Source organism: Aedes aegypti, chromosome 1 (genome assembly GCF_002204515.2).
Source record: "Aedes aegypti strain LVP_AGWG chromosome 1, AaegL5.0 Primary Assembly, whole genome shotgun sequence".
Taxonomy (NCBI): Eukaryota; Metazoa; Arthropoda; class Insecta; order Diptera; family Culicidae; genus Aedes; species Aedes aegypti.
This window is the reverse complement of record NC_035107.1, coordinates 95,288,049-95,432,227: the sequence shown is the minus strand read 5'-3', so window position 1 is coordinate 95,432,227 and position 144,179 is coordinate 95,288,049. Positions and strand designations below refer to the sequence as shown.

Here is a 144,179-nt window from a genome sequence, read left to right as displayed (position 1 = left end):
AAAGTTGTCAAAAATAGAGAGAGCTGCACCTACCTAATGGGGGTAGTTTGGCCCAATAAGCCAAATTTGGGTAAATGCATTATTCTCAATCATGGGTTGAATGAACACAATTTTACGTTGAATAAAACCAAATTTAAGTAAATTTTTCTTATGGCTTTAAAGGCAAAGTACCTAATGGAGGCCTTGGGAATTTAGCCAAATTGGGGTTTTTGGGCTCAACTACGGTTTTGCGTTGAAACAATTCAGATTTGAGTAGATCCGCGTTGCCGTGTACATGTTGTGCGTGTTGTGTGAATGCAGGCGAATAATGGGATGTTTCATCATCCTCGATGAAGTCGAAAATATCATATGATGAAGATGAATTAAAACCACCCCAATATTTTCAAAAGCACAACAGTAGGGTAGATTGCCAATTATTGCACACCACCCAATTATTGCACACTTGCCAATATTTGTTGAACATTACCCTGATTGTAATGAATTGAAACCCTATTATCAATGCTAAACACTAATGAATACTGCATTCCAGCTACCAGCAATTTGATTCTCTTTAAAAAGTTCAAATTTTTGCTCTTAAAGCGAAAATAAATTAGCACCCAAATTATTACGTTTTACGACTCAAAAATTTGTTCCTACCGATATCAAATCTAAATGGTTTCAACTTTTTTTCAACGAAGATGAAGATTTATATTATGGGTTCGTAATTCGAGGAGAACTTATTACAAAAACATAGTTGTTCTTTGTAAATATTGAAGCGTTCAATAATTGGCGCATCGCCAACAGCTGTAGCCTAATTTATTGACTATGGAGTAAATGCCGCGAGGTATGCAATGCTCATTGTAACATAATATAAATAAAACTGTCAGAACAAATTGTAGTTTCGTATTCCTACTGCCTTTTCGTGGATAAAACTATAATTTCATCGAATTAGCATGCAAACTCATCGTAATTCGTTAAATTTATTGCTAAGAATGTTGTATCACGCCGTCTTCAATTACACTAGCGAGTCAACTCCACGTAAAAATAAAAATTAAAGATGTGTGCAATAGTTGAGCTCAAAGTGTGCATAGGATGCAGATGTTTTAAATGTGTGCAATAATTGGGTTTTTGCAAGATAAATGTCATGAATGTGGAAAAAATTAAATCAAATCAATCAAAAAGCACAAACATCGATGGGAAATCGGATTGCCGAATATATTTGCCGGTTTTGATGGAAATTCAGTTTAGGTTTAAGAGATTCTGTCATATTTGACACCCAAATTACTGACGCTGCTTCCTTAACCGTGCAGTAATTGGCAATTTACCCTACTAATCGATATTATGATAAGTTCCACAAGCATGTTGAATTATTACTGGAAAAAATGTCACAAGGCTGAAAGCTAAAATAGCTCTAAGAAGATCCGCCTATTTTAAGTTTCCTCCCACTGTGCGCTGCGGTGCTATCTTCCCTTGATTCCATGTTCGTACACGTGTTCCAATCGGCAATATCGCACATCAGTTGCTGAAAGAGAGGTGGATGCTTTGATGCATCAACTGAAGAAGATTTACCGGTCATCGGTTTAGCTGACATCGAGGGGGCTTCTGAGCTCTGACTGCTTGGCTTCCAACGTATTGGACGGTTGGAAGGTTGTTAGGTGGGACAGTTGCCCCTTTTAATCCGAACCGAAGTGTTGGAGTACACGTGTTCGGTTGGATCCCGTGTAGGACTGCTTAGCGTGCTTCTGTATATGGACGTGGGAATTTAACTCTAGACTTTTTCCACTTCTATGGAAACCTTTCGCCAGTAGGAGAGAGTAAGAGCGTGCTGAGGGTTGGGAAAAGCGGGGAAGGTGGTGATTTGTTGTTGTTTTGCTTACATGGGACGAAATGTGAATACCTTCATTGGTGATGCTTGTTGTTTTGACACAGTTTGTTTAGCTATCAAAATAGAATACACGAATAGAGTAGTTTTGTTTTTATACTTCTCAAAATATTCGTAAGTCGTTGCAAATTGTGTATGTCTGATCAACGCTGATCACCGATACACCTTTTTGACGATTGGTATTGATTAAAGAGAAAGTAAACAAAGACATCTTCAATGGTAGATAGGTCCTATGCAAAGTTACGCGAGATTTGGTGAAAACATAAAAACCATTAAAAACGTCGCACAATATAAATTCCAACCCCATTTCAAATGACATTTAGGCATATGTTGATCAAACTTCTATCCTATCATGCATTTATTGCAAATCTGTACGAATCTGAAAGTGTATTAATGTCATACCATTTTACATCATTGCATTCCAATCAACCACTGCCATGATATGATACAATTTCGTGCTATCACTTTCGATTTCCTTTCCAACTTGCCATTATGACTTCGCATAACTGAGAGCACCTGAACGGGCGACAAAGCATCCGAGCTACTGATATGCCATCATATCTACCATTCAAAATTCGAAACGCATCATAGCACATCTGGGAACAGTGGAGAAAGAAAGCTCACACACCCTCTTCGGGCACATGGAGCAAAAACAATGGGTGTAATGAAATATTTTAAAAGCCCAAACCATGCATACCGACCGATCTCATACGCGTATGTGAAATCCAAATGGGTGGAATTCGGAGGAGACGGTTGAGGAGCGGAAATTGAAAGTGAAAACGCAACTTCGTTGGATGTGTCCAAGAGACAATCAACTCATTTGTGCGTTTGTGATTGGCGGTTCAATGGGTGAGATGTTAAGATTTTGTGACTGATTTATAACAAATGTATTGTCCCAAAGATTGAAATGTTGACAAAGCTCTAAAATTTCATTCCAATTTGGATGCTTTAATGAAATAATGATATAGCTTTGATCAACTTATTTACCCAAAACGATGTGTTTTTTTATTTTTAATTTATTATACAATTGAAAATCATTTTTTTTTGGTTTGGGACTAATTTGATGACGGTTATGTGAGCACGCAAAAATCCTAACTACTAAGTGATCATTATGTCACAAATGTTCACAAATTATGTCACGCCCCAAGGTTTGGAGGTGGGTAAGGTAGAGCGTGACAAAACTTGCAAAATGTTTGGAGGTTTTCCAGGAAGCCATTCCTCCCAATGGCCCGTTTCCCCGACAAACGATTCAGTTCAAGAAGGTGCAAAGATAGTCTTTCGTGAGAGGATGGTGAACTAGGAATAATGATAAACAATCAAAAGAAGGAGATATTAGATCATTCTCGGCGAAACAATGTAGCCGAAAAAATTTGCCAAAAATGTTGAGAACAGTGAAACTCGAAAAAACCGCACCTTGAATTGCAAAAATCGATGACAGTTATGATTGCATATAGTATGAAAAAACAAAAAATCCATACTATGCGTTAATTGAAATGATCGCTTGGATAGATCATGTGGTGGGGATGCTGTCATCATTCATAGGCGTATAAAACATTCACTTTTTTGTCATTTGAAACCAAAATTTATGAAACATTGAGTATTTCTGTTGAAACACAGTTTAGTATATATACTTTCATATCTGCTTTTTTGCCTTTTCCATGCATTGGGCAACAGGTTAATTTCCTTCAAACTGACTTGCATTAAATAACTCACAATAATTTTTTTTTTGTCATTGGTGGCTTTATTGCCGAACATCGCTCATAGAATAGTTTGCAAATAAATTCCAATGGCAGAATTTTATGTGATGGGTGCTCTACAGGATATTTCCCAATTCAATACCCTGATAGCCCTACTTGTTTTCTCTTCCAAAACCCTTCAACGATTGATTTAGTTTTAACCGACTCCAATCACCTCTGAAGCCAACTGGTTACTCACGCTGATTTCGATTCTGAACATGTTCTTGTTACGTTTTAAATACCCCATGAGCGGTTATCAATCCCATCAGCTCCACTGTCCATTATTTGGGAGCCATACAAGACAAACATCGATAGGAATCTTGATTTTAACATTTCTTTGCAAACAAAACTTGATATTGACAATGCTCTCGAAATTTTAACAAATTTCATTGTCGAAGCAAGGAGCATTGCGACATTTAAATGTGAATTAAAATTCTAATGCGTGTTTAAAGACGATGATCTTAAACTCTTGATCCGTTTTCGAAACGTGAGGCGAAGGCAATAACAATGCACTTGCAATCCTGCTGAGAAAATTATATGGCAGGATCTGCAAAAACAAGTCAAAAAACTGTTTTCTCAATCCAGTAACAGAAAAAATAAAATAAAATAAGATTTCTCAATTGGACCCTGGCTCAAAGCCATTTTGGAAAATATAAAAAAAATGCAAAACCTAGGAAGTTAATTCCGACATTGAAAGGAGAAAACATTTTTTTTCTAAATAATTACGAAATAGCTCAAAAAGTTTCTATGCAGTTTGAAAACAAACACCATTTTAATTTGAGACTCACTTGTCCAATTGCAAATCAAGTTACTCGAAGATTTCGAAGCCTATATTGAAACAGTACAAAATTTATTTAAACTTTTTATTTTCCAACAGAAATCCTACATTCTACACTTTCATTTAAAATGCTTACAAAGTAAATTAATCTTAAACCAAACTTCCCTCCCACAGCAGCAGGCTTCACTCCACGTGCCGTTTATTGGCTTCACACTCTGCTGCTGCCGCCGATGGTGTTGCTAATTGAATCCTGCAGCCTGCAGCAGTCACCTATTGAATGCAATAAACCGTCCAATAAAACTTTTCCTTCTGGTGCACCCCATTTCCGATCTCCCGGTCTCGATACCGGTGCCATTCGATCACCACTCGATTATGCACTCTCGATAAAACTTTATCCCATTTTGCAGTTCCACACAGCAAAAAATAAATTGTAATAGTCTGTCATTTTTGCTGAAAGTATGGTGGAATCTATGACAAAAAGTCAAAAGACTTAAGGATAAGAAAAATTTTGAAAATCTTTTTAAAACAAGGAAAAATTTGCCCCAAGCAAATTTGTTTCGATCTTTCGTCCTTTACGCCTCTTGTCTTTCAACCATTTATCCTTTTGACGTTTTGTCTTTCAAAATGTCGTCTATAAAAAAATTTGCAAACGAATATTGTTGAAAAATATCAATATTATAAATTTATTTTTTGCTGTTCAGCTGACCAACACCACCTGACCTGCCCGGAAGCACAAGATTCATGGTCCGCAAGTGTCCACCACCTTCGCTTCACAGTGACCTTCCCCATCCCCATCACTTCCACCTTCATTCACCAATTGTCCCTGTTCACGATTTTTCCAGTACTTAATCCAATTTTCTTCATCATCGTCACTAACGTCATTTGCATCGTCATCATCATCACAATCACGACCATCACTCTCATCGGAGTTATTGTTCTCTTGTTCGGGTGAAGAACTTCCCCGAAACTTATCACTTTCAATTACTGTCCCTCCTCTGCCGCTCGAATCCGTCGATCCCGAACTGGTTCCGATTCCGCCCGGAACCGGCTGGCTCGTCGAAGACGAAGAAGTTGCCGTTATAATTTTATTTGTCGGCGGTTGTGCTGCAAAAGATGAGATAACGTTTTACGATTACTTTCGGTGCGGAATCGAATTAGGCCGTCAATACCCAGGACGATCGCACTTGGCAAGAAGTGCCATAGATTGGTGGTTTTCTAATATTTTTGTGTTCAATCTTCTTTAAATTCAACGGGATTAGTTGTGCCAACAAACTCCTTGGAACCTTCTTCCTCTTGCCTGGTTGCCAAATATAATCAGGATTATTGTAAGGTCTCTAATATACCTGTATGTTTGTACCTCAAATCCTAAACAGTCACCGACAAGTTAATTGCAGAGTAAGTATGCTGAAAACGTTTTACGTTATTCACGAAAATAACTAGAATACTATTGGGAAACTTTTAGGATCCATCCAAACCACTCTTGAGTTATGACCATCAAGATCTACATGGATTATTTTGCTGTAAATTTACTGTAGAATTGCATTCGCTCTGTGCAATCAGTGAACATCTTTTGATAGATACCCATAGTTGTTTCGAATTTTGCAAAAAGACATTTACTGTGTTTTTTTAGATATTTTAAGATAATCAGAGGATTCTTAAAAATCGTTGAATTTGTTTCTTAAAACTCTAAATATTAGCCTAAGCACCTAACAGGAAAGATTTTTTCCCAAGTAACACCGAAAACATCTTTTCAGATAGCAGATAGCAGATCTTGTCATATAAGAGTTATAATGGTAAATACCATAACATCTTGTGTTATATAAATGTTATATAATAGCTATCGGAAAACAAGTCATCCCAAAACATTAAATGCAAAAATGACAACCTGTTTGGTTGATTGGATGCTCTACAAACGTACATAATAAAATGTATGTTGTGATAATGCATTTTAAACGAATGTTTTACAAGATTCAAACATCAATATACCCATCATCGTCGATTCATGTTGTGTGTTATTCTAACATCGACTATTGAAGTTGGGACAAAAATGCCATAATCAAACTTTGTGGAGAAAAATTGAACGTAATAAAATCGTTAACGGGTGGTTTTCTAAGTTCGGTTGCTTTTCATTATCACAAAAAAAACAATCGGTTTGATACCATAAACTTCTGAAAGAGTGGTTTCAGAGTGTACTGCGAATTGACAAAATAAATATTTTTTTTAGGTGAACAAAACTTCTGCCAACTGCGTTTGCTTATTCAACTAGAATTCGGTGTTGCACATGCACATAACGAATTTTGATATATTCACATTGGAAAATAAACGCACGGTTTTAACACCGTGGTTGGCACATCACGTAGTCCAGAGTGTTTTGTGTATATCGGCACCAGAGGCGCGTCCACGTTCGAAACCATGGGTAGGACAAGCGTAAGCAAATTCTTTGTGCACAGCGAAGTTATGAAGGATTCAGCTTTGAATTGGAAATTGAAAGTTACCATATTTGAGAGGTTCAAACGCAAACAGGGTGTAATTAAAACTTTGTTCGGTTTTAAGTTGTGTAAATTGTACTGTTTCCAAAAGATTTTCCACTTTTTTTCCACTGAACAAAAAAAAATAATTTTAAAAGACTGCCTTGTTTTTTTTTGACTCCTATACAATTTGTTTAGAAGGAAAAAAATCTGAAAAGACTTCAAAGTATATTTTTTAAAACCAGGTTTTAGTCACTGACACCTTTAGTTCTAACCAGTGCTGGGAATGGTAATAGTAGTAGGCTTGACTTTTCGCGAAAATCACGTGGCTCTCCCAGTACAGTAATTCAAAAACGTGAATCTCATCAAGTAGCCTTTGTTGGGTGCACGAATTTTCTAAATCATGAGTGTCATTGCGGGAAATGCAGCGGGAAATAGAACATTTTTCTACAGTAATTGCGGGTTGCCCTTAGCAACGGGTGTTTTGCAATTTTCAAGGAATTTGCCTACAGCAGCGATGGGCGTGAGTTTCACTGGCTTCGCTGACTGTGATTGGCTTGGTTTGGCTACTGTAGAGTGAGTTTCAGATTTTTTCCCAACCCTGGTTCTAACCCTCTCATTTTCAAGCCAGTCATTACCCAACGATTGAGAAAGCTTCTTGTTCTTACAGGGCTGGTAGCGACTGAGTGCTTTTAAAATAGGAAATCGAAGACCTCATGTCTGAAAACAAGAGACCTCAAACGAATAAAGACACAAAAAAAGGCCGAAAAGAGACCACACATCAACCAAGAAAACAAAACGGTAGGGGAATTCGGGGTAAAACCGACACCTTAAGCTTATTGATAAAATTTGTGTACTTTCGCTTGTTAAACGAACCTAAAATTGTTGTAGTATCACATATTGGTTATAAATCTATCAATTCTTGCGATCGCTGGATGATATATTAAGATTATACAGTGATTTAAATCAAATCGATATTTCATCATTTTTGGGTGAGACAATTGAGAGTGCGGGTAAGATCGACACCCTGTTGGGTTAAAACCGACACATCCACTTTGAGCAGAATTTATACGTTGTGAACATCACCATCACATTGTATATTTAAAAGAATGGTTTGAACATGATTTCGACATTTATGATCCCTTCCTCCAAAGTATTATTCACATATTACGTAAATTATTGAGAAGAGGCCAAAGATCCACTAAATATATGTAAAAATTTAAAATGTCCCATGCTAAGATATTAAAGTTGGGGTGAATACACATGGATATTATTAATTTGTGTTCATGGAATGCTTATGAAGATGAAGCTGTAGCGAATGATTGGTTGTGAAAATAAATACTGTTTTATTTTAACAAAACAGAAAAGTGTAATTATTTGTAGATAATAAAAACTGTCGAACCTCATAGTTTGTAAATAAACAATAAAATTAATTTATATGAACGTATTCAAAATTCTATTAATTCTGCAATTTTAAATGAGAAAAATTTCTGCAAGCTTCATAAAATAGGTTGAAACGTGATAACAAAGAAATATTTTTTTAATACTTAATGATAGCTTGTGGTAAGTCATATAGTGTCATATTTTACATGTTAACAAGTTCGCCATCCGTGAACTTCACTGGAATTCAAAAATAAAGACTCACATAAACTACAGAGATAGTCTTTCGATTAGAAAGATTCCCTGATATTAGATTATTAAGCAAAGAAAGGTATCGATTTTGACCCAAATGAAAGTGTCGATCTTACCCCGAGTGGACATTTATTTTTCGATAGCGTTTTCAGCTGTCGAAAAACAAAAAATAATTTCTCCTTCATGTTGTATCAACGTAATAATAGTAAATGATGATGTAGACGCAGAACAAATGATGATATTTTAAAAATTTCACATGCGAAATAGTTAAAGAATAACAGCGAAATATTGCAACTGCTGATGCTTCTATGTTATCCAATATGATTTTGTTGTTTATTTTGGCAGTTTATTGGTAGCTTCAGTTGTAATGTAATTCGAAACACAACATTTCACAAGTTATGATAGAGCGTGGTGGAAACTGCATGAAAATCTGCTCAAAACATGAAAAATCAAAGGGTGTCGAGCTTACCCACAGTGTCGGTTTTACCCTGATTTCCCCTACCTAAGCCAGAAGATAAGAGTATGATTCTTCAAAGCATCAGAGCAGATATTTCTCTACATATAATTAATTTATGTGTTAGTTCACAATTTTCTCTAGGTATTTCATCAGCAATTGTTCAGGTATTTGCCCAAATGTTCAGATAATGGCTCAAGAAATTTACACAGAAGTTCATTTACTGATTGTTTTCCAAGGCATTTCTCCACGAATTTTCTTAGGGAATTTCTCCAAGAATTTTGTTTAGGGTACCTCAAGAATTCAACCTGGATTTTACCAAGGAGATTATCTGAATTATCTGAATTCCTCCAAAAAAATGTTGAGACGTTTTTCAAGAAAGTCCTTCAAGATCTTATACATCCATCGATTTCTCTGGGACATCTTCTAAGATTCCCGGTCAAAATGTCTTCGAAACTTCGATCAATAACTTGTCCAGAAATATCTAACGATTTTCTTTAAAATTATATTTCAGGATTTATATAAGATTTCAACTAGGGATTTCTCTAAAGATACCTTCAGCGAGTGACTCCATGTTAACGCCAAGTAAACTTTTCTGAAAAATAAATTCATGAGATATTTCTAAAGAAAATCTTAGAGTAACCTCTGATAAAACTAGGGTAAGATTTAAAATCACTTTTAATGTACAAGGATCTCTTAAATAACTCCTGGACTCCTAAGCAATTTTTAAAAGATTTTCTTGATAATTTGCTTAGATTATCGGAAAAAAATCCATCGAAATGCTGGAAAAATTCCTAAAAAAAGATAGATTTGTGCGAAGAACCCATTTTGGATTTCTGGGAGAAAACGTGGATGAATTCTTGAAGGAAGCCACATAAATAGGCGGAAGGTTTCTCGAAGATGACCTTAAGCTATTTTTCCAAATACTCTGGAATAAACGTTTGTGGATTTCCTCGGAAGAAATTCTGTAGAGTTCTTTGGAAGGTTTGCTAGAGTAACAACTGGAGAATTCGGTTGAAAGATCTGGAGGAAATTCTAGGATAATGTAGGAAAACAAAACCATAGTGATGCCTTAGGAAATTACTGGAGGTAGTAGCTTAGGAGTTCTCAAAGATTTCCTGGAGCAAATTCTTGAGAAATTCTTCTAAGCATCCTGTGTAGAAGTCCCTGAGAGAATCTCAATAAAATTACTATAACTAATACTGAAGAGAGAGAGACTTACAATAAAATAGAGACCAAGTCTCTAAAAATAAATCTACTACCAGTCCTACCTTAAGGATCATTCATTCTATCAACTATTGTTAACATTCATATTAAAAAACATGAATATCCTTTATATCTATTATTATAAACTTTTCAAATAAATGTTATTTAAAACAATGACAAAAATACACCAAACTGCATGCCTTCACAACCAGTGAGCTTGTATTTTTTTTCTTTGCACCGAAGTGATCCGGCTAATTGCAAAAGTTTTCAGGAAAAACTGAAGATACTTGAAAAATGTTTCATCGCGCAGAAAGTCCATCAAATATTTTGCTGGAATTTCTTCACCAAATCTGAAAATCTCCTTTCAATATTATGATGAATGATGCCATAAAATATCAGTTGGAATTTGATCAAATTATAATTGTATTGATGATAAAAAGTATCAAGCTTTTTGATGATATTGTTTTTGCTTTCTTTTTTTTGTGAATCGTGGGTAGGACAACCCTTTGACTGTCCTACCCAGGTGTTTTTGTGCGTAGTACATGTCCTACCTGTCCTACCCACTTCCCGCGCCACTGATCGGCACCATAATTTCAAATTTATTCTGGTAGCAGAAAACACATGATCCAAATGATGTATATTTCACTAATGTTAAAATAAAGCAGGTTTCTTCTGTGCGGGTCAAAATTATTGTAGTCGAATAGGCTCTCAAATTGATGAATATCGTCGAAAATAACAAATAGCTACTGCGTGACGTCTGTCAACATTACTGCAATTTTCACATTGTTGATATTTGTAGAGTAATGTTTGACGTTTGGCAGATTAAAATCTATCCACTAAGCAAGAAGCTGTATTTAAGTTATTTGGGTGTTATAAATATTATTAAGAAAACAATCCAATGATTTTTTAGATAATATGTTTAAAATATGTTCTTATGATGTATTATGAACGTTATTATAAGTCAATCTAAATCCTCTAGTTAAGATGCTCTGGAGACGTTAATACAACGTAATTTCAACTCATATCTGAATCAACATACACAAACATTTCACATTTTGCTAAATACATAATCAGGCTTACAGTACCGGTTGAAAGCTTGAATCACCTTACTTCGAATCTATTTAATTTGCATATCGATTATATTAAATTTAATAAATTGATTAGAAATCAGAATCGATTTGATAAGTTGTGTCATTGACAGCGATGTAAAACAATTGAGCATGAAAAATTTAATAAAATAATTGAACCGTTCCAATATTTTTGGACGGTGCTGTAAGCCATATTAAATTCTACCATCTTATTTTTTCGTGAGAATTGAAGAAAATTATACAAAATTGCACAATTTTGGGTGACTTCGTTATACATTTAGAAATTATTATAATGGCCCATTAATTATTGAAAAGTGAAAATGAAAGCTTCACCATTAATTTTGATCCGCATAATAAACTTCTCAAATATCGTTGAACACCATCCTTTTTAATTTTATTCATCTCCGTGATGAAAAACAATCTTAGATTTTTTAGTTTGGAAACATTTGTCAGGTTATGGTAGCCATGTATTTTTGGAGGCAATTTTGTGTTTTTTTTTCTGTGAGTTCCTTCATTTTGCAGATTGGACATTTTAAGCAGATAGTATGTAATATGTTTGTGTTTTGCAAGTTATATAGCTTTCAAATAACGTCACAATAACCAGAACATTTGCCTGTATTATAATCTAGTCATCTTGTACCATATATATGTGGTTTGTACTTAAAAATAGCTCAATTACAGCACATGAAGCATGTCGTTATATACACTTGAATTGTGAGTCTTTAATGCTGAAAAATAACCTAATTATAACAACTGTTCATTATAGCTTATATTCTCATCTTTATTATGTTGAGAGTATGTTTATAAATCGTCAATGGTATGTGATTATAAGTGGTTGTCAGACCTATGAGCCGCCATTTTTTGCGCTATTTTAGCTATACAAGTGTTAGATATAAAGTAAATATCACTAGAAAAATACAACAGAATGTGTTAAAAACTGGATTTTTTAACTGTTATATAACAAGCTGTGTTACTTGGGTTATGTTTTTCGATAATTTGGGCCATTCAAAGTAGTCCAGAAATTAAGTCTTCCAAATCTGAAGCTGTCTGGTTCTCTAGATTTGTACTCTTGAAAATTTGAGGTTTGGCTTCGATGCATCATCACCTTAAGGTTGACCAAATGGTTATATTCATACCCCATGAGTTTTATATTTGCCGAAGTCCATAACATCTCAAAATAAAGTAGATATCTGTCGGTATAGCCATTGAATCATAAATGTCATTCACAAGGCTAGAAATTGTATGTTCTTATGAATAACATGTTCTGCAGTAGTTTCTAGCTACTTTACGTCACATATTCATAGTAGTTAGGATGATAATCCTTAATATTATCCCAAAAGTACCCGAATAACATCCTTGTTATTTTCGAGGGTCTGTGAATGCAGGGCTTGTAGCAGATCTGTTGTCAAAGACTTGCTAACTATTTTAATACAATGAAATCTCTAGATTTTAATTTCATGATACAAGGTCTATATGAATCAAGGTGGTCTCTGAAGTCACTTTTCTCCCACTCTTTCCTGCTTGCTTCATAAGCAGAAGGTCATGTATTCAATCCCAGGCGCGTCCTTTTTTCGTACTTTATAGTTGTATCTTTAACTTGCTTCTATCTACCACTACTAATCTATTACACTTAAAACTATTCGTTCATAGCAATCGCTAGAACAAGGGACGGACAAGAAACCGTTTTCGTACTTCTTTCATCATTATAGCACACCTGCTAACCACAAGCAAGCGTTACTGCCATAAAATTACCTTACTCCCTTTAACAGGCCTTTTTTACCCATTATTAATTAATCTTCCCGGAATTTTGATCAGAATTTTTTCAATGATTTTTTACGGTTTCTTCCAGAAATTCCCTTTAATTTCTACAGGGTTTGTTTGAGGAAGTCTATTAAAAACTACTCTTGGAGTCTCTCAATAGTTCGACCTGCAATTCGCTTCAGAAATTTCATTAGCAATTTCTCTAGCTGCTAACAAATGCACTACTCATTGAGGTGCGGCTTATTTTTCGAAAGTTTTTAAAACACCGTGTGCTCTTCTCATATCAAATTACACTAAGAGCGAAACCTCAAAGTTTCAGTTGAAAATATACCACCTTAAGGTAAATTTTCCTGTTATAGATTTTGACCTTCAGCGAAAATTCTTTGTAACTTTGGTATTTTCTAACTATTGCAAAGCTTTTAGCACCATTCTCTTTAAATTTAAATTAATGGAAAGTTTGTGAAACATCTAGTTTGTCTAAAATTAAAACATATCTTAGATGACAGTAGTTTTCTATGTATTTTTTTCTTCTTTTTACTAAAAAAACATCTTTGTTTGATCACAACTTCATGAATACTCAACAAATTCTATTTTTGTACATGCTCTTGATGCTTATTTAGTTGTTTGTTAACTGTGTACACAAGACATTTAATTAAAAATGTTTTGAATTAGTAATAAATCTTCAAGCTGTTTAGTGGAATACCCAGAATGAAAAACCGAATGAGGTATTATACCATTGAATTCCAATAGAGTTTGTATCCTTTGGCAGATACGTGTGTATGGTATTTGAGAAAAACATGATTTTTTGTTAACGAAAAATACTAATTAAAAACATTCATATTTTAGTACCGGGATTCAAGTTTGTCAAACGTTCAGAAGGTCTAAGCAACAATTTCATAAATGTATCATTGCAATTATTTAAAAATAAATTCACAATTAGGCTTGCAGTTTTAACTAGATACACCCGATTCTGTTTTTGCACGGGGGATGCGTACCGTGCAAAAAAAGATTTCAGTTCAAAATTTCAAAAACCGTGCAAAATAAGTAATACCATCTCATGCAAAAATGGAAAAGAAAAAAATGTATGGAAACTTTTTTTTGCACGGCCGTGTAAAAAAAAAATCCGTGCAAAAACAGAATCAGGTGTACTTTAGTAAAATATTAAAAATGTTATTTCTTGCAAAGATCACAATGCATAGAAAAAAGTTTTTTGTTTTATCAAAAATAATTTGTTTCTAGCAGTTTTTGTATAATAACGTGGGCAAAGCCATTTTTATGTTCATATATTATATACGCAGTTTAAAAACAACTAAGCTTGTAAATATACTTGGAATTGCTTTAGAATCTATTGAACCGTGGTCAAACATTAGATGATTTTTCTAGTAAAAAGAGGAAAAAAATGTCTACTTATAACTAAGGCGCCGTCCACAAAATACGTAACACTCTTGGGGGAATGATAATTGCAACTTCCCCACATGCACCATCAAGTCGATCATAATGATAAACAAAAAAGTTTGGATCTCATTTGAGTTTGGATACAGGTTTCAAATAAGTTTCAGTAATTACTGCTATATGTATGTTATTATCTGTAAAAAAATAAAACAACTGGTTCTCTTTACCATTTAAAGAACGAGCATTCCAATTTAAAATATGTTAATTTTTATTTGGATCCATTAGAAAATCGTAATACAATAACAATTTGATTAGTAAATTTTACACCGACATTGACTGCTTCAGTCGTAGTGGTTGTTTTGAACATTGCATCAATCATTTGAATCAATTATTCAATTAAAACATCAAAATCAGAGGCAGACATTTCACTAGAAGTAGGTGTATTTTCTGACAATTTTTTGTTGGGATTTTAAGTTGACGAAGAGGCGAATGCAAATTACCTGCAGCGACAAAAAGCATGGAAATTTCCGTTTGAGTTGAAAAAATTCGGACGGTTACTCGTAGGAAGAAAATTTGAAGGGAAGAAGCTGGAATTGCCTGCGACTTAGTCTTAGGAATTTCATTGGGTAAATCCATTCAAAATTAAAGATTCGAACGGTTACCCGACGAAAAACATGAGATTGCGAATACGATTGTGATTACGAAGCAAGCAATCGTTAACTGTAAATGAGTGTTGTTGGAGATTCTTCCTGAGCAATTCCGGCTATGAAAACCGTTGCCGTATAATTGCCAGGTACGAACATCAACGATTTGTTTGCGTGAAAGGCATTCCCAAAATTGAAGCTTATGGTTGCCCCCGCAATTCACGGACACAAACTTTTTGGAGTCTATCCTTACAGGGCAGATGTCCTTAGCGTGAGAAGAACCTCCGCAAATCATGCATTTAGCATCCATGCGACAATTTTGGGTACCATGACCACACTTCCCGCACCGACGGCTCTGAGTGGGGTTCTGAAAATTTCTCTCCAGATTTCTAGGAATGGTCCCATGTCAAATGTTCATCGAACTTTAGTCTTGATTTTTCTAAAGCTTTAATATAATAATAATCTATACTTTTGTTAAAGTGATTAAAATAATATTCTTGAGAAAGCACTTTTCGATGAATGGATTGAGTTCTGTTCTCCATAATGATGGAATGGAGAAAATCCAAGTGAATCATCTATTCCACTTTTGTTCTCTTCAAGTGACTTTTAGTCACTTGAGAGACCTTCAATTTTGTCGTCATAAGTAAAAATATGTGCTTCTTCTCTTTAAGATTTTTGAGAAGAAGTTCGCGAAAAACGACTATCTTCTTTCTTTTCGATTAAGAAGGAAACCTTGATTCCCTCAATGGTGTTCAAGATCCTCTGGCTAAATCCTCCGAAACCCTACTCAGTTAATCCAGACGATTCTTCCATCTATGAAGTTTTTTCTTTAGTATGATTACCACCGTCTGCTTTTGCCAACGGGTTTAACGGAAAATTGAGTGTAAAATAACTCCGAGGTCAAAACTTGAATGAATTTGTATTATAGTTCATATATATCCATCAAGTTTTGATTTCATATATCACTTATCGGTGATTAGTAGAAAGCATTTATGATAAGTGTGTTTATTAAAAATGTACATCAGATTGAATATTTTAGGACCCGTATTTTTGTCTACGAAAACTAGGAAAGGAAAAGGAGTTTGCATTTGTAATAGAAAAATGTACCCAAAATTTTAGGAAATCACCACGCTATAGCATTTATAGTAAAGTAAATCCGTCCTGAAACATTGCGGGTTAAATCATGCCAAATTCAATCACCCGAAGTGCGTCTCCTGGCCAGTTTCGCCTCGTCCCCACCGGTGAACAGCCGCCCGAAGCTCAGAATCATCTCGTCTAGCAGTCGATTCGCCGTAACCGATCCCTGGGCTTTTCGAACTTGACTTTCGGAAATGATTTCTGCGGGCGGTGACGGCGCAGCACTATGATCTGGATCGACAATCAAGTACTTGTTCTTCTTCACTTCCTCGTCGAGAAATGTGCGGAATTCCTGCCGGAAGTAGTCGTTGATCAGTCGCCAAACTCCGGTGCTGTAGGCAAAAATGGCCGCCACGAAGAAAAGGCTCTTAAACGCTAATAGTAACATTGTTGATTGGATTGGTTCGCTTTTGAGGACAATTAACAACGGTTACAGCTCATCCTCTTCATCTCCGTAGATCATGGACCGAAGAATCTCGTAAGAATGCTTCATTTGAGGCCATGCCATGGTGAAGAACATTACCAGGGTGTTTGCAACGACAAACAGTTTCATCATTTCGATAGCTGTGGAGAAAAGTTGAAAATTCCGTCATTTGTCAGGGGTAATTTTTCACTCGAACCAACCTTGTGGGGAACGCATGTACTGCCCGAAGCCGGAATTGATGTCTTCATCTCCAGCAGAGGCCGTTTCCGGCGCAGCGGTTTTGTCGTTTCCCTTTTTGCTGTTGTTGTTGTTTTGTTGGTGTTTACTGCCCTTTCCACCACCACCGCCAGAGGGTGACTTCTTATTGGCACCGGAAGGCATAATAAGGCATTCGGTGGGGAACGGGTGCAGATACTCTAGGCGGCGGATAAACAACTGCTGCTTGTATTGATGTATTCCAATAGCCGGCTAAAGATTGATGTATTTGGGTGCACTGAAAGAAAATTAAACGGATGATGATTGTAGAAAACTCCATTTTAGGATTACATTTTAAGTTGAAATTATCACTGTTCTAATTCTAATAGAAAATATATTGAAACCAATAATCATTTTAGCAGTTTTTTAATATTTAAATTACTGACGGGGTTGATGGTCCAATAGCTACCGTTTCTGCTCCATAAGCAGAAGATCATAGATTCAATCCCTGGCTCGCCTCGTTCCTCGTACTTTGTAGTTGTATCTTTCATTTGCTTCTATCTCCCACTCGTAATCTATCGCATTTACATTATATGTTCATAGCCAGGCTTGGGAAATGTGACCACAATTTGCCACAGTTTATCGATTCTGCCAGTCAACCAAAACACAAAGCAGCACCATCAATACCATCAGGTGTTGCGCTGCCAACGATTCACACACTGCTTGACTGTTTCTGTCTCTCCTCTATGACCGTTTTCGGGCAGCCATTCCAAGGTGAATGATTGAAAAAAAGTTAAATAATTCAATCGCATTTCGCTTGTGTTTTCAACTTATTGAAATCTATTAGCCCTAACAGCAATACATATAAACACGTTCATTTTTACGCCGCCTTTATCGAGCAGAAATGCAAAACCCCGAAAACTGGAGAAATCGTGTTACCACTGTGCTCGATTATTTTCGCATTCGGGTTTGAATAAACGTTGGGAAGAAGAAAATTAAAGTTTTGAAGAGCCGTGACATTTTTTTGTTTTGAACGGCCATTGATTGCTTTAGACTTTGATGATCGTGTAGAAACATGTGAATGTTGAGGTGGTAAATGTTTCTTCTTCTTCTTCTTGGCATTAACGTCCCCACTGGGATAGAGACGGATATTCAGTGTAGTGTTCTAAGAGCACTTCCCCAGTTATTAACTGAGAGCTTTCTTTGCCTAAGTTGCCATTTTCGCATTCGTATATGGTGTGGCAGGTACGATCAGGCCCGGATTTGGGGGGGTGCCGAGGGGGCAAATGCCCCGGGCCCCCCGATCAGAGGGGCCCCCCGAGAACCAAAATTAAGTACTACAAAAAAAAACTTTTCGATATTTTCTTTCGATTCTTTCGACATGAAATTTTAATTTTCATGTTAAAAATTGAATACATGAGTATATTTTTTGCTATTCTAATTATGTACCTGAATATCATAGTATGGTTTAGTCAATTATTATCCTTAAAGATTTTACAAAAATGTCATGAATGTGAACCCTTAATATTCAAAATTCTTCTCGACTTAGTTTTCAAACGTTATTAGAACTGAAAATGCGTTTCACGTTTTTGCATGAATTAAAAAAATATGGGAATGGTAATAGTATTAGGCTTGAATTTCGCGAAAATCACGTGGCTTTCCCAGTACAGTAGTTGAAAAACGTGAATCTCATCAAGTAGCCTATGTTGGGTGCATGAGTTTTCTTAAATGCAGCGGAAAATAGAACATTTTTCTACAGTAATTTTGGGTTGCCCTTAGCAACGGGTGTTTTGCAATTTTCAAGGCTCTTTCACTGGCTTCGCTGACTGCGATTGGCTTTGTTTGGCTACTGTAGAATGAATTTCAGATTTTTTCCCAACCCTGTGGCTAAACTTCTCAAAAGGGTCCTAAAGGCCTGTCCCAATTTAAGTGCCAAACGCTCAAGTTTAGGCCAAAAACGCATGTTTACTCATTTTTTAAGGTTTTTTGGTCCAAAAAACATTTTTTTATTTAGTTTTAGTTTTTGTCACACACCTTGGCTTAAACTCAAATTTTGGGTGTATTTTGTTTTCCGTGTCCCTTCCGAAATGTCAGATAGGAACAACCCCAGTGTTAAAACTAAAATCCCTGTGGTGTTTTTGTCGACTAAGCGAACGTCAAACATGATCAAAAGTGTCATGGTTCATATTTGGAACCATTTTTAAAATTAATGTTTGAATATGTTAAACTTTCCTGGATATGAGGTATACCGGAGAAGAGAAGTTCTGTTTTGGAAACGATATGTTCAGTGGTTCTTCAAGTTGCTCTTTTCGCTTCTGTGCTTCATTACGTTCGTTGAAACTGATTCAATTTCTTCGTTATCGTGACATTAATCTTTCACATGGCCTATGTTTTTTTCAGGATCATCGAGGAATTATATTCCTAGCTCTATCCTTCTCAACATGATGCTTAGGAATAATAGCATTGCCCTGTAGGAGGCGAAATTGTTGAAATCCTGATACAACAATTACTGGCGTAATTTAAGGTTCCAATGATAATGGCCTCATTTCATACAGGATTGAAAAAAAGTTCTTGTCATTATATCAACTAATAGTTTTGTTCATTTTGGCCAAAAGAGAACAATAAGAATAATAAAAAGATGCAATGTTCTATATGAAAGGGTTGGAAGCTAAATTGGAGGAAAACGGCTTTGAAGCTTTTCAGCAATTTTTCACTTCATACAAATTATATAGAAACCAAAGCACAAGCCAATCATCTACGAACTATTGAAAAAGGTCAAATTTTGCGATGTGTATAGGTAGCTTAAAACTGACCAAAATGTCACTTACATATCTTAGGATCTGATTCAAAAATTAAATTCAGTACGTTAGTTTGTGGAATCGTGCAGATTTTTTTTATTGAAGGGCCCCCTTTATGAGATCTGACCCGGGCCTCCCAAAGCCCAAATTCGGCACTGGGTACGATGATACTCTATGCCTAGGGAAGTCAAGGAAATTTCCATTACGAAAACATCATGAACCGATCGGGAATCAAACCCAGACACTTCAGCATGTTTTTGCTTTATAGTCGTGGACTCTAACCACTCGGCTAAGAAAGGCCCTTTTGAAATATGTACTGGTATCTTAGCTATCGATTGCAGTTGGCAAATTCCATGTTCAATCTGTAAGTCACATAACTTCCATAGATAAATCGATGAACTCACGAATAACTTAAAAAATGGCCTTTGAATTTTTGTATGTATTTTTTTAACTTTTGTTCCGAAACTGATGATTTTAGAGAAAAATGTTCTTTCGAAATGTGTAGTGAATTACGAGAACAAATACTCTCAGAATTTATCAGAAAAAAAAATAATCGCACAAAAACAAAAACCCGTATTTTTTATTTGTTACCATAGAATTTTTATAAGAAACAAATGTTTAAGACAAAGTTGCATGATATATAAATAAAAATGGAATAGTGTTTGTATGTCACGAATTGGCTTGAGAACGGGGTATTGGAGTTTGAACATTATTTCATAGTTATCAAGCCTGAACGATAATACTCCTTAACATTATCAGAGTTCAGTGACATACTCTGGTCAGCGTGCTGCCTTCGCCTCTTTGCGAGGGAGTGAATCTCCTTGTTCAAAGATTAATGGTAACAATTCGTTTCAAATGAGCCTATAGTTTTCATATAATCAAAAGTTGTTGTTATATTTTGGGATAACATTGATAATGGGTATGTTAACACATGAAAATCTACAAATACACAAGTGTTTCACATTATTGCAGTTGAAACTGGTTTTTATAATGTTTAAAGACGTAGATAAATAGAGAAAGCATGCTATTGGAGAGAATGTTGCCAGTTCCCCAAATAATCACTGTCCCAGAAAAGCTTTTGGCATTCATAATGGCAGTTCTTTCAAATATTATCATCCACGACATATTGGCAATATGTGTTCGAGTTGGAAATGACCTAATGCCTCTTTCTTTTAATTGCTTCCTAGTTCGCTACCCTACCACTAAATACCACTGAAGACAATTCTGGCACTTTTGGAAACTGTATCACTTTTTTGGGGAACGAATCATTTGAGGAAAAGGATCATTTGGGAAATGACATTCGAGGAAACAACATTCGGAAGAAAGTAGCACAATCGTAAAATCTATTATGGACTTCTTACGGAAATATCCGTGTAAAAGCTTCTGTGGAAATCTCTATATGGATCCATTTTCAACGGCTGTGCTAACAATCCAACGACCCTTAACGGATCGATTCTGTTTTTAATTTTCAACAAGCAAAAAATAACATCCGTTGAACGCGTGATTGTTTTTTTTTCGCGAAAGAATATTGTTTATACTGTAAATAAAACATTTTTTCCTTCTTTTGAGTTCCGGCATTCAAAAGATTAAATTAAAAACACTTAAACAACAAATGCTCTTGACCTATCGCCAGCTTTAAGGCGAATCCTGGCCTTATACCTCTCCCAACCTCAAACTGCGCAGCATTTATGATGGTGTCCCTGACTCGGAGGCCTCTTGTTAAATAAGTGCTACGTCAACTCTTCCTTCCCCCTCCCAAGTTACGGTAAAGATGAGCGTGGACGGGAATAACGATGTTCATTATATTGACATTTTTGTTTAGGATTGAATCAAGGTTCACTCCCCAGCCTTGTTCTTTAAAGCAGTCTTGATGGGATTATCAAAAAGAACATGAACATTGCTAGTATCCAATCTACGAAGTATACTGTAACTACGCTAACGCTATCCTAATAAGGACGGTTGTCTTACTTTGCTCCGGATATCGGTTCCCCGAATGTTGTTTCTCTGAACGCCAATGTCACTCCCATCTATAACCCCTTCATCCCGAATAATCCGTTTCTTCGAATAGCCCATTTCCCAGGTATATCACTATAATCGAGAATGATCAAATATCTCCTTCTTTTCGTGAAAAAGGATCATTCGGGAAACCGGCGTTCGGAGAAATAATGCAGATTCCTTTGTCTCTACCTTTTTGTAAGAGTGCAAAAAGTATTTTTGCAATTTTTCATCGCAATAAGCTGTGTTTTATTACTGAAATCTGTCATGGAACGGCCTACTTTCCTGCACTGAAGTATGCAGGTAGTACCTTACTGAATCCAGTGCTGTAATGATTCATTGCCCAACGCTTTCTCATTACGCAACTGTTTTGAGTTGCGTAATGAATCATAACACAACAATTTCTCAGAAATTGTAAAATAATGGTGAATGCATTCCGATATAATTTCTGATACCCTCAAGTGGTCTCCTACGAAATTGCAAAAAATGAATTTGTTGTACCGAACTCGTTGCAGACCTCGATTTTTACAGCACTCGTCGTAATTATCCTACTCGGCAACCCTCGTAGGTAAAATATACGACTTGTGCTGTAAAAATCATCATTCTGCAACTTGTTCTGTAAACTACTTTTACTTAGCAGAGAGGCAACAAAAAAGGAGCGAGGAAGATGCAATACAAAACACAACGGAAGGAAATTCATTCAAAAAAGAGTGCAATCACTACTCCGCGAGGCCTGGTTTGTTAGGATGGGTCACTCAAGAGTACTTTTGAAGTGTGAGTAAGGTTGAGCATAGAAGCAAGGGAGAAAAAGTAGCGGAAAAATCCTCGCATTTCGGTGTCCTCTCACTCGAATCATATGAGGACTCGTGTTGGGAATTTTGAGTTCAATTCTTACTTCTAAGAAAAAAAAAACTCGAAATAGCCTCATTTTTGCATCGCAGAGGACAAAACGTCGAAGGAACAAAACGTCGAAAAGTAAAAAATTGAGGGAAACGAAATTTCTTGGAAGAATGATTCTCTTCGAAAGAATAAATAATTCATTATGTGCCAAACCTTATTCATAGCATATTTAATCGACCCTGATGTGACAAAATTAAGTCTGGCAACTTACTTATTTACTTTTGTTGGCTCTACGTCCTTCAAGACATGACCTGCGCCACAATGTTACGCCAACTAACTCGGTCCATGGCTGCTAACCTCCAATTCCTCGATCGCCCCACACTTCCAAGATCCTGCTCCACTTGGTCAAACCACCTAGCTCGTTGCGCTCCCCTTCGTCTTGTACCGGCCGGATTTTAGGTGAACACCATTTTTGCGGGATTGTTGTCCGGCATTCTCACAACGTGTCCCGCCCATCGTATCCTTCCAGCTTTGGCGACTTTCTGGATACTGGGTTCACCGTAGAGTTGCGCAAGCTCGTGGTTCATTCTTCTCCTCCATACGCCGTTCTCACATACTCCGCCGAAGATCGTCCTAAGCACACGTCGTTCAAAAACTCCTAGCGCTTGTAGGTCCTCATCGAGCATTGTCCACGTCTCATGCCCGTAGAGGACTACCGGTCTTATTAGCGTCTTGAACATGGTACACTTAGTACGGAAGTGAAGTTTAGCAGACCGCAAGGTCTTGTGGAGTCCATAGTAAGCACGACTTCCGGCAATGATACGTCTTCGAATTTCTCTGCTGCAGTTGTTATCCGACGTTATCAATGATCAGAGGTAGACAAATTCGTCCACCACCTCGAACTCATCCCCGTCGATCGTCACGCGTCTGCCTATGCGAGCTCTATCGCGCTCGGTTCCTCCAGCCAGCAGATATTTCGTCTTCGACGTATTTACCTTCAATCCAACCCGATATGCTTCACGTTTCAGCTTGGTATACTGTTCAGCAACCACCTGGAACGTTCTTCCGACAATGTCCACGTCGTCAGCGAAACAAATGAACTGACTGGATTTATTGAAGATCGTGCCCCGCATGTTGAAGCCCGCCCGTTTCATAACACTTTCTAGCGCAATATTGAACAGGAGGCATGAAAGACCATCGCCTTGTCGAAGTCCTTTGCGTGTTTCAAACGGGTCCGATAATGCACCCGATATCTTCACACAGCACTGTACACTATCCATCGTTGCTTTGATCAGTCTAGTCAGTTTCCCGGGAAAACCATTCTCGTCCATAATCTTCCATAGCTCTTCGAGGTCGATGGTATCATAGGTCGCTTTGAAATCGATGAATAGGTGGTGCGTAGGGACTTGATATTCGCGACACTTTTGGAGGATCTGCCGCAACATAAAGATTTGGTCTGTCGTCGATCGCCCATCCACAAAACTGGCTTGATAACTTCCCACAAATCTGCTTGCCAGTGGCGAAAGACGGCGGAAGATGATCTGGGAAAGCACTTTATAGGCTGCATTAAGAATGGTGATCGCTCGATAGTTCTCACATTCTAACTTGTCACCCTTTTTGTATATTGGGTATATTATTCCCTCCTTCCACTCCTCCGGTAGCTGTTCTGTATCCCAGATCCTGGCTACCAATCGGTGCAGACAAGTGGCCAACCTGTCCGGGCCCATTTTAATAAGTTCCGCTCCAATACCATCCTTTCCAGCTGCTTTGTTGTTCTTGAGCTGTTTGATAGCATCCTTAACTTAACCTATTGTGGGAGTTGGCACGTCTCCCTCATCCGCCGTACTGATGAAGCCATTCCTTCTGCTGTCTTGATCTTCCTCCTCTGCGCCGTTTAGGTGTTCATCGTAGTGCTGCTTCCACCTTTCGATCACCTCACGTTCGTCCGTCAAGATACCTCCATCCTTATCCCGGCACATTTCGGCTCGCGGCACAAAGCCTTTGCGGGATGCATTTAGTTTCTTGTAGAACTTTCGTGTTTCTTGAGAACGATACAGCTGCTCCATCTCTTCGCACTCCAACTCTTCCAGGCGGCGCTTTTTATCCCGGAATAGATGGGTTTGCTGTCTTCGCTTCTGTTTGTATCGTTCCACGTTTTGACGGGTGCCTTGCTGCAGCATCATCGCCCGCGCTGCATTCTTCTCGTCCAAAACCGTCTGACACTCCTCGTCGAACCAACCGTTCCGTCGATTTGCTTCCACGAACCCAATGGCACCTTCCGCTGCGTTGTTTATGGCTGCTTTGAGACTACTCCAGCAGTCCTCAAGAGGGGCTTCGGTGAGCTCTCCCTCTTCCGGCAACGCAGCTTCAAGGCTTTGCGCGTAATCAGTTGCGACTTCGGATAGCTTGAGTCGTTCCAGATTGTACCGTGGTTCACAACGGAGAGTCGTAGGCGCACTTAAGCCGTCACTAGGTAGTGGTCCGAATCGATGTTTGCGCCGCGATAAGTTCAGACGTCGATAATGTCCGAGAAGTGTCTTCCATCAATCAAAACGTGGTCGATTTGCGATTCAGTTTGTTGGGATGATCTCCAGGTGTACCGATACGGGAGGCTGTGCTGGAAGTAGCTACTACGTATGGCCATGTTTTTGGAGGCGGCGAAATCAATCAGTCTAAGGCCGTTTTCGTTCGTAAGCTGGTGAGCGCTGAACTTCCCTATAATCGGTCTAAATTCCTCCTCCTGGCCAACCTGAGCGTTGAGATCTCCGATAACGATTTTGACATCATGGCTTGGGCAGCCGTCGTATTCACGTTCCAGCTGCGCGTAAAAAGCGTCCTTATCGTCATCGTCACTTGCTAGGCGAGGGCTGTGCACGTTGATTATGCTGATATTGAAGAAACGGCCTCTGATGCTCAACTTGCACATTGTGTTGTCGATTGGCCACCACCCAATCACGCGCCCATCACATTGAAGCTGTGGCCAGCTGTCTGTTGCCGCAGCTCTGGTAGATGGTATAACCATCCCTATACGTATGTACCGTCGACCCTTTCCAGCAAACCTCCTGCAGCGCTACACGGAGAAATATTTTTACCTAATTTTTGAGTTTACTTTACCCAAAATTAAGTATATCGATTATAGTTTCAACCCAAAATCTCTCGGTTTTCTCTTTCTCCCACACGAATGTTGTCAAAAATAGAGAGAGCTGCATCTACCCAATGGGGGTACTTTGGCCCAATAAGCCAAATTTGGGCAAATGCAACTTTTCTTATGTTTGGGTCGAAAGAACTCAATTTTGCGTTAAATCAACCCAAAATTGAGTATATTTTTCTAATGGAATTAAAGCCAAACTACATAGTGGGGACCTTGGAAATTTAGCCAAAATTGAGTTATTGGGCTCAGCTACGGAATTGCGTTGAAACAACCCAAAATTGAGTTGAATTCCGTCTCCGTGTACGATGTCGAACTTGCGGACCCTCAATAATTCGGAAAGAATGCGGGTACTTCCCAAGAAATTGAGAGACTTACAGTTCCATGATCCGAGTTTCCAATCGTTAGTCCGTTTTCGATGCCTGGGTCTATGCCGATTGTTCCGGTCCGAATTTACATTGTATGCTTCCTGTACTGATGATTAGGTAGGGATAGGAGTTACTGGACAAGAGGCTAAGTGCCACAAATGGGATCTATTTTATACCTGCAGGTACGCGAAGTACCAATGGTACGCAATGTCCAGTCATTTACCACCCCTGGCAAACAATGTTGAAAATTCGCTGCTTTCGACGTTTTGTCCCTTTCGACGTTTTGGATTCGACTTTTTGGATTCGACGTTTTGGCCGTCGACTTGTTGTCTTTCGACTTTTTGTTCCTTAACCAATGTGTCGTAGTTATAGTTTGTACTTGCATTAGTTTTGCTTAATTGATTTTTATTTACTTTTGTAGTGCGTTGTGGGTCTCGCACTATCAAAGCTATTAGGTTTACAGACCTAGCCTTAAGCCGGAAGTATCAAACTATTCTAGAATCAATGTCTAGAAGTTTTGAAAATTATATGCTCCTCATTTGAACTCTACTTTTTGACGCCCTAAGTTTAAACTAGTAATGCTTCACTTTTTTATTACGGTCTGCTTTTAACAATCGAAATATATGTGTAGACTTTTATGAAGACTGTGGAGATTTCGATAGAATAGAGATTTAATAGATTTATGATCATTGGATCAGTGGAGACTTCGGTGTAGACTTCTGGGAAGATTTTGTGGAGATCTCTATGTAGATTTCATTGAATACTCCTATGTGGATTTGTTAGTAGATTTATGTTTAGACTTATAAGAACCCTCATGTGAAAACTAATTGTGCTACTTTTCCCTGAATTTCGGTCCCTCGAATGTTGTTAACCCGAAAGTCTGTTGCCTGAATACCCCGTTTTCCCGAATAACCCATTATTTCGAAAAGTGTTTGGCACTCATAATTGCCATTACATTATGCATTCCAGGGTGGTGAATTAATCGGTCATCTAACATTTCCCCTTTTAAATCTTATTGGCGGTTCTGTCGCCGGGAATGACCAAATATCTCTTTGTCTTGATTGCCTATCCTTCTTGCTAGTTCTCTACATGGGTACAAAAGACCACTAAATACGATTCTAGCACCACTTTAAGCTGTATAACTTTTAGTGGAACGGGCCATTTGGAGAAAAGGGCCATTCAGGGTTGTTCGAGGAAATTATATTCGTAGAAAAGGCATTCGGGGAAAAGTTACTTAATCGTGAAAACTACTAGGGACTTCTGCGGATGGTTCTGTGAATGATTCTGTTTAGATCTCTGCGAAGACTACTGTGGAGATTTCTGTACGGATTCTGTACGGAGGCCTCTAAAATATTCAGATTTCTTATTTTGGACTTAAAAATCAAACTCAGTGTCTCTGATTTCCACCGAAGATCGTCTATTCTTTTGAACTTTTCTGTCTTCTGTGGCTCTACTTATGTTGTCAATTAATCCAAGCTTACTTTATTTTCTAAATACTTCTTATTTTTTCCATCGAAATCAGAACGGAAATTTTCCTTCGGTGTATCCTCCATCCTTAGGAAAGCAGAACATGAAAACCAAATTTAATATATTTTCGTCTTTGACTCTGACCATCCGGTTCTTGTCCGCCTGTCGTCCAGCGGGACTAAATAGAATATCCTCAATCAAACACCTTCTCCTGCTCGTTGTTGGTGAAGGGAGCTGACAGAGCCCCATCACGGCTTCCCTCCTAGCATAACACATACGTCTCGAAAGGATTGCCTTGTCACATACATCTATCCCATTTGGTCCGGTGCCCGTGGGATACGGCGTCCACAAAATTGACAACGGAATGTCGTAATTTGTTTTTCCTGTTTTGTGTGTGTTTTATTCTACATCCGGCTGAAATCCTGATTATAGTTGACTAAACGAAACAGTAGCAGATGTAACGTTGTTCCATCAATCACAGTACGGGAAAAAGTCTTGTTGAGTTTAGTGACGACAGTTGTCTGTTGGGTGAGGTCAGATAGAATAAGAATTTTCCGAAAAATGTCAGATACATGCAGAAAAGGTACTGATGAGGAATCACTATTCCATCAAGACGGATTTTGCTAAATTCCAACCAAATACATGTTATCTTGGAGATGCTGGTGTTAAATATCCATCGATCCATGAATTTTCGTGTCTCCACGTATAACAAAAGGCATCGGTAGAGTTTGATTATGAAAACAGTTTAACACTGGCTTTTCCAGTGTGCTCCGAGTAGAAGCCTCACCAGTGAATCCAGGTTTCTAGAGCATCACCAACGCCAACGAGTGAGCAGAAGCCGGCCAGATAGTATTTACGTTCACCATAATAACAACAATAGCCACCAAATGCAGGAGCTGTAATAATGACGTTAATGGCTGACGATGACCACCGAGGCCTGGTGCCGCAGTAGTGCACGCTTCACCTCAAGCAAAAAAGCAGCACCAGTGATGCCAGTTTAATTTATTTTCTCCTAAATTTGAATTTAGATCGATTTGGATTGTATTTGAATTGGATTTAAATTGGATATACAATTGGCTTTAGCCTTTAGATTTTAAATAGATCCGGATTTGCATTAAGTTTTGCCTTTTAATTTGTACCATGACCCCACAGTTATGGATCAAATAGTGTGAAGTCCAACCTATAAAATTCAAAAAAACGACATGGAAAACGTAAAATTGTAATTTAAAAGCACAAATTGGATCGTTTCAAATTGGAACTTCGGTTAGTAAACTGTTCTGAGTGTAATATTTACACAGGATTACATAAAAATTAAAAATTGTATCGGTTTCTGAAAACCATATTATGGATCAATTTTCATATTATGGATCAAATTGTGACATATTACGGATCAGTGCGCAAAATTAAGAGATTTTCAACTCAATGCATCTGTATTGCATGATTTGGCGAAAGTCAACAATGTGTCACATTCTACTGCAAAAAATAGCAGTGTTAGAGCTGGAAACAAGGGTGAGAAGCCCTTTTTTTTGTGATACTGCATTGTAATAACTGAGACATGTACTGTTTTCGCTCCACACCAAGTTTTCCACCCATTTTTGTCTGCTGAAAAATGAAATTTACAAACCTTGATGTTTTATTAGTTTTATTCTTAGTGCTATTGTCTTAAAATGTTGAATCCAATGCATAAAATAACAGAAATCTACATTCTTTGGAAGTGATCCATAACCGTGGTAAACAATCCTTTCCTGGTCCATATTATGGATCACTAGTTAGAAGTGCTAATATTCGGTATTTAGAATCAACATTTAAGAAAAATGTTCTCCAAAGATGAATTCATACTAAGTCGAAGCGAACGAGCACGTTTTATGCTATAACATTTGAATTTTAGCACCTGTGAGAGCTTATGAATGCTGACGGCACTTCTTACAGAAAACGACCATATAATGAAAGCTTTGTGGTACCAACTAAACATTTGTTAAATACATCGTTATTTAGCGGTTTAATGTTGTGCTTAACATTACAAATGGTAGAAGACAAATAGTATAACATGGGAAAAATATGTTTTACGTCAACGTTTATGTTTTGAGCGAGTTATCCGATGTTGAACGCCAAAGTGATCCGTCACTGTGGGTGATCCGTAACTGTGTGGGCATGGTATTGCATTCAGATTTCAATTGGGTTGCATCAATTGCAGATTAAATTTGGGATCTGAAAATTATTCCATTCGAAGAGAGAATCTGGCATTACTGCCACTTCGTGCTTGAAATTAAGAGCTCTCGGTAAATCAGAGGCAGAGAGTTGTGCATGTTGATTTTGATGTAAATAATTCAGACATGCAGCGAAACACCACGATCCAAGTCGAATTATTGCCGTGTGCTGTCGTCAGATTAAATGAAAGGAAGGATAAATAGCTGTAAACAAGCAATAAGCGGAATCGTTCTGAGCGTGTAGGTAGCTTAAAACGAAATATTTGATTTATTGTTCAATGGTTCGTCAAGGAGGCTTCATTTAAAATTAATCGATTCATGTGGCAATTCACGCGAAAATTATTAACCAATTTTCAGAAAAAGCTCCCAAAAATAAGCAAAGTGAGGGGGCTTGATGTCTGACATTGCATTTAATTTCAAATAATAAAAATAGAATCAACATCTTAATCGAATCGAAATCGAATCGAAATCGAATCGAAATCGAATCGAATCGAAATCGAATCGAAATCGAATCGAAATCGAATCGAAATCGAATCGAAATCGAATCGAAATCGAATCGAAATCGAATCGAAATCGAATCGAAATCGAATCGAAATCGAATCGAAATCGAATCGAAATCGAATCGAAATCGAATCGAAATCGAATCGAAATCGAATCGAAATCGAATCGAAATCGAATCGAAATCGAATCGAAATCGAATCGAAATCGAATCGAAATCGAATCGAAATCGAATCGAAATCGAATCGAAATCGAATCGAAATCGAATCGAAATCGAATCGAAATCGAATCGAAATCGAATCGAAATCGAATCGAAATCGAATCGAAATCGAATCGAAATCGAATCGAAATCGAATCGAAATCGAATCGAAATCGAATCGAAATCGAATCGAAATCGAATCGAAATCGAATCGAAATCGAATCGAAATCGAATCGAAATCGAATCGAAATCGAATCGAAATCGAATCGAAATCGAATCGAAATCGAATCGAAATCGAATCGAAATCGAATCGAAATCGAATCGAAATCGAATCGAAATCGAATCGAAATCGAATCGAAATCGAATCGAAATCGAATCGAAATCGAATCGAAATCGAATCGAAATCGAATCGAAATCGAATCGAAATCGAATCGAAATCGAATCGAAATCGAATCGAAATCGAATCGAAATCGAATCGAAATCGAATCGAAATCGAATCGAAATCGAATCGAAATCGAATCGAAATCGAATCGAAATCGAATCGAAATCGAATCGAAATCGAATCGAAATCGAATCGAAATCGAATCGAAATCGAATCGAAATCGAATCGAAATCGAATCGAAATCGAATCGAAATCGAATCGAAATCGAATCGAAATCGAATCGAAATCGAATCGAAATCGAATCGAAATCGAATCGAAATCGAATCGAAATCGAATCGAAATCGAATCGAAATCGAATCGAAATCGAATCGAAATCGAATCGAAATCGAATCGAAATCGAATCGAAATCGAATCGAAATCGAATCGAAATCGAATCGAAATCGAATCGAAATCGAATCGAAATCGAATCGAAATCGAATCGAAATCGAATCGAAATCGAATCGAAATCGAATCGAAATCGAATCGAAATCGAATCGAAATCGAATCGAAATCGAATCGAAATCGAATCGAAATCGAATCGAAATCGAATCGAAATCGAATCGAAATCGAATCGAAATCGAATCGAAATCGAATCGAAATCGAATCGAAATCGAATCGAAATCGAATCGAAATCGAATCGAAATCGAATCGAAATCGAATCGAAATCGAATCGAAATCGAATCGAAATCGAATCGAAATCGAATCGAAATCGAATCGAAATCGAATCGAAATCGAATCGAAATCGAATCGAAATCGAATCGAAATCGAATCGAAATCGAATCGAAATCGAATCGAAATCGAATCGAAATCGAATCGAAATCGAATCGAAATCGAATCGAAATCGAATCGAAATCGAATCGAAATCGAATCGAAATCGAATCGAAATCGAATCGAAATCGAATCGAAATCGAATCGAAATCGAATCGAAATCGAATCGAAATCGAATCGAAATCGAATCGAAATCGAATCGAAATCGAATCGAAATCGAATCGAAATCGAATCGAAATCGAATCGAAATCGAATCGAAATCGAATCGAAATCGAATCGAAATCGAATCGAAATCGAATCGAAATCGAATCGAAATCGAATCGAAATCGAATCGAAATCGAATCGAAATCGAATCGAAATCGAATCGAAATCGAATCGAAATCGAATCGAAATCGAATCGAAATCGAATCGAAATCGAATCGAAATCGAATCGAAATCGAATCGAAATCGAATCGAAATCGAATCGAAATCGAATCGAAATCGAATCGAATCGAAATCGAATCGAAATCGAATCGAAATCGAATCGAAATCGAATCGAAATCGAATCGAAATCGAATCGAAATCGAATCGAAATCGAATCGAAATCGAATCGAAATCGAATCGAAATCGAATCGAAATCGAATCGAAATCGAATCGAAATCGAATCGAAATCGAATCGAAATCGAATCGAAATCGAATCGAAATCGAATCGAATCGAAATCGAATCGAAATCGAATCGAAATCGAATCGAAATCGAATCGAAATCGAATCGAAATCGAATCGAATCAAATTTGTTTATTCATTTTATCGCATGTTATCAGTTGTAAGAAACAAATTAATTTTCCACAGACCAATAAAATAAAAAGCCACATTCATAGCAAACTCTCTATCGCAAGTTGAAACATTCCCAGAATCATTTGCGGTCTTCAACTCAATTTTACCACGCACCTCCTGGGGGATAGTTTCAAAACCCGACCAGCAAATAAAGCTATTTTCAGCCAAACTGCACTCTGGTCGGACCGGCTACGATAAGGATTCTGCTCCTTCCCGGCATTCTTGTTTCCATCTCAACCCGTCGTCGAATGCATTTAAATGGCGCAAAAATATGTCGACATCTTGCCCTGACTGACTGCGATAGCGAGTGAGACACCAACCGAACCTACAGACCGGCATAGAAATGCTCTTCTAGCCACCTCTGGTCGGTTTCCGTTTTCAACCAACAGGAAGTAAAGGAACAAAAGTTTTTAATAAGCTGCGAGACCTCAAACCTCCTGTTGGAATCATTTGGTTTTTTCTCAACCCCCCATGGGAGATAGACGTGGTCTAGTGGCAGTAGATATCGCAATGTTCATTCAATTCAATATTTTGAAGAAGGTGGAAAGGGTCTGCTTTGTTGAGAACATTGTTGGAAGTGGTTTTTAACTTAATAAATTTGATTTTTAAGTTTAGGAAGTTGAGCACAACAAAAATCGCAAAAGTTTGAATCACAAACAATTTTTTTTAATCTCTGATGTTATTCAGGCAAGTCAGATCTGAAAATATTGTATGATGTTGGTCTTAAAATAATGCCTTGAGGAACACCAGCTCTTACAGGAAGTCTTTCAGACATGAAGTTCTGATAATTAACATGAAGTGTACGATTGCCAAGATGCCAGATAACTTTGGATTTTTCCAACAAAGTATGTTGGAAAATTAAAGTTTTTTTTTCATATTTACAATCAAGCCTTCATGAAAGCGTTTGGTTTTAAACGCTTTTTCTAGAATAGCAAGATCAGTAAAATAGCATTCAGATTTGTTGTATTTGTTGTATAAGTTCTCACTTCTTCCAAATATATGTCACTTCAAATTTTTTTAGAAGAATTTCACGATCGGCAAGATTTTTTGGAAAACTCGGCAGTCTTCTCTCTTTTTGCTATCTGGAAAGAAACCTTGATTCCTGAACAAGAATCCAAATAAGATCAATAGATATTAAAATAAGCAGTTAAAAATACGGTTTTATACCTTCTAGCTCTAGTTGAACTTAAAGATACTCACCAGACCAGTCAACTGGAAGCTTATGCCTATCGCTTGACCGCCAAACAATCTGCATCCAGCTGAGAACAATCACTTTCACTCCATCAAACTTTCCCAGAAGCCTGGAGGCGTTCCACAAAGAAAAAAAGAAAAACTTCTCTAGGAGATAGAGCAATCACCACCGCAACCGACAGTTACCAGACGTGTGCTGACGGAAAAAACACTCTACGAGTTCGCTTCGGCCTTGGCCACAAACTGGAACAAGAAAAAAAACTCCGGGGGCACTCCTGGTGCGAATGTGGTAATTGAACGGCGGCGGCGAAAATAGAACCCGAAGAAACCTGACAAGTGCGGTTCATTTCCCGGGTAGAGGAGAATTGCAAATAGATGAGATTTTCTGTTTCTCACAACAGTGATTGCAATATTTGTTCTTATTTTATCATTATTTTCTCATTCATTTCTGCTCGGGTTCCCACATTTTGTCAGCTAAATTTTCGAACGTCTCCGCGTGAGTTTTCTTCTTTTTTATGGCATTACGTCCTCACTGGGACAGAGCCTGCTTCTCAGCTTAGTATTTCTTGATTGAGAGCTTCCTTTGCATAAGCTACCATTTTCGCATTCGTATATCGTTTGACAGGTACGATGATACTCTATGCCCAGGGAAGTCAAGAAAATTTGCATAACATAAAAAACCTGGACCGACCGAGAATCGAACCCAGACACCTTCAGCATGGCTTTGCTTTGTAGCCGCGGACTCTAACCACTCGGCTAAGGAAGGCCCCCTGCGTAGGTGTACCTAAGGAAAAATGTTTTGACGAATCGAAGGAAGAAGTCATGTGAGCGCTTCGACAGTCTCATAGCCATCCATCCATCCTAATCCGCTTATGCAATGAGATTACATTGTGTCGGTAACAGTCTTACAAAAGTCTGCCCCGTTACGGGTGAAAGTTTCCTGGACTGACTAGTCGAATTGGACTAGTAGGGGGAGATCCCCCAGTGCCGGACAGCACCCAATACCGGACAAAGTCGAAACATTGAGAAATCATGGTCCAATCAAGAAGGTGTATTAGTAGAAAAGAAAGCTATTATGGAGACTAATGTGTGCGTAGAATAACACATGCTTGAAATATGCATGCCTTTTTAAAAAAGTAGAAAAGTTTGAAAATCTTTAAAAAATTGACGTATCTCCTTAATTTTGAGCCTATTTAGTAATTATTTTGAATAAGAAAAAATACTTTGGATCACGCAAGCATGATCGAACATAATCCTTATTTGATAATATGAATGTATTTTGTACCAAAATTGAACTAAATATGGACAAATTACAATTTTGGTTAAGCACCTCCTGTCCCTCAGTTTCGGACAGCTTGATTTGTTATATGATATCTTTGTAATTATTGCGTCAGTGTCTCAAAATACTTTCATTTTTTATGGGTTCCGTCTATCATGGTATCAAACATGCAATAAAATTAGTAAGAATTATCATTCAGAACAAAATCGTAAAATGAGCTATTTTTCATCATATATGGAAGATGTTTTTGATAGGCATCTTGCAAACTAAGAAAAACTCAAATTATTCTTGTAAATGATGCAAATGCATTGAATTGGTAATCATAAACTATTCCTATAGTGTACACATTCAATGATGTTCAAATTTTCAGATTTCGAGGCATTTCTAGATCGTGTCCGGTATTGGGTGCCACCTTTCAAGATCGATCAATTTGGTACTAAAATACATCATCAAAATATAATGTCAAAATTCATGTTTATATTTTCAAATTTATTTTTGTACACTATAAAAATGATAATATTTATCATAAATGGGTAACACGAGCCCATAAAATCAATATTTTTCGAACTATGAATTTAGTGGCTTAAGTGTCCGGTACTGGGGGATCTCCCCCTAACTTCAGAATTCCACTTGATTTCTTTATATCGCTCCGGGAGAACACCGTTCGTTCATGACATCTCTTGGAGGCCAACTCTGTGCCCTCCGTTTTGGATTGTTTGCATCTCCATTTCGTTATCCTGTTTTCAATTACATTGTATCCGTCCCTCCATTGCTGAATGTGGATTTCAACTGTGGAGTACAATCCCTGCGGACAAGAGTGCACACTAACAATCCGATTCTGACGGAGCTTTTGGGATCCTGTGCATCCTTAGACGAGCTGGCGGGGGAACATATCCATAAATTTTGAGCGGTATAGGGTGGGGTGAGACATGAGCGTAGAAACGATTTCCATTAAGGGAGGGCAAACGACCTCAAAAGTATTGTTTACCATTTTTCACGAAATGATAATTTGCGACACTTTCTGTACCCTTTTAATGTAATTATTCTAAACAATTGCTATTAACATAAAATTAGGGAGTTGATTTCTTTTCCAGGCGTCTTAAATATGTTTCAATTTAATTTTCAAGTTCGCCAGGAGTGTTAAGTCCTCAGCAATTCTAACTCATCGATTGTGGGTTCTTCATCACCCATCATATCCATTACCGGGTTTTTTTTTGCTCATCAACAAACAATTTTTCCCTACCAACGTTGGGGTTGATAAAATTGGTTAGCAGTTCTTCTTTCAGAGACTTGATCACTAATTTAATGCAAATCTCTTAAGCCTCTTCATTGACTAACATGGTCTATAAAGTCACTATTCTCCTTTCCATCCTTGCAACAAATCATGGAAGCTTCAAAGAAACCTTCAGAGAAATCTTCAGAGTATTCTCTCATGAATATTATCTGATCCCTAGAGAGAAAGCGAGGAACGATTTTTACTCAATCCCAGAATTTACTCTAGAGATTTCTAGAAATTCATCTAAAAGTTCCTCCAGAGCTATATTAAAGATTTTTTTTTCAATAATATGTTCCAAAAAATCTAACGCAACCAATTTCAGGAGTTCTTCAAAGAAAATCTCGAAAGGTTAATTCCAGACATTTTGAGGAATCTCGTCGTTAGGGTCTTTTACAGAAAACCATACGAAAACATTCCTACGTCAATTTTCAGTTATTCATTCAGTGATGAACATAAGAATTCTTCAATGGTTTGTCTCACGAACTGCTCCAGAATGCCTCCTTAGATTTTCCCTCACAAAAGAATTACAAACTCTTCCAGAAATTCCTAAATTAATTCGATCAAAGATGCCTCTTATGGTTCCTCGAGGAATATTTTTTTCCAAAATTTCAACCACTAGTAAAGTAATTGCAAATAATCTTTGAGTCATTTTTCAAAATAAAAATACTTCACAGATTTTCAAAAATTTAATTTAAGGTCCTAAACAAGCATCATACTTTGTGAATTATTTCTATTAGAGATGGCCAAAATGAATCGGAGCCGTTCGAAAGAACCGAACCATCCAATTGAACGAGTAATCCGTGACTCTTTTTTGGCGAGAGCCAGTTCATTCGCTAAGCAGTCACACAACGGATCAGATAAAAAGTGACTACATATAAAGCACGAACTGATTCTTCTCTCCTATTCTCTTTTGTTCGTATCTCGGCTTTATTATAACGCTTGGCGCGTACCTTGCTTTGCGCGCCACGTCACACATGCAAGCACAGTTTTCGGCTGTTCCATGCTCTCAGCGCTCAGACCTATTGGTCCCGCACACTTGCATTACGATTACACGCAAGTATAGTGGTAGACGAGATGGGTAGTGTCTTTTCTAACTGCTCCTGATATCGGAACTATTACTGTGAAACTGTGGTGTGTGAAATTATCGTTATTGGATATTTTTTGTAAAGAACAGAGAACGATGTGTTTCCCAATTAGTAATTAAAGTGAAGTACGGGAAAATTATTCAAGTGTTATTAATATTTAAGAATTGTGCTACAGAAAAATTCCTTAATTTCGCAATGGCGGTGAGTGGCATCCTGCTTACAGATATTTACAGATGTTTTTGTGTTATCTGTGTTAACAAATGTGTATATGTGTGACGAAATCGTACGTCATCATTTACTACAGTGGTTTGCGTTGATATTTTTTAGTGACGAAGAGACCACTCGTTGAATGCGATCTAATGCTACAACGCGTTGTGTATCGCACGCTATTTGCTTGTGCCGCATGAGACGTGAGAAATGGTTGAGGTAATTAGGCTCACTCTTAGGTCATTTTTGATGTCTATTTCTCCACATAATCTTTGCGGAACGGTGCTGATGATAAGTTTTTTCAATACATTGCATCTGGTTCTGGTATGAATTGGGTAATTTTAACCTTATATGTTTTGCACATTTCGTAATGGAGTGTTTAGCATAGCATAGCATAGCATAGACTGACTGTACATGTCAATGGTTGCTACTCCGTGATTGATCGGAACTGGTAAGAATTGCACTACGATCCAAATGAATAAGGGATGGGAGTTTCCGCTTTCTCTCGAAGTGCAATTTTAGCAGATCTAATATTATTAATCAATAACGGCGCCGGCAAAGTCCTTACAGTCAGTTGGGATGGGGAAGGAATGTTGTCTCTATCCTGAGGCTTAATAAGAATGGGGTTATGAGTATGTTAACATTTAATTTAAATTATCACCTATATGGATTCGCATTATGCGCTTTACACAGTGTATTCTGTGCTTTATCGCCTTTGGCGACTTTAAATAGATACCGATCTGGTTTTTTCGTTGCTGGTCTTTTTCATGCTGAGATTTCAAAGAGCTTAATCCTGCCTAGTTTGGGTAGTGGCTACGGTTAGTTTTGCTCAGATCAATCTTCAGCATAAAAGAACAGCAACGATCAATCTTTGCAGACTCATGCAAAATGGTGCAGCCCAAGTGGCGCTAGTTCAAGAACCCTACTTTCGTAGAGGGAACTTCTATCTAGGTAACCTTGTGGGCCCAGTTTTTGCTACTTTCAGCAAACTTGAAATGGCAAACTCGCGCGCCATGCCCCGCGCATGCGTGCTCGTTAATAAAGCAATCGTTGCTACACTTATTTCTCAGTTAACTACCAGAGATGTATGTGCTGTCACAATCGATGTTTCTGTTGGTGACCTCAACAGGAAATACGTCTATTGTTCGGTATATTTACCACATGATGAATTATCCCCAACGGATGATTTCAAACGAGTTGTCGTACACTGCGTAACAAAAGGCCTTCCGCTGATTGTGGGCAGTGATGCCAATGCTCATCACATCATCTGGGGCAGCTCAGATATCAATTTGAGAGGCTCCAGTCTGATGGAATACTTAAGTAGTACAGACCTTGGATTGCTTAACATAGGCAATCGCCCAACCTTCATGGTTTCTAATAGAGAAGAAGTGTTAGACATAACGCTCTGCTCAAACAGAATCAGTCACGAGTTGACGAATTGGCATGTATCAGATGAGGAATCATTATCTAATCATCGCTACATCTTCTTTGAACATTCAAATGTAACTGCGCAGACTTTGCGTTTTAGGAATCCTCGGTCAACAAACTGGGAACTCTATATTGAATTGGTTGCGACCAAATTTCATGGATATTCTCCGTCCATTGAAAATCCAACTGATCTGGATGATGCCGTTGATACTACAACATCCTACATTATGGAAGCTTTTGAAGAAGCATGTCCTCTGCGGTCTGTAAAGACTACAAGAGGGACCCCATGGTGGAATTCCGATCTATCTAGACTCAGGAAACAATGTAGAAGGAGTTGGAACAGACGCCGTTCAGCTGGATCAGAGTCGTTCAAGTCGGCTCGCAAGGCTTACAAGAAGGCTCTTCGTTCTGCTGAACGATCCGGCTGGAAAAACCTTTGTACAAATGTTTCCAGTTTGAGTAAAGTCAGTCGGCTGAACAAAATCCTTGCAAAATCTAAGGATTTCCAAGTGAACGAAATTCGCTTACCTAATGGTGACTTTACTTCTTCCGATGAAGAAGTTTTAGAATGTTTATTCAATACACACTTCCCCGGTTGTGTGGACATAGCATCTACGAATGAACCAAATGTCTTTTCATGTAGTTACGAGTCTCTGGCCTCGGCTCGCAGTATCGTAACTACTGAATCGATTCAATGGGTACTTAATAGTTTTGCTCCTTTCAAATCTCCAGGAGCGAATGGGATTTATCCTGTTCTGCTCCAAAAGGGATTTGAGTTTATCAAACATGTTTTGAAAAAGCTACTTGTAAGCAGTTTTGCTACCGGGTACATTCCCAGATCCTGGCGTGATATTACTGTAAAGTTTATCCCGAAAGGAGGACGTGCGTCGTATGAAGAAGCCAAGAGTTTTAGACCAATCAGTCTGACCTCCTTTCTTCTGAAATGTCTGGAACGCATTATCGATCATCACATCCGTGATGTTTATTTGGCAAACATGCCTCTTCATGTGAATCAACATGCTTACCAATCTGGAAAGTCCACAGTGACTCTTTTACACAAAGTTGTATACGATATCGAGAAAGCATTCGCTCAGAAGCAATCCTGCTTGGGTGTTTTCTTGGATATTGAGGGTGCCTTTGATAACGTGTCTTTCGATGCCATATTGGAAGCCGCACAAAACCATGGGCTACCTACTATGATTACCAATTGGATTCATCAAATGCTCAAAAACCGACATCTCTTCTCGACATTGCGTCAAGCAGCGATTCGAAAATTGAGTGTTTGCGGATGCCCCCAAGGGGGAGTCTTGTCATCACTTTTGTGGAATCTCGTAGCAGATACGCTATTGAGGCAACTCAATAATTGCGGTTTACCAACATATGGATTTGCCGACGACTATCTAGCTCTGATAGTTGGTATGTGCATAAGCACCCTATTCGACCTGATGCAAAGTGCTCTTCAGGTAGTCGAGAGTTGGTGTCGCCAATATGGCCTTTCGGTTAACCCGAATAAAACATCTATTGTTCTGTTTACGGAAAGACGAAACCGCGATGGAATTCGACCTTTACGTCTTTTTGGCACTGAGATTAATGTGACTGTTCAAGTAAAGTATGTCGGAGTCATTCTAGATTCCAAACTTTCATGGACACCTCACATTGATTTCAGAGTCAAAAAAAGCTTGCATGGCCTTTGGTCAATGCCGGCGAACCTTTGGTAAAACTTGGGGCCACAAACCCAAATATATCAAATGGATTTACACAACAGTTGTTCGACCAATATTGGCATATGGATGTCTTGTGTGGTGGCAAAAGGGCGAAGTGAGAACAATCCAATCAAAATTGGGCCATCTCCAAAGGATGTGCTTGATGGCGATGTCTGGTGCGTTCTCTACAACTCCCACAGCAGCGCTTGAGGCCATTTTCGACGTTGCGCCACTACACATATATCTTAAACAAGAAGCACTTTCTTGCTCTTACCGTTTATGGGTACTGGATCTACTGGAGAAAAATCCAGTGAATCGTAGATCTACACACACTTCGTTGTTTCCACTTTTGGTGAATTGGGACAAAATTGTCCTTGCTCCAAGTGATCTCACAATTGCTTGTCACTTCTCTTACAGGACATTTACCACACAATGCCCTTCACGGGAAGAGTGGACGTCTGGGTATCTGGAAAGAAGTATATCAAACAATATAGTATGTTACACTGATGGCTCCCTTCTTGAAGGTAGAGCTGGTGCAGGAGTATATTCTCGTGAGCTAAGGCTGAATCAGTTTTACTCACTTGGTAGAAACTGCACCGTTTTTTAGGCGGAAATATTTGCTCTTATGTGTGGAGTCCAATCAGCACTTCAACAGCGCGTAATAGGTAAAGTCATATACTTCTGTTCAGATAGTCAGGCTGCAATAAAAGCTCTTGCTTCGGCCAACTCAAGGTCGAAGCTTGTTATCGCATGTCGAACTCAAATTGAGGAACTGAATTCAGTCAACTCTGTAAACCTTGTATGGGTACCTGGCCATTCTTCCATCGCTGGAAATGAATTGGCTGATGAGCTAGCTCGCGATGGAGCATCGCATGACTTCATTGGCCCTGAGCGCCGGTTCCAATTTCGAAGTGCTGGGTGAAGCTTCAGATAAATTCTTGGGCGGCAACTCAGCACAAGCAATATTGGAATAGTTTGGAGTCATGTCGTCAAACAAAATTGTACATTACTGAGCCATCTCCAAGGGTGGCAAAGTATTTAACAAATCTGTCAAAGCAGAATTGCAGTCTCTTGGTCAGAGCGTTGACAGACCACTGCCGACTCAACTATCACATGGCAAATATTCAGCGTGCTGACTCATTTGTGTGTGATAGTTGTGACTCCGATTATGGAACTTCGTATCACCTGATATGTAACTGTTCAGTTTTTTCGCAAATGCGTTTCCAATTACTTGGTAAACACTTATTAAGTGAAACTGAATTCAGAAGCCTGAATCTTCAGGACATTCTGTTATTCTTGACCCGCTGTGGTAATGAGCTATAGGCTCTCTTTACGCTCATGCGTTTTGCAGTGCCCTTTTTAGGGCGCTGTTCGAACCCATTGTGGTATGGAGCTACATGCTCTCATTTCGCTTATGCGATTTTCCCTCTTCAAGGGACCCCACTCCTATTTCCTCCCATCTTTCCCTTCCCTTTCCTCTCCCATCGGGTAGATGATGAAATAGGCTCAAATATGGCGATGGCACAAATCTCCCAACTGGTGGGGAACGTGCCTTTGGAGCCGGCCTTCTGATACCTGATACCTGATGGTTGGTACTCCGTGATTGATCGGAACTGGAAAGAATTGCACTACGATCCAAATGAATAAGGGATGGGAGTTTCCGCTTACTCTCGAAGTTCAATTATAGCAGATCTAATATTATTAATCAATAACGGCGCCGGCAAACCCGAGTAACACACATGTTGTAATTGTGTATTATCAACTTATATATGACTATTTTTGGTCATATATCAGTTGATAATACACCATTATAACATATGTGTTGCTGGGGAAGTCCTTACAGTCAGTTGGGATGGGGAAGGAATGTTAGGGTGTAATTACTGTTGCTTCTAGAGACTGAGAATACCTCTGCATCTCCACAATCACCACGGGAAGGGTGTTTATTAGTGAGGGAGGAAAAGATCTGGGAGTCACCTCTGATCAATGATGCAATCCATGGACAAGGGGGAATATACGACTTATATTTAAAGATAGTTTTGTATTTTTGTCTCGAGAAGTTTTAGGTAGAAGCTTAAAAAAATACGTCAACATCTGTAATGTCGAACAATTCAAAAGATGTTTTTATTAATGACGAAAACTGAAAATTACATGTATATATTTTAAATTATATGAAACAGGAATAATGCCGACACTTGTGGAATTGCCCTGAGTTCAGACCGATCGAACAATATTGGGCAATTGTCAAGCGAAAACTTCGAGGATGCGGTAAAGAACTGACAAATGCACAACAAATTCGTTTAAAGTGGAATAAGTTCGCCGATACAGTGTCGCCAGCTACTGTGCAGACCATGATGGCATCGATCACAAGTAAAGTGCGACAGTTCGTTCGAAGTGGTGAAATGTAATAACTTATTTTATATTGTTTGAAAGCTGAATAAATACCCTTTTGTTTGACGTTTTGCCCAACCCTGTATGTTGTTTCATTCTTGAGTTATGATCATTTGAATGCGTCCAAATTTACTTTGAATCGGGCTTTATGGTCTCTTCGGCAAAGTTGCAGAATTGGCAATTTGAAACAACTTTGTCAAAGACACGATTTTTCTATCTCTTATACTTTTTGAGATATATGCCGTTGTACGTGAATGGCCATATTGGGCATATTTTTTATCAGAACTTTTTTCCAAGATTTTTAACATTTTTTATGTTTTCTACAAAGTTGTTTGTCATAAAAAAACGTGTTTTAGCTGTACATATCATTACCCTATCTTTTGAAGTAACAAAGTTATTCATGAATTACTCTTTTTTCAATGGGTTGTTTAGGCCTCTATAACTGGCTTCGGCGCAAAATGGCGCAGACAACTGTTACAAATCATGAAGGTACGATATCTCCCCTTTCGGCAGTTGACAAAAACTTTTGTCGTTAAGCGTCTTTGCATGGGTTTATTAAAACGATTTCGACTGGTAATTCTTTTACTTTAAGAGATAGAGAGGTGTGATGTTCAACAAAAACACACGTTTTAAGATGTTTAACAACTTTGTATAAGACATGAAGTATGTTAAAAATCTTGTAAAAGAGTTACGAATTTTTTAACATAAAGTACACATATTTGTTTGAAAAAACTCGTTTAAAGTCATTTTTGTTCATAAATTTTAACTTAAATTTTTAACATTTTTCATGTCTTCTACAAAGTTGTTAAACATACCAAAACGCGTGTTTTTGCTGAACATCGCATCTCTCTATCTCTTGAAGTAAATTAATTATCAGTCGAATTCATTTTAATAAGGCTTATTTGTATGATAGTTAAAACCCATGCAAAGACGCTTAAAGTCAAAAGTTTTTATCAACTGCCGAAAGAGGAGATATGGTACTTTCATGATTTGTAAGAGTTGTCTGCGCCGTTTTGTTATAGAGGCATTAACTACCGTCAGTTATAGAGGCATTAACTACCCCTTGAAAAAAGAGTAATTCATGAATAACTTTGGTACTTCAAAAGATAGGATGATGATATGTTCAGCTAAAATACGGGTTTTTCCATGACAAACAACTTTGTAGAAAACACAAAAAAAATGTTAAAAATCTTGGAAAAAAGTTACAGTGCTGTTCTGAATAATAGCAGCGCATGTCGATTTTCATACAAAATGCTCAACTTTGACATGCTGTACTTTTGTTCCCTTTTAAGCAATCGAGCTGAAATTTTCTCCACAGAACTACAAATATGATCAATTTTGTAACTACAAAATTTCAGTTTTTTCTGAGTCCCTGCCGAAAAGTGAGACACTAGGTGAAATTTTTCGAAAAAATATCAGTTTTTCATTTTAAAATTTTTCTTCTACAAATATTTTAAACATTTTCGGTTTAGATGTAGGTTTGATAAGTAGGAGGAGATTTTTCCAATGGTAAGTGATATACAATTTAAAACTATAATGTCAAGCCGAAATTCAAATTTTTAAAACTGCTATTTTTTCGAACAATTTCACCTAGTATCTCACTTTCCGGCAGGGGCTTAGAAAATTTTGAAATTTTGTGTTTACAAAATTGGGCATATTTGTAGTTCTGTGGAGAAATTTTCAACTCGATTGCTTGAAAGGGAACAAAACTACAGCATGTCAAAGTTGAGCATTTTGTATGAAAATCGACATGCGCTGCTATTATTCAGAACAGCACTGTATAATAACTGTAAATTATATATCTACCATTTTTCGATCAATTTCAATAGTCTCCTCAACAGTCTAGAATCCCTTGGACAAATTTCTGTGGAATTATAAGAAATAAAGCCCCATTGATGAAAATCATATAAACTTCAGAAGAAGAACATTTCCAGGAATACCTTCAAGAACCTTTTGAGAGTTTTCTTTTCAAATTCATTGTCAATACCTTTATGTATGGACTTGTTTTGAAATAAACAGGTACTTCTGCTGGCAAGATCCATGGCAGAATTTTATTCAATTCCATAAAAATATTTTTCGACAGATAAATTGATGGACGCGTTGTGGATTCCTAACGAAATCTTTCAATGATCTTAAGTCGAGCACTCGACACTGAAGAAGTCTGTAAGTCGCAGACGAAATAGGGCTATCTGTCAAGATAAGCAACATATCAGAGTTTGAAGATATTTGCTCGCCTAACTGGTGGGGCCCAGATATCCGTAGCGGTAAACGCGCAGCTATTCAGCATGACCATGCTGAAGGTCGTGGGTTCGAATCCCACTTGTCGAGGATCTTTTCGTAAAGGAAATGTTCTCGATTCGGCAAAGAAAGCTCTCAGTTAATAACTGTGGAAGTGCTCATATGAACACTAATCTGAGAAGCAGGCTCTGTCCCAGTTGGGACGTAACGCCAGAAAGAAGAATAAGACTAGTGATGTATATTATGTTTTCTTTTGCAAAAGTGAAGTGTTAAAGTTCAATTAGCAGTTTTTTCTTAAACATACTCTTATAATCCCTTCCATCAATTTAAAAAAAGTGTGGATCTTTTGCTGATTATTCAATGGACACTAAGATTTATTTGTTACGAGTTTTCAAGGAATCGGTTTTCTTGGGACAATATTTCAAAAATTGAAACAAAATATTAAACCAGTTAATTTTGAATTTTGGTTTCGTCATCCCCTGTGGCTACGCCTATGGAGAAAGTGGCAATAAGGAAATCCCCGACTGAGTGGGTAAGTTTCTACTAACAAGACACGATCCGACACTGCCCCTTCTGCTTCCTTCCGACAATACGGAACAGAAGAAGAGTGCACTTTCCGATGGGGAAGGTGGGAGAGTTCATCTGACTGCAAACACTATTCGCCGGTATAACCACCGGATTCGAGCATGTGAAAGGTAATCGAAACGGATAATCCCAGGATGGCGACCCTCTTCCGCTTACTTCATCCTAGCCGCTGCACAGTAGTCGCAATCTTATGCATATGTTGGCCAAAATTGCAAATATCCTTATGCATTGACAAGAAATGATTTTCAAGTCGATTTGAGGATCAAGTGATCATATGAGAACGTTCACTAAATATTTTACACAACTTACAATTTTTTAAGAAAATTTAATATTATACACTTCTAGATATTCGTAGATGGTAAACATGTCAAATTTGATTTTAATCATCTCCAAAACAAGATGGGGTCTTATTTTTAAAATACGACCGATCAAGCTAAATTAAGTTAAGATTTGAGTTTGATTGGGTGCCCATGGTTGCTACTCCAATATCACCAGATCAGCTGCACTTACACAACCAACTAACCAGATGACTGCTTGGGACTAACAGACACCCTCAGTTTATCAGTGCCGGTGATCTTCTATTTTTAGGCAATAATGGCGCCTGTCACGTCAGAATGCAGACTTATGCATTTGAAACTAGCTCACAGTAGACCGGATATACTTCTGCATCTACGCCGGTTAATGCGGGAATGTTTAGGGATAGGTAATTTCATAGCAGAGAGGCTTGCTGTTTAGTTAGCAGATTGCCTATGTATCAAACACAAGGAAAAGCGTGCTATAATGATGGAATAATGGAAGCGTAGCGAAACAGTTTCTTTTCCGTGTCTACGTGTCAGCGATTGCTATGAACGAATAGTTAAAGTGTGATAGATTAGGAGTGGAAGATAAAAACAAGTGGAAACTGTTAAGTACGAGGAATGTGACGGGCCTGGGATTGAACCCATGACCTCCTGCTTATGAAGCAGAAGTGGTAGCCATTAGACCACCCACTCCAGTTAAGGTTTAGTACAGAAACTACTATTACTGCGGAATGACATCCAAGAACGTTTGAAAATTCAAAAGGATTGCAATATAAACACTGAAGAAGATAAGAAAAATGAAGAAAGATTTTACAAACTTCAATTGTTTGACATCTGGCCACCTTTGGACCTCTGTGCGTCGTTAGTTCGTCCCTTCCTACAAGATCTGATAAGCGGAATTTTTCCGGGTTATCTCCACCGGAGTGTATGAATGGAAATAATGTTTGAGGAAATTCCAATATCGATGCATAAATGCGGGCGCATCATCGGTTCCGCATAAATCCCGAAATCAATTGTTTCCCGGAAATCATTTATCTACTAGTTGAGTTGCACTTCAGTATTCTGACTGGGAAGTCTCTCTCGCCTGTCATGATTCATTACTAAGTGCGAATCAAGAAAATTTATTTATTAGGGCGTGGGGTCCCACGCCCATCCATTTCCGCCGAATGGGGGCGAAATGTGATGAGATAATGGATTCCTTCCTGGCGTGCCTTTCCAACTGAACCCATTTTCGCCAGGTCCTTTTTTCTGGTTTGTCTTTTTTTGTGGAAGGACCACCGCCTTCGGCGGTAATGAGTGGCGTAAAAGGAGTTCGTGAAGCCCATTAGTGCTCCCGTCAACCAAGCGGGTTGACACTTTGATGGTGCAACCCATTATTTAAACTAGGACGGAGATTTGATGACAAATGGGTGAGGGACAATTGTTGCGGTAGATCAAAGGTTGAGAAGGTTGGGAAAGACAGATGTATTGGAAGAGTAGGACACTTCATGGCCGAGATAGCCGTAGCGTTACACGCAAAGCTAGTCAGCAAGAGCAAGCTGATGGTCGTGGGTTGTAAATCGAAATGAAAAATCATGAAATTTAAACCGTCGTTCCATTTCAGGGTTTCATATCTTTCATATAAAAAAACGATTCCTGGATTTTTGAAAACGTTTTCAAAGTCATTGGTGCCTCCAATGCATGATGTATAACTTTTTCCTAATGCATTAGGAAGGTTGATAAATGGCATTGAATTGAATACTTACAATAACAATAATTACCCAACAGTCGCATTCCTTAACCACATTATTTTATTTTCATTTCAGGTAAGCGGTTTTACCCTTTCCAATTCAACGGGTACAAAAATTCCACGAAATATCCATTTCATCCCACAAATTCCACGACGGGATCCTGCTCATCAACCCACGCTTCGCGAATTTTCTTCTTACAAAAGTCATCACACGCTGGCAGCAATATCAGAAGCAAAAAAGGTATCCTCAAGGTGAGTTAACATCGCACCTTCACCAATCAACAGTCCCCCGGAGGCAGAACAGAACTTCTTCAGAAGAACGATTTTTACTTGACCACCACCCGACCATCACCCTCTTTTCGAATCTAACATTCAATTGGTGAGAGGAAAGGTTGAAGTGCCCACTTAAAGGCGGCAATGAGCTGTCGGAATTTGCTTTCACTCCCTCCTTTTGAAGGTGGCGCTTCTGCCCTGACGGACTACAGCTGAGATCAAATCGCGTTTTTAGTATTTTTCGCGAGAAAAAACGGCGCGATTTAACTTGTTGGTTGAAGGAACACGAACACCTGCTGAAGGCCACGGATTTGCTGCTTTTAAATTTTTAGACCGCATACATATATATAACAACGTGAGAAAAAAGTGCGCGGAAAGTATAATTTCATTAGGCGTCCGCTAGCTGAACCTTTGGGTGGTTTGAAGCTTCGTGGGAGTGGAATCTACAACTTTCACACTTATAGTTAATTCTCCATTTGCTATATAGAATTTTACGCGAACAAAAACATAAAGAATAACTCGAACGTGGTCTAAAAATGGCCAAAACCTTCACTCTAACTTGGAAATCAGTCAAAACTTATGTTGAAATGATCCAAAAGTGAGGTTAAAATCTTTTTCTTCTTCTTCTTGGCATTACGTCCTTACTGGGACAGAGCCTGCTTCTCAGCTTAGTGTTCATATAAGCACTTCCACAGTTATTAACTGAGCGCTTTCATTGCCAATGTTGCCGTTTTCGCATTCGTATATCGTGTGGCAGGTACGATGATACTCCATGCCCAGGGAAGTCAAGGAAATTTCCATGACGAAAAGATCCTGGACCGACCGGGGATCGAACCCAGACACCTTCAGCATGGCTTTGCTTTGTAGCCACTTACTCTAACAACTCGGCTAAGGAAGTCATTTATTCACTTCTTTACGTTTAACTCGCGAAAAGATTTTCAGGTCGCGAAAGTTGAATCAGTTGTTTCCATCTCATTGAGCTATCAAATCACCTACTCCTGATCAAAATCGTCGGTCGGTCGGTCGGTAGCCGAAATTGAAACCACAAATCCATCGTGGAAAATTAGCAATGAGCGGTATGCGTGTGCCTAGACTTACCGCTGGAAAACTGAACAGCCTAAAGAGAAAATGATGCTGGAGGCAGACAAAACAAAAAATCACTCAAAACCGGTAACAATAATAGTGAAGAGCAGGGTTTCCTAAATCGGGGGTTCGCGGACCCCTTGAGGGCGTGATGACTTCTCCGGGTGTCTACGAAGCCATGATAGGAAAATGAAGATGCCTAAATTGTAGAAGCTTGAAAATTAGGCTTAGATTTTCCCTGGAGGTCTCCATTGGAAATGTCTCCTAAATTATCGGCTCAATCTTGGGATTCGTATTCTTGACGAGATCTACAAATACTTCATCAAAAGTTCTTTGGCAAACTACTGTTTACTGCTTCAACTGAAACAATTCACAAAATCCTCACGATTATATCAGCAGAATTTGTTGTGAGATTTTCAAATGATATCTGCAGTAGCAATCCTTGATAGATTTTTAGAAAGATTTTTGAGGTATATCCAACAAGGTTGTAGGTGAGTTTCAGAAGAAATTTTCAGCAAGTTTTTTAGCCTCAAGTATGGTTTTTTCATGTTTCTAAAAGATTAGGAAAAATCCTTAGGAACCACTGGTGTAGAGGCGATAGTGCGCGAATCGACTTGGGCGGCGGCAGTGGCGGCTCTTTGGAGCGTTGATTAATGATCATGCGCATGCAAGGCAATCGCAAGGCGCATTTCCAAATAATGTATTATGAGCGAAGATGCCCCTTGGTGGGTACCTACCCGACTAGCTGAAAATAACAGAATAATAGGTTGATGAATAAAACGTACGAGTGAAAATAACTTATGTTTCGCACTACAGCAGAATTTCGCAACCGGTGGAACGCCGATCCCTAGGAGGTCGTGACAACTTATTTATTATTTATTTAGTTAACATCTAAACAGATAACACTGAATCAACAATTTCACGCCACAATACTCGGTTCGTGTCCACATCTCTTCATCCTCGGTTCATTACCTTGCGCTCCACGCCTTCTTGTATCAACTGGATCCGACGCAAATACCACCTTTGCAGGATTGCTGTCCGGCATTCTTGCAACATGCCCTGCCCATTTTATCCTTCCAGCATTGGCCACCTTCTGGATACTGGTTTCGCTGTAGTTTCAGACGGAGAGTTGGGCGAGCTCGTGGTTCATCTTTCGCCGCCACTCACCGTTTTCCTGCACACCGCAGAAGATCGTCCTAAGCACCCGACGTTCGAAGACTCCAAGTGCTTGCAAGTCCTCCTCGAGCAGCGTCCACGTTTCATGCCCGTAGAGGACTACCGGCCTTATGAGCGTTTTGTACATGATACATTTGGTGCGGGCGTGAATCTTTTCTGACCGCAGCTTCTTCTGGAGGCCATAGTAGGCCCGACTCCCACTGATGATGCGCCTCTGTATATCACGGCTAACGTTATTGTCAGCCGTCAGAAAGACGAGCTCGTCGACCACCTCGAACGTATCCCCGTCTATCGTAACACTGCTACCTAGGCGAACCCTGTCACGATCGCGCCCACCAGCTAGCATGTACTTTGTTATGGCCGCATTCACCACCAGCCCAACCTTTGCTGCTTCGCGTTTCAGGCGGGTGTACAGGTCTGCCCCCCTGTTCAGCCGACAATGTCCATATCATCCGCGAAGCAAACAAATTGTGCGGATCTCGTAAAAATCGTACCCCGGCTGTTAAGTCCGGCTCTCCGCATAACACCTTCTAGCGCAATATTGAACAACAGGCACGAAAGTCCATCACCTTGTCGTAGTTCCCGACGGGATCCAAACGAACTGGAATGTTCGCCTAAAATCTTCACACAATTTTGCACACCTTCCATCGTCGCTCTTATCAGTCTCGTGAGCTTCCCGGGAAAGCTGTTCTCGTCCATGATTTTCCATAGCTCTAGGCAGTCGATAATATCGTATCAGCCAGTGCAGACAAATAACCAGTCTCTCCAAGCCCATCTTTATGAGTTCAGCTCCGATACCATCCTTACCAGCAGCTTTATTGTTCTTGAGCTGGTGAATGGCATCCTTATTCTCCCTCAAAGTGGGAGCTGCTTGGTTTCTATCCTCCGCAGTACCGACGAAGGCATTTCCTCCTTTGTCCAGACCTTCATTGTCAGTGCTCTCAGCGCCATTCAGATGTTCATCGAAGTGCTGCTTCCACCTTTCGATCACCTCACGCTCGTCTGTCAAAATGCTCCCGTTCTTGGTCCCTGCACATCTCGGCTCGCGGCACGAAGCCGTTGCGGGATGCGTAGAGCTTCTGATATGATCTTACGTGTTTGTTGAGACCGGCACAGCTGTTGCATCTCCTCACACTCCCTCTCCTCCAGGCGGCGTTTTTTCTCCCGAAAGAGGCGGGTCTGCTGTTGCCACTTCCGTCTATAACGCTCCACGTTCTGCCGGGTCCCTTGTTGCAGCATGACTGCCCGCGCTGCGTTCTTCTCCTCCAGAATCTGTCTACATTCCTCGTCAAACCAATCGTTCCGTCGATTCCGTCCCACGTACCCGACGTTGCACTCAGCCGCATCGTTGATGGCTGCTTTCACTGTTCTTCAGCAGTCCTCAAGAGGGGCTTCATCCAGCTCACCCTCTTCCGGTAATGCAGCCTCGAGATGCTGCGCGTATGCCGCTGCGACATCCGATTGCTTTAGCCGCTCTAGGTCGTAGCGGGGCGGCCGTCGGTACCGTACGTTGTTGACGACGGATAGTTTTGGGCGCAGTTTAATCATCACCAGATAGTGGTCAAAGTCGATGTTAGCGCCACGATAGGTCCTGACGTCGATAATGTCGGAGAAGTGCCGTCCATTAATCAGAACGTGGTCGATTTGTGATTCTGTCTGCTGTGGTTGTGCTGGAAGTGGGTGCTACGAATGGCCATATTCTTGAAGGTGGCGAAATCAATTAGTCGTGGGCCGTTTTCGTACGTCAGCCGGTGGGCGATGAACTTTCCAATAGTCGGTTTGAACTTCTCCTCCTGGACAACCTGAGCGTTCAAATCTCCTATGATGATCTTGACGTCGTGGCTTGGGCAGCGGTCGTATTCGCGTTTTTTTTTCTATCTTTATTAACGAGATTTTTAGCCCTGGGCTAGTTCATTTCGGGACCAACGGCTTTACTTCCCTTTCCGAAGGAAGTCGTCACTGAATTTTTAGTGACTATCTCGGGGATGGGATTCTATCCCAGGTCCTCGGCGTGATAGGCGTGTGTTCTAACCACTACACCGGGTCCGTCCCCCGTATTCGCGTTTTAACTGCGCGTAAAAATCGTCTTTATCATCATAAGTGCTTCTGAAGTAAGGGCTATGCACGTTTATTATGCTGAAGTTGAAGAACCGGCCTTTGAGCTTCAATTTGCACATTCTCTCATTGATCGGCTACCACCCGATCACGCACCTCTGCATATCACCCATCACTATAAAAGATGTTCCCAGCAGCGTGTGTTGCCGCAGCTCTGGTAAATGGTATGGTTACCTCTAAACGTTCGCACCATTAATCCCTTCCAACACACTTCCTGCAACGCTACGATGCCGAATCCACGGTCCTTCAGCATATCGGCGAGAATGCGTGTACTCCCGATAAAGTTGAGAGATTTACAGTTCCACGTACTGAGCTTTCATTCGCTAGTCGCTGTGGTCTTCACCGATTGTCCCGGTTCGTATTCTCTCGTTGATTATTCGTTGCTTGATTTATTTACGGTTGGCTTGCAGGGCCTGACTCCAACCCCCTAGATTTCCGGAGGACAATTCCCCCTAAATGTTCGGAGGACCATAGTGCGCAGTTTAGCTTAGAGTCCTTCTCTGGCACTGGGACAATGATCAGCCGCCCCTGACATGGAGTACAAACGCTCCAGGTTTGCTGAAGCAAAAGCTAAAGCAAACCCCCCATTCCCTGTCAGCATACGACCAAAGCTCCCACCGGGGTTGGTTACCAGCAGGGTTGCCACATAATAATCTGTATTTTTTCATTGAAGTATCTGTATTTCTGTATCCTGGAGCAAAATATCTGTATATTTAATCTGTATTCCTAAAAATTGAAGTAGAAATAAGAATTATTCAAGAAAATCTTAGAAATGTTCATCATTTGTTACTACAATGCCAAATTGTCACATCTCAGTTAAAAATTTAAAGTTTTTAAAAATGTATATTTTATTTTTGCTCAAAAATCTGTATAAATCTGTATATTTTTGGCAAAATTCTATACACAGAATCTATATTTCTGTATATTTGCAAAAAATCTGTAATCTGTATATACAGATTCTTGGTCACAAAATATTCCAGAAAATCTGTAAAATACAGATAAATCTGTATATGTGGCAACCCTGGTTACCAGATCTTCCCCAAGGTTACTCGTACCCCGGATAGTACCACGAGGAGGTAGCGATAGGAGTTGCTGGGCAAAAGGCTAAGGACCACTCAAATGGGTCTATTTTATTCCTGCAGGTACGTGAGGTACCAGTGGTACGCTATGCCCAGTCGTTTACCAACCAAAAATGCTGCTAGTTTTTCGTGATTGATGTATAAATATTGATGCGGAGTCATATATGTACGAATTGCCAATTGAATCGGGTTTTTAATTGCAAAAATACTTATAAAATACTTACAATATCAATTGTAACTACTCAACTACAGGGTGTCCGTAAATTATTCGTACAAACTTTGAAGGCATGGTTCAATATAATCAACAAAATTAATTCAGCATGCTTGCATGGTTTAGTATCTCTGCTCATTATTTTCTTAAGCAGTACGTTTGACACGTTTTCGATTTCAGATATTTGTAAAACCAAGCAGAATTTGTTAAGGGATTTAGGGAGGCTGTTTTTCAATCTCTATGACGATCGAACTCATTGGCTTTAAACCGTATAATTTTCTATTCCCAGCCTTTGTTAGAGCCAACAACATGTGGATAATAAATCTATCTTCTATCTATAAAAAAAAATGGAATGATATTTGTATGTCACGCAATGGCTTGAGAACGAATCAATGGATTTTACCAATTCTTTTTTGTTGCATCGTATGAGGGATGCGACGTGTTCGTGAACAATGATTTTTGTTTAAATCCACCGGGAAGATTGAATAAAAGAATAATACACATTTGCAAAGCCTACGGGGAATTACAACGTTTACCGGGTCGAGTATCTTGAAATAATAATAGGGCTTTTGATATCATCTCTTTTAGATTTGAGCGTGAAAACATCTCCTGCCCTCAGGAACAACGTCTCCGGAAAGTTTAAATTTGCCTGTCTCGATACAAAACAATCATTTTTAAATTATTCAAAAATTGTGTTTGTATGTACTGCAAACATTTACATCCATCCGAACATTTTAATTTGCCCGCAAGTAAGAAAAGGCTATAAGATAGGGGGAATAGCAAACGGAAGAAACCTGGTTGTGGTGAAATGAGCGTCTTAATCGAATTCACAGAGAGAATTGTTGGCCGAGTGAGAGAGGGCTACATTCTGGTCGAGAACGGACGACTAAAGAGTCAAACACAATGCAACGGCATTACGGCAAGAACGGCAACACCGTTTTGAATGACATGTCAATGTTTCAGATTCAAAATGGGCTTGACATGAATAGTGTAAATCAAGATGGGCTTGCCGTTTTGCCGTTGTACCGTGCTGCCGTTCACATTGTGTTTGGGGCTTAAGATGTGCTGGATAAAAGCTTCGGATCGATCAGTTGAATGCGAGTGAGAGTGTGTGATGAGAAACGGACGATGAGTCGAGGTCGGACTGAGGCTTTGGTTCGACGAATGAAAGGATTGAATGCGAATGCGATTGGTGGCTTCTGGTAGATAGCAGCGTGTGTAAAAGTGGATGATGGAAAAACGAATGATGTGTGGAGGCCGGACTGAGGGTTTGGTTCAGCGAACGTAAAAGTTGAAGTCGAGAGAGATTGAAGAGATACTTTGGGACGTTTGGCTTCGTGTAGTCAGCAACGTGAGAGCGTGTGATGTTCGTCTCGACGAATAGAAAGAGAAGGCGCGTAAGAGAAGGCACCCAAACCAAGGCGTGTTCATTGTAAATTCGTTGCGTTCGGTTTGCGACTAGCCTTGATGATGTGAGCCAGTAGTGGTAAACGAGCTCGATCGTAAACAAACGTGCCAAAAGCGAGGCAGATCGTAGGTAAGAACGCAAAAATAGTGCGTAAAAATCTTTCAATTTAGTCTCCCGGGACAAGCAGCGAATCGAACGACACGATGCTCAAAACAGTTGCGTAATGAGAAAGCGTTGCGTAATGACTGGTTTCAGTTACGTAATGACTATTCCCGTACTGCATACTTTAGTGCAGGAAAGTAGGCCGTTTCATGACAGATTGGCGTGATGAAAATCAGCCTATAACGATGAAAAATTGCAAAAAATAATTTACCTTGCTTAATTGGATGTTCTAACAATCTAAAAAAATAGTTCAAAAGAAACGGATTCAAGTAGCAATTTAAAATAAAAAGCAATTCATATCATTCTTGTAAGCATTCGAACCCTTCTGAGCAGATTCTTAATAAAAAGAATCAGAAAAGTAGATTTAAGTATTGCACCCTTGAATTTCGCACTATTTTCTAATGTTTAACAGATACGTCTATTTGGACTACCGCTTGTAGTGGTCAATGCCAATTACTCGTATCAACTTTTGTGCTTTGTCCGGAAGGCAACAAATCGCTTTTAAGACTTCTAAATTTTTCCTGTATAGTTCTCTATTGAACATATTTGTTTCAAAAAATTTCACTGATTGGTTCGACGTTCCAGTTTGTGCCATCGTAATCATCGTCATCATTGAAACTTTAAAAACAGTTTTTCTTTCGATTTGATTCGATGAAAATATGTTCACTGTGTTTCGGTTGTACAATGGAATACAGCGAACATATATTCGTGTAAATTTTCTTGATTTTGAACGAAAAAAACTGGTCTTGAAACTTCTCAAATCATTGCGGACCCTGCTTCTTTGAACACCTAATTAGTGGGATCTATTGAAGTTTTCTGTACAAATCTCACTAAAGATTTTTATCGGTTTCGTTGATTGCCTAGGAAAGATTTCTGATGAGATCTTTGGCAGATATATGTCCCAAAGATTCATACTACAACTACTGGCGGAAAGGAAAAGATTGTCCTCCTCAGAGGTTCTCGGAACGAAACTTTTCAGATTCACAAAGAGTTTTTTAAACGACTCATGAGAGGTACTTAAGAATATCAAGAGAAAGTTGACTCAAAACTAAGAGCAGATTTACTAGATAGATTACTATAAATCAGTTTTCAAAGATCATGCTTCTACTCCAAGATTGGAGCAAGCATACTTTGAAATCATCTGAATAAGCGGGACCCTTTTGAATTATAATTTATATCGATCTCAGTGAGCATAATTTGTGCAGATATTGACAAATTCCATGCCAGATCGGTAAGTTGCAGAACTCATCCATCCATGATACGATCTGAAATAAACGACTTAGAAGTTGTTAATTATATGTGCAAAAGGTTTTCGATCTACTTCGTCACAAGCACTAAATCCCGTCGTATCAAACTTGAAATGTTCCACTACGAGGGATATTTTAATTAACCTGCAATATAGATTCCTTCGTACATCTTCACTTCAGGATATCATTCCAACCACACATCGTAAATCTTGATGGCAGTATGATTGTTATGAGTGCTGACAACGAGGTGTGGATTACACAGTACAACAAATCTTCCATAATTCACGAAATTCTAAGAAACTCCCATCAACGACCGCGTATAATGAGACCGTATACAAAACTTTTCCTCGTCCGCATTGTGCGCATCAATGTGTGCGTGATGTTCGGCGTAGGGAACGGTCGGTTGCTTAGATTGTGGCATGAAAGACTGATTTCGCTGCAGTATGAGCAGCTGTATGATTTTTTTTAGTCAAAATGAATTATGCGATTCTACCACCATTAGCCCGAACGCTATTACCCCGAATTCCAAATCTCTGAACGACCCATCACCCCGAATGACATTACCCCGAATTCCAATATCATGGGGAAGTGTCATCAATATCATCATGTTAAGATGATAGTTAATTCGGGGAAATAGTATTCGGAGTGATGGAATTCGGGATAATGAGGTAGAATCGAATTATGCTCATCTGTTTGGACTGTTTTTCAATGGTGCCAATAAATTTTAAAGGAAATCCACATATTTCAATATGCTGTATGATTTGTTTTTATAAAATTGATTTTATTTTAACCATTCACTATATCAAAATGATCCGTTAGTTGTGAGACGAATCAAATTCGGTTGTGCCCAAAATAAAAATGGATACGACAGATATAGGCAATGGTAAATAATAATGTCATTGAATTATTTCCAATAAACGATCCAGATTTATCCAAATTTTATGACACTATGCAAAAGTCGTCTTGGAAAATAAATTGAAAAAAAAAAAAGAAAAATCAACGGTAACTCAATTCATTATCACCATGTGAAAATCATTCAAGAATTGAATCTAGGGATTCCACCTCCCATATGACATGCATTGCATGTCTAGATCAAAAGGAAATACGTGGGTGAAATCGATAGCTCTTGGTTTGAGATTTTCAGAAGACTGTTTCTGATGAATTGTTTACGGAATTCTGGTAAAACCCTATGGAAATACCTAAGGTTATATCAAATCAAAGGAAATTCCGTAACCATCGATTTCATAGGAAGGGTTTATATAATGCGCCTAGAACTTTTTTCAGAAACTATCTTGCAAAATTCATGTTGTTTCTCTTGTGATATTTGTTTGGAACTTGGCTAGCGAATTGTTGAAAAGTTACTTGTTAGATTCTTTCCAAGATTCTTGGTGGATCTGTCCTGTGGAAATTTCTTACCGGATCTGTGGTGGACTTCAGATGTGATCTTTGTACATGTTTGTCGAGGATTTATTTATTTAAAAGATAATCACGGTGCAGACCTGACCGTTATTATAAGAAAAAAATCTCCATCAAATCTGTATCAGGTATATCAGGTATCGGAAGGCCGGCTCCAAAGGCACGTTCCCCGCCATTTGGGAGATTTGTGCCATCGCCATATTTGAGCCTATTTCATCATCTACCCGATGGGAGAGGAAAGGGAAGGGAAAGATGGGAGGAAATAGGAGTGGGGTCCCTTGAAGAGGGAAGATCGCATAAGCGAATTGAGAGCATGTAGCTCCATACCACTATGGGTTCGAACAGCGCCCTAAAAAGGGCACTGCAAAACGCATGAGCGTAAAGAGAGCCTATAGCTCATTACCACAGCGGGTTAAGAATAACAGAAAGTCCTTCTGAATTCAGTTTCACTTAATAAATGTTTACCAAATAATTTGAATCGAATTTGCGCAAAAACTAGACAGTTGCATATCAGGTGATACGAAGTTCCATAATCGGAGTCACAACTATCACACACAAATGAGTCAACACGCTGAATATTTGCCATGTGATAGTTGAGTCGGCAGTGGCCCGTCAACGCTCTGACCAAAAGACTGCAATTCTGCTTTGACAGATTTGTTAAATACTTCGCCACCCTTGGAGATGGCTCAGTTATGTACAATTTTGTTTGACGACACGACTCCAAACTATTCCAATATTGCTTGTGCTGAGTTGCCGCCCTAGAATTAATCTGAAGCTTCACCCAGCACTTCGAAATTGGAATAGCCGGCTCAGGGCCAATGAAGTCATGCGATGCTCCATCGCGAGCTAGCTCATCAGCCAATTCATTTCCAGCGATGGAAGAATGACCAGGTACCCATACAAGGTTTACAGAGTTGACTGAATTCAGTTCCTCAATTTGAGTTCGACATGCGATAACAAGCTTCGACCTTGAGTTGGCCGAAGCAAGAGCTTTTATAGCAGCCTGACTATCTGACATACTTAACAAACAGCCAGACGTCCACTTCTCCTGTGAAGGGAGTTGTGTAGAAAATTTACTTATAAGCAAAGTGACAAGCAATTATGAGATCACTCGAAGCAAGGACAATTGTGTCCCAACTCACCGGAAGTGGAAACATCCAAAATACTAGGGAGACTAGACGGAGAGAATCCATGGAATTTGGTCACAACCAATTCCCAGTGTATGTAGCGATGATCAGATAATGATTAATCATCTGATACATGCCAATTTGTCAACTTGTGACTGATTCTGTTCGAGCAGAGCATCATGTCTTACACTTCTTCTCTAGCAGATACCATGAAGGTTGGGCGATTCCCTAAAATAAGTAATCCAAGATTTGAACTACTTAAGCATTTTATCAGACTGGAGCTTATCAAATTGATAGCTGAACTGCTCCAGATGATGTGATGAGTATCAGCATCACTGCCCACAAGGAGCAGAAGGCCTTTTCATAGGCAGTGAACGAAAACTCGTTTGAAATCATCCATTGGGGTTGGTTCATCATGTGCTAAATACACCTCATAACGAAAGACGTATTTCCTATTGAGGTCACCAACTGAAATATCAATTGTGACAGCACATACTTCTCTGGTTGTTAACTCAGAAATGAGTGTAGCAACGATAGCGCTATTTACGAGCACGCATGCACAAGGTATGGCACGCGAGTTTTCCATTTAATGTTTCTGAAAGTAGCAAAAACTGGGTCCACAACGTTACCTAGATAAAAGTTCACAAAAGTAAGGTTTTTGAACAAGCGCCATTTGAGCTGTAGCATTTGCATGAGTCTACAAAGATTGATCATCGCTGATATTTTATGCTGAAGATTGGTCTAAAAAGCTATCCTACCCAAACTAGGCAGGTTTAAGCTTTTCGCAATCCCAGAACGAAAAAGACCAACAGCGAAAAAAACCAAATCGGTATCTCTTAAAAGTCGCCAAAGGCGAAAAGCACAGAACACACTGTGTAATACGCATAATGCGAAACCATAGAGGTGAAAATTTAAACTAAGTTACAACGTATTAATAATCCCACCCTTATTTAGCCTCAGGCTTGAGACTGAAGAAGGGCAGCCGGTTATCTCGCAGAAACACAAGGTCACCTGCACCATTGCTCCGGGTAGCACAGGAAGGGCATAATACTGTAGAGAGCGCCCTGGTTCTCCACAGGCTCCGTTTACGGTTAGGTTTTATTCAGACCCCCCTAACCATTCATTCTTAGGCACGGTAAGCTTAAAGCCACATGAATTAGTGGTCACCTGTTAGGTGGACTTTTACCACCGGAACAGGCAGTCCGTAGTGTTAATTCTTAGCCAATTGAAACAACCGCTACCGACACTACGCGGCTATCTAGGCTGATCGGGAAAAGGAAGTTAACATTGATGATTAACTCCTGACGTGCCCAAACAGCCCCAAAAACCGTTATTATAAGAAAAAAATCTCCATCAAATCTGTGCTCACCAGTCGTTTTTTATGGTTAAGCTGCATCTCTGGGCAAAATTTAAAAAAATCATAGGGCCCGTTTTGAAGTAACGCCCTTTTGAATGTGTAAGTCCACTAATTCAAAGGAAATCTGAGATATTTAAAGGGGTTTTCATTGGCCATGATTATCAGAAGAAATAAACCATCAACATGTTGTTCAAAGTTGGTTTGTTTGGTTATTTGAAACCACTCGGAGGAGTTTTGAATGAGAAGATGGACAAAAATTGGAGTTACGTCCTTTTTGAGGTGAAACCATTGAAAACACTAATTTTAAATTGATTTATTAGGTATTCCAATACCGCTAATCATGTTCAAATATTTTCAATGACACATTGCATTTTCATGTCACCAAAGTCTTTCACGATTGATTATTTTTCAAAAGCTCAAGTGCTGTAAGGCATTATGGAGCCATTTTGTGTGTTATTATTATTGTTCATAAAATAATATCCCCTTGGCTGTTCCGGCGAAATTTGAACTGCCCCAGCACTTAAACTTGAATTGCTGAGTAATGCATTTTTGTCCAAACTATAGAACTCTAGACCACTGTCGATACTTTTGTGATCATTTGTAGCATACATTACTACATCTAGATTTTCCACAAATCTACAATTTTAACTTTGGGTTTCCCGGTCTTTTTGAATAAACAAACAGATAAGAATCCTCGATAAATGCAATAGTAAAATAATTGTATAAACCAATTAAACCATTCTCTTAAACGAAAAAAAAATCATATTTTGGAAGCCAAATAAAGTTTTCAAACAGACAAAGGCAAACATGTATAGTTGAGCTCTGTGAACGCTACGATTTTGTACGCCATTGAACAAAATAACAACGGATGTTCTAAGCTTTGCATTATTTTCTCCCATTTTGTATCACTGCTTTCTACGTCGTTAGTTTTTTTTATTCCATACACTACTACCCATAACCGAAAACTCAACTCATAAAGCATTCCTTGATGTATTCTTTGCTTCGATATACAACAAATAGCAATAAACTGAATTGTGAGTACATGTGTTGCACAACTTGCAAGAATATTGTGCTAATAGCACTACTTTAGTTAAATGTTGAAATTAGCTCCGCAACGCCTCAAAGCACTTGAGCCTATGAAAAATCAGTAGATTGTGGAATACATTTTGCATAAAGACGTTTCGCGTAATCGACGTTTCGCATAAAGCAGTTTCATATAAGAACAGATAGTGTTTCAAAGGAGGCATATTATTCTCATTCTGTCAAATGTCCATTATGCCAAACGTCCTCATGCGAAACGTCCCACCCCTTCTTTAAATATCTCAGATTTTTTTTTAATTAGTGCACTTATACATTTAAAAGGGACCTACGATTTTTATTTTTTTATTTTGCCCAGACATACAGCATAGCTATGGAAAACGACTGGTAAGCACAGATTTGATGAAGATTTTTTTTCTGATAATAACGGTAAGGGGAGCACCGTGATAATAGAAATATATCTTATGTATTTCCAAACATACTCATTGCTAAATCTGTCCAGGATACCTGTGCAGCTGGTTGTCTTATTCTTTCGGAAATATTTGCTTCATTTTTGAGAATGAATTTAACAGATGTCCTGCAAAATTATATTTTGAATTTATCTTGGTCCAATTTAGAGGTATAGTCAACTCTCCATAACTTGATATTGAAGGGACCATAGAGTTGGGAAAGTATCGAGTTATAGAATATAAAATCAGTGCAACTGCGGTTCATGAGACCATCGAATCAACCATGAAAACTAACTTTAACTATGCTTCTCTAGCTCGATATCGAGATACGGAATATCAAGCAATGGAGGGTAAACTGTACACTGAAATTTACCTATTCTGCGTTGTCATAGAATTAGATTTCAAGAAATCTAAAATTCAGGGGTCCACGGAATGCTTGTTGCAAGTCAAAGGAGGTTGGAGTTTCGGAAATATTGGGAACCACTGCCTATCAAAATTATAATCTAGTATTCACAATTTCTACTGTTGACAGTATCAATTAGGTTTAAACTGTTTATTGTGCAATTGTTACATGCTCTAATAAAATCTTGTTCTTCTTATTCTTGGCATTTACATCCTCACTGGGATAGATCCTGCTACTCAGATTATTGTTCTTATGAGCACTTCCACAGTTATTAACTGAGAGCTTTCTTTGCCAAAGTTGCCATTTTTGCATTCGTAAATCGATGATACTTTATGCCCAGGGAAGTCAAGGAAATTTCCATTACGAAAAGATCCTGGACCGACCGGGAATCGAACCCAGACACCTTCAGCATGGCTTTGCTTTGTAGCCGCGGACTATAACCACTCGGCTAAGGAAGGTCCCATAATAAAATCTTGTTATGCACCACCAATTTTTTTATGTACAATTTCTAACAACGGTTGAAATATATGCCTAATGTGATATTATTGACTAGTCGGGTATCGAATCGACTAGTGGGAGCGAGCGTGCGTGTGGTTTGGTTTTGAGGGGCGGGGTGGCAGTCACTGCACAAGTGCACTCATTTTTATTACAACCATGTAATGGAAGAAGGAAATTGGGGCCGCCACCGTCAGTTCGGTGAAGAGTTTCGTAACGATTTTAACGAAAAACTCAATGCCTTTTTTTCGACTTTATAGAAATGCATTGGAACAATTGAGGGCTATCGTCAATCGCCTAACAACGGGGGTTGTGGTGCGGGTATTTGTATTGAAGGGAAGTACGAAGTGAACGACGAAGAAGTGGTGTAACGTGAACTGAATGGTTTTGAAGTGATTAAATTGTTGATTAATGACGCCTGGTTTGATGTAATGTTGTTGGGTAAACTAGGTTAGCAATCTATTCCATACATAAATTATTATATCTTTGGAAATTTGGACGTGAAACTTTTATGACAACTGGATTACTCCAAGTATTGAACAATACAAAACCTTTTTTAAGACAATTTGGTCCAATGCTCACTATCTTTATGCATTCTTGCATAAATTATTACTACTAATAATCAGTAACATCGTCAATGTGTAAGTAATGGTACTTTCATTATTAAAACAAACAATAACGGCGCCGGCTGTGTCCAAATGCAGGTCAATTTGGGAATGGGAGGAAATGTGAACGTATTGCTTGCTTTATGGAAGCCGAGGAGTCCTCTGCACTTCCACAATAAAACACTGGGAGTTTGAGTATGGCAAAAGATTGTTTAAGGGATTCGTTTTGTTAAACGATGAACATATAATTTGAAAAGAAAACATGGCAGGAATCGGAGAAACTTGTTGATCAGCGAAACTGAAAACTAATTTAAAGTGACGTGCCACTGCATTCATGCATAGTTCATTTCTAGCCACACGCAAATCAGCACAACGTCAAGTCTGGTGGTATTTTGCTTTAAATTTCTTGTTTCGAAGCCATTTTCAGACTCAAACGAAGCGGTATGGCGCAGGCCATCATCAAACCAAACCAATGCCGAATGGACATTATTCAACTTGCAAACAAATTGTATAACAGCGCGAGCTGCTGGCAGTAGCAGCAATTTTCCCATTTATCACCACCACTTCACATATGTAGCAACCGAGGCTCAACTTGAAGCCCGGTCTACTCCGTGGCCCAATTGGGCTAATCGGTTTAAAGAGCACGGCGTACAGTGGTCCTGATATAGAAAATTATGGGAAAAATTCCGCATTCTCAATGTTGCACTATTTTTTGGACATGACATGTTGTGGAACATGATTTTTTTTTTAACATTGAAGTACTTTTGGAAATTGAGTTTTGGCAGCTTTTTGAAAAACTGGACCTCTGTGCATCTCTCCATCGCACGTGCGAATCATGCCTGGATTCGTTCGTGTTTAAGGATCTGGCTTTGAGTACTTTTCCGATTTGCATTTCGCGAAAACTGATGTTTCCCAAGCATCGATGCTTTCGCATTCATAAAAATATGCCCGTTGAATGGGGAAAACGTACACAAGCTGCGCACATGTGTGCCTGAGGTTTCGATTCCAATAGTATTATCAGACACGAATGGTTTGGAATGGCAAGGAAGCCCCAAGAATCTGAAGCCGATGTTTGCTTTGGAGCTTTGTTGGCTTTTCTGGGAAAATAGTTCGGAAAGCTGTTTGAGGCAATCGGGAATGCTGGATTGGGTTTATAGAGAGGCGGTGATATTTGCATGGGGATTTGTTTCTCCGCAAATAGCGCTGCGATGGAGGGATTAGTAGGGAATAGTTGTAAGCCGGGAATCTAGCGAAAAAAGATGATATCGAAAACAGTTAGGTTATCGTTTATTTGGTTTGAATGTGGGTAATGGTGGATTCCACAATATCAGATGTCTCATGGTAATCATTTACTTGATTCAAATCCACATCAAATCTTAACACAGTGCATTTTGATAATATAAAAAGTTTTTACCTTCGATAAAATTCCAGTTTTTATAAATGAAATTATGTATACATGTCCATTCCACTTCTATTCTACTTCAATTCCACTTCAATTCCACTTCCATTCCACTTCCATTTATCTTTCATTCCACTTCCAAGCCACTTCAAAGCCACTTTCATTCCACTTTCATTTCACTTTAATTTTATTTTCATTCCACTTTTAATTCCACTTCCATTTTACTTCCATTCTACTTCCATTCCACTTTCATTTGAATTCAATCCCACTTCTATTCCACTTCCATTCCACTTTCATTCTACTTCCATTCCACTTCAATCCCATTTCTATTTCCACTTCCATTCCACTTCCATTCCACTTCCATTCCACTTCCATTCCACTTTCATTCCACTTCCAAGCCACATTCATTCCACTTCCATTCCACTTCCATTCCACTTTCATTCCACTTCCATTCCACTTCCATTCCACTTTCATTCCACTTCCATTCCATTTCTATTCCACTTCCATTCTACTTTCATTCCACTTCCATTCCACTTCCATTCCACTTCCATTCCACTTTCATTCCACTTTCAATCCACTTCCATTCCACTTCAATTCCACTTTCATTCCACTTAGATTCCACTTTCCTTCTATTTTCACTCTATTTACATTCCACTTTCATTTCACTTTCATTCCACTTCCATTCCACTTTCATTCCAATTCGATTACACTTCCGTTCTACTTCGATTCTGCTTCGATTACAGTTCGATTCTACTTCCCTTCCGCTTTCCTTAATTTTCATTTCACTTCAATTTCTCTTACATTCCACTTCCTGAATTGAATATAAATTTTAAAATTGATGCCGTTTCTCGATTATATCACGGACCCAAAATGTTTTGGCGTGACATAACGAGGCGTGATATAATAAAAATGTATTTTTCTGCTATATGATTTTCATTAAAATTTGAGATTTATGTTGCAGAAATAGAGCGAATTAAATAAAAAACATGTAAGCGATGGGTCAAATGGATATTTATTGATTGTTAAGGGTCATTTTTCAATGTAAAATGTATGAATTTCATGCTATTATTGAAGCGTGATAAAATTGAACAGAAAATCGTGCTAAAATCGAGAGTGATTTATTGAAGCGATATTAAAACGAGCAGTGATAAAATCAAGAAACTACTGTATCCACTCTATATTTTAAACTTAAATAACTTAACTCGGTTATCTACCTTCTTAGTTGCTGAGAAAATAATTAATATGTATCAACATTTTATGAAATCAGTTCAAATTTTCTTTGAAGTCCAATGGACCTCACTTATCCATCAGAGGGTTGGAATCATTTTGTTCCGAAGCTCCCTATTTAAGGGCAGTTTATCTTACGCTGCAAAGTGTCGACAATCATAGATTATAACTTGTTGATCTTTGAAACCCCTAACACAATTTGTTAACTGTGCTATGCTCCCTCAAGAGTTTATTTTCACTAATTCTCTCAACCTCTAGATTTCTCTTACTCGACACCGATTCTGTTATCACTCGGCTCCAAAGGCAGCTGGAGCCATGCAGTCTCGTCTCGTTCCGACCAGCTGTTCTCCGTACTGTTCTGAGATGCTTCCCGAGGCTATTTCGAGAGCATCCGAGAGAGAAAACTCTCGCATCGCATTCAACAGCATACCCCACTCGTACACTTCCGTGGAAAAACAAATCCTTTTCCACCAACGGATCCTTTCCCCCAAGTTTTAGTATCGGGACTTATAAAAACGTGCTCTGTGTTCCCCGGAGAAAAGGCCATTGAACGTAGTTGTAGTCGTTTAAGGATATGCGGTATGCATGTTTCCCGAATAGTTTTCAGGCACAAATTTCCTATTTGTAGGGAAACGTGCTGCCTGAGCCGTAGACTGGTTGATGGGCGACATTTGTCAGATGTCATAGATGTCAGGACCATTCGAGGCCCTAATATCGGCTCTGATCAGTTTTAAGTAAAATCCGTTTGCATTACGCGAGTGCGAATAGATATTCTTTTTCAGACGAAGAATAACTGGTGAGCTCGTTTTATGCCTCTGATAACACATTTTATCGTGACAACGGTACATGTATGTAATTTTCAAGCAAACTACACAGCGCAACAAAAATGACATTTTTGCGTGTCTCAAGAATCAAATTATGTGTCTCTAGTAGATTTGGGGTTGCTAAATCTGATGCCGTTTTCAGAAATTTTCCAGCACGTCACAATTTTTAGCTACAGGTCGTCAAAGTTGTATTAAACATCGATTTTGGTTGATGTTTACCTAAAATTTGAAGTATATTTTATCAAACTTTTTTGTGATCTTATCCACCAAGCATGTAAAAGAGGACGTAAACTTTCGTTTTAGATATATTTTGGTTGAAATTTCACGATTAAATTTAGTTTAAACCGATTTTTTCAACATGCCTGCAGTCTCCATACAAATTTCTTCGTTTCTCTTATATGGCAAAATACAATACTTTTCTAAACCATCAAAAAATAACTTTTCCGCATGAAAAGTTTTATGAACTTTGATGATAAGTATTGTTATACAAATAAAGTTTGAATTCTGTGGCAAATTAAGCAAATAAATTTCCTTACAAGCTGGCAAACTTGCATGCAAGTTGGCTGAAATAGTCATTTTTTGAATTTTCAACACTAAATATCTCAAAAACTAGACGTGCTATGATAATTATGTAAACGGCAATGGATTCAGCAACCCTTGATTAAGTAAATAGAGGTATTTTGATGCTAGAGACAGAAACGTGTTCCGCAGTGCTATGGATAGTTTGTCAGTACAAATGCCGATATAAACCCTCATTCCTGTTTGATATGATATTAATATCAGGTATCAGGTATCAGAAATTTGGCTCAAGTGGCACGTTCCTCTGCCAGATGGGAGATTTGTGCCTCGCCTATATACAGCCTTATGACATCATTTACCTGAATGAATCATGGATTGCACTCATGGTTCTGACATTTTCAAACAATTATAAAATCAATTCAATCATTAATTTGAATATTTAAGGTCTAGAATCTGCACATAATTTGCCCAAGGGACGGATTTTCAAGATTTTTTTTATTAGTTTTAAATACAGAGAAACAAACACTGAATGTATAGCACAATACTCTATAGTTGAAAAACATTTTTTATCATCTACGTATAGATTCCAGAATCGGTTCCATATAGGTTCTAGAAGAATTGTCAGGTGTAAAGAATAAAACAAAAATGCTTTTTCAATTCATCATGTGATTTTATTCATTTAATTATCCAAAAGAGTTAACAATATGCAAAATGCTAGATTATTGATTTACATTGGATTGCGCTGGATAAATTTTAACGTATACCTTTGTCAATGAGTAGAGTATTTTGTTTTTTTGATTTTCAATAGTTTCGACTGACTTTTCATCGATAGAAAGAATAACGGATTGTTTCCCGTTTTCCGGTGGAAGAACGCGGGAAACTTTCCAGTATTTGGTATTAAGATTTGGGTTCAGTTTCGATACCATATGCAGAATTGTTGCATGTGCATTCTTATTCAACCTAGGTACTAAGGGAAGGGAAACTATAGCCCTGCGTAAAGTGGGAAACGACGTGAATGGAACGATTTCAAAGAATGGAACAGCTTGTTTTGCCTTGATTGAGCTAAGAGACGATCTTAACCATTCCATACTAAAATCATCTTCGGCAGCAAACCAGCCAATGCCTTGAACAAAGCCTGAACCAGAGAATACCGGTTGGTCTTCATCCTGTGGGATTTGCTGTTGCATGGATACCAATTCGAGAGACAATTGGTCAAAAAATTGTTGATCGACATCGCTATCTGGGCGTTTAACCATCAATTTCAATGAATCGACGGTGTTCAGCTTAGGTCTTTTATCTTCATTAGCAACAGGAGAAATCGCAGTTCTCTTGACTGCATCTTCCAACGAAGCAATGGAGGTTGATGCGGCTGCTCCATCTTCTTGTGATAACAATAGTAAGTCTTCGTCCATGTTCTAGAAAATGGAACCAAAATTAGCTTTTGATAATACAGTTTTTCAATTGAAATATTACGGATACGGAATTTACTTACGTGATATTTGTTCAACTGTAATATGGTTTACAGTAAAAGCACTTCTTGCTTTCACTAGTGACGAACTATGAGGCAGAAATCAGAAGCGACACTCATTTGAAATAAAGTCTTGCACAATGCAGTAGTTTACTCCGTATTTACGACAAAAGAAATGGATGCCGCACATGTGTGCACAATAAAATTTTACCACAGTATATAAGCATGTGAAATGTATCGTTTTCCATGGCTATTCATTATGCACTCAAAAACTAGGATAGTCACAGAATCAATAAATTTTAGTAGCTTATGACTTTTTTCTACCAAATAAAAGAAATAGTCATATATGCATAAAATTTAATGATTCGATGACATTCCAGGGAAACAAAGTGCTGAATTATCACTGGCAATGAAGAAACAATTATGTGAAAATAACAAACGAGGAAAAAAACCATATTGGTAACATGTATGTGTCCTATGCTATAAATAGATCCTCAAAATAATTTGATGATTTTTCCACTATAACTCTCCGTGATATTGATATATGGCAAAAATAGGCTCGATTGCTGCCAATTGAGAAATAATGATAACAAATAAAGCCAAAGCGGAGACAGTGTTCGTTGAACAGTCCTAAAACAGCGCTTGCTATAAAAAGAGAATACTGTGAACCACAGTATATTGGTATGACTGATGAAAATCGTGAACGAAGTATTTGTATTATTTAACACTTTGAAATGTTGTCATGATGAGAAAAAGGAACATCACAGGATCTGATAAATTACACACATTATAAGACTCATAATGAGATTTTAGTTTACACAACATTAAAGGTCACATGAGGATATCTATATTATATAAATAAAAATGGAATGGTGTTTGTATGTCACGAAATGGCTTACGAACGGGTCAACGGATTTGAATGATTTTTTTCTCAGTTTCATTCGTCAAGGGTTCCGACGTGTTTGTGTGTAGAAAAATTCCAGGATATTCACCGAGAATGTTGAAAAAATGATCGCGAACGAAACTTTCATTTTATATGGGACGATCAAAAGCGTTTTTCAACAGCCTACTTGATGGCAAGACGAAGTTTGCCGGGACCACTAGTACTCAATAAATAATTCTTCACTTATCTTGTTTATCAGCATGCACATCACAGCTGATAATTCATCCATTGTTTAAATTGAATTGTACACACATTATCACTCACTTCACAAGGATTAAAATCATCCAAATCATATAAAAATCACTACGTTTTATTTATTTATTTTTATCAAACATCACAAAAGGTACACAAATAATCAACTAATACAGGTGTTACTATTTTTTTGGCTTTAAAAAACCTTAATAGGAAGCAATATATGTAAGCGCGAACTTAACCACGTCTTGCCATTTTGGTGCACAGTGGTACACTTCAGACGAAGAATAACTGGTGAGCTCGTTTTATGCCTCTGATAACACATTTTATCGTGACAACGGTACATGTATGTAATTTTCAAGCAAACTATGGATAGTTTGTCAGTACAAATGTCGATATAAACCCTCATTCCTGTTTGATATGATATTAATATAAGCATACCTTTTGTTTTTCGTCATTGTTAAAAGTAACCTTGGAAAAGTTCGACATTATGAATGTCGATGTTCTTTGTTAATCCTCTACCAGTATCTTTTCACCACGAGACCAAAATGCTACTTGAAAGTACAATTCGTATTTTTCCTCCTTATCCATGGATCGAATCACCGAGCAAAGGACTCCCAGATCGTTTTCTTTTCTTACTAATCTACACCCATCCCGTGGTGATTGTGGAGTTGCAGAGGTATTCTCGGTTTCTAGAAGCAACAACCACAACACACTTACGTCCCTTCCCATCCAAACTGACAGTAAGAACTTGAACGGTGCCGTCATTGATGAAAAATATGAGAGCTGCTAAAATGTTTGATTTCTAGGAATTTCGTTTAAACAATATCTGACGAAATCATTCGAAATATCGCATACCCTTTTAACCGTCGACAACGGCGTCGTCATCGTCGATGAAGTTCGCTCCTATCGAGTATCACCTCGCGCTTATGGGAACGATAGCACAGAACAGCTGAGCAGCATCCTTTCTCGGTTGCAATTCGCATTCGCCCAAAATCCAACCAGGATAAATCAGGATGTGCTGGAATCCGTTTCAGTTTCGCGGAGACCGTCGTGCTGAGATGACGCGTTCGTTCGTCGGTTAACAACCACACCATTTGGTCCCTCTCTGTCGTCGTGGATGTACCGAGTCGGTCAGTGAATTGTGTGAAGAAGGAAGAAAGGATTAGGGAAGTGTTGCTTCTGGCTGGATGCCAAGTAGTGGGTGTGCAGTGTGAGTCCTCCACAGTTACGGAAAGGTCCCGGGAGACCGGATGAAGTTCAAGTAGGAAATCCTGCTGCCGGTCAGGCGAGGTCCAGCGGAAACAGTGCGATTTTTGTGTGGAGTTTCGGGAGGGGAAAAAGTTGAGATGATGTGCTGTATCAGTAAAAGTGAATAAGTAATTGCTCGGGATAATTCTGAATAGTTATAAGATAGTTTTTAGATTTTTAAAGGTTCCAGATTTAGCAGATCTCAGCTACTTATTCTTGTGGTCAATACATATGTAGTTGGTTCTTGAAAATCATTTAACCTTTTGTCTGTGTTAGAAATTGGTTGTCTGTTCTTTGGGTCATACTGACCGCAAATAAGAGTCGCCGTATCTCCGCGCAACTTAAACGGATTTTCGATATCTCAACTGTACTGGAATGGAAGTTTAGTTCAGTTATAATGGGATTGGTTTTTCGAAGAGAAGGGGGTTTAGAGGAAAAATGTCCAAAATAGCGAAATTTAAAAAAAAAAACGGACGGTTAAATCTCTGATTTATATAAAATTTACATTCTTTAGTAACGATTTATAACAAAGAAAGAATTGCTTTGTAGCTTATTGCTGGGCTGGAAATTTAGAGATTTCGTTCCATTATCAATGCAAGCCTTTTAAAAGTCTCTGGAGCGTCTCTCTAGTCCATTTGAAACTAAAATAGTATCCTAAGCCACTTTTTATTATTATGCGTGCAGTGAATCTTGGTGCAAAATACAAATGGTATACATATAGCTGACATTATTTACAAAGTTTACAAAGAGCCAAATCAAAGTTATAATTTTTAACATTGCCTAGATTGATGTGGGGTCTCTTCTCGCTTGAAATCAACCTTAATTGGAGCTATACAGTAATGCTCGCTTTAAGTACGTCGTGTTCATGCATTTGGCAGCTTATGAAACATGGTTATGTGTGCCGATTATTCGGGAACTTCTTCTTAAAACTCATCGAGGAAAATCTTCAGCATGTTTTCTGGAAATTTCATTTGGAATACTAATAAGAACTCCTTCTCTTTTAAATATTACTCTACCAGTGCTTCCAAAAAAATCTTTCAGCGATATCTCAATGCTCCAGAATTTGCTTCACGAAATCCTTGTGCACTCCGTCGCTACTACCTTCAATCATTTCCAAAGGAATTAATCTGAAAAATTTAATAGAAAGTTTCTTAGGATTTCTTCCAGGTTACATTTGATACTTAAAGAAAAGTTCCAAAGCTCCTTACAGGAGTTCTTCCAAGTTCATTCCATTTTAACTTTACAAAAAATCTTGCCTCATATTTTTGGTTTTTCTATCAGACATATTATACAGATTCCTAACAAAATTTATCCCAGAAATTGCTCCATATATTTCTCCAGAGATTTATTAGGGAATTCTGTACGCTCCTTTGTAAATTCGACCATAAACCCCTCATGAAAACCCCTCGAGCCATATTTCTAGAAGTTTCTTTGGAACCATCCAAGAAAAGCTCCAATCATTTCTCGAGTTCTTTACAATTCAAATCTCTATGCATTTTTCAGAAATGTATTTCAAGTTTCATACCAGTTCATACTGTTACACTATTAAGATAATTCTAGTAACTTCTATGATCATTTCTAGACGAATTTCTTCAGGAAGTTTGTCTGATGATTTTTGGGAGTTCTTTAAGAAAATTATGCATGACGTTGGCCTCACATTCAATCGATTATTTATCTAAATATTCCTTAAAAATTATCCAGTAAAATCTCAAGGACTCGTTCATGAGCCCAAGTGTTCATTCAGAGATCCTTGTAGGAGTCTATCAAGGTAAACAATAGTGTCCTCAGAGCTAACTTGGGAATTTTCTTTAGAAATAACTACCGGAATATTTCAATTGACCTGGAGACATTTCTGCAAGAATGCATGAAAAAAAACTCATCAAGAATTTCTTTGGGAATGTTCATATTGCAATTTCAGAGAAAACTTTCCATTCTACGGTCCAACGAAAAGCTACCGCAACTGTCACATTACTGATTTGTACTGGAAAATCATCAGTAGGCTTCAATGATACCTTGGATACCGTCTGGATGATTGTTGTTTATTGCTATTTTCCATACCGTTTTCTCTTTCAAGCATACTATGATCGCTTCAATGATAGAATGATTCGAAGCCTGCGGTAGAACTTTGACAGCTGCGGTAGAACTCGGCGGCTACCGCAAACCGGAAAATTTTCTTCATAACCGTAATATAATTTCTGTAAGAATTCCCGAACGAATCTTAGGAGGAATCTCTTAAGTAATTTCAGGTGATTTACTTGGAGAAATTTTGGTAAAATTGTTGGTTTATTCCTTGAAGATATTCTTAACAGGAATCTTTGGTATTTCTTCAGGACTTCTGAAATAATCTACTAAGGAATACCTGATCAAATTTCAAGACGATTGGGGGTTGTGTTTAGAAAAACAAAGGTTGAATATTTGGAGACTTTTAATTTCTCTGAATCTTATCTAAGGATTACCTGAATTATTTGCGAAATAATTTCTCAAGTAAAATCTCCATCAATTTTCCAAAAAATAATTACGGGTCTAAAACAGCGGATACTATAGAACTATAATAATTTAGTCCAGTTAGTCCTTTAAGTATTATTACACGATTTCAAGGATTGCCCAGATATTCGATTGATTTTTTTTTCAATTTTCTTAGCAATTTATCTAGAAAATCCTCAAAAGTTCACTCAAGAGCCCAGGAGTTCTTTCAGAGATCTTCATAGCAGTTTATCAAGGTTTACTTTAGAACATACACAAGTGTCATGAAATGTTGCTGGAGGATTTTCTTTAGCAATACATACTGGATCGTTATCAAAGAATTTCTGTAGTAATTCCTGAAGCTTAGGAGGAATCTCTGAAGACATTCCTAAAGGTATCTATCGACAAAATCCGAGAAGCGTCATGAGTAAAAATCATTGATTTATTCCTTGAAGATATTTTTAATGGGAATCTAGGAGGATTTCTTCAGGGTTTCTGAAATCTATCGAGGAGCCACTAATGAAATTTACGAGAAAAATGTTGAATATTTGGAGAAATTTCAAACAAAATTATTGGACAAATTTATGAAGATAATCAAACAAATCACTAAATGAATTTAAGCTGATATTTAGGAAGTAACAGTGGTATCAACAAAATTGCAGCACAATTATTTCAAGATTTGTAACAAATCAAAAACTTTGTTTCATTTTTTCATACAAAAAACATGAACAAATCAAATTAAAAGCTCCAAAATTTCCTTGTAAACTGAATAATTTATGGCATTTTAACAATAAAAAAATGGTACTGAACTTGAGTGCTAATTTACTAGAGAAGTGTCTTAGCAAAAATTGACAATTGTTATGATTTGGTCTTCGTTTTCTTTCAATGTTTGTACAAGTTCGAAACAACAAACTCGTGTGCTCTGTTGAATTCAAATCAATTAAAAAGACAAACCTTAAAGTTTGAACTAAATCTAATAAGATTTAATGGTGGCGCAAGCGACTTGTAAGTGAATTTTCAAGATGTGCTATATAAACTTCAATAATGTCTACATGACTTAGTTATTTCCTTACCAATTTTGAAACTTTTGACATCATTCTCTTTAATTTTTAATTTCTTAAAAATGTGTACAACATCAAATTTTTCTTAAATCAAAATTAGACTTCGAAAAAAATAGCTTTCTCAAAAAATTTCCTTTTTTTAATAAACAAAACATTTTTTTTGACAATAACCTAATTAAACTATGTATACAACACATTAAATTGAAAAAATGGTTTTGATTTAGTTATTTAACATAAAAATGTCACAAAAACAGGATTTTTTTAATGAAAAATAACACATTTTCAAAACTTTCTCCGTTGAACGACATTATTAAATCTGAAAATGGTTCTTCTTATTTGGTAAATCTGTAAAATGGTCTTAGTATCATTTTTCGAACTATTATTAAACAAAAATATTTAGGCGTGTTTTATAAAATGTATGCACTACTCAGCTGTTTTTTTTATAAAAAAAAGTGCTCTCTAAACTTTTCAAAGATCGAATGGCGAAAAAACTTGAAAAGTCAAAATAAAATAGAATTTTCCATATATTTAGGTAGTTTTTTTGTTGAACAACTAAGTTTTATGATATAAAACCTTCAGTGAAGTCTTCATAAATTTGTTTTTAAACTTTTGGCATCATTAACATCAACATTAAATTTATAAAAAAAGATGTAGAATGTCAAATTTATGTTAATTTAAAACTAGTTTAAGACATAAGTTGTTTTCTTTTCAACTGATCTCAACTGATTAATGTCTTAACTGATTCCAAATCTTGTTAAATGCTTCTGAAACATATTTAGTTGTTTTCAAGCTATATATTCAACACATTTAACAAAAATTGGTTTGATATAATTATTTAACGAAAACTGCACAAAACAGGTTTTTATTTTTAAATACCAAATTGTCCAATTGTTTGCCATTAAATTTTATCACTAAAGCTGAAACTGGTTTTTCTCATCTTTTGAACCTGGAAAAAGGTCTTAGTATCAATTTTGTAACAAAAATATTTCAACATGTCCTAAATGTTTCATAACTCAAATGTAATTTCCGGCGAAAAACCTTAAATAATCGAAAGAAATTTGATTTTTTATTGGATAGTTTGGATTTTTGGATAGCTTTTTGTGGAACAACTATGTCAAAACATTTTTTTTAGTAGAAAATGTTGTATATACAACTTTAAAACCACTAAATTAGCATCAAAAGCATAGTTAAATGATTTGGAATCGGTTGAACATTCATGGAGTTTCGGTCAAGCAAGGATATTTTTAAGTGAAATATGCCAAAATTTATAAAAATTTGGAGAAACCTCCTTTACTAAGTCTAGTCTTGATTCCAGTCATATTTGATGTTGTACAAAATATTTATAAATTTAATTTCGAAGAGAATGGCTTTTAACATAAAATTAAGTTAGAAAATTACTTAGTTATGGTGACGTCACCTGAACTAAAATCTCAATTTACGAAGTCTTTTCTTACGCAAACTCAGTTTACGTCATTTTTTTACAAAGTGCATACATTGAGTTTAGACAATAATGTGGGAAATTATTTAATGGAATGAACCATTGGAAACCCATGCAATATAGTTTTTTTTTCGGATTGGGCACGAAGAGGGGATGACGAAAATTGATGTCAGACGGCATTTTGAAATCCAAGAATCTATTTGGACAAATTCGTTGAAACCCCGTGCAATGAGGGTATTTTTGGAACGGGTACGACGAGGGGATAATGGAAATCGATGTCCGACATCATTTTGAAACCTTATTCACTTAAACCTCAATAACAGAAGTTTTTTTTTAGCAAATCCAATTGACGTCACTTCTTTGACGAAGTAAATTTAAGAACATCAGTACAGATCAGTACATCGATCCATTTGCTTATATAATGAATTAAGATTTTAAGCCATTACTAAGTACTGTCAATATGCAACAACTTACGTTTGTAGATACTCAGTTCTTTATTCCGTGGAGTCCTTGGAAGTCCAAGAACATCAATACAATAAGGTACAGTGGGGGAAGTGTATCAGTGGGGTAAGTTGATCATTCGTCAATATTAAGCATAAATACTTGAATATGCTCAATGTTTTCGCGCCATTGCTTCGTTTTATTCTTACGTCCACACTGATACTATTGCAAAACTGGTACTTCACATACACTAACACAAGCAAACTTATTAGCTGCAAAAATTAATTAATTTCAAAATTGTTTTCCATCATTCAAAAATCCATTGTATCTCTGTCTAAAATTGAATTCTATTAGTTTTTTCGACACATGGTGAGCATTTCAGTTCTAATTTAATGAATCACAAGGAAAAATATGTGATTTTTATAAATAAATACAGATATATTGTACATGGTACACTTACCCCTACTTTTAATGGGGTGGGGTAAGTGGATCAAGAATTATAATCATTTATTGGCAGACTGCTTACGAGAATTTTAATAAGTTTTAATATTTGGAAATGTGGTTTTCCTTAATTTTTTCATTCCCGGCTTAAATTTGTCAAATTGACTATAGAGAATTTGAATTAATCCACCTAAAAGCTTTTTTAACCTTTCTGGTACAAAAAAAAATAATAATTTCAAAACTTACACGAAATTTTTCGTGATTTATCTAAGTTGAGTTGCAAAAGAGCAACATTTACTAATTCTTCAATTGAAAACATATTGTCGTACCTTATTTGACCATTTAAATTATTCTAGACAGATGACACAAACATATTCATAAATAGAATAAAAAGGTTTCAGTTTGTTATTCAAAAATAAATGTAACTAATATGTTCAAACTACGAGTGTTTTTCAAAAACATCGTTAGGAATAATCCTACAATGCTTCTATTTAACTTTTTTGTATAAATGGATGAATTTTCTCCAAATTATTCTAGTTGCAATGTTTTTTTGTTGTGCGAATTAGTGTAAACTAATGTAAACATATTTTTAAATATATTTTGATTAAATGAAGATACTTTCGAATTTTAAAGTATTAAAATGTACCAATACTAGCACTAATAATAAGAACGAGAGTAATATAATTCTTACTATACATAATTACATCACATTTGTTTTGAGAACAGATTTTTTTCTATTGGTGATCCACTTACCCCACCACGGTGGGGCAAGTGGATTATTTGGCGCAAATTTTTAAGTCCTTCATACTCAATACATAACAATCATAAAAATCGAAATAATCGATGATTTGAAGTATATTAGTCCCTCATTTGTTATCCACAGAAAAAGTTTGAATTACATTATTCACGTTAGCTGTACATAACAATGAAGTTGACTATTGATTTTTCTGTATCCATTTACCCCACGGTACCTTACATCAATTCAATACAATACATCGTTTACTAATATGGATAGTTAGGGGCCTTCGCAATGTTGAAGAACTATCAATCGATAATTGGTTACGTTTGGAGATCTTAAGGCCCATATTCGATAGAGATCTTGGAGGACCAAGGACATCCGCCCAATTGAATACGATACACCGTTTAATTACATAAATGGTTATGGACTTTGGAGTGTTTGAAAACTTACCTCTAACACTTATTACGGTCGTAGATCCCAAGGCACATATTCAATGGAGTCCTTGGAGAACCAAAACCATCCGTACAAACCAATAATATATTCCGACAACTTAAATGAATGGTTAAGATACTGTGCCATTTAAAAAAAACTTTTGATAGGCCATTGATCACGCTTGTAGATCTTTAGGCTTATATTCGAAGTTCGAAATTCTTAGAGGACCTAAGACATTGGGACAAATTATAGCAAAACTCATTTCACTGATATGAATAGATAAAGGCCTGTATCATATAGAAAACATCAAAGGATCGCTAAATACGCCAATACATTGCAAGTATATATTCCGGGAAGTTTTTGAATGAACTTGAACACCTGTTGTACTTACTTAGGTACCATAACTCGGATCTGACAACACAAACGATTCTTCGAAATTTAACAATCTTCTAGGGTTCAGTGGTAAGTAATAAGTATATTGGTTTAATAAATGTTTGGAATCCAGTTTTGGTCTATAGTGAGGCAAAAGTTCGTGTCATCTCACAAAAAAAACTTAAAAATTTCCTCATACATCTTTAAATTGAGCAAAATATGTCTTATCGTGAGTACAAAGTCACCATTATTTAAGGTTTCAATTTTTTTTTTGCGAAGAGCTAGTATTTTTTTGGTATGTTACAATTAACCAAATTTTGGACAAATTTATTATGAAAAATTAGTACGTGTTGTTATGCAAACATCAGTTAATGACTAATAGCAGATATTTCTGTCATGAAAGTAATGATATTTTGTGTTAAGGTCAGTGAACTTTTGTACCACACTAGCTTTAAGCTCTTGTCCCATCGGTGGGGCGAAAGTTCGTTTAAGACAATCATTTCTAAAACTGCTGTATCTAAAAATGGGTAAATATTGTGACACAAGTTTAATCAGCAAAGTTGTAGCCAATTTGATGATAGTTCAATGTGTGATATTTATTTCTTTTCAACTGTTATAGTTTTTTTATTCTGGAAATATTGACTTTTCCACTTCCGAACTTTTGTGCCATCTTACTCTTTGCCCTTAGATCTAAAATGACGTTATTCTTCAAAGCTTTTTCTATACAACCCCTTCAAACGTCATATCATTTTTTTTAAGTTGCTTACAGTTTAATAGAAATTGATCTTTATTTGATTTCCAGTCGAGATATCGAGAATTCGATTATTGAACTTTCGCAATTTACTGAGTCAATATGACTGCGTAATATTTTCAAGAAAACTTTTTTCAGGATAGTTGAAAAAACCATTAATCGATTCATCAACCAATAAGATCACAGACAAAGGGTTAAACGATGATATTTAGTTGCAAGTTAGAAGTGAACTGCATGTTGTGATCACCGCCGATTTAATACCAGTTGGCCATTCGAGTCCTAGAAATTAAATATTCAACACATCCAAAATCGTGCAAATAAACCAAAACGAACTGAGTGAAACCCGTGAAATTTGGCATTGAAAAAAGAATCCTAGCAGCGCTACCGAGAACGAAAGATAAACCAAGTGAAAGGGATAAATGCGATAAATAAATAAGTGCCAGCCCCATTCAGCGTTTCTGCTGGGACCCCTAACAAACCTCCCCCGTCCCAGCTTTCTCGTGAGTGTCGTGCCGTGTTTTGTACCAGAGGAAAAAAAAAATCCCGAAAAAACGGTTCCCCGAGATCCCGAGGGAGATTTATAATTGAATAAGCGTGAAATCCGATTGTGGGGATTGCGGAGTGTGTTTCAAACCCCGGAAAAGCAAAGAAGAAAGCGGCGCCGAAGTCCCATATGTGCAGCTGAGCGGATTTCCGCCCCCGAAAGAGCGGAGTAACTAAGCCGGTTTGATGGTTAACTGAATAATTGATGTGAGTTGGTTCGATGGAAGGATGGTTTAAGCTAGAGAGGTTCAGGTTCATCAGTGACAAAGACGGAATACGAGCGAACGGGTTTCCCTAATTGACGGAGTTCGCCGAAAGTTTCGAAACTTTTGTTTTAATTTCCCGGGAAGATGGATTTTATGTTTCGAACGATGATGACGTCGGGATTAACGTCGGAATATAATATTCATGAGGCAAATGCACGCTGCTGGAGTGGTATCCGGCGTGTGCACTTGGTAGCACTAATGAGAGTAATCACTTCAGGGGCCATGTCGGTATTAGTTGGATGCTCTGGTAGAAATGACTTGTGGGATCAAATTATGAGAATAATGTGAAGTTTATGGAAACAATTTAAATAAAAACTTGTTAACATTTATGCGTTTTGTATATTCTGATGTGGTGTCAAAACTAAATTTTGCTAAAACCGAAATGAGCAAGAAATTTGCTTCCAATTGAGGATCCCAGCAGAATTTCACCCAAAGATGTGTTCCATTTTATTGGAAACCCTCTCATCGTGACAGCAGGTCTACTTGAAGATTTGAAATTGAGAGCTTTTGGTTTTTGTTGGAATATTATTAGTTGAGTTTAGTAATGCTTCCAGCATTAGGAGAAACCTTCCATGTTTTAAGAAAATATATCCAAACTTTTTTGCAATCTACAACAGATGACACGCAGGCTTCTTCCTTTGCCAGAGAGGCCTGAGTCATCCGCAAACGAAGATTTTTGACAACCCTGAGGAAACTAATCAAATCTAGCCGTGCCGTTAAATTGCTTTGCGAATTATTTCACAAGTGACGTTTTGCATTCAAGTCACCAATGACAAAAAACTTTGACTTATTGCGAGTCAATTTCAAAAGTCAGTTTGAAGCAAATTGCTGACCAATGGACCATTGAGAAGGCAAATAAGCAGATATGGGGCATTGAAAGAGGAAAACAAATTATTACTAACTAATTGTGAAAAAGCTCAAAAACTTGCTATGCAGTTTGAAAGTGCGCACAATTTTAATTTAGGACTTTTTTTAAAGAGATACTACACGTTAATGCTTCCAGTGGGCTATTTGCCCTTTGAAGGAAGCACCACACTAGACAACGGACTAGCATGCAACGCCCAGTGGCACAGTCAGAAAACATTCCTATCGAAAAGTTTTCGGCCTGAGGCGGGAATCGAACCCACGCTCCTTAGCACGATGCGGCTAAATGCCTCGGTGACACTAACCGCACGGCTACGAAGCCACTTACTAATCCAATTGAAAATCGAGTTACTCAGGACTTCGAAAATATTCTCAATCAAGAGAACGTTTTCGAAAATGCCTGGGAGACTGATTTGGAAGAAGTGAGAACTATTATTAAAAAATTCAAAAATATGAAAGCTCCTAGCGATGATGGAATTTTCTACATCCTCATCAAGAAACTTCCAGAAAGTAGCTTATCATTTCTAGTTGATATATTTAACAAATGTTTTCAATTAGCATATTTTCCTGACAAATGGAAAAATGCTAAGGTTGTTCCAATTTTCAAACCAGACAAAAATCCTGCAGAAGCTTCTAGCTATCGTCCAATCAGTTTGCTATCCTCCATCAGTAAACTTTTTGAAAAGGTTATTTTGAACAGAATGATGGCCCACATCAACGAGAATTCAATTTTTGCCAATGAATAGTTCGGATTCCGCCATGGACATTCGACCACTCATCAACTTTTACGTGTAACAAATTTGATCCGTTCCAACAAATCTGAAGGCTATTCTACTGGTCTTGCTCTTCTAGACATAGAAAAAGCATTCAACAGTGTTTGGCATGAAGGTTTGATTGTAAAATTAAAAAACTTTAATTTTCCAACATACATTGTTAGAATAATTCAAAGTTATCTGTCAAATCGTACACTTCAGGTTAATTATCAGAACTCCAGATCTGAAAGACTTCCTGTAAGAGCTGGTGTTCCCCAAGGCAGCATTTTGGGACCAATATTATACAATATTTTCACATCTGACTTACCTGAGTTACCTCAGGGATGTCAAAAATCCTTGTTTGCGAATGACACAGGCCTCTCCGCCAAAGGACGAAGCTTGCGTGTCATCTGTAGTCTATTGCAAAAAAGGTTGGATATTTTTTCTTCATACTTGCAAAAATGGAAGATTTCTCCTAATGCTTCCAAAACTCAACTAATAATATTCCCACATAAACCAAAAGCTTTTTATTAGAAACCTTCAAATAGACATGTTGTCACGATGAGAGGGGTTCCAATAAATTGGTCAGATGAAGTTAAGTATCTAGGGCTCATGCTAGATAAGAATTTAACTTTCAAAAATCACATTGAGGGCATTCAAGCCAAATGTAATAAATATGTAAAATGTCTCTATCCCCTTATTAATAGAAAATCAAAACTTTGTCTTAAGAACAAGCTTTTGATATTCAAACAAATTTTCAGGCCAGCCATGTTGTATGCTGTACCAATATGGACTAGCTGCTGAAATACCAGGAAGAAAGCCCTGCAGAGAATTCAAAATAAAATTTTGAAAATGATTCTGAAGCTTCCTTCCTGGTATAGTACCAATGAGTTACATAGAATATCCAATGTTGAAACATTGGAACAAATGTCAAATAAAATAATCAATAATTTCAGGCAAAAATCGTTACAATCTTCTATTGCCACGTTAAATGCGTTATATGTTTAGGTTAAGTATATTAAAAACTTTTTTTTTCTCTTATAAGCAGGTGAAACCAACTCACCTGTAAAAAATCTGAACTGCTACGGCAAATGAAATGTAATATGTTGTTAACAAAATGTTAATTAAATCTTAAATTTGTTTTACCAAATAAGGATGATAGTGTTGTTTAATAACACAGAACACCTAGATATAAGAAATGAATGTAATGTTTGGAATGATACTAATAAAAAAATTAAAAAAAAAGCAGCTATGAAAGTATATTTACCAATCTATGTTTCAACAGAATACCCAAAGTTTCTAAAACTTTTACGCTTTTCAGAAGAACTAGTAAAGGAACTAGACTCATACTGACAAAAAAATGTAACCAAGGAAACTTTCCAAGGTTATTCATGGAGCTGTTTTCCAAAATAGCAAATGCATATATGCTAAATATGCTGCAATATGAACATACTGACATATAAGCATACTGACACTAATGCAAGTAAGAGACCAATTAATTCAAATTTTTGCATATTTTTTCTCAAATCATTTAATAATTTACATATTATGAATTTAATTTATACACTCCAGTAACCATGCTGCTCAATCTGCAATTTATACATAAATGCGATGTGGATAAAGCTTGTATTACTGTACAACCACAAAAAAAAACTTTTAAATCATTACTTCAATATGACACTAGGAGGACCTTTTTCCACTTTGAATTAAATTTAAGTATGGTTATATTGTAATTTTAGCTTTATATTAGACAGTTTCACAAAAATCAAAATTTCTAGGATTCAACCAGTCACCCCCTAGTCCTGGTTGCAATACTAAAACAAACTACCAAACAAATTTTCATCCAATTTGGAGAAGATTAGGAGGTGCCTCAAGTCGAATTTGTGTTTTTTGGCTATTTTTTACATGCCAAAAATTCTAACGAGAATTTGGAAAAAGGAAAATAAAATAAATACCACTAGTTGAACGTATTATTAGTACTTTACAACTTTTGAGAACACTGTATGCCGATTAGAGATGGTTTTGACCTCATAAAATTGATTTCTGTTCATTAAAGTACCTGTAAAACATACATTTCTCTACAGTTTTTGTTCTACAAGATTCTTAACCTCATGCCTAATCATAACAGTTCAACCGTAGTATCATTCCTTTGTTATTCCTGAACATTATTGTAGCACATCATTTTTGTATCCGAATTACAGATAAATTGTAAAAAATCGTCGGAAATTCGACATTCCTCATTCCTATGCATTTAGAGCTGCTGCCAAATGGCGCAATTGCTGACATGTTACAAAATTGAACATAGTAACTTTGTGTTTTCAATGATGGATGGTGATTGGAGAAAACAGCTATCAAATGTCATCAACGTAGTCGTGTTTCAAACAACATTCGCATTTGATGCCAAATAATAACATTTGCGATATAGCCCCGAGGTTAAGCTTCTCAACTACCGATCTTGAGGATCGGAGTTCAATTATGATTCTTTTTTTCGAGTGAAACCAATGTTTATTATATGCAGCATAGAAAAAGGACTAAAAGCGCAAATCACTACTTGAGCATTTCTCTTCATTCACTTAGGAGTAAGAGATTTTTGTGAGTCCTATTGATTATCTGAGTCACAAGATGCACTTTTGAACAATGAATCGTGATGAATTTTTATGGCCTCAAGTTATTTGGTCCATGGCAAAAAACAAAAATCTAAATGAACTCCCGTTATCAAACTCTGATCCTCAAGATCAGTAGTCGAGAAGCTTGACCTCGGGGCTATATCACTTATGTAATTGCTTGGCATCAAATGCGAATGTTGTTTGAAACACGAGTGCGTTGATGACATTTGATAGCTGTTTTCTTCAATCATCATCCATCATTGAAAAAGCAAAGCTACTATGTTCAATTTTGTAACATGTCAGCAATTGCGCCATTTGGCAGCAGCTATAAATGCAGGGGAATGAGAAATGTCGAATTTCCGACGATTTTTTACAATTTATCTGTAATTCGGATACAAAAATGATGTACTACAATAATGTTCAGAAATAACAAAGGAGTGATACTACGGTTGAACTTTTATGATTAGGCATGCGGTTAAGAATCTTGTAGAACAAAAACTGTAGAGAAATGTATGTTTTACAGGTACTTTAATGAACAGAAATCAGTTTTATGAGGTCAAAACCACCTCTAATCGACATACAGTGTTCTTAAAAGTTGTAAAGTACTAATAATACGTTCAACTAGTGGTATTTATTTTGATTTTCCTTTTTCCAAATTCTCGTTAGAATTTTTGGAATGTAAAAAATAGCCAAAAAACACAAATTCGACTTGAGGAACCTCCTAATCTTCTCCAAATTGGATGAAAATTTGTCTGGTAGTTTGTTTTTGTCTTGCAACCAGGACTAGGGGGTGACTGGTTGAATCCCAGGAATTTTGATTTATGTGAAACTGTCTACTTTATATACATAGTAGTTTCGCATAAATAGCAGCTTGAGCACCAGTTACTAGGGTAGTTTGTGTGATTGTATTATTTTTAAGTGTAAAAAAAAGTAAATCGAAATCAATACAGAACAAGACACAGTTGTAAAGTCATAAGACTTCTATCACTCTCAGTGCCGAACAACGTCAAGTTCTCAAAAAAAAAAAAAAACAATGACAAATTTCCAAATTAAGGAACAAAAACAAGTGATATGTACTGACGTTATGGTTAACCTCGGATGTGTTTTTCTTGTTAGCATTTCTTGTCAGAGCGATTCGTATCTGGTCCCTTTACTAGTTCTTTTTTACTGCACTACTAAAAAAAAAAAAAACATTTTATATTTCGCATGTCTTCTACAGAACGTGAGTAAATTAAGAAGTGAACGGAAGATTGACGTAAACTATATAAGCTTTTATTGGTAAAATATGCCAAGAAGTATTCATCCTGGTTACGCCTATGTCATATTTATTATACATTATAAACCTATATTAATGTCAATTTAGAACATGCCCTGCCCATCGCATCCTTCCAGCTTTGGCCACCTTTTGGATACTGGGTTCGCCGTAGAGTTGAGCAAGCTCGTGGTTCATCCTTCGCCACCACACACCGTTCTCGTGCACACTGCCGAAGATCGTCCTAAGCACCCGACGTTCGAAGACTCCAAGTGCTTGCAGGTCCTCCTCGAGCATCGTCCACGTTTCATGCCCTTAGAGGACTACCGGCCTTATGAGCGTTTTGTACATCGTGCATCTGGTGCGAGCGTGAACCTTTTTTGACCGTAGCTTCTTCTGGAGGCCATAGTAGGCCGAACTTCCACTGGTGATGCGCCTCCGTATTTCACGTCTAACGTTATTGTCAGCCGTCAGCAAGGATCCAAGGTATATGAACTCGTCAACCACCTCGAACGTATCCCCGTCTATCGTAACACTGCTACCTAGGCGAGCCCTGTCGCGCTCGGCCCCACCAGCTAACATGTACTTTGTCTTGGCCGCATTCACCACCAGTCCAACTTTTGCTGCCTCGCGTTTTAGGCGGGTGTACAGGTCTGCCACCTTTCCAAATGTTCGGCCGACAATGTCCATATCATCCGCGAAGCAAACAAATTGACTGGATCTCGTGAAAATCGTACCTCGGCTGTTGAGCCCGGCTCTCCGCATAACACCTTCTAGCGCAATATTGAACAACAGGTTGTCGTAGTCCTCGGCAGGATCCAAAGGAACTGAAATGTTCGCCTGAAACCTTCACACAATTTTGCACACCTTCCATCGTCGCTCTTATCAGTCTCGTGAGCTGTTCACCTGGGAAAGCTGTTCTCGTCCATGATTTTCCATAGCTCTACGCGGTCGATACTGTCGTATGCAGCCTTGAAATCGATGAAAAAGTGATGCGTTGGGACCTGGTATTCACGGCATTTTTTAAGGATTTGGCGTACGGTAAAGATCTGGTCCGTTGTCGATCGTCCATCAACGAAGCCGGCTTGATAACTTCCCATGAACTCGTTTACTACAGGTGACAGACGACGGAAGATGAGCTGGGATAATTCTTTGTAGGCCGCATTTAGAATGGTGATCGCTCGAAAGTTCTCACAATCTAACTTGTCGCCTTTCTTGTAGATGGGGCATATTACCCCTTCCTTCCACTTCCTGTTCTGTTTCCCAGATTGTGCCTATCAGCCAGTGCAGACAAATGGCCTGCCTCTCCGGACCCTTCTTTATGAGTTCAGCTCCGATACCATCCTTACCAGCAGCTTTATTGTTCTTGAGCTGGTGAATGGCATCTTTAACCTCTCTTAAAGTTAGGGCTGGTTGGTTTCCATCCTCCGCAGTACCGACGAAGGCATTTTCTCCGTTGTCTCGACCTTCATTGCCTGTGCTCTCAGCACCATTCAGATGTTCGTCGAAGTGCTGCTTCCACCTTTCGATCACCTCACGCTCGTCCGTCAAAATGCTCCCATCCTTATCCCTGCACATCTCGGCTTGCAGCACGAAGCCGTTGCGGAATGCGTTGAGCTTCTGATAGAACTTGCGTGTTTCTTGAGACCGGCACAGTTGTTCCATCTCCTCACACTCCGTCTCCTCCAGGCGGCGTGTTTTTCCCTCGAAAGAGGCGGGTCTGCTGTTGCCGTTTCCGTCTATAACGTTCCACGTTCTGCCGGGTCCCTCGCTATAGCATGACCACCCGCGCTGCGTTCTTCTCCTCCAGAATTTGCCTACATTCCTCATCGAACCAATCGTTCCGTTGACTGCATCCCACGCACCCAACGTTGCTCTCATCTGCATTGTTGATGGCTGCTTTCACTGTTCTCCAGCAGTCCTCAAAAGGGGCTTCATCTAGCTTACCCTCTTCCGGTAATGCAGCCTCGAGGTGCTGCACGTATGCCACTGCGACATCTGGTTGCTTGAGTCGCTCTACGTCGTACCGGGGCGGCCGTCGGTACCGTACGTTTTGGGCGCACCGTCGGTACCGACTTTTGGGCGCAGTTTGACCATCACCAGATAGTGGTCAGAATCGATGTTAGCGCCACGATAGGCCCTGACGTCGATAATGTCGGAGAAGTGCCGTCCATCAATCAGAACGTGGTCGGTTTGAGATTCTGTCTGCTGTGGTGATCTCCAGGTGTATTGGTATGGAAAGTTGTGCTGGAAGTAGGTGCTACGAATGGTCATATTCTTGGAGGCGGTGAAATCAATTAGTCGTAAGCAGTTTTCGTTCGTACCAATGACAGATTCTTCCCTTATCGTTTGCTTTTGAAAACAACAATGCAACACTAAATCTTTTGGGAAGTTTTTCTCTATGGATTGAAAGACTATGTCCTTTGCAAGCGTTTCATACAGAAAACGCTTCTAATGAGGTTAATATGGCTCAGTTATTGTTTAAAGAGAAAGTAGGGGAAGGGGTGGTAAAATGAACACCTTGTCTTTTAGCGAGAAAAAACAAATTTTTATCACGCACGGTCTATTTAGTGCATAAATCGGAGTGTTCGGGTTGAGACTGGAGGTCAATTGAAGTGTAAATATCAACGAAAAATAATATTTTAGAAAACCACGTTTGAAAATTAAAACTGACGTAACTTTAAGCTCGTACCTTTAGGATTATTTTTGAATGGGTTGCAATCATTAATGGATATATTTTCAGTAATGCAACGACAATTTTCAGAAATGTTTGTTTTGCTTACGTTTATTACACGATGTTCATTTTACCACCAGCAGCTGTTCATTTTACCCACATACTGCAGGTAAAATGAACATTTGCATCGTTTTTCGCTAGTGATAAGAATAGGTGAAAATTTAGTTATTTTAGTCTGAATTAGCGTTGCTGCTTTTGATTACATCCCTATTTTTGATGTTGTGCGATTGAACTATACAAATTCCTCGTTTTTCTATCAGAAACAATACAATATGCTTAAGATGTTCATTTCACCACCACTTTTCCTAAACATAGAGAGTCTCTCGATGTTAGATGGATCCTTTTGAGATGTTACGCGAGAGTTTCGGTTATTCAAAGAAAGTCTTGGAATACCAAAAAGGAATTCCATGAATCATTTCTGAAAAAACTTCATGTCGTTCGTTCGTTTGGTTATCTTTTATTTTCAGTCAATGATGGTGCCAGAAAACGATTGATATTGCATTTAGCTCGTTCTGTGTATGTATACCGTTGATGTGTGTTCTGGGGAAATGTGATACGTCAAAAATGTTTCACCGTTGCCGCGAATTGAACTCAGTATTATTCTAGATGATTATTCATTATAGGTTCGGAACAAAAGACAATTGGGTTCTTCTTCGTCGCAAATGCTAATATTCGTCGTTTCAAACTTAAAATGTTCCACAACGGAGGATATTCCAAACAAAGTTACAAATTTAATTATTTTTCAAAGTGCAATTCTGTGAAAGCTGTTTTGCTTGCCCACTTGCACACCAAAATTGCAACAAAACTACTGTATTTCGATAAATGACCACAGTTCAATTAACCACTTTTCACTTTTCCACTAAAACCGCATGGACAAAGACGAACCGAGCAAAATCTGATTAGCGATCGACTGAGCCACGCCACATTACGATTCAACTTTCTTCCCGCCCCCTGTGTGACTTACTTGAGTGCCGGATGACTTATTTACACTATGAAAAGTCTTTGTGCATCTACACTCAAGGATATCAATTCAATCACATACCGTGAACTTTCTATTATTGAAGATTTTAAATGAAATTCCCTCAACGACCGCATATAACTGAAAACGTAAACAAAGTTTTCTATCGTCCGAATCTAGTTGAACATTTTATTATAACGTTGAAGTGTTTTATTATGTTTTATTATCACGGTAAACCGTCAGTAGTTAGACGAATCAGAACTGAATGCGACCGAAATAAAAATGGATGCGACGAATATAGGTAACGGAAAGTAATAATTTCATTGCATTATTTCCAATCATCGATCACGCTTTTTCATAAACTTATGTCACAATGCGAAAGCCATCTTGGGTAAGAATTGTTTTACATCTGTTTGGATCAGCATCATTTACTGTAAAATTAGAAAAATTACAGTTTCTCACTGATCGAAGCTTAATACGACGGAAATTCGCACATCACCCTACTTTGCTCATGTTTGCCGAGCAGAAGTCTTCAGCAAACCAATTGAAACTTTAGCATGACAAAAGTTGCTGGTTATCAGCAAAATTCAACAAAATATTATTGATTTCAGTAATAGCGAAAACTTTATGTTGTGGATAGATGCCAGTACACCTAACATCAGAACTTATCTGTTGTCGTAGACATAAATCGAATCCCGCTTATAAAACATGAAATCTCCCAAAGAACCATTAGAATGCAAATTGCATCGTTATTGAACGGCGCAAATTGCCAACAGCAATCCATCACTTTTTGACGAAAAACACACATAAACCTTTTTCCCTGGTTCGTCGTAAAAAATTGTGCAACTTTGAGGAGGTGTGGAAATCGATCTCATCTCTCGGGGCGACGACGAAGACTGTGTCAGAAATTCACCTGCTGTAAGATACCATAAGTCAGAAAAGGACAAAAAGAAATAGCTTCGAGAGGAAAAGTGAAATGCGATTGATGGAGTGTCATCCAGTCTGATGGTTACCAGAGTGCGAAACGATAACGATATGGAATGGGGACGGATTGAATGGCAGCATCCCTGTTGAATCTACGATGGAATCCGACAGGTGCTGCTGCGTTGGTATCTAATAGGGTTTCAAAGATTCACTCGAAAAAGGTTAAAGAAAAACGAAGACAGAAAAGGGTAACAATTGATTCACACCCGAAGTGACGATGGAGTGCGGAGAAAAATATGGGTGAAAAACGCTTCCGGAAGCCAAACTGAAGTGTTGAGGATGCCTTCGGAAAAGCATTTCGGTGTTGGAATTTTTACTCCTTTTTCGCTGCTGTCGATGAAAAGTTTCTCGCAGGAGGGGGGATGACAATTTGATAGGGTTCAGTGTTCAAGTTTTTGCATTGCTCAGTTTGGGAGCGTTGAAGCAGATGACTGAATTCTCACATAAACCTCGGTGAACATCGAATAACACTTATTGGCTGCCAAACTGCTCCGACTGGCGAAAGACAAGTGCACAATGGTCCAAATTGACATTTTAGTAGGAAAAAAAGGTTCTTCTCTGTTATTCTTGTTTTTCGAAGTATAATATCTTAAAAGAAGTTTTTCATAATTTAGATAAGATTACATCTTTTTAAAAACGTTGCAAAGGGTTGACCTTTTTAAGACTTAAATTTTAAATCAAACTTTTTTGTTTGAAAACATTTGTGGTGAGGGCAATACTTTTTTTTAATTTTGCTCTTTTTATTTGAGTTGAGCTAAACATTTTTTGGGTCCATTCTATGTTTAACTTTAAGAAAAAGTTTTTTCTTAGCTTAATTGCAAAGTTAGATCAATGGTTTCTTCAACAAAGTTACTCAAATAACATTTTCAAAAAGTTTGCCAAAGAACGAAACCACAAAATTCCTCAAACAAAATAGTTTGCTTCACAATTTAAACCTCAAGAAGGAACACCCGAACCAACTTTTTTTTCTAAGAAAATGCAAAATTCAACCACGAACAGCTTCTATGAAGACATTATATGAACGTCTAAAATCATCAAGAGCAAAAAAAACAAACATTTTTATCCTTCTAAATTGTCGATTTGGACCATTCTGCAGTTCAATCATAGTTTGAGATAAAATTGACTTTTTATTGGGGTAAGATTTTGGAAAGAAGTCTTGTATCGACTTAAACTTTTGTTTCTGCAATCTTAAACTGCTACCATTAATCATTCTTGATCTTTAATGACCAGAAAGCCAAATTTCAATTGCATTTGTAGCACAACTCACTTGACAGTTCAAGCAGGTTCCACTTGGAGTCATAAATATTTCACTTGGTTACAACCATTGCCATGCTGTTGACTCTTATGGAGAAGCACAAAAAATAAACAGCGGCGTGACTCTGCACGACCATCTGTTGGAATACAATTTTGTGTCTTTTTTTTTTTGCTATGCTGTTACAACATGAAACTTGTGCTTCCCATTACGAGTGAGTAATGTGTTTCAACAATGCCCTCAAACCATCGGAACTACCCATTCACTTGGTATTGAAGACGGGGACGAGGCTAGGGATGTTGACTTCTACAGATAGTCGTTCCCATTTTCATTCCGCTGAACCGGTTAAGCCCGAGTTTGTCAAATGGAGCAGCATGGTGCCTCGTGTGGTGTAAGTGACAGCCTTGTCGTGTCCTGTCGTCGAGATGCTAGTCTTGTAACAAGCGATTTAATGTTGGTATGTACACCTTGTTTGTTTGGTGTGGAGAATTAATATTCCAATAATGTCATGTATTGGCCGGCCTGAAAGTTGGTTTGCAGATCAAAAGCTTGTTTTTAAGACAAACTTTCAGTTTTCTATACGTAACTGGATACATAAATTTCATACATTTGTAACATTTGGCTTGATATCCCTCAATATATCCAAACTTTTTTGCACTATTGCAATATTGTATAATATTGTTCCCAAAGTGCTGCCTTGAGGAACAAAAGCTCTTGCAGGATGTCTATCAGACTTTGAGTTCTGATAATTGACCTGAAGTGTACGATTTGACAGATGACTTTGAATATTCTAACAATGTATGTTGCAAAATTAAAGTTTTTTAATTTTACAATCAAGCCATCATGACAAACACTTTCGAATGCTTTTTCTTTTTCTAGAAGTGCAAACCAAGTAGAATAGCCTTGAGATTTGTTGGAACGAATCACATTTGTAACACGTAAAAGTTGATGAGTAGTCGAATGTCCATGTTGCAATCCAAACTGTTCATTGGCAAAATGGAATTTTCGTTAATGTGGACCATCATTGTGCTCAGAATGACCTTTTCAAAGGGTTTACTAAAGAAGGAAAGCAAGATAATTGGACGATGTCTAGAAACTTCTGCAGGATTTTTGTCCGGAATTAAAATTGGTACAATCTTGGCATTTTTCCATTTTGCAGGAAAACATGCCAACTGAAAACATATGTTAGATGTATCAACCAAGAATGTCCGATTTATGATCTCTATAACATTTCATGATATTCCAACTGATTTTTTCTGTTATTAGACATTCTGTACCGTAATTCGGGGTGATGTAGACCATTACCGTACCCACATGTTTAGATTGTCAAGAGATTTAGAATTCGATTTCAATTAACAAAATTTCTGTGATGTCACATTGTATGATAGCTACTCTTTATTTTCTTAAATTTTGTTTGACATTGAAAAAGTGGATTTTTATGATTATGTTTGATGAACTGTTGAAGGATTCTTCTCAGAATAATCGACTTTTACCAAGGCCATATACATACATCATTCAACCATATAAAATATCTCATCTTTTTCAGATTTGTTCTCCAGAAATTCATTTCCAGAGGAAAAATATGTTTTTTTCGTGAACAGATGTCAAAATCAAAATTGCCTACCTTAAGGCGTTGAATGTGGTTTATTCTATAATTCACAAATTTCTAAACCAAAATTTACTGATTTATCAGAAAGTTGTAAGATTTTTGAGACTTGATTCGGATTCAGTGATCTCTTATTTTGTGATTTTTTTTGAAACCTTTCACAGTTATTAATCAACTTCACCCTGGAACCAAATACTTCATTTTCTGATTTCTTGAAATTATTATTATTATTATTATTGTATTTTGTAAAAATTTCCGTCACATAATTCGATAAACATCCAACCAGTTCTGATTTCAAATATATTTGGATTATAATACATGCATCCTACCAGATCCTATTGAAAAATAGGAACATTTTTTTTTTTTTTTTTTTTTAAATCTTTATTTGAGTGTATTTTAACACACGAGGGCTAGTTCTACACTTAAAAAAATAGGAACAGAATCGCTCAAAATATGGAATAAATATTAGACTATCTTGATGGGTAAATTTCAAATGAAAGGTGAAAGTTGTATTTCTACAAACAAATATACTATGCTTAGACTACAGGCAGTGCGGATCAGAAAACTGGATGACAGTGCATGTAAATGTAGCAAACGATTGAAACTAAGGTCCTAACATGATATCTAAGAAGATTCTTCCTTAAATCAATCAATCCAGGACTATTTACAGATTTTTCACAAAATTTTGCTAGGATTCATGCAGCATCCCTTTCAAATATCTACGCCATAGGATCTTCTGGAGAGCTTAGAGTATTTCTCAAAAGATTTCTCAAGAGATTTTGTTTGAATATATAACACCTGCAGAGCATCTGTTCTTTTCATGTTTTAAAAGAGATACCAAAAATAAAATGAGATTCCGTAAGGGCTCCTCAAAACGTTCTTCAGAGAGTTCTTTCGAGAGGTCTTACAGAGGTCTTCACAGAACTTGTAATTTCCCAATCCCATCCAACTTGGAAACAGTAATTCATGAGAAACTGAATATGCTCCGTACCACGGTGCAAAATTGCATACATGAATCAGTCTGCTCCGATCTGATATCAGTTTAACCATCCGGACATAATACTGTTGAATACAGTTGGTAAATTTCTGAAGAGAGTAACCTCGAGCTGGCTAAGTACACTGAGAGCGTAGTCATCTTCGAATATGTAGTTCCTAGATATTTCAAAAGACCAGTAGGGTTTTGCTGCTTTCACCCGTGCCAGCTCTCCGAACATCCCGTTTCCCCGAATAGTCCAAATCCCCTAAAGTTTTAGCGCTCATAATATAGTTATTATTTTTTGCATTTTAGGGCTACAAGAAAATAAAATACACTGAAAAAATATGTATCATGGAGAATTCAAGAATAAGACACGACCGCGAAGCACACATTTTTATTATTTTTAATTTTTTTGTCGTAAAACATACCATATTTTTTCGGAGTTTATTTTTTTCCTTGTAGCGCAAACGGTTCACTACAACTTCTCTACGAAACAGTCTTCTCTAAAATCCTTTTTTTCGGAATAAAAACTTTTCACAAAATTGCATTCAAAAAATCATCGGCCATTTTCAAAAGTAATTCTTGAATCAAAATAATCGATCAATGAAAAACACTTCTTCTACCATACCGAAAACATGTGTAAAATTCGCTACAAATCGAAGTTGGTTGAGTTGTGTGACTGACCGATTTTGCATGGAATTTGTCATATTATGCAATATGTGTCGAGAATGATCAAATATCTCTTTCTATTGATTGTTCAGCACCCTGTCACTAATGACTATTCTTGCACCTTTATAGAGGCCATCCATTAATTACGAAAGGGTATTTAAGGGGAAGGGGGGCTCGATATTTCTTACGCGTCACACAATTTATTTTTCATTTTCATACAAAAAGTGTCTTACCATGGAAGGACGAGGTTGGGTTTTACGTAATTAATGGACTGCCTCTTAAGCTGCATCATTTTTTGGGGAAATGAGTAATTCGAGGAAATTAATTTTGGGGAAACGGGTCATTCAGAGAACTGGCACTTGACTGGAGATGACAACGCTGCAGTAGATGCCATCCTGAAAGTCACTATAACGGCAGGAGATAAAATCGCACATTCCACAGTGGTCATACTGAATGTAAACAATTCTTTCCAAAAGGGGTTGGTAACAAAACGTCGATTTTCAAAACGTCGAAATGACAAAACATCGAAAGGACAAAACTTCGACAGCAGAAGTTGGAAGGAATGAAAATTTCTTGGAAGAATGATTCCATTCGGGAAGAATAGACAATTCACTATGTGACAATAATTATTTATAGCATTTTTTATCGAACACGATGTGAAAAAGACATCTGGGAAACCATTTCCAATCGTTCTTGGAAATTTACTGTTTTCGGCGTTTTGTCCCTTTCGGCGTTTAGTCCCTTTCGGCGTTTAGGGATTCGACGTTTTAGCATTCGACATTTCGTCATCCGGTATTTTATTCCTTAGTCCTTAGTTTTCCAAACCATCACACTGACAAAAGGTCGAAAGGACAAAAGGTCGAAAGGACAAAAAGTCGAAAACGATTTGAAGAGTAAGAAATATTTCCTTCTTTTGAAAAAGGTTTTCGATCTTTCGTCCATTCTTTTTACTCTTCGACCTTTTGTCCTTCTGACCTTTTGTCTTTCGACGTGCTGTCTTTGCGACATTTTGTCTTTCAACCTTTTGTGATAGATTCCAAATAACGAATGCTCTATGAGTTTTTCCACGTAAGCAGGGCCACATTTACGGGGCGGGGGTGGGGTGCTGAGGGGGCCATGGCCTCCGGGCACCCACATTTTAGGGGCCCCCACAAATCTCGACAAAAATATTTAAAGTTTAACTTCAACGAATGATTAGAATCAATGTAATAGTGCATACGATTCGGAATAGCGTTATATGATTTTAAAGAATCATGTTTTTTTTTTCAATAAATCCGGAATAATGGGTAGAATTTTTGGAAATGAATCTAATATGTTAAAATAACTTGAAATAAATATTCAAGCATTCCGAATTTTTACTTTACGACCAACAAGAAGATCGAAAAAGATTCAAAAACGATTTGGATAAACAAGTGGAGTACCATCCTTTTGCTTAAATTCTTGACGATTTTCTAACATGACTTTTCCAACTATAACTTAAGCTTTCTCAACGAATTTCAAGACTATAATGCAATATCTGCAGATCAAGTAATAGGACTTAATTATTAAATTATTAATTTTTAAAATTACTCTATCGATCACATTGCAGACCTGGTAGTGTTTAAGTGCCTTGAGTATAGGAACTTTAGGGAACTCTAGCTTGAAAAAATGGGCCACAAAGAGACCAGACAGGAGCCAAAAAGAAACCGAAATGGATCAAACAGGAACCAGAAAAACAAAATGTAACCTAAAATGAACTAGAAGAAAACGGAACATTTCTCTTTTTTTCTTGTAATTCTTCATTACGACATTACGACAATACTGCTCGCATTACTGTATGTATTTTTGCATATTTTTTTAGGAATTTCGTGAGAATTTAGGTATTTTTCCAGATATTTAAAGATAATTCCGAAGATTAAGTTATTATTTCCTATGGAATTCCTCCAAGAATTTTGTTTCGGATACCTCAAGAACATTCGAACAAGGATAACTATAGATATAACGCAGGAATTTCTCCAAAGATTCTTTTAGATATTTTTCAAGGAAAGCCTAAATCCTTCATGATTGTATCAGGTGATTCTTCCATCGATTTTTTTTAGAAACAACTGTAGTATTCGGTTGAATGAATAGTGAAAAAAATATCTGGAGGAATTTCTAGTATGGACGTTGCAAAAAAACTCGGGGTAATCCCTGAGGAAATAACTCGAGGTGAATCGTTCGAGTGCTCAAGGTTTTCTTGGAGAAAGTTCTCTAAGCATCCTTTGTAAAAGCGCTGGAAGAATTTCTGGGAGTATTGGTAGAGGAACATCTAGAAAAAAAAAATTCTGATGGGATCGTAGTATAATTCCTTGAAAGTGTTTCAGATGAAATCTCTAGGAAAATCACTAGTAAATTTCTTGAAGTTTTGTCCACGAGACTTGTGAGAACCTGCTGAAAAGCTGCTTGCCTTTGACTTTTCTCTGGAGCCCTTTGAATTTTGCATCAGGATTCATTGCAATCCTAATGAGGAAAAAAGGGATTCTAGAGAGCATTTTGATTAAAATTGAGACCTTAGAGATTTTCCATTAAAAATAGAAACTATTAAGAGACTTTCATAAAAATAGAGACCCACCCATAAAATATTTGTAGCTGAATAACAGTTTATTTAGCTGAAATATGTTTGAGAGTGGATGGTTCAACTCTTATGCCATGAAAATGTTTGTTGGGAAGTCTTTAGAAAAAGACCTGCTATCAGCCCTACAGCAATTTCTTCAACTCAAAACTGTTAAATACATCTGTTTGTTCAACCACATTAATAGAATAATCATAATTTTAATAAAGGTCATCATCAAACGAAATTTGTTGATGAATAAGTCCCAAAAAACATTGAATTTAACCTGTAAACATAAAAATCTACTAAGATGTATCAAATATAAAAAAAACATACCCTACATTAACTTAAATTTCAAATTGGTTTACGTTCATAGGCGATTGGATGCATTTTGTAACGTTATAAAATAGAGAAACTTAAAAGTAGATGGAGTACCGTGTACAGGTACTCCATCTACTTTTAAGTTTCTCTATTTGAGATTCTGCTCAGAGGATTCGAACATTCATTAAAGAGTTATAAAATAGTTTTATTGGTAATGAAAATCTTATAAAAACATTACAAATATCTAGTCTATGCTAAGGCATAAAAATGTTTTTTTTTTCTGGGAAAAGGGCCCCTCAAGATAATGGCCCCTGAGCCCCCACATTTGTAAATCCGGCCCTGAACTTTTACGAATAATTTAAGTCCTTGCTAAAGAATAAACTTTTTGGAATTGCATGAGACATAATAAGGTTAAAAAGAATTTTCCAAAGTAATTCCTCCAAAAATTTGGTCCGGATATCTCAAGAATGTTACCTGGATTGTCCCAAGGATAACAATAGAATAAAGTGACCAGACGTCCCGGATTGTGCGGGACAGTCCCGGATTTGAGCAACCGGTCCCGCATCACCAAGCGTCCCGGAAAACGTCCCGGATTGTGGAGATAATAAAAAACTTTGTACTTGAAACATGAACAATGAAATGTTATTAATTGTTGTACACTGCCGTGAATCGCGTCAGTCCCATGGCCTGAGATGTTCATAAAATCGTTTCCCATACGAATATTCAAAAAATTCCAGAAAATTGAAACATGTTTGAATCTTAATAAAATTTTCATTATTTGCTTCTCACACCGGTATCCTTCCGAGAAAAATATAAATATGAGTAAAACATGACCCATTGATGTGTTACGCAGTGCAAAAACCTTAAGTGGGACTGACTTGCGGTATTGAAAAATGATATCAACTCAATGTTGATGAAAATGCAGATAGGACTGACTTGCGATTCACGGCATTACAGAAATTCAAAATAAATCTTCACTTTCTGGTCGGCTTCCTCCATGGACAAAGAAGATTCTAATCGAGAACTTAACAGGGTTCCAACAATATTTGAACAGGACTTTGTTCTTATTTTTACAAAATTAATGCTGAAATCTTCGTAAAATATTATTGGAATCGTAACCTATTCGTATTCAAAATTAATTAAAAAGTATCTGATTTATGATCTAAATTTATTGAAGCTACCCATTTTCCTATTATCAGAATCCTAACCAAATTCAGGTAGAATTCAAAATTTTCACAAAATCCAAACTTTCACAATATTTCAGCTGGAGTCTTGACAAAATACTATTAATAACTATGTTTTCAGCCCATGATGTGGTTCAGCATTTTCTTATGATACTGTTAATAAACGTTTCATGATTTTGTTCAGAATCTACTATTAATTTCAAATTGTTCCAATTGTTCTCAAAATTGTTTTCAAAATTCCTGCACAGGTTATGATCAGAATCAAGTCTGAATTCTTGGGATTTGTTAAGCAAATTAACGTGTTTAACTCATAATTCCATTAGATTCTTTCTTGGATTATATTCAGTCTAAAAAACTAATTATAATTCAGTTCGAAACGACATACATTTGTGCTTTAATATATCTTAAACCGGTTTTTAAAGCTTACAAAATTCTGATTGCAACTCATTGAAAATTCTGGTTCGAAAATATCACGTGATTCAGATATAAATTCAATCTTTTTTTGTTTAATCTATTAGGTAAATATTTAATATTAACTCTTTTAAAACTATGGAAACCCAACTAAATATTGGAATACACATGTGAAATTTTGAGCAGAAGTGCAAATCAGAAAATTACAGTTAAATTAAAAATTTCATAGAAATAAATAGCTTCTTATCAATTCCCTCGAAAATTTTATTATTTAAACTAATATATTAAAAATGTGTATACAGTGCCTGTTTGATCTTGGCATTGTTAATCTCAATGTTTATGTGGGCCCTTTTGAGACATACCTTGTTCAAAATAGGTAAATTCAATTCGTGGTCAATATTACGGTGATTAAAGTTTTAATGACATCAAACGTTCGATTTTGGCACGTTTCAATCTAGGAAACATGATTTTTTTTGTCAGGTTGGTAAAATCGAACTTTTTAGTATTGCTTACAATAATTTTCAAAAGTTTCCCATTTTTGTCCCGCATTGAAGCCAATCGTATCTGGTCACTTTACAATAGAAATTACCTAAGAAATTCCATATAAGGATAATCATTAGTGAAAAAATATCTGAAGTCTTTGAAAAATACTCGCAACACCTTTGAGAAAATTACTGGAGGTAGTATCGTTGGAGTGCTCGTGGATTTACTGGAGGATAATGTGGAGAAAATCTTCTTAACATCCTTTGAAACATCACTGGAAGAATTTCTGGGAGAATTGATAGAGGAATCTCTAGAAAAATTTCTAGATTCTAGATTCCTGTATAAGCCGCTGAAATTATTCTAGATGAGATCTGATGACAAATCACTAGAGTATTTCTTGCATTTTTTTTCTCGAGACATGTGAGAAGAAATTCTTGAAAAACATTCTGAATAGTCTAGTTATCAAACATTGGACACGAAGGATCGAAAATTGGCCTCAAACGGATATCTCCACATTCAAATGAAAATCGAACTATTTCTAAAGAAGATTCCTAGGATCTGTCCTGAACAACTACCTGGTAGAGTTACTTGATCAGTTTTCAGTAGAATCCCTGAAAAAGTGGTGGCACATAAAAAATTGAAGGAATTCAAAGAAATGCTCTGGACTAATACTTAAAGAATTCCTGACAAAATCACTGGATAAACTTGTTGTGAACTTTCTTAAGAAATTCCTTGTGGAATCAGTGGGGAATTTGCTTCTACATAAAATCCTTGAAAAACGTCAACTCATAGGATGGTTTTTGAATAAATTCTTGGATTTCTAGAGATACTTTGCATGGTATTTGGACGAATTCCTGCAGGATTTGTATGGAATAATTCTTATAAACATTATTCGCTTGTTTTATTAAAGAGCTCTGACTTGGACTGGATTGTTGGTAGAATCTTGATAAATGTTATACATGCGTAAGAAGGCCTTGCCAAGAAGATGAAAATGGAAGAGTAAGGAGTATGAGACGTACGTACGATATTTAATTTAACTTACCTTTAACGATATTTAATTTAATTCAGGGCTTGAACGTATTTTTCATTAATATTGGCTCTAAAAGCTACCATAGTACATCAATCGAAAAGTTTTCCTCAGAAAGATCCCAAATACACTGCGCCCATTCGCTTGATTGTCCCATATTCTTAGCTGTTCCCCCTATATATGGGACAGTTAATCGAATGGGGTCAGCGCTTATTTGCAGCGAAAAACTTCCAAGGACTTTCAGTTTGTTTAGGTCAAAACAGTCGCCCCATGGCTCCCTTGCTCAAACGACATATTCATGCCACAAAAAAAAAAGCGTGGCTCACCAAAACAATTACTAAACGAGGTGATAAATTTCAACGCATGGGAAACTGCTTATCGTAAGTCGATGTCGTCCTTCGTAGCCCCAAAGACCGGAAGGAGCTTTGTCAACTTTGTCTGTTGCCGTCGTCATCACCCCAAGGCGGTTCAGGGGGTTCAATCGATAGTCAATCAACAAGAGGGGAACTTTTCGTCTTTGTCATATCCTTGGATTACTTACGCTCATTTGGGAAGGTTCCTGCGGAAGGATTCTGTATAGACGATGACAACAACTTTAATGGTCATGTTGACGAAAGCTCCGAGCACTTTGAGTAATTAGTCTCCAACAGTTTGTCAAACGAGGTCGTCACTGATGCCGTGGTCAATGCGAAACGTTTCTTCTTCTTTCTCTTGGCATAACGTCCCCACTGGGACGGAGCATGCTTCTCAGTTTTCTAAGCTAAAGATGGCATTGTTGCATTCGTCTAGAGTGTAGCACTTTCTGTCAAAAGAATTTTCATTACGATAAAATCCTGGACCAACCGGGAATCGAACCCAGACACCTTCAGCATGGCTTTGTAGCCGCGGATTCTAACCACTCGGCCAGGGAAGGCCCCAAACGATTCATCGAACCACATTCTTCATGCGGTTTGGCAGCAACCAATTAGTCACACTTTCCAAGACGACAATTGGAAATTTTGCTAGCTCATCGAAGAAGATGGACAACTTCGTCGTCTTCGTCGTCGTTGTCCTCCGAGGCTAAAAACTAATAACACAAGGGGAAATGGGTTGACATTTCCAAATTGATTCCGATGACTTCCTCTCCTTTGGCCTTGCGATGGAAGCTATTCCACCTCAGTTCGGTGCCAAAACGGCCGCAAGGCAACCGCAATAAGCCTCGTGTATGGGGAAATGGCAGACCTTTCGAAGGAGCCAGCGTGAGTTGACTGATTTCGAAGTTTAATCGGCAAATGTTGTCGGTTTCGTCATTTTCCGGGTTTCTGACGATGACGAGCTTGTTTGCGAGGAAACAATGTAATATTTGCTTTGGGTTTGGAAAGTGATTTGTTATGTTGTGGATTAATGTTTTTAGGAATTTGATGAATGATTATTCCTAGTATTGGCATTGATAACATTGACATTGCGGTTTATTGAAATGAAAATTAACAAGAACAATTCTCTTCTTTCAAGTTTCGACCAGAATACTGAAAGTTTTCAATTATAGCTTTATTTAGAACCTACAAATTCTTATTAAATGTAGACATTACATCTTCTTCTTCTTCCTCTTGGCACACCTCCTCACTGGGACAGTTGGGAGTTGTGAGTGCGATTCTCAACGAGAAGAAGTATAATTTTTGTTTTGCAAATTTCACTTCAATTTGTCAATTTAGTCTAGTGTTAACATCAAACGCGATAAATCATAATTGAAATGTGTCAGATTCTTGACGATAAATGCCTTATTTTATATAGTCCGTTGAAAAATCTTGAAAGCACATGTCAATTCTAAAATAAAAGTTAACTTATCGGTGAATTTCCATCCAAAATTCTCAATCAATTTCAAACTCCTTCGCGGATAAAAATGATTAAAATCATTAGTTAACAGTACAGTGCCAGAACGATGGGCCCATAATTGGAAACGAGTGCCTTTGGCACACATTCTAGGGGTAATTCATTGTACCACGGCGTACAATGCCACATTTTCCAACTGGTCCGAGAGCGGACTTCTGCACTGAATCGCACCTCATTTTTCCTGCAGCCCAGCTTTTCCGAAGCCAAATCTGGCAATCTACGAGAGCGAAAAAAAATCCTTTTCGTACAATTTAATTGGGTTCATAAAAATGAAATTTTCGCGTTGGTGGGGAGTTGATGTGCGAAGTTACCGGCGTAGGAGGGTGCAGTGGAGCAGGAAACTCTGCAACAGATTTACGAGATCGGTCGCGACCATACGGCCTCTGGAAAAGCCCCATAGTGCTGGACGGCGGTAGCAAAAGAGCACGTTCTAGTGCGGTGCTCGGTCTCCATCCGAAACAGACTAATAATCGATTGCCACAATTTTTCACGTACGGAGAACGGCTCAAAGAGTGATGAGATTTAATGGAAATTTGAAATTGAGAAGAGAATTGTTGAAGTGTTACATTTGTATTAACCGAATCAATGGTACAAACTGCAGCATCTTCTGGGGCCCATAATAATGCCTATCTTTCAGAAACAAAGAACTAGGATCCACACTGCAAATTACAGATTATAGGGCACGATTTCCTATTTTTCCATCCGTTCTGGGTTGAATTTGTCTTCGATCAAATTGCATCAACAATGTAGTTTGATGAATCGTTTCGCACTGAATGTGCAGAAGGAGTGACGACCCCGTTTGACAAACTATTTCGGAGACTAATTACTCAACATGCTTGAAGCCGTCGTCAACAAAACCATCAAAGACATTGTCGTCGATACAGCATTCTTCGGAGGACCCATTCAAACACCAGTAATCCAAGGATATGACGTAGACGAAAAGTTTCCCTTTCTCTCCCAAACTGCCGTGAACGAATTGATTGACTATCGATTGAATCTTGCCCACCGCCTTTGGAGCAGTAAAGACGGCAATAGACAAAGTTGACAAAGCTCCTTCCGGTCCTCGGGGTCTTCTTAAGTTACGAAGGACGACACTCGTCCTACGGCAAGTGGTTTGCCATGCGTTGAAATTTATCACCTCGTTTAGTAATTGTTTCGGTGTGCCGAGCTTTTTATTGTGGAAGAAACGACCCTAAACAAACTGAGAACCCTCAGTCGGATTTCTTCCGTAGATGTGTGGGATTTTTGCGGAAAACTTTTCGATTGATGTTCCTACTTGCGGAGTAGGATGCGGCTTATTTTCCAAAAGTTCTCAAAACCAAAGTTTAAGTCAAAAATATTAACATTTAGAGGTGGTGCAAGCGACTTGAAGGTGATTTTTTAAGTTTCAATAAAAAACCTTCAGTGGAGTAAACATTACATTGTTATTTTCAAACCAATTTGAAATCTTTTAGCATCATTCTCTTCTAAATTAAATTTATGAAAACTTTGAAGACCAAATTTGTATGAAATCAAAGCTTGTTTTAGTTAAAACTAATTTACTACTAACTTTTCCTCATTTTCCTAGAAATTTCACCTCTGTTTGAACATAACTTCATTGTTACTTAACCGTAAACTTCAGAAATTTAATTTTGGAGATAGATGTGTTTCTTAGCTTAGTGTTTTCAACATGGGATATAATATAACGAAGTTAGGATGGTTTTACTGGAGGCAACTTTTTATAACTTGAAAATTAACCTGTGAGAAGCTTGCGCCACCCTAAATCTTAATATTCTTAGCTCAACTTCTCTTTCAATGCGATTTGAGTGCATTAGAGCACACAAGTTTTTGGTTTTGAGAACTTTAAAAATTGTGAAGACTTATGGTGCCAAATATAATTGGAAAAGTGTTCAAATATCGAAAAATCTTGCAATATTTCAAGTATTTCTCTACTCACCCGTTTATTTCCTCCTGACTATCTTGTTGAAAAAGAACTTATCTGCGATTCAATGATTTATTAATATTTCTTCGTTTGTCATGGGCCGGTGTCTGACAAAATGGTTAAAAAAAACTGATGAGAATTGAATCACGTACGTATAAAGCCTTTTAAGGACATCTTATACGGAAACTTTGCGCATACAGCCAAACCTCTTCTGATGCTCACTTTTTTATGTTTCCTGTTTTTACGCACCATTTTCTACGCTCCAAATTTCAACTTAGTCTAATGACAACCCAAGATAATCAAAGCAAAATGAGTATTTTAGCAACGGGATTGGTGAGAAAATGCCGGTAGTCGATGTCTGACGCCATTTTGGAATCGAAGATGGCGACTTCCGGTTTGTGAAAATCACTTAAACTCACGCAAATTGGGTATTTTTGGAATGGTATTGATGAGTAGATGACGGAAATCGCTGTCTGACGCAACTTTTAAATTCAAATGACGACTAATGGTTTGTGAAAATCACATGAAACATATTTTATGTGGGTATTTTTGGCACGGGACCGATGAGTAGATGACGGAAATCGATTTCTTCTGGAAAAATCACTGGTTATATTATTGGAATGGGCCCGATGAGTAGATAACTGTCTCATGCCATTTTGGGATCCAAGATGGTGACTTCTCGTTTGTGAAAATCACTGGAAAATCATCCAATATGGATATATTTGGAAGGAAACCAATGATTAGATGCTAGAAATCGATGTCTGGCGCCATTTTGGAATGCAAGATGGTGACTTCCGGTTTGTGAAAATCACTTTAAACTCACGCCATTTTTTATACTTTCGGAATGGGACTAATGAGTAAATGACGAAAATCGATAATATTATTCGGATAATTCTACAAGTGAGTTTTTCGTACAACTGGGTTTGTTCTAGGAACTGGGTTTGTTCTAAGAAGCGGGCTCTATCAGCTAGGATTTAATGATTTTTGAGAACTACTTATTCAATTTACAAACGTAATCGGTGTGGAATATTGCTCGAAAGGATCGCTAATGTATTTCTGGAGTTATTCTAGTAAAAACTGTTTGAGAAAAATGGGAGAATAATTCTTGTAAAACTCTGAACAACACTTGGATGAATTACTTATGGAAAAAAAAAATCCCTGAAAGCTTTGAAGAAATTTTGAAGGAAAATTTGAAAAAAATCCTCTTAAATCATTGGGATAATTTAATAATAAATATTTGATATAATTTTAAACGTACCATCAAATGAAATGACTTACTACGGCGGGGTGACTTGCAACACATGGAAATTCTTCATAAACTTTCACTATGAATCACAAATATAAAAAAGGCCATAAATCGGTCCTACAATATATTTGATCAACAATTCAAGTAGTGGATTATAGTTAATTTCATTGATCAAACATATCTCTGGAAATATCAAGGAAACTGGTTCTTGATAGAGGTCTGAAATCGTGGCCTAGAAACATAAGATAATTCTAATTTACAAAACTATAATAACATAGCTAATAAGTCATAATAGAAACCGCGCATTTTATTTAGTGAAATTGTGACAATTACTTTAAAAAAACTGTTCAGATATAGGATTTTGGTGATTAACGCCTCGTTCTCTCATATAAAAATAACTTATTAAGTTTTTGACAAATAAGTAAAAAAAAATGAATAACAATACTTGACAAGTGCGATTAATGAAAAATATCACAATTTCACCAGGGATTTCAGTTCCAATTATTGCGGTTTCATTTCAGAATACCATCAGGGTTTTCCTCAAGTGTTCCTCAGGGTTTCATCCAAAAATTTTAAAAATTTCTTTCAACCTAGTGCAAATATTCTTTCATAAATTACTCCAGAGAGTTTCTCCAGAATTTGGGCAATTTCTCCAACGATTTTTCCAAGGATTTCTCTGAGGATGCCTCTAGCATAGTATCTACGGTGAAGAAATTCTACAGGAATTCCTTCGCGAATGGCTCCACAGATGCCACCAAGGATTCCTTCAACAATTTACTCAGGTAATTCTTTAGAGATTCCTACAGATTTTGTTTTCCAGAGACTCCTCTAGGGATTCATTTTTCAGATTTCTACAAGCATTCCCCCTGAGATTTCGTAAGCAATTTTTCAGGATTTTTTCAGGGATTCCTCCACAAAACTCTTTCCATGGTTTCAGGAATTCCTAAAGAGATTTGCCCGGGTATTCTTCCAAACACTCCGATTTTTTTCAGTGTATCTTTACTGTATTTAACCAGAGATTCGCCCCGAAATTACTCCACGAATTTTTATAGAGATTTCTCCATGAAATTCTACAGAGATTCCTCCATACATTTTTCAGCAAATCATCCAGGTATGTCTTCATAATAGCTTTCAGAAAAGAAGTTTCTGAAAAAAAAACTTGGAGCATTCCCAGGATTAATTACTTATGGAAGTTGTTCCTTTATGATTACTGGATGAATTCATAAGTAAATCTCCGAAGGAATTTCTAGAGGAATTCTTGGAGTAATCCTCGGAAAAAATTGGAATTCTTGGAGTAATCCTCGGAATCCTTTGAGTTATTCCTCTGAGAGAATTGATGGCGGAAATTCTTCAAGAATTCGTGAAGGAACTACTTGCTGAGGTATCCTGAGAAATTGCTGCAGGTATTCCTGGTAGAATGCCTGGAGCAATCCCTGCAGGAATCCATGAAAAAAATCTTTGGATTTATTTCTGGAGAAGTTTCGAGAGTACTACCTGGGAAAAACCCGGTGAATACAAAGGCTTTTTTCCAGTTGAGATGCAATATCAGAAAAAAGAAGGAGATTCTCTAGGAATTATAAGCGGTTTCTTCACCACCGCTTAGGCCTTAAACCTGGTTTAATCGTATGGGTAAACGTGGTTTACGGGTTAAGCGAAGGTGAAGAAATCGGCCCTTAGAGGTCTAAGCGTCATGTTCAATCAAAAAGACTATCGATTAAACATCCGTTCCAATCCCATTTCAACTAAAGGTACAAGGCTTATAACAACAATCAACTATCACATCCATCACCGTCATGAGGTTTCGATTTCCAGCCTCTCAATCAGCGCACAAGTATTAGCATTGGCCTTATCGGTATCATCATCGTCATCGAAGCACAGTGGGCAAAATGGCAATGTGAAAACTGTGATTTCTATTTATAAATACCTTCCTTTGTCCTGGCGTAACATACCTATTTAGAAAGAGCATGTTTCTTAGCTTAGTGTTTTGAAATGCACTTCCACAGTAAATAACTGAGAGCTTTCATTGTCAATTAGACACCGTTCCTTCATAAGGGCTTATCTGACTTCAACGATTTCTCTTCCTCGATCCTCTCTTTCGTTACTATTCGCCAAATCGAATAAATGTGTTCTTGTTCATGAAGCAACATAATGAATATCCAGAATTTTGTCCAGATTGTTATCAATCTCCAGCCGTTGTGCAAAAACACACGATTGTTTCTCCAGCCGGTTCCCTTTGATCCATCCTGGGCCATGTAACGCGATGACGGTCGTCGATGTTCGGGACAAGACTTTCATCCTGCACCTTTGTCCCCTTGTGTGTCCCCACATGTTTACATCCTAAACAAAATCACTCGTGTTGTTCCTCCGTCGACATTGTCGTTTGCAGTGACAAACATTCCTCACGATGTAGAGAGTGGAACTCAATTTAAAACGGGAGAATTTTCCCTTCGATGATGTGTCGAGTCGGGGAATGTTCGATGAAGTGAATGAGGGAATGGGAACAGAAGAGGTACAATGGGAGGTAACTAAAGTCGTGAAAAACTTAGGGATTTCACGTTAGCTTTGGCGAGGTTGTTGAGAATGACGGGTTTCCACTTTTTGTCTTTAGCTCACGGAAGTTGACCATTTACAAAAGAGTCGCTAGATTTTGGTCTGCTGATCTCGACACTGTTATCAGAGGTTTCGTGAAACCTACAGTTTTTTGAGAAGAATGTGAACTTTTGAAAATTGGACTGGTATTTGATAAAGATTATGCATATTTAGGCTTTCAATCAGGGAAAAGCGTAGATTCTTTAAGATCATTTCCAACGATTCTATCCAACTGTTGGATTCTCCTTCAGTGCTCATGCATTATAAAGTTAAACGATGTAAATCCTTATTTTTTCTACCAAAGAGGTCCTTCTAATAGCAGCGTCCATTTATTACGTAACGCTACAATTTTTAACTTTTAACCCCTTTGTATGAAAAAATCATTTTTTTTTGTTTGAGCCGTAACGCTTGAACCTACTCCTCCCTTCGTAATTTTTAACGGCGCCAAATTGAAGATTTTAAAAAGAGTTCATGTTATGACCGTCGTTGTTAATTCTTAAACTTATATAACAAAATATTTACTGAGCATAAGCATGAGCATGATTGATCGCCCACAGTTGCTACTCCGTTCATTGGCGTAGCTTAGATTTTTTTCTAGAGGGGGCCTTTTTCTAAGGAAAATTTGAGACTTATCACGTGAATAAATACCGTAAAATCGGGTGTAATTGATCAGAAGGGTGAAATTGATCATCGTACCACACGATTTCATTTATGCGTAGTGGAGCACAAATATCAATGTAAGCTGCAGTAAATAAACGTTGTTTGTCGTAACTATTGTCGAATTGTGTGTTGTGAAGCTTTTTGCGTTGAAGAATGTTTATTACTATGAAAATAATGTAAAATTTCAAAATCATGCACGGTACAGTATTGACAAACACCTATAAACTTCTATTTCTAAGCAAGAATTTAAACATAGTATAAACCTGAAAGTTTGTGAGGATGCTTGAGATATATCCGCAAACCAGATTTCATCAGCAAAACTCGTACCAATTAGCTCAAATGGTTGAAATAATTGAATTTCTGTTAGATATCATTGATTACCTAAGGAAATTGCATACATTTAGGCGTTTTCCGCGTAATTCTTGAAATTTAACTATTCGTTATCTATATAAATATTGCATTGTTAAGATTTTGACAAGCATATTCGGATTCAGGGTGCTCAAATTTATCATGTAGAGTTGTTTTGAAAACTAACAATAATGGCATTGACAAGTGATCAATTTCACCCCGAAATGAGATCCCCTGATTTTTTTATTTTAAAGATATTTGTTAACACTAAAATGACATTTGTCAGAAAATTTCGGTACATGAGTCGATGAGGCTCACCTTCGTACTTGTTTTCCTGCATCTAGTTGTTTGGCATTGTTAACATTATAGAAAATAGACTAGAAAAACCGTGAAAAATGATCAATTTCACCCGAAATTACGGTACCCAAGAATTATCAAAAAATGTGCTTTTTCGCAAACTGTTTAGCTAGTTGGCATAAAAGGGGCCCACCAATTTGAGAAAACCGAAAGGACCACTCTTAAGTTTTATCGAAAACTAGCGATCAGTGACATTAAATTGAAATTCTAACGATGGGTGCCGATGGTGGCCTGGTTTCAGCGAGAATTTATTCGGTTAAATTACTGCCATTTATCTGAAAAAAACTTGGTCATGTTGAAATTCCTTGAAAGTTAAGCCTTATTTTTCGACAAAAATTTCCGCTATGTAGTGTCTGAGATATTGCTTTAGTAATTTTGTCTATTTTTCATATATTTTTTAGGACATTATACGATTTGAAGTTATTGTACGAATTTTTTTAGTAAATTCTCATCATCACCGGATACCTCGAGCAGGGTATCCTCAAAAATATGAGAAATCAGAATGATGTAAATTTGCTGCTTTACGCTGAAACAGCGGACTATTCAGAAAAAAACAGGAATTTTTGGAATAAAATTTCCAGGATATTGACGCATTTTTGTGCCACGGTCGCATACAACAAGAAGCTAGTTCTAACAGGAACCAATCGATCGACCGCCGGGTGGTTAAGCTTTCGGTTGCCACGCAATTCACCGAAGTCAGATGCTGTGTAAGACAAGCGAGGTTGTCTCAAAAATAGCGCAACTACTGAAGAGATTTTTGTCAATAACAAGAGCCTTATCTTCTTCTTCTTCTTCTTCTTCTTCTTCTTCTTCTTCTTCTTCTTCTTCTTCTTCAATAACAAGGGTCTTGTATATTGATTCAGTAGATTTTGCTTTATGTTAAATTGAATTTTTTTAACTTTTATTTCCACTTTCATCAAAAATTCAGGGGGGGATGGTTCTGGATGGCTCCTGGCACTCCTGTTCCTACGCCAATGACTCGATTATTGCAAGAACAGCTGTACAGTCGAAGCTCGTTATAACGACAACTTTTATAGCGACAAAATCTCTTTATAATGACATTTTCCGGTCCCTTGAAAAGCTATTCAATACCATGGCTATTCTCTATAACGACTTTTCTCTATAGCAACGGTCCCTTGCGATGTTGCTATAACAAGCTTCGACTGTACCTACATAGGAAACCAGTAGGCGCTACTTACACTTACCCGCACGCTACTGATAAAATATCTGCTGCCAACGAATGTTCAGTGACTGCTGAATGTTATTAGGGTGAGCGCAATCCCTCGCAACGAATCACAAACGATTGAGATAAACTGGAAATCAAAAGATTCATTGAACGGAGAGAGCACCAATTCGCTCTTTAATGGGAGACACAAATGAACCCGTTCGCCATTCAATCACTGAATGCTTTCTGCGGAATGTTCGGATGTCGCGCTCACTGAATCATTTCGCCATGTGTATTCCCAGTCAGTCAGCGCTCGTCAGCTCTCAACCACGAAATCCACTCGTGTGGAATCAGTAGAAGCATTAACCTGAGAATGCTAATGTCGCTACTGTTCGTGTTACCAACATCTAGTTTGCCACGCACTGACAGCTTGAGTACCGGTCCTCAAAGTGTCAAATAAATTTTAAAATCATTCACAACAACATTTCATCGAACAAACAATGAGAAGATACAATTTAAGGTGATAGAAAGCCTAATTCAGTTTTGTGAGAACAGCGCCATTAGCGTTCTACTACTAATATTTCTATTGTGGAATCGGAATGTGAAGAATCATTCGCTATTGCAATCGGATGCCTTCGACACACTGAGTCGGTAGTGAATCATTCTGTTGCCGTTTTTCTCTAACTTGTCGCTCTGTGAACAAGTAGAAAGTGCATTGGAAATTGAAACACTCAGCTTGGTTGAAGAAACGGCAACCAGGCTTTATTCTGCTCATCTTGATCTGATAGATGAAGCGACCTCGTACGTTCACAACAATTATGAACCAGCATTCGCTGTTGGTTAAATAATCCATGGCTGAGAGAGTGGAGAGAAACGTTGGCTCTATCCAAACGCACATCTTCCATTTGACAGCTCTAGCTTACTGCGAGGCTCTGCAAACACATCATCATTGCTTTTGGGATGAACTGAGGTTGGTTTCTCCGTCAACACAAGAGCATGATTTCGCTGTCCTCTTTGCCCTTTTGGGCAAAGAGCTACAAAGAGACAACGAAGAGCTGTCTGGAAATGCTCTTCCCCGAACTGAGAAATGGGAAAACATGCTCTCCCCCTAAGGCTGATGGCATACCGAAAGAGAAGAGAAGTGAAGTGAAGTGTTGGCGAAAAGAGAAGAGAAGTGGTAAAAATGGTATGGCATACTGGGAGAGGTTTCGAAAGAGTTTCAATGCGCTCCTTGTTTTCATTGATTTTGTGCTTCAGCAACAGCATACTGCCTGCAACCAGAGAGAGAGCGCATGGCTGCTTCATTCGGTTTTTTCTCTTTTCCCATGTCCATCTGCATCAACTGGCGCCTGTAAAGGCGACTCTGTAGAATGTATAGCAAGGGGGTAAAATCATTTCATCAAGCAGGAGCATTGCTTCGTGATGACGTACAAGAAAACCGTTAAAATCACAAAACAAGTTGTTTTTCGTCATCATTCGGCAGTCCAGTCCACTAGAAATTACAATGTAGGGCCGACAAATTTCATAACGCTAAAGGGGGTGGGTGGGTGTTCTGAAGATGTTACAGCTCATATAAAATTTGAAAAATATTCATGCAAATTGCGTTACAAGGGGGTGGTTGGGTGTAAAAAATGACATTTTTTGGCGTTATGAAATTTGTGAATTAACCCATAAAACCTAAACGAAACAAGTAGAAATAGCAATCCTAGGCTATGATTAATAGTATATACAATATTAAAATTATAACAGAATTAATGAGTTGTTGTTAATTTACATGACTGAACACACGATTGAGCACGTTAATGAAATAACTAATGAATAGTTAATCCAGATTTTCATGACACAGTTCTTAAATTTTAATCACTACCAAAATAACTATTAAAAAGACAAATTGATTAATGCAAGATCAAAACATATTTGGTACACACTTAGATTTTTTCTCGTTGTTCGGTAATGTTTTTTACCGGCAACGTACTGTAAATAAATATTTAACTGAAGTTTCAGTATTACAAACGAGATTTACCGAACCCTTCTATATTATATATGAAAAAATCAAAACAATATTCGTCCACTTTTACCGAAATCGTCGTTTTATTTACCGAAAAAACTGTAAATTGTTTAGATTCGCCGTAGACTGTAATTTTTCACCGTACTTCAGTTCGTAGTGCTACAATGCTTATATAACGAAGCCAAGTCACACCTCAAATTTTCAAGAGCACAAAACTTGAGAACCAAACAGCGCTCCTCGTTGAAAATTTATCCCATTGGTCACTACCAACAAGCAAGTAATTAGATTGATTTTTATCGCGGACTGTTGAAAGATTCTCCAGTCTTGTGCACTTGAAAATTCGAAGGTTGGCTTCGTTTTATAATCACCTTAACCGATCAAATTGTAATTTAATATTTTTGAGGCCGCCAAATTTGTTTCGGTGTGATAGTCAACGCGATAGTATTGCATCCGTTCAATATTCTCTGATTGTTTTCCGTAATTAGATACGACCTGAGTGATTTTATTTAAAAACCTATTGTTTAAGGTCGAAAAAAATATTTTCGTTGTAGTATCCAACTGCCCAATTAAGTTTCTGGATAGCATCATCACATTAACCTATGACGGATTCGGTGGCGGTTTTTTGCAAAAGAGATGAACAGTTGCATATGAGCTAGGATTGTAGCTCAAGATTTGAAGCGCGCGTTCGAGTTGTTGGTGATGCCACTGGTTTCCCATCTCCATAATCAGACGAGCAGTTCATCTTCAAACGGTATGAAAACGAAAACGCGAAATAAATCGATGGACTTTGAAATCAATATGAAATTTATTTTGTTCTGATCATTCTATTTTATTGTTCGGTAATCCTTAGCTTTACCGAAAACATTACCGAGCGCTCAGCGGTTTATATTTCGGTAAAAAAATACCGGAGTCGGTGATATTTTCTAAGTGTGTACTGGTTGTGCATAATGATGGCTATTAGGCCAACACACTTAAACAGAATCGCCGAGAACAAAATCGGCAAAACTTTTACCGATATCTCGGATGTTTACCAAATCTCGGTAAAGTTTGACGAGATCTCGGCAAAAAATGTGGATTGAAAAATTACTGAATTCTCAGCTGTTGGGTTCTCGGTTAAACGTTTTACTGAGGTCGGTGAAATAATTTAAGTGTGAACCGAATATTAAAAAACAAGTATAATTTTCGAGAAATTTGAAGTTTAATGCATTTTTTTCACACAAAATTAAATGATTAAACTTCTATTGTTATGAACGAAGAATTGCTTTACATTTACTAAAGCAACACACTAGTTATAGATATAATATCATGTTTGTATCTTTGGAATGAAATATTCTTTTAAATGTATACCTTTCCTCCGAGCACTGTAAACGTTTAATGGGTATCCTTTCTAAACTTGAATCATCGATGTCATAAACAAGATCACGATTGGCTCCAAATGCAGTTCGTTTTTAGGTAAAATTTGAGAACAATTTACCACTTTATTATAATAAAAGCTGGGGATATAATAATTGAAAATATAACGACTTTTGTATTTATAAGTCATGGAACATTGTGAGATTTTATTGTTTTCTAAGGAATGGCCAAATGATAATTTTGAGTTAGGAAATTTCATTGTATAATATTGAAAATCAGTTCAGTGGTACAAAGCACATTTAATTTTTTAAATATAAATAAGAACCCTTTTTGTGTTTGTCAATTGAATTTTTTCAAAACTGTTTTCATCAGATCCAAATTCACGCACAATATGAGTGCTGCAAAAAACTAGTTTAAATAGTCTTCTAGCGTTTTGACGCGTCGAAGCACCACACGCACTGCTTTCACGCTTTAGCACACTTTCCATGCCACTTCGTATCGCTTCAGTATGCCATGTAAGCGCGATTTTCATACAACATGCATGGAGAGACCTTCAACGCGTACGCTTCTCTTTTACATCCTCGACTTTGTACTAGGTAATACGGTTTGAGATTTTAACAAACATGTCTTATCGTTTTTTTCTATACCGCATTGACAAAGCAATCCACAAGAAGCAAGTTTGTTTTATGTAAGCCAAAGAATTGCAAAGAATTTCTGAAAATTTTACAAAATTTGATTGTTACTTGATCGCATCGTAATCAAGAATTCTTATGTGAATTCATTATTTTAGAGGCGTTTTGCAAAATCAGATACTCAAGGTTTATCCGATCAAATTGGCTGGAACCCATTATGGCTTTGTTTTGGTTTTATTTTACGTTGGATTGGATTGATTTATTTTAGATAGGTGAAGATGGGACGAATAATATTGCATTTTTTTTAAGTTGAATTTTCGATGAAAATCCATCCGATTTTCGAATTTAGATATTAGTATTTGTTTATTGGTTGCTAAACCATCTGACAGTTAACCATCTGTTTTTCAAATCGCCTAAATGGAGTCATATAAAGCCAAGAGAACTCTAAAAATTATACAAGAGCGAATGTATAAACTGTTGATAGTTTAAATCAAACATCAGGCTCACATGATCAACTGTTCATATCCTTCGACATCTTTTCATCTCGTATTATTAGGAAAATATATACAGGAAACAAAACAAATAGAAATAAGTAATATTCGATTGACGAATCATAATTAGTCATTATTATTTTATTGTTGAAAAATGTTAGTAATGTAATATAGTGATTCCAAGCAACAGCACCAAAATTTGGTAAATTTTTTAATTCATTTTTTTCTATTGAGCTGAAACTTTGCACAGTTTTCCAGTTCCATCTAAATCGTCATTTTCCGATATCAAATCTTCAAGTTGAGTCACGACTAACTTTTCAAAAGGGTGAATGTGAAAATGGTTCAAAAATATTCAAAAATCTGCACAGCAAAAACGGTTCGTTCGATTGTTAGACAACTAAAGAAACAAAGTTAGACAACTAAATAGGCAAATATTTTCAAAGCTAAACGATCACTCCGACATCTGGTGGCTAGTAGGAGAACCGGCAAAAAAGGGGTTTGGTTGAGAACTTACCGTGTGCAGCATAGAAAGGACCACACAATTTACACTTTTTCTCGGAATAGTTATTTTGTAGACGATCAGAGATCATTGAGAAACAGAATAAACTTTTTTTCCTTTGAAAATGTACAGATCCGGTCAGTGCTCATGTACGATTAGTGGGATAAAATTGGAAAATTGGTGTTTGGCAACATAGGTTATAAACTTCCGGATTCTTTGTTAGTGGTTAAATTTGTTGTGAAATCACACGTATGGCAAGAATAATGGTACAAAATGAGTATGCCAATGGAAAATAGTTCAATAATCGATTGATTATGAACTAATGTTTGGGTTGAAGAATTGAATTTTGGACGTAAACAAACATTTTCAGTGACATTTCACTCGTTCTTCCTCAGCGGCCTCTATGACGGTGGCGCATTATATTTGCCTATAGAGATTCCAAAAAAAATACACACAGTAAAACAAATTTTTTTTTGCATTAAAAAACATAATTTTTGACACAAAAACTCAAATATCTCAAAACCCTATCAGAATACCAACGTAATTTTTTGAGGGAAAACGGTCCATTATATTAACTATCTACCATAAAAATTTGGTGATGGTAAACCAAGTTATAACATTTCAAACATGTCACATTTTTCACATTTAGTAGAAAAAAAAAAAAAAAATTTCGGTGTAAATTATTACGGGAACCGCAGTTTGTTGCTGATTTTATTGTTAAGGGTCTTGCGTGAATTAAACAAGTCGTTTTCATTAGAGTGTCCATCCCGGGACATCCCGGGACAAGATATCCCGGGATTTGTTAAATTTCGGGATTTCCCGTTTCCCGGGATATTAATGATGTTGTCCCGGGAATCCCGGGATTTCCCGAGATGAATGTAAAATTTGATGGAAACCAGTATATTATAATACAAAACATTGATATTTTTATCAGACTCAAACTTTATTCGATAAAAAAGAAAATCATCATAAAGGAGAGCAAACAAAAAGGTAATAATTGTCATAAAAATACTAAATTACCAAATTAGTAAAAGCGATTTTTGTTTTATTGCGTTACTTTACAACATTTGTAGTTATCATAACTGTAAGCCAATCTGGTTCCCTTAATTATAATAATTAACTTTAAGTATGATCCAGTACAGCACTTTCAATGAGCTTCAAAACGTTTCTCTTGTACTTAGAAGATAATGGTGATAATTTTTAAATTTTCTGGATCAAATTGTAGACTTAAATGTTTAAGAATCAGAGAAAAATAATATATGATTATTTTCAAGTTATTAATTGTACTATGGTCGGTGTTCAGACATACCGGACTAGATGATATTTTGTCATTCTAGAGAAACAGTAAGAACGCCATCATTTATGATTGTTTCGATGCTATTTTTGTACAGGAATATCATCAAAAAAAATCCTGGTGTCATAAAAAAACATTTGGTATGTCTGGACACCTACCATATAGTCGACCATTTTATGTATTTTACACAAGCAATTTCATATGCACTATATTAAATTGTTTAACCATATCTAATTTTGCTATTTGTACATGTTATTGTTCCAAATACCGTGCATCTGATCCCGTTTGACGGGTGACTATAAATTAAACTAACGAAGTTGATCATAATTAAAACATTTGAATCAATCATAAATTTCATTCAGCTATTTTGCAAATATGGCCGAAAAACGGAATATGGAACTCACAGTTGCTTATGTCCTAATACCGTACGTTGGCATCATGCGATTGCATTCTTAAATTATGTTTGATTGTTTATGTGTGCAACTTTAATTCACATTTGTCATGGCATTCTAAAGACCAATTAATAGGTATGCTAAAGTTTGTCTCAATCATTTAGAAACAAAATGAGTAATAAATACGTAAAAAATCGACATAGCTCTCATTTTGAATCAGAGTCGGCCAAGGTAATAGAGAATTCCTTAACTTTCCCAACAAACCCATAATTAACTATCTATTTTTTTTATAACTTCATTAGAATAAATGTGTTGTGATTCATTTTTTAATTCAACTGTTCATCTTAAAACAAATCTCTCTTTTTAAATTCAATTGTAAGCACATTGTAAAGTTGAAATTTTACTTCCATTCCAACGAAAATACAATTTTTAACGAAATTCTAAGAAATCCCGGGATCCCGGGATTTCCCGGGACAAGCATCAATTTTTGTCCCGAATCCCGGGACAACTGAAATGGCCGGGAAATGGACACTCTAGTTTTCATGTATTCATAAGTATTATGTATATTATATGTATAAATATTATGTATATGTATAAATATTATATGTATATGTATATATGTATAAATTAAAATGAATTAACAGATTACACGAAAATAATTTTTTTTTTACCAGCATATTTTTTTTAGAGTATGATCGATGAGTTTCTAAATGTTATATATAAACTTTAAAAGTTTTGGATTTGGGTATGCGTTATGAGATTATGAAAACATTTTATTAATACTTATTTATTTATTTATTGTTATTCAATTTTTTTACAATATCGAAAACTTTTGCATCATTATCAGTACAGTTCGAGTATAGTTTTGCTTTAATTTTATTTTCTGACAATGGAATGAAACAGTGAAATTTTTGGGTTCCTTGGATCGTTTTTGCGTTATTATATTGCTAGCTGAGCTCTGATGCCGTTAATTCGTACTCTTCAGTAGTAGTAAAACAAAATGATAATTTTGTTAAATCTTCTTCTTTTCTGCGATTCGCCCAATCAAATAGTTCTTTTGCAGTTTTAATTGGATGCTCACGTTTTTTGGCTAAACTTGCTCTTGTGGCCATGCGCTTTATTGTTCCTCCAATAGCATCACAAGGACCTTTGCCATGTGACGTAGCAAAGAAATGCCATTCTGCATCAATTCCGTACTTTGATTTAAATTGACATAGGCTCGAAAAATTCTAACGGTTTTTGTACTGCGATGCTGCTCCATCAGACATGAAATATATCTTTCTGATTTCTTTATCCTTATCAACGCGTAAAAAGTTAATCATTTTGGCAATGAACAAATTTACAGATACTGAGTCGTATCTTAAATCTTCGGAAATTACAATAAAACTAAAATGTTCAATTTGCGTACTTCCATTGAAATAAATAACGAATGGATGAATTGTAGCTTGTTGTACGTTCCAGTGATGGGACTGCACTTCATCTTGCAATACAAAGCTATTGTTTTCAGAAAAATCACAAATGACTAAAAATTCACCATCTTGTAATGTATTTTTCGTATTTTTTAGAAAGCGGGATTGCTCTGTTTTAATAAAGTCGTGAGGAATTAAACTTTCTAATTTCAAGCAAAAAAATGACACAAACTCATCTACAGGTTTTACAATAGTTTCTAGGTCACACCTATCCGTGGTCACCCATTGCTCAAATGATAACTGATCAATATAATTTTCTTCAAACTCAGCGAATCAAGTATTTTCCAATGATGAAGAATCTGGACAATCCGAACAAGATCGTAGATAGCAATTTGATGTTGTATTTTCACACAAAAGACTACCAGTTAACATTTTAATATCCTTTGATAAATTGATTCTTTTCAAACTATGTAAGATTAGGTTAATATTTTCGTGTGTTGTGCACACACAAACATTATGTGTTCCTGAATTGGATAGAAGCTTGCATTGCCTTGGACGAAGGCTTGCAAATGAGGAAAAACCTACTTTAATATTTTCGTTAATTTCCTTGAAGCGTGTATACGCTTCTTTCAAAGTAGTCATCATTAATCGTTTTTGGATTGCTTGACGCTTTCCATCTTTTTTACAGATACATAATCTTTTTGGCCAGGCATAGCTCTACTTACTTCATCGTCTTCAAAATATTGAATTATTTTTTCTTTTGTCTCATCTGTTAATGAAGTACTCGACCTAGCATTTTTGGTTGCAAGACAGTTATTTTTGAATTGTTTTGCCTCTTTTGCTGTATTTCTATTGGTTTTGAACTCATCAATGGCGTCTTGAATAGACCACGAGCTTGGCAGCATCGACAAAATCAATAATTTTTCTTTCCTTGTCGTGGCTAGATTCGAGAACCTTTCCTTCATATTCATAATTACCTCATCGTAGTCTGTATTTTCCACATCCTCAGGTCCTAATTTGAAGAGGTTTCTTCGTACAGCGTCGTTGATTTCACGGTATTTTTTCTCGGGATAATTGACGTAACCCATCTTCGTCCATTTAATCGGAGTCACTTTTATTCCAGCTATCCCTTCGTTGAAGCGTTCGATGTTGACCTTCTGGATGCACTCATCTTCTGATTGATTTGTTGAAACAGATGTCGCTGATGGTACCGTGGCAAGACTATCTGCACTTGGTACTTCTGGTAACTCCTCAGTTGTTGTCGGTGCATCTAGTAATTTCTCGGTTGTTGTTGTTTTCGAACTTCCTGCAACCTGATCCACCGATGATGTACAGATTGCCCGTTTGTCAACGTTTAAACGGCAGGACGTACAAATGCGTAAATTTGTATTCAATGTAGACATTGGAGCATAACCAGCCGCTTTCAGTTTATCTATGGTGCTTTCGGTGAGATTTCGTAGCTCTTTCGAACACTTTTTTTCTGCAAACGGCCTGCAACAGTTGAGAAAGCGACTACTCATGTTGCTCGTTAGATTTTAATAAACAAAATCACTTTTAAGTTTTTACTGACTAGTTTGGTGTCGTTTGCTTGACTGAAGAAACATTTTACAATTAAATCTTTTATAACCATAGTGGTAGTATATTTTTAGCTTTTTCGTGAGTATGTTCATGGTATGTACCTATCATGTTTTTGATGTTGTTGAAGTTACTCGCTTTCTCCCAGGTGTAATCAGATTTTAACTTTGTGGAGAAAACCAGCGCCGAGAAAACCGACCTGCTTTACGTATACTAGAACACCTGGGTATAGACCCGCCTTGTTCTCTACGAGGTAAATTTTTTGCAGGTAAACTAGTCGTATACCTGTATAGAAAACTTTTTTTGTAGCTTTTGTCTTCAATATTAGATTTCTTATAGGTTTCTTTTATCAAAAGGTTTCAACACTATTGAGAGAATTTTTCTTCAGTTACGTACAATAAAAAATATGACACTATCAAGACTTTAGATCCCAACACTGGATCGCGTCTAACTTTCTAATAGATGCTATAATAGTTATGAATAATTAAATAAAATATCATGAAAACAACTTGTTAACCTCATGTGGTACCCTTAACAAAAAATTCAGCAACAAACTGCGGTCCTAAAAAAAATTAACAATGAAAAAAAAAAATTTTCACTAAGTGTCAAATTTGTGAAATATTTGAAATGTCATAACATTTTTGTTTATTGGCTTACCATCACCAAATTTTTATGGTAGATGGCTAATATAACGGACCGTTATCCCTCAAAAAATTACGTTGGTATTCCGATAGGGTTTTGAGATATTTGAGTTTTTGTGACAAAAATTATGTTTTTTAATGCAAAAAAATTTTTTTTTTACTGTGTGTATTTTTTTTGGAATCTTTATTTAGTTGTCTAACTTTGTTTCTTTAGTTGTCTAACAATCTAAAGAACCGTTTTTGCTGTGCAGCTTTTTGAATATTTTTGAACCATTTTCACATACACCCTTTTGAAAAGTTAGTCGTGACTCAACTTGAAGATTTGATATCGGAAAATGACGATTTAGATGGAACTGAAAAACTGTGCAAAGTTTCAGATATTTTTGAAATAGTCGATCAGAATCGACTTGCAATATGGGCCGCCTAAAGAAAACGTCATGGAATGCATAGAAAAACAGCAAAAATTATGGTTTAAATGCAAGTGACTTGTACTGTGAAATGCTATCTTCCTTGTTACGTCGATAATTAATGTTAACATCAACTTGCAAATTATTTCAGGAACTTTTTGGAAAACCATGTTTTTCTACGTGGTCACCAACCATATGGGGCATTATACGGGGCAGTATGAGCCATCCTACGGGGCAGTATGAGCCACCTCATTCAATCGAATAATTTTTATTTAAAACAGTATAGAGAAGACTTAGTGGTGAAGAGTACATTATTGGAAAGGGAATTGTATTAGCTTTGCTTGAAATTATTGATTCTGACGGCTTATTTTTAAAAGATACATAATACATAGTAAACAGACCATGGTATATTAGTACTAAATTGCGATACTTGGTTCAAAGTATTTTCTAGCAGTGTTCCACTTGTAATGGTGCATAAAGATGACTATGCAGTAAAAAAAATAATCTGGTATATTTAGTTAATGCATTTTTATGTTCAAAACATCGTTTGTTTTGCTTAAATCTAGATGGCTCATTTTGCCCCGCACCTTCATCTTGAAAATAATATATTGTTTATCAACAATTTTGTTTACGAACAAATTTAATTTCGCTCACGAACTGTTCATTATGATCAGAAGTTTCAATGGATTGGTAAAATTTACCAGAATTATAAATATAATTGTATTATAGGCTTAATTAAACACTGTCAAAATTATAAGCTTTTAATGACAAAGGACAAATTTGTACATTTTTGTAAATATCTTGAGTGTTCAAACGAATATTCTTACGGTTTTTATTGTGGTGGTTACTTGAGGCATCCTTTAGCAGATCATAATGACACTAGACATTAAAACACTGTTTTTGAGGTCAAAACCGGGGTGGCTCATATTGCCCCGTAGTATCATAGATACTTAAAAAAGAGGTTAGAGCTGAACAAGCACAATATTATTCACTCCTATTCTTGTTTACGTTCGAAAACAGTTTTTCATTTACGTCAGCAAAACCAAGTAGGGATTCTCCCACCACATTTAATATAAAAGGATATTCTGAAGTAGTGATCAACTGGTGAAAGCAATGAAATAATTTGAAAAACAAAAATACTGATTAACAGTGTATTAATAAATCAGTTGTAATTATGTAAAAGGATTAAAATTAAATTACAAAAAAAAAGTTACAAAAGTTAATACATCAATCATAAATTTTCCTATTTATGGATTTAATGCATTACCAAACGTTCTGATCCGTGCTCCATTCACGCCCAAAACGAGCGCAGTCATATCACATTCCTCTAGCGTTCACTAGCGTTCTTGCGCGTCGAAGCAGCAAATGATTTCCACAGAACTCTTTGAACCTCTTCGTTTCGCCTTCAGTATACCAGGTAAGCGCGTTTTCCATATAGTTTGCATTGATAGAGCTTTGACTCTTTTCTTTTCTCTCCTTTTATCCCTTCTCTACTCCTGCAATATGTCATCGCCCTAAGTCAAGAGCAAGGAAGAAGCCTGACGGCAACAACGCTCTTGACTGCGTGTGGATGTGAGCGAGAGGAACGCAATAATCGAGTGAATGTTTCCCATGCTTGCTAAGGAGCAGTAGCATCCTCATTGTGTAACAACTGATACTCTCATTATTATGAGAAACAATTACGGCGCCGGCTGCAACCGAATGCAGGTCAATTTGAGGATGGGAGGAAAATGTAGATGTGTTTTTTTTTAAAGGCACTCTATGCTCGTGGCCACTACTGTGCCGGAATCAGGTGATCTGTAGCTTCTTTACCGATACAGATTTATTTTTAACTTATCTATATTTACATCAACTTTCATTCTCTCCTACTCTTTTACTCTCACACCGAGCAGGTAGGAGAGAGCTCTGTTGTTAGTGAGGCTAGCTGCCTGCGAAGAGGGTCAGTTTGTCTCAGTCACTATCTAATTCTGACGGAGGATGGATGTGCTCCCCAAAACACGGTCCTCCGTGAGGCGTCTTCTGGTGGCTGGACGGGTTTTTTGTGGAGGGCTGGGAATCGAACCCATGACCTTCCGCTTATGAAGCGAAAGTGTAACCTCAAGGCTAAAGACCCCCCTTATGTTGACGTGTTGACTTTATAAAAGCCGAAACACTTTTACATGAAAACACTAGAAGTTTGTATATGTGAAAGGATTCGTTTGCGATAATGGTGGCACAGATGCTCGACGGTGACGGTAGTAGTGGCGGTAGTCGTGATGGTATTGGTGTGGTACTTACGAACCTACTTATGCTGTCAGCTGGATTGTGTCTCGGAGCCAATTGAGTCTGGGGAAATATCGCGAATAACTAATGAAAATGGCCTATTTTAATATTTAACTAATATTTTTCGCATTAAACTCGACAAAATTCAAAAACGGCTACTTCTAGAGAAATTATCCATACATTCATTATGGTTCTGAATTATTTCAAGATTATTAAGTATTATGTCATCACAACGTACAAGTTTTGACAAAAAATAAAAATGTTGAAAATCGGCCAAAAGTTGTTCTTAGAAAAACTTTTTTATTAAAAATTTCTTCATCATCAAACTTTGTCCCAAACATCTGTATACTATCAAGATTCTATGGTGAAAATAAAAAATAAAATGGGGTTTTTGTGTAATTTAAAATTAAAGTTTTATTTTTGATTTTTATGAAAATAAATAGGGGCCTTCTTTAGCCGAGTGGTTAGAGTCCACGGCTTCAAAGCAAAGCCATGCTGAAGGTGTCTGGGTTCGAATCCCGGTCGGTCCAGGATCTTTTCGTAAAGAAAATGTCCTTGACTTCCCAGGGCATAGAGTATCATCGTACCTGCCACGTGATATACGAATGCGAAAATGGCAACTTTGGCAAAGAAAGCTCTCAGTTAATAACTGTAGAAGTGCTCATAAGAACACTAAGCTGAGAAGCAGGCTCTGTCCCAGTGAGCACGTAAATGCCAAGAAGAAGAAGATGAAAATAAATAAAACATTTTTTCAGTTTATATTTTTCTTGTAGGCCATACAGTTTACTACAACTTCTTCATAGAACACTTTTCTCTAAAATTAACAGCTTCGTAGAATTTTTCAAAACATGTTGCATGTAAAAATTTATACGCCATTTTCAAAAGTTATTCTTGAGTCAAAATGATCATTTTTTCTATACAAAACACTTATTCTATCATTCCAAAAACATGTACAAAATTTAATCCAAATTGAAGATTATCGAGCACGATTTTTATTTTTTTCGACTCATTCTGGATGGAATTCGTCATGTGCAGGCCATGATCACTGAATGCTAACGGTCAAAAAGCACGGAAAAAGTTTATTTGTCGCCTAGTATTTTCGTAGATGCAGTTTTTCTACATGTACAACCTAACTCCTTGACTAGATAATACCAATCACCTAACAGGAATCCCTCCTCAGGACCACCTCAACATTAAACGTAACTCATTTCATCATGTTGAAACCCTTTTTTCGATCACCCACCATAAAGAACCCTGACCGCACACACTCCAGCCTTATCGGAACGTGACATATTTCCATTCAATTCCAATCCCATTTTACTACGAAGAGCTACTACAAAGACTTCGTCATCCTTCTCCACCACCTTACCTTCTCTTCCGGAATTCAGTCCGGAGGGAGGTGCAAAAAAGTGGATAATAGCATTATTGCCAGCCCCCTCTTCGATGTGATGACATATCGAGAAAGTTTCATCGATTCGATACCAGGAGCTCCACGAAAGACCGACCCACTCTTCCTTCTCCAAACATTACCCGATGTTATGACGTGCTTGGTGAGGTACCTCACCACACGGGCATCCTTCATCTTACATCTGAAGCAGCGGTGCTCAAACTGCAGCATGCGGGCCAAATCATGAGATTTCAACAGAGCTGCGGATTCATTGAGAAATTTGTTGTTCGGATGTTCGGCTTGTTAGTATTTTGTTACATTCAACAATCATTTTTTTCAACCTCAGATCAAACAGGTGATCCTCAAACATTCTAACGAAAAAAAAACATAACAATGCAAAGTATTTCAAAATTGTTTGATTCATTTTCAATACTAGTCACCATTTTTTGGTTGTAAGTTGTTCTTGTTTGTTAATTATAGGCTGAATTTTCTCATAATGTTGAGCATAGGATGGACAAAATTCTCCCGGAATGCTCGATGTGATGCTTAGTAGCATGTATCGTTGTTGAAGCTTATTATATTGCCTGACTTTTGTTCAATTTTACGAAAATCGATTTTCAATGTACGAATAACAACAAAATTTGGCCAGCTACCACATACAGTTTCTGAGATTTGACTTGCAATTCAAAAAAAGTTGGTCATGTCTGTCCTGAAGTGATGGCCGGATCCTATCCCTGATGGGAATGATTATCATCGGCATCACCCCCCATAAATATTGAATTACGACCGATGTGGAAACGACTTTGAGAGGGGTATGGAACCAGAAGTGTGGTGACCGTTTCTGTACGACTGATTTGAGCTTTCTATTTATACAAGTTCATGTTCTCGTGTTCTGTCGTCCATGTCACAAGAGGAATGATGGTTGACACGTTCCAGAATGGAAATTACGCTTGATTTATCACTTTGAGCTGCTGGTAAATAAAGTGTGACATTTTAATAGTTTTCGGATCACTGGTTTTTTGTCTATTGGAGGGTAAGGTTGGAGGAATTAAAAGTTTTGCCACCGTATGGAACGTTGTGGTTTTGGATTATACGGAAAATACTTTGGAATGCACTGTTTGAGGTTCTTCGATAACTTGCATGTTTTCTGCACAGACAAACACCAGATTTATTTAATTGGTTTTCTGCAACAACCATTGGATCAACGAAGAATTTCTCGTTTAACGAGAAGTTTCATTCGTCTTTTCCCCGGAATCCATCTCTCCGTCGCTGATGCTGATAAATCTGTTCCTCCGCTTTACCTGCCCATAATACTAATCGCTTTGCCAACGCCTTTTTCTCTTTTCCTCTCTGTAGATTCTAACCGCACTAACAATCTAGTTAACAACAGTGACAAATAACAAACTTTTAATCGACCTAATGTGTTCATAGAGTTCTTAAACTAACCCAATATCTACCATCGACCGAAATCCCATAATGTACTCCACGATGACTCCAACATGTCCCCGAGGCGACCTTCGATCGGATCCAACGTCATCCGGTCGGAAACTGTGAGCGCGTAATCGAAGGCGAAGCAGCACAACCAACAGCGGTGGCAGGTCCCGATAGCCTCCCACCGAGCCCCCCGAACTGTGTCCTAAGCTATGCAGTTGATGACGCTGAACTCGCTACTCATGTTCGACATAGTGTTTATCTTTTTCCTGTTTTTGGTGGGCGTGACGTGTCTGGTGTATTACCTGCCGCCGCCAGCCCTCAGTACGCTCCGTTCGACCGGAAAAGGTCCCAACGGGTCCCAGACGCTGACCACCACATGCGGAACGACGACCACCTGCACCGGAGAAACGGTTCGCTTCCGGCGGTACAGCGTCGGATCGCTGCTCAGTGCCAGTGACGTATCGGTGGGGAACCACCGGTTTCACAGTCCACTCACAGCCGACGAGGACCTGGTGGCCGACTGCGGTGGCCTAGAAGAGATCTTAAGTCTGAGAGGAGGATCGCCGATCCTGGTGGCGGCCAGTCCACCACCGCCTCCACCGGCACCGTTCTGCTCGTGCTGCTGCGTCGAACACCACCAACAGCGGGAGCTGCAGCTGCTGCAGCAGCATCTGGTCGAAAATCCCCACGATCTGGCACCACTGGTGCACGGAGTGGAAGTGGATCCAGCGTCGACGGCGGCGGCGGCGGCAGTGGCTTCGGCGATTGCCGGTGTAGACTACGTGCAGATCGAGATCGAGAGGACGGCTACGGATCCGGTGCCACCCTGTTGCTACGTCCGTGCCAAAGACGTAGACGTTCGGGAGTGTCACGGACCGATTCATGATGTGTAGAGGTGAGTATGCGGGTTTAATTCGTGAATGGTTTTATTGGTTTGGGGTGGGATGCGCGGTGTCTTTTTTGTTTGTTTCGTAATAATTCTATAACGAATATGAGTGACGATAGGGCGCAACCGATGGCGAGGATGAGGAAAGCTCCTTGATAGTGTTGCAACTTCAAGGCGTTGGTTGAGGGTGGTTGTTTGTGGAGATAAGGGTTGCCAGTTTGGGCGAGGAAGATTCCCTTGACCGCCGTGATGTACCCGGCTTGGACCATGGCCCTGGTTATGAAACAATAGAACTAAGAAATGGATGAACTTTTCAGAAGTCAAAATACGAACCGTATTTTTTTGTTGATGTGATCTCTCAGAGGAAGTCCTTTTTGCATTACAATTTGAACGAAGCTCTTCGCCACAAATTCTTTGAACAGGTAATACCGTATCGGTACATTGCTGTTGACGGCCATGTATCGGACGTACAACCTGCAGGTTCATAGATCTATTAGGATAAGGAACGAATGCGTTTACATGCCTACACTAACCTATTACCAATGGTAGCATATCTTCCACTTTGAACCATAACCAAACAAGTCTCGGAAGTGCACTCAACCTTTCGTCGTAGGATTGCATCAATATCACTGTTGTTCAGTCTCTCCAAATGAATCTGTAAGTAGTGTTTTTGACCATTGAATAATCTAATCAATACAAAAATAGTAGACATTTATTATGACGAGCGTAAATCTGTTGGCAAATAAATGACAATGCCATGAGATCAATAAATTGATTCAATGAACAATACTTTGTACGGCAGATGCATTTGAAGTATCGGCATAAAATTTGCAACATATTTTTTTAAAGCACTCAAAGGATCCTGTTGACGTTTACTCTCAATCTTTGAACTTAAACTTGCATTCTTCTCTCGTATCATGAACTGGATCATCCAAAATGCCAGCAGGTATGATCCTAAACCAAGCCTGCCCTACTTGTTTTGTCTCATTTTTGACATAAATGGGTGATGCGTTCGCAGTAATGCAATTACGATATGAGCAATTTTTATCTCAAATGAAAGCTCTACTCCTGATTATTGCATGTACATTAGAGTGGTTCAAAAAATCGTTTTTGCTCCACACCGCTCATTCGATTCTGGATCAAATTCTGAGTGTCCTCTCAAAATTTGAGCTCATTTGGATGAAAACTGAGACTGCACAAGCCCTTTAAAGTTTATATGGGAATTACTATGAGAAAAGCAACCACTTCATTCAATCGGTCATAGTGTTTGCCCATGTGCTCTTGGAGGATAGAGCGTCGTTGATACTGTGAGATACGTTCATCAGCTACAACTTTGCCGAAGACCGTTTGCAAGTCGGACGCCTCAGTTTTCATCCAAATGAGCTCAAATTTTGAGAGGACACTCAGAATTTGATCCAGAATCGAATGAGCGGTGTGGAGCAAAAACGATTTTTTGAACCACTCTAATGTACATGTACTGATTGATGAGAAAATGGATCTAAATTTGATGAAATTTACCTAGCAAATATTTTCAGTCTTTCTAACATATTTTTGTCAATATTTTCGCGTGTTAATTTTTTATATGTTTCGTTTTATTTTCATTTTTCTACGTCTCTATTGTAATCCTGAATATTCTTCGGAGATATCCTTGAAAACTCAGAGAAATTCTAAAATAAGTTCATTTTAAGCATGCAGATATGGAACATCAAGAGTTTTGTTATGAGGAACTCGTGGTAATACCCTTAAAACAAATCCATTTGTAATTTTTAACAGAATTTTGAAATGAATCTCCCAAAAAATGTTTGAAAAAATTGTTAGAGAACTCATGAAAAAATCATTAGAAAATACTATCAAAAACTAAAACTATCCTTGAGGGATTTTCATTGGTAATGTTTCTAAATGAATACGTGGTGGGATTATCGACAGCATTCCATTTAAATTCTCTGGAGAATCTAGGAAATTTTATCAGTTTTTTTGGCGAATTTAATAAAAAAAATCTGTAGAAAAATCTTCAGACGAATACTTTAAGAATTACTTGGAGAACCAACAGAAAAAAAAATCATAATGAACATTCTCATGAAATTCCTGATGGAATCAATAAAGGATCTTGTTCCATATAGTATCCTAGAAGAATCTTCAGTAGAAAGTTTTTCAGGTTTTTGGACGAAGGCCTGTACATTTTTTTTTTTTTTTGAATAATTTCTAGAGCATTCCATGAATTATTGCTGGATCGTTCTTCAAGAGTGCCGTTGGAAGAATTCATGAAAAATTTATGAAATAACTTATGCATTTCTAGACTCTAGAAAAAATAAGGTATCGGAGTTCTTGATCAAAAATCCAGTCGAATTCTTGAAGAATCCAGAATTTCTCGGCAACATTTCTTGGACATACTCTGGAGAAATTCCTGAAGGAATATTTGGACCATTTCTTGGTGGAATTTAAGGAGAATTTTCTGATGAAATTCCTCGAGGAATCCTTAAGGCGGGAATCCGTTAAATCAATACTGATCAAACATTCCAAGAAAATCTTGAAGGAATCTTCGAAATCGCTCAAAAATGGTGGAATCATTTTTGAGAAAAACATTAGGTACCGCGGGGCAAGTGGGAACGAAAATACGATAGTTCAAACAAATTGTTCAATAAAATTTTCAAATGTCAATATTTTTCAAATCCAACAACACAATCACGTTTTGGCAACATATTTGCTGGTGTGTGCATGAAACTAATCGAATAATTTCGAAATTGTGAAAACCTTGGAAGAAAGTTTTAGAATGAGCCAATGGACGCAGTAACCTCGCTAAGCGGGGCAAGTGGGACACATCAAATTTCATGCGTCAATCCACATCATTGAGTCAATCATTACAATAATAGGATTGATAAGTCATAGATTTTTAATTTTAAGTACAGTCAGGTCTCCTATTAGACACATGGTTGGGGGGCGTAATAGGAATCTGCGTTATAGGAGACTCAGGGCTTTCATTACTTTGGGGGTGTCGTTGAATATCTCGTATGCCAAAAGAGATAGCACAGTACTGTCTTCGGCGAAGTTTCAGTGTTAAGTACGATCTACCTTTAGGAGTTGAGGATCATCCTTTTAGTTGAGAACTTGTCCGGTAGGGGAGCTTTTTCTGATTTGCAAAGAATTCTTTGCTCACTAGCGCCGCCTAGTGGCAAAATCTCGAAACTTTCGGCTCAAATAATGTTAGCCCCTGTGATACTGAGCAACTTTGCCGAAGACGCCATTTTTCTAAGTGGTCAGGCTACTGAGCTGTGCGCAAAACCAAAATTCTTGGCTCACTAGCGCCGCCTAGTGACAACATTTCGAAACTTTCGGCTCAAATAATGTTAGCCCTTGTGATACTGAGCAACTTTGCCGAAGACGCCATCTTTCTTAGTGGTCAGGCAACTGAGCTATGCGCAAAACAAAAATTCCATGCCCACTAGCGCCGCCTGGTGGCGTAATTTCGTATCAGAATGACCACCACATGTCAGCCCTTGAGCTAATGAACAACTTCCGAAGACACCAACCTTCCAAAACATCAGGATTCAGAGATATCATATGTTACAAAATTTTGCATTCTTATCCCTCATGATTCATATAGGGCAAATCAGAAAAAGCGCCCCTACCGGCCAAATTCTCAACTAAAAGGATGATCCTCAACTCCTAAAGGTAGATCGTACTTAGCACTGAAACTTCGCCGAGGACAGTACTGTGCTATCTCTTTTGGCATACGAGATATTCAACGACACCCCCAAAGTGATGAAATCCCATAAGCCCTGGGTCTCCTATAACGTTCTGGTGTGTCTTATAGGAGTGAGCGTAATAGGAGTGCACGTTATAAGAATGCGTTTAATAGGAGACCCGACTGTACATATTTGATGTACATAAGGGATCAACCATAAAATACGTTACGTTTTAGGAAGAAACCCTTTATTTAATAGTATGTCACCTCACATTTAATATTAACTGAAAATTCCTCAATAAAAGCGGTAAGAGGAATTAAACATGTTCAAAATATATCATTTATAAGTTCTTAATTAAAATGCAGCACATAAACAATCAATAATTGACGAAATTATAAATATGTTTTGTTATTATTTATATACATGACAGAAAACCACCTTATGGGATGGAATTGTTTTCCATCACTACTTAATTTGGTAGAAATAACAAATAAAGTTCAAATAACATAGAAAAGTGATCGTTCTCATGATGCATTTCAAATTTCAGCTGTGTGTTTGTTCAATTTTGAAGTCGTATTTCAAAACTAAAAAAATAATTTAAAAAAAAGAATAATAATACTTTTCTTCTCCCTCTTATGCAATTACGTAATTTGAGGTTGATCTTTTTTGATAAAAATCATTTGTTTGAATGTTTCAGTGCTACTCTCTAGCAAAATGTATGAAACGTGTACGAAAAGTTTTGATTCTGGTTTTGGTCCCACTTACCCCAGGTACAAATGTATTTTGGGGTAAGATAGACCATCGAAAATTTCATATGAAATGAAAACAAAATACTGGTTTATCGTTAGCAGCTTGTAATAATACAAAAAATTATAGCTTACTGATGGAAATTCGATTTAAAACACATTTATTTTTTGCGAGTCAATGCAAGACGTGAAACGTGTCACAATTTGTCATGCAAGTTGAAAATGGCGCTGACCTGACAACTGTTACATAAACCACATGGTAATAAAAATAACAATATGTTTAGTACTAAATACATTCCTTGTCATTGTATCTTCAACTTTCTAGAAGAATACCCCCATGAAAAACTTTTCCTAGTTGAGCTATGACGAAACGCCATACTTACTTAGAAATATTGGAAGAATTTCTTGAGGCATTTTAGTTGAAATCCTTGGAGAAATTTCAGGGGTAACATCAAATTATTAAAGGAATCATTTGAAGAATATCCGTAGGAGTTCCCAAGGCAATATTAAATATTTGCTTGAGCATTTCTAGTAAAAAATAAACAAATATACGTTAAATGCATCGGCGATGGCAGCGCGGCCCTGCGAGCCACAAGTCTATTCTGATCTAGTCTTTCTGAATGCAAAGTCTAAATCAATAATTATTAAAGTTTTCATAGAAAATATAAGTGAATAGTAGGCTTGGTTGCAGTGGAAGCGTAAATGCAACAAAAATAAAGAAGCATGATGTACACAAGTAGACAGCAATGACAAAATGTTGGCTTTAACATTAAGCTTAAAGCTCACTCGATATCGATTTATTTGGCGATAGTTAACGCTTGCATTACTCTTATTTAGTATTATTTGATGTTCGAATATTGAAGAATGTTCATTGTTTTAATGAAAATTGTAAAAAAGGCCAAAAAAAGTTACGTTATATTGAATAACGTTATAAAGAGGTAACGTTATATCGGAGTTACGTTATATCGAGGTATGACTGTACTATTAAGCTCTTGTTTGAGGTATAAATGCCTAATATCGGACTATTTTTGAGAATGCACCAATAATCTATGTCATAAAAAGAGCCAAAAAGGTTGGGCAGGCCTCAATTTTGTAACCACTTCTGGGGCACTTTTTGGGATAAATCTGGCAACACTTCTAGGGCGACTTCAGCGAGTACTGCAGGCAAAACTTCTGGGAACATATCCTGGGACACATCTGGGGACACTTTTGGAGTCCTTTTTGTTAAACACTTCTGGGGATACTTCTGCAGAAATTCTGGAAATGCTTCTGGGAATCTTCTAAGGACATTTCAATAGATACTTCTGGGAACACTTCTGCGACATGTCTTGTGACATTTCGGAGGAAACATCTGGAGGCGACACTTCTGGGAAACCATCTACGATCACTACTGAGGACACTTTTAGGGACATTTATAGGGAAACTTTCTGGTTGTGCCTCTGGAAACACTTCTGGGATACTTCCGGGGGCACCTCCAGGGACACTTCTAGGAAGACTTGGACACTTCTCGGAGGACTCTTCTGAAAACACTTTGAGAACACTTCTGGGGACAATTCTAGGGACATTCTAGGGACATTTTTAGGGACCGTTCCGAACACACTTACGGGAACACTTATGAGAACACTTTTGAAAACAATTCAATAGACACATTAGAGGATACTACAGTAGACACTTCTGGGGACAGTTTTGGGACTTTTCCGGAGACACTTCTGGAGACTCCTCTGGAGACACTTCTGTATCATTTTCTGAAGACACTTCACGATACACTTCTAGAGACACTTCTGGAGTTACTTTTGAGGAACCTTCTGAATACACTTCAGAAGACATTTCTGGATACACTTCCGGGGGCACTTCTAAAAACACTTCTAGGGACACTCTGAGGATATTTTTGAGGACTCTGCCAGAGACACTTCTGGAGGAAATTCCGGAGACACTTCTGGAGACACTTCTTGAGACACTTATGGGATCACATCTGGGACGCTTCTAGGGACATTTATGAAAACACCTTTGGGACTACTTCTGGGAACATTTCTGAGACACAACTGGGGATAGTTCTAGGACATTCTATGGGTATCTTCTGGAGACACTTCCGGAGACACTTCTGGAGACACTACTGCAGACATTTCAGGAGGCACTTCTGGAGATAATCCCGAACCTGGAGACACTTCTGGGAAAACATCTAGGATCACTTATGGCATGTTTAGATCACAAACTAGGAATACTAACAAATTATTAATGGGAGCCGAAGGGCTCAGCATGGCATGGCATTCGCTGAAAGCAAAACAAATTAATAATGGAACTAATAAATTAATGATGGAGCCGAAGGGCTTAATGAAGGGTGCGCGTAGCATGTGTCGCCTCTTCTTCGAAGTAATACCGCAAGGTGGTGCCGGAGAAGAATTCTTTACGGTGACGGTGTACCTAGGAGACTGTTTTTTAGTGGGTAGGCGCCCCATTGCGAATCCCACACAGTGCCAAACCATAAACTGTGGCATGAGCATGAACAAATACAGGCCAGTCTTGAGAAGATTTTTTTAACTCCTAGAGATGCATGAAAAAAAAAAAAAAAATCTAGGATCACTTCTGAGGACACTTTTAGTGACATTAATAGGGAACTCTGGTTGTGCCTTTGGAAACACTTCTGGGATACTTCCGGGGGCACCTCCAGGGACACTTCTAGAAACACTTGGACACTTCTCGGGGGACACTTCTGAAAACACTTTGGGAACACTTCTGGGGACAATTCTAGGGACATTCTAGGGACATTTTTAGGGACCGTTCCGAACACACAGCTGAAGGCATTTCTAGAGATATTTCCAGAGACACTTCTGAAGACACCTCTAGAGACACTTCTAGAAACACTTACGGGAACAATTATGAGAACACTTTTGAAGACAAGTCGATGGAATTCAGGGGATACTTCAGTAGACACTTCTGGGGACATTTTTGAAACTTTTCCGGAGACACTTCTGGAGACTGCTCTGGAGACACTTCTTCATCATTTTCTGGAGACACTTCACGATACACTTCTGGAGTTACTTTTGAGGACCCTTCTGGAGACATTTCAGGAGACACTTTTTGAGACACTTCTGGAGGCACTTCTAAAAACACTTCTAGGGACACTCTGAGGATATTTTTGAGGACTCTGCCGGAGACACTTCTGGAGGAAATTCCGGAGACACTTCTGGAGACACTTCTTGAGTTGCATATAGGGACCGGGTCCTCTTCTTGAGACACTTATGGGACACTTCTAGGGACATTTATGAAAACACCTTTGGGACTACTTCTGGGGACACAACTGGGGATAGTTCTAGGACATTCTAGGGGTATCTTCCGGAGACACTTCCGGAGACACTTCTGGATACGCTACTGGAGACATTTCAGGAGGCACTTCTGGAGATTCTCCCGAAGACACACCTGGAGACACTTTTGGTGACACTTCCAGAGACACTTCTTGAGACACTTCTGGAAACACTTATGATGGACACTTTTAAGATATTTCGGTTAACACATCAGAGTATACTTCAGTAGACACTTCTGGGGGCCTTTTTGGGGACTTTTCCTTTGACACTTCTGAAAACAGTTATGGAGAAACCTCTGGAGAGACTTCTGGAGAAACTTATGGAAACACTTCTGGAGCCAGAAGTGTCGAGGTCACACTTCCATTGACATTTCTGGAAGCACTTTTGGAGGGGACTGGAGAAATATCTGGGTACACTTCTAAGGACACTTCTTTGAACACTTCTGGAAACACTTCTGGAGACACTTCTGGGAGCACTTCTGGAGACACTTCCGAGGACTCTTCTGAAAACCTTTTTGGAGATATTTCTGTAGAAATTTATGGAGACACTTTTTGAGACATTTCTGGAGAAACATCTGCATAAAGACAGTTTTGGAGACACTTCTGGAGTCACTGCTAGTGACATTTCTGGAGACACTTCAAAAGACACTTCAAGGGATACTTCTGGGACCCTTCTGGGTGCATTTCTGGAGACATTTCTGCAGATACTTCTGGAGAAACTTCATGAAACAGTTCTGAAAACACTTATGGAGTCATTTCTGGAGTTCACTTTCGCAGACACATCTGGAAACACTTCTGGAGACACTTTTAGGGACACTTCTGGAGACACTTCTGGAGACCCTACAGGTGTGAGCTAGACCGCAGTGCTCCGCTGGCCAATCCTTTAGCCTACCGCCTGGTGATAGCTATTGGTGTACTCTTCGCTTATCCTCCAGTTCATGTAGGCCGCCCGTGATGTGCTACAAAATGTTAGATCGATGATCGACTCCCGCCCATCTTTCCGGAATGTGCTAACTGTGCCTTCGTTGCACAATCGTACGTATAGCTTTGCTAGAGCCTCCAGTTGTTTTTAACCTCTGTCATTGGTTATCCTGCCAGCCCACTCCACGGTCCATGCATTAAAGTCACCTCCAATCAGCACTGGTTTTCGACCAGCTAGCTCGTCGATCAACTCCTTCAACATCCGACAAAATTCTTCGAGCATCCAACATGGAGGCGCGTAGTAGCTGCAAAAGTATATTCCGTTGATTTTCACGAACTCCGCGTTAGAGCTGGCAACTACTTCCTAGATAGGAAACCTACTCGTCACTCGTATCACCGCTGCGCCTGTACTATCCACCACCCAATTGGCGTTATTGAGTGGTACTCGATACGATTCAGCTGTCATCGCAACGTCGCACTTTCTGTTGTCGACTGCCACAACAGTTACTGTGCGGTGGCGCAGTGATTCAGATTGATTTGCGTTACCTCCGTTACTGTTGGGCTGCGATCGCCTTTTGGTACGCACAGCAATTGAAGCTGCCCGTCGAATGGGTGTTTCTTTCCTCCGGTGAGACCAGTAAGCACCTTATTCGATTTCTGCAGTCTTTCCCAACGTGATCTCTTTCTACACATTTCCTGCACAGTTCGGTTCTGTCCGGACCTTTATATCTCGCCGCCGCCAGGTGTCCGAAGTCCATGCACTTGAAGCATCGAATAGGTGGTCTGTCTGCTCGTGTGGCGAGTCTCATCTTGCCTTCCATCACCAGTTTAAGTTATTTAACTGGTGAGCCGAATCGTCGCAAACAGTATGCCGTCATACGACTTCCTCATACGGATTGCCATGGACTCCTCTCCAAGGCTGCATTGCTTAAGCAGCTCCTCTCTCACCTTGTCCACGGTTGTTATCTCGTCCAGATATCTGCACTCAAAAACTGCTTCCTGAGTAAGTGCTCTTACGTCCGCCTGTCCTGATAGGCTGAGCTCTTGATCGTTTGGTCTCTCTTCAGCTCAAACAGTATCTTCCCTTTCTGGGTGTGCCGCGTTCTAACCACGTTTTCTCCGAGGTCCTTCAGGTTCGGATCGTCCTTATCTTTTCGGAGGATATCTGCGTACGTTGTTTGGTCGTTTGCCTTAAAAAGTATGGCATTCCCTTTCGACCACTCGCGCTGTGGGCGTCTCTTCGCTTGCTTCTTTCCGTCCTTTTTCTTCTCCACCTTCTCTTTCTGTTTTTTTTTATCTTCGGTGTTGAGGATGGTTTATCATCAATCATCGTTCCTGTCCTTTTTCGGCACACCTTTTCCTTACTCGTTGCGCTGCTTTTTGGGTCTTCCTCTTCTCTTGGTGACTCTCCGTCTCGTTTCTTCGTAGTTCTAAGTTCAAATCAGGAAAGTTTCAACTGAGCCTACCTCCATCAGCTAAACTAGCGGTTTTGGAACGTACTTGGAGGTCTGCCAAGGTTTCAACGGGGCCGGAGCAATTGTACCATTCACCCATTCGCCATTTCAGGGAGGTGTCATCCTGTCGGCTGTCAGCTCTGTTGCTTGGTTCCTATGCGTGCCCCATAGTTGTATCCACGTTCTTATGCTGCCATTCTCCCATAATCAGGATCTCGCTGGCATGGATCTTAATACGCAGAGCCCTGGATTGACCCACCGCCACGTCCTAGGCAACTTCCCTTTGGGCTGAATGGAAACCGGTAAACCGGATCCAGAGCCCGGTCAAGCCAACTGGTGGTTTTCACTGGCGCTAGGGAACAAGTCCCTAGCCCCCACAGTCACGTATGAAGACACTTATGGAGACACTTCTGGAGTTACTTTTAAAGGCACTTCTAGATATATTCCAAGAGACACTTCTAAAGACACTTCCAGAGACACTTTTGGAGAAACTTCTAGGGAACCCTTCTGAGTACACTTCTGCAGAAACTTCTGGAGAAGCTTCTGAAGACGCTCCTGAAGACACTTCTGGGGTTTATTCTGAGTATACTTTTGGAAACGCTTCTGGGCCCTTTCTGAACACTCTTCTGGAGACGCTTTAGAAGATACTTCCTTAGACCCATCTGGTGACACTTCTGGAGACACTTTTTGAGACCCTTCTCAAAATACTTGTGGAGACACTTCTGGTGAAATTTATGAAGAACCCTCTGGAGACACTTCCAGAGATAAATCTGAGAACACTTCTTGAGACACTTCTGGAGACCCTATTCGGGACACTTCTGGTGAAACTTCTGTAGACACTCCTGGGAAAGCTGTTGGAGACACCTCTGAGGATCCTTCTGGGTACAATTCTGGAAACACTTCTGGAGACACTTGTGGGAACATTTTTGAAGACATTTCGGTGGATACTTCTGGAGACACTTCTGGAAACACTTTTGGAGACCTTTCTGGAGACAATTCTGGATACTTCTGAGGACACTTCCAGAGGCACTTCTAGGCACACTTGTTGGAACTTTTCTAGAGACACTTCTGAGTATACTTCCAGCTTATAGGGCCACTTTTGGGACACTTCTTGATATATTCTCCAAACAATGTACATCAATCTTTTCAACCATTTCCAAATCAAGTTTAACAACTCACCGCAAAGTTGTCCGGGAAGGCCACCTCCAGTCCGGAGTCGAGCAGTTCCTCCAGGTTGGAGATTTGCTTCTGGCTCGGCGGTTCCGTAAGGATGTCAATCATCTTCGACTGATAGAATATCGAAATGTGAATGCAGTACAGACTCCACAGGGCGAATAACAATCTGTTGGTGACGGATTGGCATTAGAAATATTTAAATGGAATGGTTTCAAGTGGTTTAAGCAACCGAGTGTGACCTACTGCCGAAATACCGAAGAGGTGTGAGGCGCCTTAAGATTAATTTTGGAAATTAATCCATTTGCTATCCGTTAACTGCCGACTCGATATATTTTTAACGTGAGAAACTTTGCGGCGTAAAAACTCCGAGCAGAGAGCAGCTTTGAAAAGTAATTATATGAATCGCAAATTATCCGTAGCCGTAGCGAATGTTCTCTGGAGTTTGGACTATATTTATCTCCCCTTCGCGGAGGAAAAGTCTGAAAGAACGGTTCTCAACTTAAATTAAAATCAATCAAATTTAAAAATTGTTGTAAGGAAAGACCATGCTGAGGTGGTCGTTGTTCGGCTCAAGTGTTTAAGACATATTTTACGCAGCATGATAACTAAATCAATGCAAATTGTCCTAACACAATTTGGAAGACCTAATGTACCATCTATCATGCCTTCCACGTGATTTAGGAATGAATATATTTTAACTTTGAGAATCAAAACTCTAAGTTTCTGATAGTAGCAATAAACTATGAAGAATGTTTTGTTACCGCGTCGATTTCCCCACAAATTACCCTCATAGTTTGTGAGGGTCAGCAATCACTGTTACATTGATACTCATCAATTTCCGAAAAATCGATAAAATTACCAGCAATTAATCCATTTTGCCGATGTCTGCGCGAAAAATTATCCCATCAAAGTGACAATTTGCTTCTACCCTCCCACCTCACGCACTCGAATAACCAAGGCACACATTTGACAAAAACAGCTCTCGACAAACTCGCATTAATTTGTATTTTCAATTAAGAGTCACCATGGTTGTGCCCGGCCCTTCACGAGCGTTGGGTGTTTATAATCCGACCACGATAGACCAAACGGTTCCGTGTTATTTATGGATGTTTGGCGGGGAAAAAAGCTGTTGCAATCACCACCCCTCTCTTACAAAAAAAATCACCGAAGGGTTTTTGGGGAGAAGGTGAGGCAAAGGGACGTTTCCCGATTCGACGGGGATCAATTCGCTAAAGCAGGGCAAAAGCGTCACATGACAAACTTTGTTCGACATCTTAATTAAATTTTCCTCTGGCGGGCTTTAATTTGATACATGCGGATACAAGGAAGTGGATGTCGAGTGGAAAATAACACTTGATGTTTCTGAAAGGGTTTTTGACGACGTCATTTTGTCAATTTTACAAAAGAGAGGGGCTTCATGGAGAAATTTTAGTTTACAATATAAATTGCCCAATTTTTCAGAAAAAGTTGTCCAAATTTTCAACAAAATTTGACCAAACTTTCAGTAAAAATTGTCCAAACTTCCAGAGGAAGTAATCCAAACTTCCAGAGAAAGTTACCCCAACTTCCTCTTGAAGATGTGCAGACTTTCAGAGGAAGCTGTGCCAAATTCCAGAGGAAGTGGTCTAAGCTTTCAGAAGAACTTGTCCAAACTTCCAGAAGCAGCTCTTCAAACTTCCAATGGAAGTTGTCCATCCAAACTTCCAGAGGAAGTTCTCTAAAATTCCAGTGGAAGTTGTGTTCAAACTTCCAGGGGAAGTTGTGTCCAAACTTCCAGAGGAAGTTATCCAAACTTCCAGAGGAAGTTGTCCAAACTTCCATAGGAAGTTGTTCAAACTTCAAGTGGAAGTTGTCCAAACTTCCAGAGGAAGTTGTTCAAACTTCCAGAGGAAATTGTCCAAACTTCCAGAGGAAGTTGTCCAAACTTCCAGAGGAAGTTGTCCAAACTTCCAGAGGAAGTTGTCCAAACTTCCAGAGGAAATTGTCCAAACTTCCAGAGGAAGTTGTCCAGCCTTCTAGAGGACGTTGTTCAGAACTTCCAGAGAAAGTTATCCAAACTTCTAGTGCAAGTTGTTCAAACTTCCAGTGGAAGTTATCGAATCTTCCAGAGGAAGTTGTTCAACCTTCCAGAGAAAGTTGTTCAAACTTCCAGAGGAAGTTGTCCAAACTTCCAGAGGAAGTTGTCCGAACTTCCAGAGCAAGTTGTCCAAACTTCCAGAGGAAGTTGTCCAAACTTCCAGAGGAAGTTGTCCAAACTTCTAGAGGAAGTTGTCCGAACTTCCAGAGCAAGTTGTCCAAACTTCCAGAGCAAGTTGTCCAAACTTCCAGAGGAAGTTGTCCAAACTTCCAGAGGAAGTTGTCCAAACTTCCAGAGGAAGTTGTCCAAACTTTCAGACGAAGTTGTCCAAACTTCCAGAGGAAGTTGTTCAAACTTTTCCAGAGGAAGTTGTTCAAACTTCCAAAGGAAGCTGTCCAAACTTCCAGAGGAAGCTGTCCAAACTTCCAGAGGAAGCTGTCCAAACTTCCAGAGGAAGTTGTCCAAACTTCCAGAGGAAGTTGTCCAAACTTCCAGAAGAAGTAGTCCAACCTTCCAGAGGAAGTAGTCCAACCTTCCAGAGGAAGTTGTTCAAACTTCCAGAGCAAGTTGTCCAAACTTCCAGAGGAAGTTGTCCAAACTTCCAGAGGACGTTGTTCAGAACTTCCAGAGGGAGTTGTCCAAACTTCCAGAGGAAGTTGTACAAACTTCCAGAGGAAGTTGTACAAACTTCCAGAGGAAGTTGTCCAAACTTCCAGAGAAAGTTGTCCAAACTTCCAGAGGAAGTTGTCCAAACTTCCAGAGGAAGTTGTCCAAACTTCCAGAGGAAGTTGTCCAAACTTCCAGAGGAAGTTGTCCAAACTTCCAGAGGAAGTTGTCCAAACTTCCAGAGGAAGTTGTCCAAACTTCCAGAGGAAGTTGTCCAAACTTCCAGAGGAAGTTGTCCAAACTTCCAGAGGAAGTTGTCCAAACTTCCAGAGGAAGTTGTCCAAACTTCCAGAGGAAGTTGTCCAAACTTCCAGAGGAAGTTGTCCAAACTTCCAGAGGAAGTTGTTCAAACTTCAAGTGGAAGTTGTCCAAACTTCCAGAGGAAGTTGTTCAAACTTCTAGAGGAAGTTGTCCAAACTTTCAGAAGAAGTTGTTCAAACTTTCAGAGCAAGTTGTCCAAACTTCCAGAGGAAGCTGTCCAAACTTCCAGAGGAAGTTGTCCAAACTTTCAGACGAAGTTGTCCAAACTTCCAGAGGAAGTTGTTCAAACTTCCAGAGGAAGTTGTTCGAACTTCCAGAGGAAGTTGTTCAAACTTCCAGAGGAAGCTGTCCAAACTTCCAGAGGAAGCTGTCCAAACTTCCAGAGGAAGCTGTCCAAACTTCCAGAGGAAGCTGTCCAAACTTCCAGAGGAAGCTGTCCAAACTTCCAGAGGAAGTTGTCCAAACTTCCAGAGGAAGTTGTCCAAACTTCCAGAGGAAGTTGTCCAACCTTCCAAAGGAAGTTGTCCAAACTTCCAGAGGAAGTTGTCCAACCTTCCAGAGGAAGTTGTCCAAACTTCCAGAGGAAGTAGTCCAACCTTCCAGAGGAAGTTGTCCAAACTTCCAGAGGAAGTTGTCCAAACTTCCAGAGGAAGTTGTCCAAACTTCCAGACGAAGTTATCCAAACTTCCAGAGGATGTTGTCCAAACTTCCAGAGGACGTTGTTCAGAACTTCCAGAGGGAGTTGTCCAAACTTCCAGAGGAAGTTGTCCAAACTTCCAGAGGAAGTTGTCCAAACTTCCAGAGGAAGTTGTCCAAACTTCCAGAGGAAGTTGTCCAAACTTCCAGAGGAAGTTGTCCAAACTTCCAGAGGAAGTTGTCCAAACTTCCAGAGGAAGTTGTCCAAACTTCCAGAGGAAGTCGTTCAAACTTCAAGTGGAAGTTGTCCAAACTTCCAGAGGAAGTTGTTCAAACTTCTAGAGGAAGTTGTCCAAACTTTCAGAAGAAGTTGTTCAAACTTTCAGAGCAAGTTGTCCAAACTTCCAGAGGAAGTTGTACAAACTTCCACAGGAAGTTGTCCAAACTTCCACAGGGAGTTGTTCAAACTTCCAGAGGAAGTTGTCCAAACTTCCAGAGCAAGTTTTCCAAACTTCCAGAGGAAGTTGTCCAAACTTCCAGAGGAAGTTATCCAAACTTCCAACAGAAGTTGTCCAAACTTCCAGAGGAAGTTATCCAAACTTCCAACAGAACTTGCAGTGGAAGTTGTCCAAAATTTCCATGCAATTTGTCCAAACTTTCAAAACCATTTTTGATCAAACTTCCAGTGGAAGTTGTCCAAATTTACAGGGAAGTTTGCCAAACTTCCAGAGGAAGTTATTCAAACTTTCAGAGGAAGTTGTCCAAACTCCCAAAGGAAGTTGTCCAAACTTCCAGAAGAAGTTGTCCAAACTTCAAGAGGAAGTTGTCCAAACTTCCAGTAGAAGATGTCCAAACTTCCAGTGGTAGTTGTCCAAAATTCCAGAAGAAGTTGTCCAAACTTCCAGAGGAAGTTGTCCAAACTTCTAAAGGAAGTTGTTCAAACTTCTAAAGGAAGTTGTTCAGAACTTCCAGAGGAAGTTGTCCAAACTTCCAGATGAAGTTGTTCAAGATTCCAAAGGAAGTTGTCCAAACTTCCAGTGGAAGTTGTCCAAACTTTCAGTGAAAGTTTTGTACAACTTCCGCTGTAAATTTTGTACAATTTTTTACTGGAAGTCATGTACAACTTCCATTGGAAGTTTTGTACAACTTTCACAAAAGGCTTTGGAAAATTGGCACCGAAATTTTTGAACAACTTCCATTTAAATTTTAGTACAATTTCCACTGGAACTTTTGTACAACTTCCGCTGAAAATTTTGGACAATTTCAACCAGGAATTTGTTCAACTTCCACAGGAAATTTCGGACGACTTCCAATGGATGTTTTGTACTACTTTCACTATAAAAGAATCTCGCTCATATAAATCGAAGCCAAAGAATAACCTCACTAAACTTTACATGATTATTTTCTGTACCCCATATGGTTACGACATGCATCGAAAGACTGACTCCGTCGTATAGCATTAGTTTGCAAGTCCTCCTCTGAAAACCTTTCGATTGAATCAATTACATCCCGGAGAACACGATTGTAACACGACCCCGGAGAGTCTCCGGAGGTACCATCAACGACCGTTTGCTTCCTCCGTGGCTATCATTATCACTTTACAGCTTGTCGTCGTCCTCACCTTCGCACAGAGATCCAGTATTTCAAAAAGCTGACAAAATACTA

At 37.9% G+C, this 144,179-nt stretch overlaps 2 protein-coding genes across 3 annotated transcripts; one reads left to right on the top strand and one right to left on the bottom strand.

Annotated features, from left to right (window-relative positions):
• Nucleotides 1–4,608: 4,608 nt before the first annotated feature.
• LOC5575817 lies at nt 4,609–33,747 on the bottom strand. Its single transcript, XM_021842985.1, has 4 exons — nt 33,499–33,747; nt 16,782–17,074; nt 16,221–16,721; nt 4,609–5,479 (listed from the first exon to the last, which is right to left on the bottom strand). Exons 3-4 carry the CDS (start codon nt 16,543–16,545, stop codon nt 5,115–5,117), a joined length of 690 nt encoding a protein of 229 aa, XP_021698677.1. The 5' UTR covers nt 16,546–16,721; nt 16,782–17,074; nt 33,499–33,747; the 3' UTR covers nt 4,609–5,114.
• Nucleotides 33,748–70,971: 37,224 nt separating this feature from the next.
• Nucleotides 70,972–127,629, top strand: LOC110676167. 2 transcript variants are annotated; one of them, XM_021842973.1, is made up of 3 exons: nt 70,972–71,301; nt 79,576–80,061; nt 126,630–127,629. In XM_021842973.1, the coding sequence occupies exon 3, from the start codon at nt 126,917–126,919 to the stop codon at nt 127,598–127,600; it is 684 nt and encodes a 227-aa protein (XP_021698665.1). In that variant the 5' UTR covers nt 70,972–71,301; nt 79,576–80,061; nt 126,630–126,916; the 3' UTR covers nt 127,601–127,629. The 2 variants fall into 2 exon arrangements, with proteins under 2 accessions (XP_021698665.1, XP_021698669.1); XM_021842977.1 differs by lacking the exon at nt 79,576–80,061 and having other exon boundaries at nt 70,972–71,135.
• Nucleotides 127,630–144,179: the final 16,550 nt, after the last annotated feature.

What these genes read in the sequence shown, in the direction of transcription:
- LOC5575817 (XM_021842985.1), bottom strand. Translation starts at nt 16,545, where the DNA reads ATGTTACTATTAGCGTTTAAGAGCCTTTTCTTCGTGGCGGCCATTTTT. An exon ending in GGCCAGGAGACGCACTTCGG is followed by an intron (nt 5,480 to 16,220) that starts GTGATTGAATTT and finishes CATCTTTTGCAG; the next exon opens with CACAACCGCCGACAAATAAA.
- LOC110676167 (XM_021842977.1), top strand. Translation starts at nt 126,917, where the DNA reads ATGCAGTTGATGACGCTGAACTCGCTACTCATGTTCGACATAGTGTTT.